The sequence below is a fragment of the Dipodomys spectabilis genome, unplaced genomic scaffold, assembly GCF_019054845.1.
Source record: "Dipodomys spectabilis isolate Male_0828 unplaced genomic scaffold, ASM1905484v1 ptg000140l, whole genome shotgun sequence".
NCBI classification, from domain to species: domain Eukaryota; kingdom Metazoa; phylum Chordata; class Mammalia; order Rodentia; family Heteromyidae; genus Dipodomys; species Dipodomys spectabilis.
Window position 1 is genome coordinate 21563052 of NW_024870817.1, and position 144179 is coordinate 21707230.

Sequence of the window (144179 nt, forward strand, 5' to 3'; positions counted from 1 at the left end):
CCTGTTTTCTTAATAGGAACAGAGGACTGACTATGGGGACCCCAAGTCTAAATTTGGCTATTTGTCCCAAAAGAAAGACAGGCAGGGAAGTTGATGGTGAAACAGGAAATTTCACTTTCAGCATGCTGCAACAGGAAGATAGGCTTAACTATGGTCTTGGGGGTATCAATAGCAGCCTTGATATAATATGAGAGGCTGGGCTGGGTGCTCAGGGGTTGAGCACCTGCTTAGTAAGTCTAAGAGAGAGACAGAGACAGAGACTGAGACAGAGAGACAGAGATACACACAGAATAAACAGAGGGTAACAAAGAGTTGTCAAAAAAATTTTGGCCAGGCACCGGTGGCTCATGCCTGTAATCCTAGCTACTCAGGAGGCTGAGATCTGAGGATCACGGTTCAAAGCCAGCCCGGGCAGGAAAGTCCATGAGACTCTTTTACTTTTTTGTGGGGGGGTCTGGTCGTGGGGCCTGAACTCTGGGCCTGGGCACTGTCCCTCAGCTCTTCAGCTCAAGGCTAGTGCTCTACCACTTGAGCCACAGCACCACTTCCGGCTTTTTCTTATGTGGTGCTGAGGAATTGAACCCAGGGCCTCAGGCATGCAAGGCAAGCGCTCTACCACTGAGCCACCTTCCCAGCCCCAAAAGTACATTTTTTTTTTTTTGGATCTGGTTGTGGGGGCTGAACTCTGGGCCTGGGTGCTGTCCCTCAGCTCTTCAGCTCAAGGCTAGTGCTCTACCACAGTGCCATTTCCGGTTTTTTTTTTCCTGCTTATGTGGTGCTGAGGAATTGAACCCAGGGCCTCATGCATGCCAGGCAAGCACTCTACCACTGAGCCAAGTTCCCAGCCCCCATGAGACTCTCATCTCCAATAAACCACCAGAAAACTGGAAGTGGTGTTGTGGCTCAAGTGGTGGAGCGCTCGCCTTGAGCTGAAGAGCTCAGGGCCATGCCCAAGCCCAGAGGTCAAGGCCCAAGACCGACAAAAAATAAAAAACATAAACAAAAAAATTTTTGTACCTTCTCAGGATGACTTGCTTTCCTACATGTTTACCATGGGGTCCAGGAATAGAAGATTAACTAGAGGAAGGAGCAACTCAGTTAAGGGCAGGTCAGAGAGGGACAATATAAAGTTAGGTTAACAATTATATCCCACTTCAAAAGAACTAATTATATCATGTATCTGATATAATTTAGAGATCGTGAATGTATCTTCCTTCCGTGGACATCAAGACTAGTCTTCTAATTTAAGAGGACTAAAAAAAAAAAGAAAAGAAAAAAGAAAATTAAAATGATTATCTTCCCAGAAGGACTGAGCAGATCTGCAAAACCTGTTGAGCAACTCTATAGCTCTTCATTAATGTGTAATTTGAATTCCCTGGGGTGTTTTAAAAGTATTTTCCTTTGTACTATCTATACTCAAAGGACTTGCCAAGCAAATTAATAAAGGATTTCAATGGAGAATTAAAAAAATATTGACTCAATTTCTAAACCATTACTAGCCTGAAGATCGTTACTGGTCTATAATTAGAAAAGAACTGATGATTAGTTGTGTACTAAGATTTCTCTTGTCCCCTAAGTCATCATCTCTCAAAGTCATAATCTGATACCTTCATAGCCTTATTTGTAGTCATTATTTTAAGTTAAAAAAATAAATGTTAGGGGCTGGGAAGGTGGCTCCGGGTTAGAGTGCTTGCCTTGGATGCATGAGGCCCTGGGTTCCATTCCTCAGCTCCACATAAGCAGAAAAAGCCAGAAGTGACACTGTGGCTCAAGTGGTAGAGCACTAACCTTGAGCTGAAGAGCTGAGGGACAGTGCCCAGGCCCAGAGTTCAGGCCCCACAACAGACAAAAAAGAAAGAGAGAGAGAGAGAGAAAGGAAGGAAGGAAGGGAGGAAGGAAGGAAGGAAGCAAGGAAGGAAGGAAGAAAGAAAGAAAGAAAGAAAGAACGAAAGAAAGAAAGGAAGGAAAGAAAGAATGAATACAGGGCTGGGAAGGTGGCTCAGTGGTAGAGTGCTTGCCTTGCATACATAAGGCCCTGGGTTTGATTCCTCAGCACCACATAAGCAGGGGGAAAAAAAGCCGGAAGTGGCACTGTGGCTCAAGTGGTAGAGCGCTAGCTTTGAGATGAAGAGCTGAGGGACAGTGCCCAGGCCCACGACTGGACCCAAAAGAAAGAAAGAAAACTGAAAAAAAAAAAAAAAGTGTTAAAAAAAATTCCTTCCAAAAAGAAATAGTGGAGTTTCAATTTTCTTTACCTTTGGATAAAGATATAAAACAAATATTATATCAAATTCAAGCAAGAGCAAGAGGCTACAGGGGGCACAAATGGTCTTGGGGAGTAGCTCTTGTCATCTTGAGAAGTGGGAGCCAAGCCGCCAAGCCAGAGAAGGTTCTAGAGCTTGACGCATCAAACTTTGCTTTTTTTTTTTGGTCTGGTTGTGAGGCCTGAACTCTGGGCCTGGGCGCTGTCCCTCAGCTCTTCAGCTCAAGGCTAGTGCTCTACCACTTGAGCCACAGCGCCACTTCCGGCTTTTTTCTTTTTGCTTATGTGGTGCTGAGGAATCGAACCCAGGGCCTCAGGCATGCAAGGCAAGCGCTCTACCACTGAGCGACCTTCCCAGCCCCCTCTAGATTTTTTTATACCAATCATGAGGCTTGAACTCAAGGCCTGGGTGCTGTCCCTGGGCTTTATTTTATTTTTTTCTTTTTGCTCAAGCTAATTCTCTACTACTTGAGCTTCAGTTCCCTTGCTACCTTTTTGGTGGTAATTGGAGATAAAAGTTTCATGGGCTTTCCTGCCTGGGCTGGCTTTTGAACCATGGTCCTTTTGGTAGACCATTACAAAGAAAACAATGCAAGTTAAATCAAATACAAGTATATGTACTAGTCTAAGGATTTATTGAATGATAATTTCATAACCCGAATTATTTTATAGAGGAAGATGCTGAGGTACAGAGAAATTAAGTCATTTTTTTTCTGAGAATTACAGATCTAACAAGGAGCAGAGCAAAGAGCTGAGGTCTAGCAGCAAGGTCCCTGCCCTTGACCATCAGATTCTACTGCAAGAATACAGCTAAGTGTGTGGTTCAAATGGTAGAACAGTTGCCAGGCAAGCTCAAGACCAGGGTTCAATATGCAAGAATAGACTACAAGGAAGTCCTAGAGTAAGAATATTGTCTACAAAAGGGAGATGAGATTAACAAATAAATAATAAAGTTGTTATCAAGGGAGAGGAGTTGATAAGAAATGGTAACTAGCCGGGTGCCGGTGGCTCACGCCTGTAATCCTAGCTACTCAGGAGGCTGAGATCTGAGGATCACAGTTCAAAGCCAGCCCGGGCAGGAAAGATTGTGAGACTCCTATCTCTAATAAACCACCAGAAAACCGGAAGTGGTGCTGTAGCTCAAGTGGTAGAGTGCTCGCCTTGAGCTGAAGAGCTGAGGGACAGCGCCCAGGCCCAGAGTTCAAGTCCCATGATCAACAAAAAAATAAAATAAAATAAAAACAAAATAAAATAAAGAAATGGTGAATATTCCGTGAATATTTTTTCTTAATCATAATTATATAGATGTTGTTTACCAATTTTAGGAAATTGGCAAAGCAGAATGTGGAGGTTCTCAGTTAAGAGTTCAGCCCACATGGAACACAGAAGATACTACTTAGTAAGTACAGCCAATGTGTCAGGAATATTATTTAAAATATGGAGGTACACAGGAAGAACTGCTATAATTGAATTTTGTTGCCTCTGGAAAAGTAGTTTGAAAGGTAGGGTAATATATTTGTAATATATTAAGATTTTAAAAATTGTGAACATTAATTTCACAGGAATAAAGAAGATAATTACAAGGAAGAATAAGGTAGGACTACCACAGGGCTCTTATTGTTATATGCCTAGACCCTAAACTTACAGGTATTTATTTGTTTGACACATGGTCAAATGTATGTCACGTAGGCAGGTTGGCCTGGAATTTGTAATCCTCCTGTCTCAGTCTCCTGAGAACTGGGTTTACAGATGTGTACCATGATACTTGGCTCTGTTTCTAAATGACTGCTTCCTTGTTTGCTTTTAATTGAAATGAGTTAAACTTCAACCACTAGTGTGAGGTCCTTAGAGACTTCATAAATTGGAGACATTTTTTCTATTTAATAAGCACCACAGGGATAAAGAATATAAGTCAGTGTTGGAATACTTGTCTAGCATGCACTATGCCCTGAGTTTAATTTCCAACACTGCCAAATTGAGGCAGGATAGATAGGTGCATGGGAAGAGAGAGTAACAAAGAAATTAGACAAAAAAAGCATATCAAAAATTAAGCCAGAGGAGGCTGGGAAAGTGGCTTAGTGACAGAGTGCTTGCTTAGAATGCATGAGGTCCTAGATTCCATTCTTTAGTACCACATAAAGAAACAAAAAATTATATTAAAAGGGACTGGGAAGGTTGTTCAGTGGTAGAGTGCTTGCCTTGCATGCATGAGGCCGTAAGTTCAATTCCTCAGTACCACATAAGCAGAAAAAACCCGAAGTGGCGCTGTGGCTCAAGTGGTAGAGCGCTAGCCTTGAGCTGAAGAGCTGAGGGACAGCGCCCAGGCCCAGAGTTCGGGCCCCACAACCAACAAAAAAAAAAAAAAATTAAGCCAGATTTAGGAACCAAGACAGAACCAAGAAGTAAAGCTGAAAATAACTAAGATCAGCAAACATTAAATCACCTTCTCTTCTCTTCTTACCTCCACTTCGGCTCAGGGCTAAACTCTTTTGCTCAAGGTTAACACTCTATCTCTTTGAGCCACAGCTGCACTTCTAGTGTCTTGGTGGTTAATTAGAGATAGAGTCTCATGGCCTTTCCTGCTTAGGCCGGCTTTGAACTATGATCCTCAGATCTCATCCTAAATAGCTAGGTTTACAGGTATGAGCCACCAGTGCCTGGCCACCTTCTCTTCCTTCAGACATGAAATAAGTCATTATCTTCTGGATGAGTAGGAGACCTGAGAATAGACGAAATGAATTACTTGACCAGACAGCAATGTCCCAAATGCTACAATTATTGTCTCCATGTTTTAGGTAATGAGAACCACTCTAAACTCATTTTCTCCATGTTCTGGTATCAGTAACTTAGCAACTAACAGATTGTTAGGTAAATACATATCTACGTGGGATTTAGGCTGGAATTTTCTAGCTCGGAGGTTTTAAGAAAACCTGGAAAGGGCCTGCCATTTTGAGCCTCTTTGCTCCCAACCCCTGTGCTTTTTTCTCTTTTCTATTTTTCCCTACTTTGTTCTTCTTTGTCAAGTTCCAGGGATTTTCTATTTTCTTTTTTTTGTCTTTTCTTTTTTGATACTGGGGATGGAACCCCCATCTAGGCAAGTGCTTTGCCACTAAGCTACATCCCAGCCCTCTTCTTCGTTAAGTAAATCACTCACTATCCTGTGAGTTTTTCTTTTTGTGAAACCCTTTGAAATGCTTTTTCTTATGGAGTTTAAGTCCCTTCTATCAGAGAATTGTCCTTGTTCCAAATACTCTTTCTGGTGACAAAAACAATGTAACTAACATAAGCTTCACTAGGTGTTTTTCCAGAGCTGTTAAAAGGTTTTAGAGCAATTAGAATAATTATTTTTATTGGCCTTTAAGCCATTCTTGGATTAGAAGTAGAACTTATGTAACCTTTTCTAGCCAGGCCACCAATGGCTCATTCCTATAATCCTAGCTACTCAGGAGGCTGAGCTCTAGGATCATGGTTCAAAGCCAGCCTGGGCAGGAAAGTCTGAAAGACTCTTATCTCCATTTAACCATCAATGTTGGAAGTGGAGCAGTGTTTCAAATAGTAGACTTGAGCACAAAAATCTCAGGGACAGTGTCCAGGCCCTGAGTTGAAGCTACAGAACAGGCACCAAAAGAAAAAAGTTTTCTAAATTTTTGTAGATAGAAAAAGAAAGGTGCCTATGAGCATATTTTTTTTTTCATTAATAGCATGTGTGGACAACTACTTTCAGTTATATATGTGATATTTTTAAAATCAAAAACCCCTTCCACTTCAAGAAGGGGGGAAGCAAATTATAAGCTGGCTATTTATATATATGTTATATATACTTATAAAATTATATTGTATAAAAGGAGCTAACTCAGTTAATTTAAGAAAATTTTTTGTGGAGAAAAGATTTTTGCATGGCCTGCCAAAAGCTACAGTCTTACTAAAATAGACATGTTCCTGCTTGTTCCTGAAAAATCCACATCAAAGACCCTGACTAGACAACCACATTTATGTGTGGAACACCATGTCTTCCTTGGAAATGTCTGCAGAGTTCTTAAAAATAAAAATTGAGGTGCCACTGTTTTCTCTTTCCTGTGCAAACATCACTTCTACTTTCTGTTAACCAACCACAGATGCGAGGATGCTACTAAGCAGACCTAAACGGAGTAATTACACAATTCCCACACCCAGTGAAGGAGGGGAATCCTCCAGACTCAGTCCACACAGCTCTGACACCTTGAGGAAATTTGAGCCCTGGGGAGTGTGCCTGGACAGACTTTCCTGCTCAGGCTGGCTTTGAACCGTGATCCTCAGATCTCAGCCTCCTGAGTAACTAGGATTACAGGCATGAGCCACTGGCACCCTGCTGCCATGAGACTCTTGTCTCCAATAAACCACCAGAAAATCAGAAGTGGCGCTGTGGCTCAAATGGTAGAGCACTAGCCTTGAGCTGAAGAGCTGAGGGACAGTGTTCAGGCCCAGAGTTCAAGCCCTATGACTGACCAAAAAAAAAAAAAAAAAAAAAAAAGAGTCTCGTGGCCTTTCCTGCCCAGGTTGGCTTTGAACCATTGGAGAGAAGAGTCTCACAGACTTTCCTGCATGGCTGGCTTTGAACTGAGATCCTCAGATCTCAGCCTCCTGAGTAGCTGGGATTACAGGCGTGAGCTACCAGCACTGGGCTCAAGACATAGTCTTGACTTGGTCAGCATGACCGATACTATCGATACTTGATTACAAAAGTCAAAACACATCCTTGGGTTACAAAAGTTAAAACATATCCTTGGGTAGGGGTAACCTATTTTACAGAAATAATTTTTATTATAAACTCTTGACTAACACAGCAACTCAGTACAGCTGGTGATAAGCCTCAAGGTAGTCAGTGGCCTTGAGCACAATTGTGGTAAACTGCAAAGCTGCCAGCTTGGTAAACTTGAGTGAGGGAGAGATGTTCTTTTGCTTTTTAGGTAGGATAGAAAAGGCTTAGGCTGGGGCTGGGAAGGTGGCTCAGTGGTAGAGTGCTTGCCTTGCATGCCTGAGGCCCTGGGTTCAATTCCTCAGCACCACATAAGAAAAAAGCCGGAAGTGGTACTTTGGCTCAAGTGGTAGAGCACTAGCCTTGAACTGAAGAGCTGAGGGACAGCGCCCAGGCCCAGAGTTCAGGCCCACTACCAGAACCACCCCCCACCCCCCCAAAAAAAAAGAAAAGAAAAGGCTTAGGCTGATTACTGGCCATTTGACCTGGAATTTCTCTCTATAGAGGAGTTCTGCCTTTAATATTTGGCCCTATTTTTTAAATTTTTATTTATTCATTTATTTATTTACTCATTTATTTATTTTGTCAGTCATGGTCCTTGAAATCTGGGCCTGGGTGCTGTCCCTGAGCTCTTCAGCTCAATGCTAGCATTCCACCACTTGAGCCACAGTACCACTTCCGGTTTTCTGGTGGTTAATTGGTGAGAAGAGTCTCACAGACTATCCTGCCTGGGTTGGCTGTGAACTGCCATCCTCAGATCTCAGCCGCCTGAGTAGCTATTGGCCCCATTTTTAATAATAATTTCGTTCTGTTTCTGATTAAACATGTTACATCCTGCTTCAAGGTACAGCCTCATCATTAGAAGTAATGTTCATTTCTGGGTGGTCTATACTCTAAGGCTCTGATTATCTTTGCCTTGGGAATAGTTTTGTTCCCTTGTCATTAAGATATTATCAATCAATACTATCCTTGGAACTCCAGGTGATTGCGGGGGAGAGAGACTCAGAGTAAAGGAGTCATTTTGCATACAAGACAATGCAATATGTGAAAGAAAGGGAATCACAGAAGCAGCAGAACACTGATGAACCACAGCAACATTGATACTCACTTGACACTGTGTTGGATATGAACATTATAACTTGGGTGGGGGAGAAGGAGGGGTAAGTGGGAGACAAAAGACAGATGGGGTAACCATGATTAAAAACAAATGTATCTGTAGAAGACTAAAAGTGGACCCCAGCCTGTCACCATGCACTAACATCAACTCAAAATGGATTAAAGACCTTAACATCAAACCTGAATCTCTGAAACTACTGCAGGACAGAGTAGGAGAGTCACTTGAACTTATAGGCACAGGCAGGGACTTCCTGAACAGAGTTCCAAGGTCACAACAAATTGGAGAGAGACTTGACAAATGGGACTACCTTAAAATAAAAAGTTTCTGCACAACTAAAGACATAGCAACCAAACTAGAAAGACAGCCAACTAATTGGGAAAAAATGTTTACCAGCAAAATATCAGACAAGGGGCTAATATCCAGTACATACAGGGAACTCAAGAAACTAATCCCTCCTAAACCCAACAAGCCAATCATGAAATGGGCAAGGGAACTAAAGAGGGACTTCTCAGAAGAAGAGATAAAAATGGCAAAGAAAGGGGCTGGGAAGGTGGCTCAGTGATAGAGCGCTTGCCTTGCATGCCTGAGGCCCTGGGTTCAATTCCTCAGCACCACATAAGCAAAAAGCCAGAAGTGGTACTTTGGCTCAAGTGGTAGAGCACTAGCCTTGAGCTGAAGAGCTGAGGGACAGTGCCCAGGCCCAGAGTTCAGGCCCCACGACCGGACCCAAAAAAAAAAAAAATGGCAAAGAAACACATGAGGAAATGTTCACCATCTCTGGTTGTAAAGGAAATGCAAATAAAAACAACCCTGGGATACCACCTAATCCCAGTCAGAATGGCCTGAATCCTAAATTCAGCCAACAACAAATGCTGGAGGGGATGTGGAGAAAGAGGAACCCTATTACACTGCTGGTGGGAATGTACACTTATACAACCACTTTGGAAAGCAGTCTGGAGGGTCCTCAGAAAGCTAAATATAGACCTCCCCTATGACCCAGCCATACCACTCCTAGGCATCTACCCTGAGCAACAGGAAGGACACATGCATCTCCATGTTTACTGCAGCACTGTTTACAATAGCCAGGATATGGAAACAACCCAGATGCCCCACTACAGATGAATGGATCCAAAAATTGTGGTACAGTGGAATATTATGCAGCCATTAGAAAGGACAAAATAATGGCATTTGCATGGAACTGGATGGAACTAGAACAAATTATTTTTAGTGAGGCAAGCCAAGAGCAAAGAGACAAATGGCACATGTCTCCTTGATAAGTGGATGTTAAATCCAAAACATAAGGAAATATGAAAAAGTAAACAAGACTTGAAAAACAAAGGACTTTTGCTCATCTGATCGTATCATTGTATCATTACTAAATGACCCCAGGCTGCTGACTGCATATATAGTATATATGTGGACATCGGAGGCAACTAGGAGGAGGACACAGAAACAGGGAAACAGGGGAAAACATACAACAGCGGGACCCATCAGCTGCACTGGTCATTGATCAAAACCAGCTAAGCAACATAATGGCAGTGATGGGAGGGAGGGAATGAGCGGAAAAGAGGGAACAGCTGACACTAAGCAATCACTGTATTGTCAAAGCTCATAGAACTCATAAACTTTATAAACCAAGATAAAGACAACTTGCCTCATGAAGGTTAGAATGTGCTCGCGACTTCAAGTATCACTAACTCACAATACTGTGAAATTTGTGAAATTTACGTAATCACTTGATCACAATAAAAAATTGCTATAAAAATAAACATTATGACGTTTCTAAGGGGTTTTGAATGTGAAATGGTTCATTAAGTTCTTGTTAATAGAAGAGTAAAGAGCACTTCCCTCAGACAGCAAGAAAAAATGGCTCTCTTAACACATTGATTTATTTCATTTGCTAAGCACAGAACACAAAATGTTTCATTCCTGGCAGCACATTAAATATGTGCACAAGTGAAATTACAGTTGAAGAGTGCCTTGTACTTTGTCCTTATAGTGTGTACATTTCAATACGCTGGGAAGAAAAAAACAAACTGTGGAAAGATCCTTTTATGAAATTAAATGACCTGTTTTATATATTTTTTTAAAAATGTACTTATTGCCTTACCTGTGTAACTGCAACCCTCCCCCCAGCTCATCACCTTTTCAATTAAAAAAAAGATTAAAAAAATAAATAGGTGCAGGAATGCTATTCTTTTCTCTTGCTGTTAGTTAATTCATGGCCCCAAATAAGGAGTCAGTGCTCTTTTAGTAAAAATGGTTTCTAAGTACCCGTTAGAGCCTGAGTTGTTCTTTAGAGGACACTTCCTGCAAACTCAGGTAGGTATTTGGACACTTTTAGGGAGTTTGAACTAGAATCAGAATTGGACCCAAAACTGGAGCTGGAGCCATAGCTTCAGCTTAGTCTGCTTTAGACCTTGGTTGGCTGAGCTAGCCTTGGCTGTGTAGGCATGGACACATTCTTTTTGGCTTGGAGTGAGGGAGGTAGGTAAGTCAACTCGGCAAGCTTAGGATCTTCAGTTGACATTCTTGAGCTTTATGTGGGCCTTTATAACCTTAATGCACAACACATATATGGCTTTGGCATTATTGGCCTACATGTTCTTTAGCTTTCTGTGTTTTTTTTTTTTTTCCAGTTCATTTTATTATCTTATGTAATTGTGTAGGAGGGAAGGGACTCCTAGACTCTTAAGGCCCTGACTGTGTGAGAAAACTAAGCCAGGAAATTGACTAAAAACAAAGAGATGCCCTAAAGGGAGACATATTTCACACGCACTTCGGTCCTATCTCCTTGTCCCTAATCCAGATGGCACCTGCTGTGAGACCTGGTGCTTTCCCCCACCACCCCGGTGATTGATTGCCTGCGGCTTCAAGGGTATAGACGCCTTGGTGTGCAAGTTGTGTATCCTCTGGTAGCTATCTTCGTAATAATTCTCCTGTAGCTATTTTTGTTTGTAATAATTCACCTGTAGCTATCTTTGTAATAATTTTCCTATAACTATCTTTGTGACAACCCCTGGCTTCAAGAATGCAGGGGCATACCCCTCTGTACAGTATTTTCACAATTAAAAAAAAAAAGAATGCAGGGGCATATATGTTTCCGAAATATACAACCCTCACTTGCTTCGTGGTTTGTGCCTTTATAAACTAAGCCCTATCGCTGGTTCTGGGTCCAAGTTACAGCTCCCGAGTCTGTGCTGTGTCCCTGGCCGATCAGTTCACCACACCTCTAATAAAGCTCCCTGCTCCTGACTTTGCTCTCCATGGTAGATACCCTTACAAGTGTATAAAGGGGTTTCAGTTCAACATGTTAGTTTATGTGTAGAATGCATCTTGATATGGGTTGGGCATATCATGTGGCATATCATTCTCCCTTATCTCTTCCACCCCTACTCCCTGTCCTAAATTTTCCTAGTTCCATCTTCACATATATACATTGATTATGCCTACATGCTCCTACCCTTCCTCTCTTAATTCATCTATCCTCCTCCCATTACCTATCCTAATGACATCTCAAGCTCCTTGCTTCCTGGTATTCATTACATTAGACTGTAAGTTGTTCATAGACCTTACACCATTAGGATTCCTCCCTGCATATACCATACTGTAGTGAACACTTTTTGTGAATGTATGCATTTATCATGTGTGTGTGTGTGTGTGTGTGTGTGTGTGTGTGTAATGTATGTTAGATTTAATTTTCACATTTTAGAGAAAATATGTTCTTTGTCTCTCTCAGCTTGACTTACTTCACAATTTAATTTTTCCAGGTCTATCTATTTCTCTGAAAATGATATAATATCATTCTTTCTGATGAATGAGTAAAATTCACACACACATGCACATGTGTACACATACAGATGCATGCACACATATACACATACATCTCACATTTTCTTAATCTAGTCATCCACTGATGGGTATCTAGGCTGTTTCCATAACTTGGTTATGGTGAATAGTGTAACAGTGAACATGTTATGCAAGTGGTTTTATTGTATCCTGCCTTGTAATCTTTTGGATAAACGCACAAGTTTATCACTAGATCATAGGGTAGTTCTATATTTGTTTGTTTACTTATTTATTTATGTATGTATGTACATACAACTCTTTCGGCTTGAACTTAGGGGTTGGGTGCTCTCCCTGAGCTTTTGTGCTCAAGGTAAAAGCTCTACCATTTGAGCCATAGCTCTACTTTTGGCTTTTTTGGTGGTTAATTGGCAATAAGCGTATCATGGATTCTCTTGCCTGGGCTGGCTTTGTAACTGAGATCCTCATATCTCAGCCTCCTGAGTAGCTAAGATTATAGATGTGAGCTACTGACACATAGCTTTGAAGCTGGATAGATTAGGAAAAATGAGGTATGGTCAGCTAACAGCAAGTACAGGAGATATTCCTTCATGTACTTCCCTTAAGATTAGTGGAACAAAAGTCATTTTGGGGGAAATAAGCAAGATAATTTATGGAAACTGAGGCCTGGTGTAGGCAACTCAGAAATATGCTATCTAAAAACTTAGAAATGCTATCTGCTTCAAAGAGAGGCAATGAATGCATTCTTTCCTAAGGGATGCAATACCCAAGAATTCACAACTGCCTGACAGGATGCCCCAAAAGGCAGATAGCAGGATGTCTCCTTGTTTCAAGGATAAGGATCTGTTTTATGTCAGGATGCATTCTTACCTGGAAACTCAGAGAATAACACCAGGTGTAGTTAAAAAGCAAAGACAAAGCACCTACCTTTGCATAACTTAAAGCCAGACCCCCTGCCTTTACCCTATAAATACCCAACAGCCCAAGAAGCTGTGTGTCTCTCTGGGGTGTCTCCTTGTATGTGTCTGTGTATGTGTCTTTCTATGTGTCTTTGTGTCCCTATGAGAGAGCACCCACACTCTGCTAGTGTGCCCCTGCCCTTCTGTTTGTCAGCTTTTTGTCTGTTTGTTTCCTTGTCTGTTTACTTAATAAAACTCTGTCAAGTTTTCTTACCATTGTGACTTGTCCAGAAATTCTTATTCTGTGATTGAAGTCAAGAACTCTAAGCGAAGAGTTCCTATATTTGAAGGGGAGCTTCACTAAACCTCACCTCTGTCCGGTGTCAGCTTTATGTTCAGTTGTTTGAAGAATCTCCAAACTTTTCCAGAGTGGTTGCATCAGATGACATTTGCACCAAAAGTGTAATTGGCTTGCCTTTCTTCAGTATCTGTTTGTGTTCTTGATGATGGCCATTCACACTAGGGTGAGATGGAATCTCAGTGTTGTTTTGATTTGCATTTCCTTTATGGTCAGAGATGTTGAGCATTTCTTCATGTGTCTTTTGGCCATTTTTACTTCTTTTGAGAAGCCCTTATTTAGTTCCTTTGCACTTTTACCAATTGATTAATCATTTATCAATTAGTTATTGATACTTTGAAGATTTACTCTCTTTCTCTCTCTCTCTCTTTTTTTTTTTTGGGTCTGGTCGTGGGGCCTGAACTCTGGGCTTGGGAGTTGTCCCTCAGCTCTTCAGCTCAAGGCTAGCACTCTACCACTTGAGCCACAGCGCCACTTCCGGCTTTTTTCTTTTTGCTTATGTGGTTCTGAGGAATCGAACCCAGGGCCTCATGCATGCAAGGCAAGCACTCTACCACTGAGCCACCTTCCCAGCCCTGAAGGTTTATTCTCTTGAGCCATTTGTATATTCTAGATATTAGGCCATTTTCTGACTTGTAGCTGGCGAAGATCTTCTCTTCTCTCTCCCTTTTCCCCTCCTCTCTCTTTCCCTTTCTCCTCTTCTCTTCCTTCCTTCCTCTCCCCACCCTCCTTCCCTCCCTTTCCTTCCTTCCTTCCCTCCCTCTCTCCCTCCTCCTTTCTTTTTCTTTCTTCCCTCTCTTCCTCCCTCCCTCCCTCCCTCCCTTCTTCCTTCCTTCCTTCCTTTCTTTCTTTCTCTCTCTCTCTCTTTCTTTCTTTCTCTCTCTTTTTGCTTGCTTCCTTCCTTTCTCCCATTTTCTCCTTCCTCTCTCTTTTCTCCCTTTTTCTCTTCTGCCTCCCCCACCCCCTTCCTGCCCCTCTTTCTACGAAGGATTAAATCTGGGGCCTCATGCATGCTAGGCAAGTGCTCTATCACCAAGCTCCATTCCCAGACTGTAGTTGATACCATTTCTGTGCCATTTGCAGGACTGGTTGTTTATATGACTACTGGACTAACAATGTTTGCACATAGCTCATGGCTCTTGAAGTGGCTGAAAAAGTGTATAATAAAGTCTGAGATTGTTGTTTTTTAAATTCAACATCCTTATTAACGCAAGATGGATCTACCTTTTAATTTGTACTTCAAGGGGCAAGGTCTGTATTGCATATCTGTAGGCTTGAGATAATCAGTTCTTGAAGAATGTCTTTTTTAGTGTGGTTTATAGAAGAGGAAACAGGATCAGGTTACTCAGCAAGTTCTTTGTGATTAGAATTTGCAACTGAAAGGGTGGCCTTTCATTATCCTTTTCTGGTACCTTGGGGTACATCCTACACGTTCACAAGTTATTTTATTTTATTTTATTTTTTTCGTTGAGCTGGGGAGTGCCTTATGTATGTTAGGCAAATTTTCTACCACTGAGTAAGTACAAATATTGCTAGATTTCATTCCCTACTACCATGTCCACTGCCACTGAGGCGCTTTATAGAAACTGTAGGTGCCTAACTGGTTTTCCTGTATTTGGAGCCTGGCAGAAGTTCTAAATGAACTGACCCTGCCTGAAGCAAACAATGAAGCTTTCTGTAAGGCCCCAGTGAGGTCCTAATTTCTAATGAGTCATAAGCTGCCACCCAGCAGGTTGCTGGTCTGGTCGGATTTGATCTACCCCATTTTTGTTTTTGTTTTGAGGTACCGGCAGTTCTTACTACTTTTACTGGGGCTAAGTACCTGCTGCTCCATTATCTCTCTCCCACCAATGCCTGATCTAAGATGTTAGAAGATTACGGGCTGCTCATAAGCAGACATTTCTCTAAGACTCCAATTCCTGAACTAATTAAAGCCAAAGGCTTTGTCCAGTGTAGGTCAAGACTTGAGTGTTCAAGAGGATCAGATGTATGGATTCCAACTTCATCTTTATTTTTTCATTGTATACGACTTTGAGCAAGTTGTTTGACAAGTCTGGTCTTCACTCATTGTGTTTCTCAAATACAGGAATGTTTTCTCCTTTGAATGCGCTAAGTGCTTGGTATGAAAGTTACATTACTAGAAACAATACTCTTGCTGAAGTACTTGGGAGATCTGAATAGAGAAAAACTAGGAGCAATATTCTCTGCTTTAAAAAAAAATTTTATCTTGGCCAGTCCTGGGGCTTGAACTCATGGTCTGGGCATTGTCCCTGACCTTCTTTTACTCAAGGAAAGCATTCTACCACTTGGGCCACAGTGCCACTTCCAGCTTTATCTGTTTATGTGGTACTGAGGAATGGAACCAGGGCTTCATTAATTCTGGGCAAGCACTCTACCGCTTAGCTGTCTTTCCAGCCCTCTCTGCTTTTTAAAGTGAACAAATTTATTACAAGGAATCCTCAGAGAGTCAGGTGAGAAGAAAGGACACATACTGGGTTTCTAGGCTCTCAAGCCAGCAGAGGAGAAGCTGGAAAACTGGAGGAATCAGAGGTGTTGAGGTACAGGTGGCTCACACCCGTAATCCTAGCTACTCAGGAGGCTGAGATCTGGAAGATTAAAGTTCCAAGCTAGCAGGTGCAAGAAAGTTCAGGAGTCTCAGTCTCTAAAATAACCAAGAAAAAAACCAAGCTGGAGGTGTTGTTCAAGTGGTAGATTGCCAGCTGAGCAAGTTCAAGGCCTGAATTCAAACTCTAGTACTGGCAAAATAAAACTATATATATATATATATATATATATTTTAAGTCCAGAGAAATGAGGAAAGAGTTCCCCGAGTTCTTTAGTGGCAGAACAGCCATCTGGCTCCGGGTTTGAATTCTGGGCAGATGTGAGAACTCTCACATAGCGATGTTCTCTTGGCGGATGGTGCGGGGGTTAAAGGGATTTCGCGGAGAGGGAGCTCGAGGAGGCACAGTCCAGGGGTACTCACTGGGCCCATCAGTGACAATACTACAAATGGGACTCTAGTTCTCCGGTTCCGGGGCGAGGGGTGATTGCACCCGGCTCTGCTAGAGGCAGAGAGCGGCTTAGCAAGCGCACCAATCCGGACGCGTGGCGTGAGAAGCGCCTCTTCGGGAAGTGACCACAGCGGCCCAGCAACCTGACGCCAGCGGAAGTACAAGCTGGTGCGAGCTCCGGGTGGGAGCTGCCTCTGGCATCCCGGCAGAGGGGGCGCGGGGCGTGGCCTGCGGCCTGGGGCGTGGCGAGGCGGGCGGCGCGGGGCGTGGCGGGCGGCGCGGGGCGTGGCGGGCGGCCTGGGGCGTGGCGTGGCGGGCGGCGCGGGGCGTGGCCGGCGGCCTGGGGGCGTGGCCGGCGGCCTGGGGCGTGGCGTGGCGGGCGGCGCGGGGCGGGGCTTGGCGGCAGTTGTTTTCGCTCGGGCGGCATTGCCTTGCGCTCAGCTGGGGTTTTGCTGCTCGGCGCTGCGCGGCGCGGAGGCGGCGTCCGCTGTGGAGACGGGCGCGCGGAGCGAGCCGCCGGGAGAGGCGGAGGGGCGCGCGGAGCGGGAAGCGCACGGTGGTCGCTTGCCGCCGCGATGTCCGCGCAGTGCTGTGCGGGCCAGGTGAGCCAGGCGGAGCGCCGCGCGGGGTGTCAGGTCGGGTTGGTGGCGGGGCGCCCGATCTGGCCGGCGCCTCCCGGGAAGGGGAGCGCTTGTGGCCGGCGCTGGGCGATCAGCCTACGGGGAACCTTGCCCTGCGCGGGTGGGTGGACGGGAAGGGACGCGGGGAAGCCGGGAGGGCGACCCCGAGGTCTCCCGGTGCGGCCTCCGGGACGCTGAAGCCCGGCTGCCTGGCGCGGGTGAATGTCGCCGAGCCTCCCTGGCACCACCGCCCGTCAGGTGAACCCGGGAGAGGACGGGGGCTGGGACCAGGTCTTCTTCCCCGCACCCGGACCAGAGCTGGAACGAAACTGTCCGGGCAGGTTGCACCTGGGAATCTCACCGTCTGGAGGACGGGCAGTGTGCGGCGGAGAAGGTCCTGAAGCTCCACTTCTAACCCCTTGGGCTGTGCCTTGCCGCCCAGTCCAGCCTTGCTTGGGTAGGGAGCGGGCATGAACAGCCCTCTGCAGTTGGGCTTTGCCCGAACCTGTCCTGTAGCCTCCTGTACTGAATTGACAGTAGCGAAATCACAGATGTCCGTGTGTGCCGGGCGTCTCGACCCTGTACCAGGTTAGCGGGCATCAGGGCACGATCAGTAGGTGGTGGTGGTGGTGGTTTGTTTGTTTTGTGTTGTTCTTCAGCGAAGCCCTTTTATGCTCGTCGCACTTCGTTCTACGAGGTTAGAACAAACGGAGTGGGTTAAAAGATTTCTGGGCGCCGACCCCACGCCCCCTGCGCGTTGCTTTAGTTCAGCCTTTGGAGAATCTGTCAGTGCTGTGAGCGCGGCAGGGGTTAGGGCTGCCTGCAGTCTCTGTAACCACCAGCCTGTTGTACTGGTAGGTAATCTGTTCTCTTCAGGGGTGACCGTGTAGGGTTATCTTGGTTTCTGAGATCTAATACTGCGCTTGGCAAACATGCAAGCTGGTGTTTGCAGAGATGAGGAAATTGCTTGAGGTACAATGACTTCTTCGTGTCCGGCAAGGAAAGAGAGGGCACAGAAAGGCCCACCATCTTACCAGGGCGTTTGTGGGACGAGGACCCACCAGAAAGCTGTTTTCAGTAAATTACAATGATTATTATTATTTGTGGAGCTAGGGATTGAACTCAGGACCTCCTGTGCAGATATGAAAGGCAAGTGCTCAACTACTTCACTACACTTTCAGTCCCCTGCAAATCTTTTTTTTTTTTTCTTCTTTTTCTTTTCGTGCTGGTCCTGGGGATTAAACTCAGGGCCTGAATGTAGCTCCTGAGCTTTTGCCACTCAAGGTTAGCACTCTGCCACCTGGAACACAACTCCCCTTCTGGCTTTTTGGTGGTGAACTGGAGATATGAATCTCCCAGACATTCTTGCCCAGGCTGGCTTTCTACCAGGGACTTTAGATCTCATCCTCCTGAATAGCTAAGATTATAAACTTGAACCACTGGTGCCCAGTTGTTGTTGTTGTTTTGAGATAATTTCTCCCTAACTGGAGTAATTAAGTGTATTTGGGGGCATCAGTCTTGGTCCCTTTAAAGCTCTTGTGGTTCTTTTGGTGTGCAATTTCATGCTTTGAAGATTATTACCAGTACTTACTCATATAAGTTTTGTTAAACAATTACTGGCATGATTGATTTCTCAATTGGTTTGCTTGTGAAATCCCCCTCTTAGGCTTTGGAAAGAACCAAGTCTTGCCTGTTCATCACAGGACAGTGACTTCTGCTTTCTCAGTGCTACTCCAGTCTTAATGTGGTAGGTTTCAATGCAGTGCAGGCCTGTGGCATGGTGGTTTTATCTGAAGCCATTAAGGAGTTTATGTGAAGGGCTGGGGTGTAGCTCAATTGTAGAGGGCTTGTCTAGTATATTCTAGGCTTGGGTTCAGTCCCCAGCATCATGTAGAAAGAACTCTAGCAAACGTCATGGCACCAGCATCAGAATCTAAGTGTACCAGTTAGGATTTTTATTGTTTGAAAACCTACTATGTGCCAGGAGGTGGATATATAATAAGAAGCCAGACAAACATCTCTGCTCTTAAGTGTGTGTGTGTGTGTGTGTGTGTGTGTGTGTGTGTGTGTGTGAAGCAGTGGAGGAAAGGCGTATGATATTCCAGATAACAGAATAATAAATTCACTGGTCATGTAATAAGGCTGTGGGTACAACAGCCTTAGGAGTGTTTTCAAAGGAACCTATCTTAAGAAGACGCCTCTAGACTGATTAATGAAGAAAGAGCAAGGTAAAGAATCTTCCAGGGTGTGGGAGGAGTAGAAGGGACCTTGCGGGGGAGGTGGTTAGATCCATTCATGAATCAATGGATTCATGGGTTATCCATGGAGTAGCTTTGGTATAGTTGTCTGTGGCATACTTGCTGCTTGCCATTTGCTGCCCTCTACCCCATTGTGATGTAGGAAGAAGACCCTTACTCAATGCCATTAGATACCAGTGCCTCACTCCTGCCCAGCCTCCAGAATTTTAAGAAGGACTTCTTTTCTTTTTTCTTTTTCTTCTTCTTCTTCTTTTTTTTTTTTTTTGTCAGTTGTGAGGCCTGAACTCTGGGCCTGGATGCTGTCGCTTAGCTCTTCAGCTCAAGGCTAACACTGCCACTTGAGCCACAGTGCCACTTCTGTTTTTTTCTGCTTATGTGGTGCTGAGGAATCAAACCCAGGGCCTCATGCATGCAAGGCAAGCGCTCTATCACTGATGCACCTTCCCAACCCTTCTTTTCTTTTTAATTGACCTAGTTTCAGTTATTTAGGTATAACAGCTACAGAAAACAAAACTAGCAAATTTCTAGTGAAGGGAGGTTTAACAGATAGAGATGAGCCAGCGATTGTACCCACAAATAAGTCATCCTCTACTACAGAGTGAATGTGATAATATTAGTTGAGGTGAAGATTACATATAATAATAGAAAGTTACAGGACTTGGTGATACCCTAAATGTTTTTATTAGAGGTTATTACCACCAGCATAAGCACAGTGCCGGGGTCATCTTTTCTTTTTGTACTTTGGTACTCTTTTTTTTTTTTTTGGTCCGGTCATGGGGCCTGAGCTCTGGGCCTGGGTGCTGTCCCTCAGCTCTTCAGCTCAAAGCTAGCATTCTACCACTTGATCCACAACCCCACTTCTGGCTTTTTTCTTTTTGCTTAATTGAACCCAGGGCCTCAGGCATGCAAGGCAAGCGCTCTACCACTGACCCACCTTCCCAGCCCCAGTACTTTGGTACTCTTAAGCTTTTACTTGGGCTGTTGGTTAATGGGTGCTAATGGCAGCAGAGATTGCAGAGTGGTCACTCAATACTGTATGGGCACAGAGCACTGTAGTAGATGCCTAGAGACAGAATGATACAGGGCTTCCTAGGTCTCCTAACTTAGGTGGGGGAAGCTTGTAAGAAATGACAGTATATACAGTCAGAAGTGAGATCAATTGTGTACTTAACAAATCTAGATAACACTTTCCAGACAATCAGAGAATAAAGTCCAGCAGGGTTTACTGCAGGCAACTCTAAGCACTGATGATGAGCACTGAAATTTATTTCAGCACAGTAGTTTTACAAATACATCATTCATTGCCTCACAGAGAGGTGGGTTCTCTTCTATGTGGCCTGCTTTCTATAGGGGAGGCAGCTGGAGCACAGAGCTGGAGCTTCTCGGAGGGAGGCCTTATGCTGGTGGGTCCACTGCTCCAACTGGTGTAAGCTGGACAACCTTTGGGGTACATTGCTGTTCCTTAGTGTTCTTCTTAATAGAGTATGGATCAATAATGTTTGAAGGAGAGACAGTGTTGAACACAACAATCAAGGGGTTTTGATAGATATTGTTGGCTGTCAGTTGATCATAGGTACATGTGCGTTAGTTTCTTCCTTACACCTGGTCCAGCTTATAAACACTGAAGTTCCAGATTGAATTCTGCCACACATGCAGATATTAGTAATTACATACAAAATAGTTGTGTAGCCTGTTCTGAGATTCTGTGAAGATCTTTGATCTTGGTGCTATGGCAAGCATGTGTCTTACACAAAAAGTTCACATGGGCAATATATGACAGTGTTTTAGTGGGAAAGACTTGACTAACTTTCTGGTTGGGTTCAGGCAAGCAAGAGTGCCACAATTGGACCCTGTAGCTGCTCAAGCCCATGGTTGTCATTTGTAGAGAGAAGGCTCAGTGCATCCTTCTAGCCAGCTCACCAAGATCAGCCGGCCCCCCCAGATCAGGAATGCCCAGGCCCACATGTTTCCAGCTAGATGAGATTTCTTTTTTTTTTGTCGGTCGTGGGGCTTGAACTCTGGGCCTGGGCGCTGTCCCTCAGCTCTTCAGCTCAAGGCGAGCGCTCTACCACTTGAGCTACAGCGCCACTTCCGGTTTTCTGGTGGTTTATTGGAGATAGGAGTCTCACGGTCTTTCTTGCCCGGCCTGGCTTTGAACCGCGATCCTCAGATCTCAGCCTCCTGAGTAGCTAGGATTACAGGCGTGAGCCACCAGCACCCGGCTTAGATGAGATTTCTTGATCACTGAGATTTTTCTTTCCTTAATGAAAACCCACTTGGAATGTCTATTATATTAATTAACAAAGCCTTGAATGCTACTAAGGGTTTTCCATTGTCAAAGGTAAATAAAGAAGGATATTAAAGCATAAAACGGTTTCATTGAGTAGCTGATGGATGGGAGAAAAATGGGCTCCATTCCATCTTGTGCAGAAGTGAGTGGGCCTTTAAAGGGAGACTGAAGTTGGGCTGGGGTGTATGGTGGCTCTAGTAGTGTCCTGGAAGTTGAATTACAAAAGGTTGTAAGTGTTATAAAGTCAGCTGTGCCTGTTGGCTGGCTTTGATCAGGGTTATGCTTTGGTCTTCCCACTGAGCCTGGGACACAGGAGTTCTGTGCTGGTTGATTATATTGTAAAAGCATTGGCTTTTAGGCCCTTGAGATGAACACTCCTACCTTACTGTCTCCACCCCTAGGCAGGGGGATTGGTCTCAGGACCTCTCTATATGAAACACTGCAGCTGCCCAACTCCCTTATGTAAAATTACTTTGTATTTGTGTATATCCTATGCACATTCTCCCATATGCTTTAAATCATCTTTATATTACTTACAATGCCTACTTAACACAATGAAATGCTATGCCAGTACTTGTTATGTGTATTACTTAGGGAATAATGGTGAGATAGTCTGTATATGTTCAGCACACTCATTTTTTTTTTTCTCTTAATATCTTCGATCCGTGGTTGGTTGACTCCATGGATGTGGAGCCCACGTTCATGGATGCCCACTGAACACATCCATCCCAGTAAGGGCACCCATGGGCCAGGAACAAGGGCCTTGTGGCCAGAACAAACAATGGATTCTTTTGACAGCTTTGAGCTTTGTAGACTGGGATCAGAAGAAGCTGAAGGCTTCTGGTAGAAGGCCCACACCACCTGTACTTGGTCATGGGCCTATCCTGGCTACTAAGAAATCCGTGTGTGTGTGTGTGTGTGTGTGTGTGTGTGTGTGTGTGTGTGTGTGTGTGTGTGTGTGTGTGTGTGTGTGTGTGTGTGTGTGTGTGTGTGTGTGTGTGTGTGTGTGTGTGTGTGTCCCTCTCTCTTCTTTTAGGCAGAACACATCGAAAGATATATCCAAACCACCTGAAGAGGGCTTGTGGTTTCAAAATCCTTGTTTTTCTACTACTCTTTGTTCTCTTTGTTAATAGTGTTCGGATATCTTTGATGATTTTTTTCCCCCCATGCTTGTGTGGTACTGAGGAATTGAACCCAGGGTTTTATGCATGCTAGTAAGCACTCTACCACTAACCTACCTTCCCAGCCTGATGATCTTTTTTTTTTTTTTTTTTTAAATTTCACAAATTCTACCCTTGGAAGGAATCCAAGCGTGAAAAGTCATTCTTTCCATGACTGATAATCTTTTGAACAATAGAAGTGGATTTGTGGAACATGGAAAAAATCATATTACCCAGAGAGAACAATATATTGAAATTTTATATCCAGTCACCTATTTAATCTGTCCGTTTGACTTTACAAAATTGGGATTGTGTTGTGCTATATTTGATCCTACTCTTTGATGGATTATGGAGTGACCAACATTTTTTTTTTAAACACACACAGCCACTAATTCACAGCCTAAATGTTTTCTACATTTATATTCAGGTATAGTAGTACTCTACTTCAAAAGTTGCATGTGTGAAAAGTTAAAGTTGAATGTGTGAAACTCAGTCAATTGATTAATAATGTGTTAATAGTTATGGATATGTTTCTAATCCTAAAAGGCTAAAAATAATGAGAAAAATGACTAACTCAGCTACTTTAGATGTTATAATTGATAATATATTCCAATTGTTTTCAAGTTTAATTGGAGCTTTTTATTTCAGACAGAACTTATCTAAAAGTATTTGAGTTACTTTTTCTGGTGTGTATGTGTGTGTGTGTTTGTGTGTGTGTGTGTGCGTGCATGTGTGCATGTGCATGTGCTTGCACACGCAGTTGATAGTGCCATTGATAGTGCTGGTTCTGGTTCTGGATGCAGTAAGCCTGCCTGCTCACCGGTCTCCTTTCCTTTTTCCATTTCCCTTCCCTCCCCTTCCGTATCCCTCCCCTCCCCTCCCTCTGGATGCTGTAAGCCTCCCTGCTTACCTACCTCCTTTCCTTTTTCCCTTCCCCTTCCCTTCCCCCTTCCCCTTTCTCTTCCCCTCCCCCTTCCCTCTCCTCCCCTCCCTTCCCTCCTTCCTTTTTTTTTTTTTGGCCACTACTGGGATTTGAACTCCAGGGCCTTGTGCTTGCTACGCAGATGCTCTACCACTTGAGCTGTACTCCTCAGCTCTCTTATGCTTTTAGTTTCAGTAGGGTTTTACAGTTTTGCTTGTGGCCAGCCCTTGATTGTGATCTTCCTACCATAATCTGCCTCCTGCTTATCTGGAATGACAGCTATGCCCCACAGCTGTTTGTTGAGATGGAGTCTCACTAAAGTTTGTGTCCAGACTAGCTGCCAAACACAATCTTTCCAATCTCTGACTCAGAGTAGTTGGGGATTACAGGTGTCAGTTACCCCACCTGGCCTGGGTCTTGTGCTTCTTGCCACTAGTTTGAGGCACTTTTATTTTTCTAGACATTTTTATACAATGAGGACAAAATGCAGTAAGACAGCTGCTTACTTGCTCTACCATGCTGACACAAATAGTTATCCTGCTGATGTTAACCTGTTCGTCCAGGGAGCACATAATGAACTTGGGGATGTTGTGTGCTGCAGCCAAGTTCTGTTGTCTAGAATATAGTCTCTGCCCTTAACTTGACAGTAAGGGGAGTGAAGGCTGCTGTGTGTGTTGGAGAGCTGGCATGATAGTTGCTCCTTCAGATTTCTTTCTTTTTAGGGGGGTGGCTGCTTAATAGCTGCCCTGGGTGAGTTGACAAGTAGCTTTGGGTTGCAGCAAGGCTGAGTGGGAAGACTGTGCCAAGAGACAGGGAGAAGCCAATCTAGGCTGAGGGAGTAGAAGGCAGCCTCTGAGTCATCTCCTGCCCTGTAGAGATAAAGGGAACAACCGCCTCATTGCTCCTTCCTACTCTGCTTTCTGTGTAAATATCACCAGTAGATTTCCCACAGAGCTTGCATATTTGGGAATTGGCCTGTAGCTTCCAACTTCATTTGTCAGTTTCCCAGGTGTTTTCATGTACATAGTCACCACTGAGAAACTTCAAAAAGGTAGAATGGTCATGGTGGCACTAGCTACCTGTATTGGAGAGCCCTAACTTAGACCATTTCATCTGTAGTAACTTGCATTACAAAGGAAGACTTTTAGAAGTTGGTGCCTACAGAATTAGCATGCAGTTTTCATCTCTTCCTGCCATCCAGCCATTTTCAGCATTTTGAAAAAGTGGCAATATCTGTCTAATAAAGTAAAGATGTTATTTCTTAATGCCCTGAGCCAATCAGCCTTGTTAGTGAGTTTACATTTCATATTGTTGGTGTCTCTTGAATGTAGTGTTCTGATTAGATGTTGAGAGCAATATGAACCTAGATGCCACTAAGAACTCATCCTTGTCCCAGGGACTGCGTTTAAAAACTAAAAGTAGTTGCTGTGATGCTCCGAACCCCCGGTCACAATGTGTCCTAAAACATTTCCAGGGACTGGGAAGATGGCTCAGTGGTAGAGTGCTTGCCTCGCATGCGTGAGGCTCTGAGTTCGATTCCTCAGCACCACATAAATGGATAAAGCCGTAAGTGGTACTGTGGCTCAAGCACTACCACTTGAGTTGAAGAACTCAGGGACAGCTCCCATGCCCAGAGTTCAAGCCCCACGACTGACAAAAACACAAAACAACAACAACAACAACAACACCAACATTTCCATTATTATTATTTCCATTAGCTTGTATATTAATGGCTTTTTAAAAGATCTGAGAATATAATCTTTTAGTCAGTATATTATGTAGGAAATTCAAGTAGTAGATTGCTTTGGGTGTATAAAGCATTTGGTTTGAATTTTAAAGGACATAGGATTTTGCTTTTGGATTTTCTTCTGTAGCGTGGCTTGTAAGATTAAAGTTGCTGATGTTTTCGGAAAGCAGCTGTTATGGAAAAACTTAGATTGAGTATTAATCACAGGAAAAGTTTTGAAACACTTGGTGGGTTTGCAGTAATGTTACAGTATATAGTGATTAGACAGTGTTTTTTCCTCCCCCAGGAAAACTGTCTAGTCAGAACAAAAATATTAAGAAAAGAATATATCCACACCTCTTAAGTTTTATATAGGAAAAGATGAAGAGGGGACAAAAGAAAATCTTGTGTTGGTTCATGGAGCATTTTTATAAACTGGCTAATTACATTTAGAAACAATGCTTCTGAGATCTTTTGTGGAATTTCTTTTCCAGTTTTTTGTTTTGTTTTGTGTTTGAATTCCATGTCAGTAATTTCTTGGAGGAGTTTGCCAGCATGGGGGAGGAACTCAGGCTTTTGTTCTTGACTGCATGCTCTTTTATTTCCAATGGTGTTCGCCAAAACAGTGACAGTATTTTGTAATGAAAACTGTTCTCTGTAATAGGACTCTTTGTCTATGAACTTGCTTCAGCTTTGCTAGTGTTTTATCCCCAAGGACTCCAAGATATTACTGACTTTTTTACTTATTGTTGTTTTTGTCATTAATAATCCCTAAAAGAATGTGTCAGCCAATAAATATTCATTGGGTATCCAGAATAATATAATTCAAGGACATAAGTAGCCCTACTTCTGCACCATGACACTGGTTTTCCTGGCAGTTTAAGATGAGCCCAAAGCAGAATTTATTCATTGTTGATGGAAGGTTTATGCACTTTAGTTTGGACCGTTGCTCCCTGGGAATTACTTAGGGGACCCTTGCATGAGTTCTAGGTATTCTGCAGTTGTGCAGAATTGTGTCTGTGTATACTGTGAACACTTTTCTAGGAAGAGGGTCTTGCCTTCTCACAGGCTGTAGAATGAGAAGGAAAGGTAACCATGCAGTCTACAGACATCTTCATTTCAAAAGCAGACACATATTTTCTATGGCACATGAGGAAAGAAAGATAATTTTAGCGAGGGTGATGCCTGCCTGAAAGAGTGTGGAGGATTAGGGGCATCACCTGAGCTGTGGACCTGGTCCAGTGACACCCAGCAATCAAGTGACAAAAAGATCAGCACTCAGGATTTTGACAGCCTTAATGTCCTAGCAGCAGAAGGTAGGGTACTAGTATTGTGCCTTGGTGAGCTGTAGGTTGAGGTCTGAGAGCAGAGATTATTATCTTTTAAGATAAAAAGAGGTTGGAGCAGGTGGCTCACACCTGTATCCTAGCTACTCAGGAGGCTGAGATCTGAGGATCGAAGTTCAAAGCTAGCCAAAGCTGGAAACTCTGTGAGACTCTTATCTCCATTTACCCACTAGAAAACAGGAAGTGGTGTTGTGGCTCAAAGTCGCAGAGCACTAGCCTTGAGCAAAAGGGTGTAGGGACATGACCAAGAAAAGAGTGAAAGAAAGAGGCAAGCTCTTGAAAAGGGATGGGGGTGGGTAGAGGCCTGGACACTGCCTACTCAGAGATGCTCAAATTACTCTAAGCTCTTCTACCTGTACCCTTCCAAAATTTTGTGATATATACCAAGAATTCTTGCCTGTATTCGCCTTCCCTTCTCCCCTTCATTTGTCTACACCTCTCCCATTGGCCCCAACCCTCCCCCTTACATACACCCATTTCCTGATACTGATTTATTGTTTTAATAATGACATAATGGTGCAAATGTATGTGATATGCTATGATATTCGGTACACATATACATCATGTAATGATTAAATCAGAATAACTAGCATATGTATCGCTTCAAACATTAATACTTTTTTGTGGTAAGAACATGCAAAATCCCCCTTTGTAGCTATTTTGCAGTATATAGAGTATTAGTGTTAACATTGCCACTCTGCTGTGCCATAAAACATCAGACTTGCTGGGCGCCGGTGGCTCCTGCCTACAATCTAGCAATTCAGGAGGCTGAGATCTGAGGAATGCTGTTCAAAGACAGCCTTGGCAGGAAAGTCCGTGACACTCTTATCTCCGATTAACCACCAGAAAACTGGAAGTGGTGCTGTGGCTCAAGTGGTAGAACACTCGTCTCGAGCTGAAGAGCTCAGGGACATCGGCCAGGCCCAGAGTTCAAGCCCTATGACCCACAATCAGACTTTAGTCTGATCAGGACTTTAGTCCTGTCTAATTGTAACTTCCTGTCAGTTATCTTAATTTTTTACACTTTCCTCTTCCCTCTTCTAGTTTTCAGAATATTATTATATTTTCTTCAAGTGGCACTTTTATTAAGTCATCCCCATACCTCAGGTTTTCTAGATGTGGAATATTATTAACTAAGATTCTGTTCTTTGGAAAATTCTGAACAGGTTTAGTCTAGTTCTATTTACCTGCTTTTTTTTTTTTAAACTTGAGCTATAGCACCACATCTGGCTTTTTCTGAGTAGTTCTCTGGAGATAAGAGTCTTATGGACTTTTCTGCCCCAGCTGGCTTGGAACAATAATCCTCAGATCTCAGCCTCCTGAATAGTTCGGATTATAGGTGTGCACCACCTGCTCCTGGCTTGTCTGCCTGATTTTTGAGACAGATACTGGAATCGGGGCAATCCTTGGAAGAGATCTTTTAGGCATCCCATCTGAAGCTTAGAGATCCTGTTGATGCCCTTGGCTCAGTGTATATCTGTGTTGGAACCTCTCCAGGGGGCCTTGCTGCTGTTCCTAGTTCTTTAACTCTGTATGCTTTGGTTTCCTACATCACCAAGTGAGAAAGAGTCTGTCTTACAATCTCCCTGAAGTATCTACAGGATTGTGTAAAGAGATTTTGTTATTTGCCAAGTGGTGACACATCATGGCAGGGTTCAGTGCAAGAAACTGTGACCACTCTCAGTAATTTAAGCAAAAGAAGATTTACTGTAGGGAATTCAGTATTTAAAAGGTAATTAGAAGAACTAGAGGAAACAGAATCAGGGGGCTGCCTTGGGAACTCTTATCATTGAAGATGTGATCCAGAGATCCAGAAATCAAGGACAGCTGTTGCTAGTCACCATAGTGATTTTCTCTTCACATCTACTGCTGGTGGCTCTGAGTCTTGCAGCTGTAACTTCCTGTCCTATCCAGGATCTTGCCTAATGGCAAATGTTACAGTAGGAAGGTAACTTGTACCTTCTTTGTCACCTTCCACATATTTTCAGTGCTGGTCATTGTCAAGATTCTTAACAGCCAAGTCTAGGAAATGTGGTCTAATGTTCCAGATTCTATAAAAGAAGGAGGGCATGGGAGTAGAGTGAGACAATGGACGATATGGAACACAAACTGAGCCCTTGATAATAACATTCTAACACAGAGCACTATACTTCTGGCTAGTAATGGCTTCTCCATGACAAAGGCAGAAGGCCAGGCCTATACAGCCAGTAGATTGACCCTTCAATTAAATCATGTTATCCTCTGCCTGATTTTTCAAGTTTTCTAAGTGCAAGCCTATTTTAAGAATCTATTGTGGGCTGGGAAGGTGGCTCAGTGGTAGAGCGCTTGCCTTGCATGCCTGAGGCCCTGGGTTTGATTCCTCAGCACCACATAAAGCAAAATGAAAAAAGCCAGAAGTGGCGCTGTGGCTCAAGTGGTAGAGCGCTAGCCTTGAGCTGAAGAGCTGAGGGACAGCGCCCAGGCCCAGAGTTCAGGCCCCACGACCGGACCAAAAAAAAAAAAAAAAAGAATCTATTGTTCTGGGCTTCTATCAAGCTAAATTATTCTAAATGTCAGAGTTATTAATATGCGTATATAGTGATATCTCTGTCTTTCCTGATCTTGATCAATTTTGTCCCTCTTTCTTTCTTCCTTTCTTTAATGAATCTAACTAGGTATTTACCAATTTTGTTATTATTAGTTATTGTTATTAGTTTTTGCAGTGCTATAGATGGAATCCAGGGCCTTGGACACATGTTAGACAAATGCTTTACCACTGAGCTATATCTCTAGAACTCTTTTTCATTTTGAGACAAATCCTTACTATAAAGTCTGGGGTAATCTTGAACTCATTCTTCTCCCATGTCTGCTAATTGCTGGCATTACAGATGTGTACCACTACATACAGCCTCAGTCATTCATTTTCTATTCATTGGTACTTCTCATTGTTAGCTTTTATAATTATGTAATATATATTTGTATAATATATATATATATATATATATATATATATATATAATATTAACTTAAAATTTTTCACTTTGTCTTTTCAAAAGTTGATTTTGCCAGGCGCCAGTGGCTCATACCTATACTCCTAGCTACTCAGGAGGCTGAGATCTGAGGATCACGATTCAAAGCCAGCCAGGCAGGAAAGCCCATGAGACTCTTATCTCCAATTAACCACTCAGAAAACCAGAAGTAGTGCTGTGGCTCAAGTGGTAGAGTGCTAGCCTTGAGTTGAAGAGCTGAGGGGACAGCACCCAGGCCCACAGTTAAGCCCCACGACCTACCAAAAATAAATTATTTTAAGGCAGGTTTAGATCCTTTTTTTTCAAGATAAACATTTAAAATTATAATATTATAGACTGCACATTTTGGTATAATGTGTTTTGTTTTCATTATTATTAGGTTCTATATTTTATCTATTTTTTTTTTTTTTTTGGTGTGGGAGGGGAGGTCTGTTGTGGGGCTTGAACTCTGGGCCTGGGCACTGTCCCTGAGCTCTTCAGCTCAAGGTGAATGCTCTACCACTTGAGCCAGAGCGCCACTTCTGGTTTTCTGGTAGTTAATTGGAGATAAGAGTCTCACAGGCTTTCCTGCCAAGGCTTGGCTTTGAACTGTGATCCTCAGCCTCCTGAGTAGGATTATAGGCATGAGCCTCAGCGCCTGGCCAGGTTATACATTTTCTAGATTTCTCCTTTGAATTATGGATTCTTTAGAGAAGTATGTCAATGGGATACAGTCATGCTAGCCCAGGCAGAAAAGTCCATGAGACTCTTATCTCCAATAAACTACTCAGAAAAAGCTGGAAGTGGCACTGTGGCTCAAGTGATATAGCTCTAGTCTTGAGCACAAAGAGACTTAGGGACAGTACCCAGACCCTGAGTTATAGCCACAGGACAGGCAAAAAAAAAAAAAAAGTATGTCATTAATTTCCAAATAAGGACAAAGATCTTCTTCAAGTAGCTAATGAGGGCTTTGTGGCTATATAGTAAGGGGACAAGTAGAGTGTAGGAGTGGACAAGGAGGCTTAGTGAAGCCATCTTGGTCAAGCCATGGCTGGTCAGGAATGACTAACTGAGCCTAGTCAGCAAAGAAAGTTGCTGCTGCCTAGGGATAGTTTTATCTCCATCACAAAGATGTTTCTCTAACAGAGCTAAAATCTTGGAATCCAAAGTGACTGCAGTAGATAATCTCCATAGTTTTAAGAGTAAACCAGAAATCAGAAAGGCAAGATGGTTATTTCGGACAATAACTGAGTCCTCAAAACTTGCATTTCCAGACTTATTGGCTCTACACCAATGGTGTAGAACAGGACATTGTAAAAATGTGCAGTTGACAGTCTGATGGTTATGATATGCGTTGAAAATATCTTGATTGCTCTGATTTCAGTGCTTTCAGACTAGAAGAGGGAAGATTACCAGCTGAAGGTCATACTCTCCTTAAATGATTCGCTTATCCACCCACTGAATTAATTAATTGGATATCTGACCCCAAATTTAAGGTAGCAAAAAGAGACAGGTGGAAAATGAAGGCAGAGATGCCAGGTTTTATCTTGCTTTTAGGCATCTGTTGGGCATTTACAGGCCTGAGTTGAAGCAATTGAAAATAGCCTGTAAGGACCTAATATTGACACTGACTTTTTTTTTGGTGCTGAGGATGCAGCTCCAGGCTCAGAGACTTGTACGCTAGGCAATCCCTTAACCAGTGTGCTGTACCCAGGCCCAAATGACTGTCTCTTGAAATAATGAAGTAATATTCTATGAAAACTAATGAAAGCTAATTTACATACTAGTTACATTTAAAACTATTTTGCTTTATAAAATAATATATGATTATGATAAAATTATGGGATGTAAAGTGTAAAGAAAAAAAAATACCACTTATAATCCCAGAAAAAAGAACCCCTGTTTTATTTCACTATTTTCTTTGTAGACATTTAGTGCATTAAAACAAAAACTAAAACATTAGCGTTTCCTATACTAGGCTAAAAGTCTGGAAATAGTCTTGCTATAACACAATATGGTATGTATATTCCAAAACTTTCCATACTATGCAAAATTTACAATAAAAGCCACAAGTTTTACCAGAAAGGGTATATGTGCCTATAATCCTAGGCCTTGGGAGGCTGAAACAAGGTGACCCAGCCCATGCCACAGAGTGAGTTAGTGGCTGGCCCAGGCCAGCCTGTTAGTCCAGCTACATAACAGGATCCTGTCTTAACAATTGCAACATAACCCCATAGGTCCTATGAGAAACATTCATGAAGGGACACAACATTCCAAAAATTTGTAACATTAAAAAAAAGGAATCTAATTTACAAAAGTTATTACGATCTTTCAAATTGTAAGAAATATGTAAATACTGCTGGACATCACACCTGTGATCCTGGCTACTTAAGAGGCTGAGATCTGAGGATTATGATTTGAAGCTAGCTCAGACAGGAAAGTCTATGAGACTCTTATCTTCAGTTAACCAATAAAAAACTGAAGAGATGTCATGACTTAAATGGTAGAGTACCAGATTCGAATAGAAAAGCTTAGGGACAGATGATGCCCAGTCCCTGAGTTGAAGCCCCAGTACACACATATATGCATGCACACACACACACAAGAAATGTTGTGATAAATTTGTTACTTCTTGGAAAAGACTAGAAAGGGGTATGGGAAGTTCGACCTTTCTGGTTGTGAAGTGGTAGGAGGAGGGCATTTGAGATTGGATGTGAGGTTGTTTTGGGACTCAGGAGGCCTCTCTGAGTTGTGTGCAGTTTACTTCAACTGGGGGCAGTTTTCTGCTTTTACCTAGTGTCTCTCACACGTAGAATTTACCTCTGTTATGTTTAAGGCTGTGCATTAGTCCTGTTGGAACAAATATTGCATTTTCAAAGCACATATAAAATGGGTAGCTCTGAAGCTGTGGACTTGTGGATTTTGTTCAAGAAGGCTAACCAAATCACATTTGGGTTCACTCTTCGGTTTGGAACTGTCTCAGCAGGCTTCCTTTGGATCTACTCCCAGAAAGCTGTTTCTGGAAGGATCTCTGTTCTTCTGACCTACTTGTGCTCCCCTTCTTGTACTGTACTAAGCAAACAATTTCAGAAACAGGAACTTTTTTTTCAGAGGCAGTTCTACTTCATTGTGACAGAGTTCTAGTATATTTCCTCCTGCCAGCTTCCCAAGGCTGAAATGGCTCACCTGTGTCCTGGACAGGGGGGCCACCTGAAGGAGCAGGGCACATGAAGCTTCCAGGTCACAGAAACCCACAATTGATCTCAGCCTCCTGAGTAGCTAGGATTATAGGTGTGAGCCACCGGTGCCTGGCAGAAAGCAGTTTTTAAGATGTCTGTCTGTTTAGTCACAGTTGGAGGTTGCCAAGTATTAGGGTTTTTAAACGGAGCTGGTTAACCAATGAGACACTTTATGCAAATCGTTTTGCCCCGCTTGTGGCTTCTATCTGCTGGCTTTGAAAAACATGGAGCAGTAAATTATTTCCTTATGATTGAGCGAACGATTGGGGGAACAGGAGACTGAGAATTGAAGTTTGGAATTGAAGCTTCTTTGAAGCCTGAGGTCCTTTGGAGGTGTTTCTGATAAAGTGGTGTAGCAAAAAGCGGCTTAGTGCTTGAAAGGAATGATGATGCTCTTTCTACTTGCACTTCATTGTGGATTGTTAGGAAGGCCTTCCTCTTCTCCTCAGCATTATCCTTCTATTATTTCTTCTGCCTCACATTTGTAAGACTATGGAATTAATAAAACTTAGCTATTTTATAAATGAAGTCTAGAGCTCCAGATTAAAAAAAAAATCTCTATTCTAGAGGCTGAATCAGAAAGATTAAGAGTTTAGGTGGTCTGGGCAACATAGACCCATCTTATACTACTGTGTGTGTGTGTGTGTGTGTGTGTGTGTGTGTGTGTGTGTGTCTGTCTGTCTGTCTGTCTGTCTGTCTGACTTGCTAGTTCTTAATAGAAGACAGTAAGGGATAGCTATGAATTTATTAAGTGAGCTTTGGTAATGGAGATGTTATCAAGTACTTTTCTGTGACAGTAATGCTGGTACTTTGGCTGGGGGCAAGTTTTTCTTATGAGGGAGTCCTATGCATAGCTGATGTTTAACATCCTTGCTAAGGCCAGATACCATTAGCTGAGCAGTCTTTGAAAACATTTTCATTCTTTTTTGCCAGGCCTCTCGGGGCATGCAGTGGTTCTGCCAAGGTACTAGATAAGAACAACTGACTGGTGAGCTGAATGATTTCTTCCTACAGCATGAACTCCTGCAGAGCAGACTAACCCTGATTCTAGTAGCATACAGTTTTAAATGGACAGAAGTTAGCAAGTAGATGACCACTTTAACATACATAACACACACCCACATAAGACTTGCTATAAATATATAAAATTATACTTTAGAGGCAAGGGTGCATGCCTGTAATCCCAACACTTAGGAGGCAGAAACAGGAGGATCCTAAGTAGCCTGGGATACAGAGTGAAACCTTCATCCCCAAAATGACCCCAAGACTTGATGCTTAAATTGTCTGTTAAAATTATATTAATTAATATGTTATGCATATGCATATACATATAAGTATATATGTATATAACATGTTTTTCTATATACATAAATATATAAATACATATAACACACCCCTACCTTTTTCTATATAGCCAAGGCTGCCCTTAAACTTGAGAGTCACCTGCCTCCTCTTCCTCGGAGCTAATTAATAAGCATGTGCTACCACAACTAGCTTAAAATTGTATATATATATATTATATTGTATATATATAAAATTGTATATATATTAATATATATATATATATTTTGTATATGTGTGTGCTAGTCCTGAGGCGCTTGAACTCAGGACCTGGACACTATCCCCTACTCAAGGCTAGATCTCTATCACTTGAGCCACAGCTCTGTTTCTGGCCTTTTAATGGTTAATTGAAGATAAAAGTCTCACAGACTTCCTTGCCTGGGCTGGATCTGAATCATGGTCCTCAGCCTCCTGAGTAGCTAGGATAACAGATCTGAGTCACCAGCGTCAGCTTAAAATTGTATTTTTGATAGGAAAAAAGTAAAATAAAACATGTTTATAGTGAGAGGATTCACACACACACACACACACATATATATATAAAACGTGCATTTCTGAGGCTTTTTGATGAGAGAGATCAGAGGTGAGATATCTGAGTAGAAAGCCAGTTCTGGTGAGAGGTAGCCTGAGTTCAGAGCTATTCACTGTCACTTACCAGCAGTATGTCTTTTATTTTTCACATCTGAAAAATGGGTAACCAGTAGTACCTTCACAGGATTTTACATTCAGAATGGTGGCTGGCCCAGAGCACAGGTTCTTAAATGTTAGTTGTATTGTCATGGAGAGAACTGTCCCTCTCCCTTGGGATACTAGTATCCCGAGTGTAATTGTGAATGAGCTTCTTTTGTAGTTGATCTGAATCCTTTACTTCAAATTGATGTACAGGTCCAATATTTATTTATTTGTTTGGTTAGTTAGTTTTTAAGACAGTCTCCTTGTATTTTATAGTCTGATCTTGAGGTCCTGGGACCAAGTGATTCTTCTGCTTCAGTTTCTTCAGTAGAATCCAATATTTAGTCACATTAAATTAATGGGTTCACCAGAAGTTGTAATCTGGAGGCTAAGGCTGAAAGATGAACTAAAGGATGGCCTGGGAGTTGGGAAGGTGGCTCAGTGGTAGAGCGCTTGCCTTGCATGCCTGAGGCCCTGGGTTTGATTCCTCAGCACCACATAAGCAAAAAGAAAAAAGCCGGAAGTGGTGCTGTGGCTCAAGTGGTAGAGAGCTAGCCTTGAGCTGAAGAGCTAAGGGACAACACCCAGGCCCAGAGTTCAGGCCCCACGACCAGACCCCCCCCCCAAAAAAAGGATAGCCTGGGCTATATAAAAAGATTACCCACCCTCAAAATAAAAGTATTAAGAAAAATAATAATCTTAGGAGGACCAAGTTTGTGTGTTTGTGTGGGAGAGAGAGAGAGAGAGAGGAGACAGGGTGGAGGGGAAGGAGAGAGAGATCAGGACAGGGTCTTACTAGCTGCTTGGGTGGTTGTACACTTGGACAGGAAGGAAGACCCTGTCTGAAGAGTAATCAGCAAAAATCAGGACTGGAGACATGGCTCAGTGGGAAGAGTTCCTACAAGGTCCTGACTTGAAATCCTTATTGCTGTCTCCCCTAAAAAAGGATAATGTCAACAGTGGAATATTACATAGCCATTTTTCATGTGCCAGTCTTGGGGCTTAGTCTCAGGGCCTGGGTGCTTGTCCCTGAACTTTTTTGCTCAAGGCTAGAATTCTACCACTTGAACCATAGCTCCATTTCCAGTTTTTGTTTTTTTTTTTACTTAATTGGAGTTAAGAGTTTCACCGGGGGTGGGGGGTGGGGGGGGGAGATATAGTGGAATAACAACAAAGAAGGGGGTAACAATGTTTGACAGGAAATGTAGTCATGACCTTACTCATGTAACTGCAACCCCTCTGTACAGCAGATTTATAATAAAATAAAATTTAAAAAGTCTCACAGGCTTTTCTGCTAGGGCTTTGAACCATAATCCTCAGATCTCAGCCTCTTGAGTAGCTAGAATCATAGGCTTGAGCCACTAGTGCCTGGCCTCCCAGCTGGCTGTGAACCCCAATTCTTTTTTTGGTACTTTTTTATTGTAAAAATATTGTTCAGAGGAGTTACAGTTACATGAGAAAGGTAATGAGTACGTTTCTTTTTTTTTTTTTTTATTGTAAAGCTACTATACAGAGGGTCACAGATGAGTACGTTTCTTATTGAGCGTTGTTGCCTCCTCCTTTGTTTTTCCCCTGCTATCCCTTCCCTCCCACCTCCACAACTACTCCCCTGCCCTCGAACCCCAATTCTTATACTTCAGCTTCCTGAGTAGTAGGCTCATACAACATTTTAAAAGAAGGAAAACCTGTCATGTTAGAACATGAATAAACCCCAAGGATATGCCAAGCAAAACAAGCCAGTTACCAAGGAACATTCATATGTAATATCTAAAACAGTAAAAAAAAAATCATAAAATCATAAAAGGAGGCTGTCAAGGGTTAGCAGGAGGGAATTAGGGTTTGCTAAGTATAGATTTTCAGTGTTACATGAGAATTCTAAAGGTCCTGTTACACAACAGTATGAATATACTCATCACTGTTTGGCTGTGCACTTAAATGTGTTTAAGTGGTAAACTTAGTGCTTACCAGTATAAAAAGCAATATGGTAGCCAGGTGCCTTTAACTCATACCTATAATCCTAGCTACTTAGAAGGCTAATATCTGAAGGATTGTGTTTTGAAGCCAGCACAAGCAGTAAAGTCCAAAAAGAGGTGTGGCTCAACTCAAGTGGTAGAACACCAGCAAACTAAACAAGAGTACAAGGCTTTGAGTTCAAGCCCCAGTACCAGAAAATTTCTAAAAAGAGATAAATTTGTATGTGTAAATTGAGAGAAAGACATGGCTAAGATATGATGATAAGTAGTGCTTTTTGAAAAAAGAAGTTAAAGAACAGTATATGTATTTGCTGCATCTGGTTTTCAAAAAGGAAACACACATGTGTTTATGTATGCTGATTCTTGTGTATGCATAAAGATTTCTGAGTTGTTAAGGTACACCATAAACTTTTAGCAGTGGTTTCTGCTGTAGAGGAAGGACAGGAAGTTGGAAGGGATAGGAGGAAATGTTGGGGACATTGGTTTCACTTGACAGCTTGGCAGGCCATCTGGATTTATCATAAGCATGTGTTGCTTATTTCTTTAAAACTAACTCTTTCTTTCTTTCTCTTTTTCTTTCTCTTTCTCTTTTTCTTTCTCTCTCTATTTCTTTCTCTCTCTCTCTTTCTTTCTCTCTCTCTTTCCTTCTTTCTTGGCAGTATAATGGTTTGAACTCAGAGTCTCATGCTTACTAGTCAGGCACTGTACTACTACTTGAGCCATGTCTCCTGCCCTTTTATATGCTCATTATTTTTTAAAATATTTTTTAAATTGTAAAGATACTGCACAGAGGGGGTACAGTTACATGAGTAAGGCAATGAACACATTTCCTATTGAGCATTGTTACCCCCCTCCTTGGTTTTTATCCTACTGTCCCTTCCTGCTCATTATTTTTGTGATAGGGTCTTATTGCCTATCCAGGTACAGACCTGGACTGTTTTTTTTTTTTTTTTGTGCCCATCCTGAGGTTTGAACTTAGATCCTGAGCACTATCGCTGGGCTTTTTTGAGCCACAGCTCCATTTTGATCTTTTTTGGGGGGGTGAGGTAGGGGGTGCTTGATTGGACATAAGAGCCTCACAGACTTTTCCTGCTGGGGCAGGAACTATAATCCTCAGAGCTCAGCCTCCAGAGTAGCTAGGATTACAGGTGTGAACCACTGATTTCCTGCTGATCCATTTATTTTAGGCTTTCCATCAGAGCTTGGATAACAGGTAGGTATGTCATACCACGTCTAGCTATGGATTGAGATGGAACGGCAGAAGCTGCCCTGCTGGCCTCAAATCACAATCCTCTCATTGTCAGCTTCATTACAAGGCTAAATGTGTAAAATTCAACATGCCACAAAACTGCATTTTCTAGAATTTTTTTTTTTTTTCATTTTATCCCTGCCTCTGAAGGGGGAAATGGAGAAGGAGGTGATGGTGGTGGTAGAGTGGTCTGTGAGGATGATGATGTGGTGTTGCTGTATATGGTGTACTTAGAAAGTGGGCTTGCCCATTACAGATTTAATTTATTTTTGCATTAGAACAGAAACAGATGATCAGTTTGCTTGCACATCTGGTATGAGTGTATGTGTATATGATTAATTTTTATCCACATGTTCATAGTTTACATATGTAAATGTTGATTTCTCTTTTCTTAGCTACAGTACTGAGTGAATAGAAGTACAGAGGAGGAGGGTACATCCATAAAAGTGGGGGCCAAGATCACAGTTAAACTGTGAAATTTCATCTTTGTTGGAGCTCTCCAGCTGGTCTTGGATTACTATGATGTATTATTTAAAAGGGCTGCTTTGATATGAGGCAAGAAAATTGTCAGAGAATCAAGAGTTCTGATGCTAAGCCTAAGCCATTTCAAATGTGCACTTTTTAATGAAAACTAAATGTTTGAAGATCCATAAAATATTTTATGTAAGCTTTACAAAGCATTTTACAGCAGATGAATAACTTAAGAAACCCATGAAGCAGTTCAGCTCTTAAAGTGCTGAGAATTTGCCTTTGGGGGACACTCCATTCTTGTTTAAATTAACAGGTGTTCAAAAAACACTCCCTATTTTCAAGCTTTTGGAGAAATGCCTAAGCTATTGCTTTTCCACCAGCAGACAGGTCCAACCTAATAACCTCTGTAGGTAGAAGCCACTGGCTTCTAGCTCAACTTGGCTTTTTGCCTGTTATTTCAGGATTGGAGTCTTGTGGACTTTTTAAAATTCACATTAGCTTTCAACTATGTTCTTAATGAATCTCATCCTCCTGACTAGCTGAATTACAAGCATGTGCCCACCATTACTTTTTAAAATAGGTATCCTAGTGTGAGTTGACACCTTGTTTAGTCTTTCCTTTGCTTTTTCTTGATGACTCATGATATTCAGCATCTTTCTACGAAGTGTCCATTTGTACCTCCTCTTTGTATCCTTTTCTCATTTCTAAATTGGGTTGTCTTTCTATTGAGTTTTAGGGTTCTTTATATACCTTCGATTCCAAATATATACCTCATAATAGATAATTTATGATTATCTTCTCATTCAGTGATTTGTCTTCCTTATTTGATGATGTTGCTTGCTGCACAAAAATTCTTAATTTTGATGAAGTATACTTATACACTTTTTCATTGGTCTTTGGTCTGAAGATATTTACCAAACTAAAGTTCATGAAAATGAAGTTATATTTTTCTTTCCTTTATTTTCCTTTTTATTTATTTTTTTGTTTATTTGTAAGTTTTTAACAAGCGTCACAGTTGAAGCTCTTACATTTACATCTTTGGTCCATTTTGAGTGAATTTTTGTGTATGATATAATAAAAGCATCCAACTTTGTTATCAGAGCTGGTGACGCTCCAGTAGGGAGGTCTGAAAGGAGGAGGCATCTGCCTGGCACTTGAGTACTGAGTTTGTAACACTGTCACACACAAAAAAAGGACACATCAGGGTAGAGACCAGAAAAATTTATTATTGTCATGCAAAACAAAGAAAGGTCTAGTGCTCAACCCAGACAGATGTGTTGGGCACACCTAATAGCAAGTGAAATGATCACTCTACTTTCAAAGGTATTATGGTGGAAAAAGATAGCTTGATTCAAGTTTGTCCTGGGATAAATATTCCTCTTTGACCTGTTACTAGGTATTTATTCATTATTGCTGCGTTCTTCAAAACAGGCAGCTATCCTTATGATAAGAGTTTTCCTTGGTAAACATTTTGATGCCCAGAGGAGCCGTTTTCTCAAGGGACACCCCCAATAAGTGTCTGTCTGTCTGTATTTAATCAAGGAGTCAAGGTTAGAGGGGAAGGCTTTTCTTCCTTTTCTTATTTCCGTTTTCTTCTCTAATTTCCTCTCTCTCTTCCTTTATTCCTTTCTTCCCAAAAAACATGAATGTTGCAGCTTCTTGAGCAACTATAAGGCTTAAAGCAAAGAAAATGGTATCTGTATAGTATTTTTAATCAAAGTATTTTTATCAGTACAGTGTTTGCCTTCTGTTTCCCATGTCTCATTTTCCCTGATTTATCTTGCCTTGGCTTCATTCTTTCATATTTGTTCAGTTCTAATGCCATTTATTCAACTGGTCATTTTATTCCTCATTGAGTTGTCTTAGTAAAATTAATTGATTGTTAATGTTAAACTTTGTTTCTGAGCTCTCAGTTTTATTTAAAAACTGATTATATTCTGGGGGAACTGATTTGAGATTTATGCCCAGTGGGTCTGGCAGTCAAGAGAATGAAGATACAGTTTTGGGAACTCATGATGTCATTCTTTGATGGCTGACATCTCTTTTTGTGATCATGAAGTTAATTGTAAATTATACTGGCCTGCAGCAGATCTATGAGAGGCATGAGAGATGATTCTGTTTGCTGAAAACACAGCATATGTAATATACTGTGGTGGTAACCACTGGAGCCATCTACATGTCTTACTTGTACAGCCCCTGAATAATGGAGCTGTAAAGACTCAAGTACTTCCTTACCAAAGGAGCATCTCCGGGTTTTTATTCAATATTTTCATTTATTAAGCAATAACTTAATTGGAAAATGGATTCTTGATTGGTTTTCTAAAAATAATTTATTTTTGAATGTTCAGTACTTCACTTGCTTTTTATTTATTTTTAAAATCTTATTATCTTTGAATAGTTAGAGAAAGGGGTTTCAATTCAGCATGTCAGTTTATATATAACTCAGTGCATTTTGACTGGTGACAGACACCCCTATGATTTTTCATTTTTGATTTTTGAATGTTTATTCTCTTTCCACATTCAGTGTAACAGAGCAATTAAGGATGGACTTGGGCACTGGTAGCTCCTACCTACAATCCTACCTGTTTAGGAGGCTAAGATCTGGAGGATAGCACTGGAAGGCCAGCGTGGGCAGAAAAGTTCCCAAGAGTAAGGAAGCCGAGCCAGCATGATTGTCCTGAATTCAGACCTCAGGCCTCAGGACTTCCACCAAAATGGAGAAGGGCTTTGAAGTTTCTACTAGTTTTAGTTCTGTCCTCACTCCTGAGGATCCGTGACCCTGGGTGACTTAATTCTTAGAGCTCAAATGTCCCCCTGCTGCAGTAGAGTTAATAATAGTGATTACCTCATAGGCTGGGAGAAATTGTCTTCATGTCATAGCATCTGTCACAGCCCAGTGAGTGCTGCATAAACGAGTAGTTCCTTTGTTGTTAATTGCTGTTTGTTTTGAGTGGGTCTAAGACTTCTAAGTCTCCTTTAGAAAAGAATAAATGGACAATTGCAGACAGAAATACAAAGAGGAATTGTTTTTTGGTCAGTTTGAAGTTGGGTAAAGAAGCTGCTGCAAGTTCCTGGACAGCCAACAGGAAGAGAGTCCTTGCGTTTCTTGTCTCTCCCCTGGGCTTTCCTTGAGCAGTGGGAAGACAGCTGGCCATCTGTAAGTCCCTGACCAAGTGTCAGCTACTGCTAAAGTTTGAGGAAATGGAAACATTATGGCTTCAGCTCCACTGGATTCAGAGCCCAGCCTGTAAAGCTCGTGAACTTCCTTTTAGAGGGCACTAATAATAATATTGGCAGCTAGCATTGTTGTGTCCTAAGTGGTTTGGAAATATTGTCAATGCTAATATTTCTGGGAGTAGGAACTACTATTGTTTCTGTTTTGTGCATGAGGAAACAGGCACAGAGCAGTTGGGTAACTTTGAGTTGAGTGAAGTGGACATTGAGTACAAGCTAATGTTGAACTAAATGCTCATGATGTGCCAAGCACCTGCGCTGAATGTGAATTTATGGCTGAGTTTGATGTAGTCCTTAGAGATATGGGTGAACAAGTTTTTGTGTTCTTCACTAGCCAAGTGATTGCTTCCTAGTGCAGAGAGCAGTTTTCTGCTTTTCTTTGGCCTTTTCCTAGTGTTGGCTTAAATTTGAGTTAAATGTAAGTTGAAAATTTTGATTTTTTTAGTTTTGATCATTGTTATCTATTTGATACCTTTAAAGATTGTTTGCAGATCTAACTTGTTTTATGCAATCTCTCAAAAGAGATTATTCCTAGATGCTAAGTTAGCAAAAAAAAAAATAAGTGTATAAAATAATAGTATTCAAAAGGAGAGGAAATTTTCCAAAGATAGCATTAACTTTGGTTTAGGTTTAAGTATAATTTTTGTTGTTCTCTCTCTTCCCCCTCTCTGTCTCTCTCTCTCTGTCTCTCTCTCTCTCTCTCTCTCTCTCTCTGTGTCTCTGTCTCTGTCTCTCTCTCTCTCCCTCCTTTTCTCTCTTTCTCTTTTCACTGGTGACAGAACCCGGTTGTTCATGTTGGGCAAGCACTATACCCATGAGCTGCATCCCCAGCCCTTTATTGTGCGTTTATGTCTTATTTTAGATATCTTCAGAGAGCTTGGAATAGTCTTTCTATTTATTTGAGAAAGAGTGGGAGTTTTGTAATGTTATCAGGAGGGAAAATGTGAAAAATGTGGAACATAGTAGAAATGGAAATTTTTGTTCAGTACCATAGTGGGTAAGAATGTAGACAAGTATTATTAATGGAAACTTTATTTTTTCATCGTATAACAACTGAAAGAGGAAAGTGATGATTACAAGGAGATGTGGATTGTGGTTTATGCTTGTTCTAAGTCTAAAACAGTTTTTACTCATATGCTGAATATCTATATAATAACTCAAGTCCAAACCAATTACTAGAAACTTTAAGCATTGTCACCCTGTGTCAAAAATTATTTCACTGGGGATGTATGTCAGCAGCTCTGTGCTAGAGATGACACCTCAGCTGAGCCGAGAAGAGTTTGAGGACCCAGCTGCCTAGAGCTGGTATCCTACCACACTTTAAAAGGTCCCTCTCTTATGTCATCTCCAATTTTCTCTTTTGTGAAAAATTAACTAGACATTTTCCCCTTTTTCTCTCTGGTATTAGTCTTTTACTTACTTTGTGTTCCCCCTTTCAAAGTCAGCATATAGTATAAATTTTTCTCATACAAGTAGCTCATACTCATGCAAAAAAATTTAATGTTTTCTTGTTTGTGAGAAGTGACAGTAAGTATTTTCCTTGTGGAGTTGTATTTGTCACCTTTCTATACTGTAACAAATACCTGAGATAGGCAGTTTAAAAAGAGGAAATGTTTATTGTAGTTTATGGTTTTAGAGATTTTAGTCCATGGTTACTTGGCCAGCTGCTTCTCTGGCTTGGGTTCATGTTGGAGAGGAGGCCTGCTCATCTCATGGTGGTTGTTTAAAGCAGAGAGACAGAGACAGAGCGGGGGATGTTTTGGGGTCTCAGTATCAAAGGCACTTCCCCAGTGACCTTTCCACTAGGCCTGTCTCTTAAAGGTTCCATACTCTCAATAGCACCATCCATTGACAGCCAACACATGGGCTTTTTTTTTCAGGGGGTGGGGGGACACTAACACCCAGAGTACAGTGGCAGTTGTTGAAAGGGTGAAGTACATCTCTGCCAAGTACTGAGGGCCCTCTTTGATACCTAAAAATATACATTACACTTTTCTATTATTAAAAAAAATTATGATTACTGCCACATTATAAGAATGCTTTTCCAAACCAGATTCTGTGTCACACACCTGACATTCCAGCTACTGAAGGAGTATAGGTGAGGAGGGTAGTATAGGTTAGGCTGAGTCTCAGGCAAGTAACTTGAAACCTATCTGAAAATGAAATCAGAAAGGACTTGGGGCATGGCTGAAGAGGTAGAACGTTTACCTGGCAAGTTATGGCCGGAAGAAAAAAAATACTTTTCCAAACAGTAATAGAGTGTTTAAGGCAGTGGTTGTATTCTTAAACAAAGATATGCCTTTGGAATGGAATATCTGGAAGTCAACCCTGGCCCTATGTACAGGGCAGGTGAGGGAGGGAGGTGTAGCATTCCCTGGGCTCTTCTGACCACCTCATGGTCTAGTAGGTATACCTATTGTAGACTCTTCAATTTTATGTTCTTATATGGGGGAAAGCATAGATGGGAGACAGGTCAAAACTATAATACCAATATCTGGAATCTAGTGATGTCAAACTGAGTTTTGAATGCAGATGTTCTTTGGGGGTCAGAGGTCAGGAATTTGTTCTTTCTCAAAACACCCCCTGTAAATGTTATCTAACTTCTCATTGATTCATGTTTCCTTTTCTGAAAAAATGGCGATTGTGATGCTTACCTCATAGGATTCTTGTGACAACTAAATGAAAGAATGAGAGCAGTTAAGTGGCGGGCCTTAGGTGAAGTGGGTAGCAGTGGAAATGGTCAAGAGTGGGAGGTAACTTATATTGCAATGGGCACCAGGGAGTGGAATCTCCGTACTTGCATGTTTTTATCCCTAGCTGACATGGTGATTGTTATGATCCCTATCCCTCCCAAGAATATTTCCTTTAATTCATTCTAGATGCTAGCATAAATTGGGATTTAGTTTGTAAAATTGCATTGGATTTCTGTCTGATTAGAACATTGATTCTGAGGGCTGGGAAGGTGGCTCAGTGGTAGAGCGCTTGCCTTGCATGCATAAGGACCTGGGTTCGATTCCTTAGCACCACATAAGCAAAAAAGAAAAAAGCCAGAAGTGGCGCTGTGGCTCAAGTGGTAGAGCACTAGCCTTGAGCTGAAGAGCTGAGGGACAGCGCCCAGGCCCAGAGTTCAGGCCCCACAACCGGACCCAAAAAAAAAAAATTAAAAAAAAAAAAAGAACATTGATTCTGAAATTTGTTCTCTAAGTTCTCTTTATATATAACATGATGCCCCTTGCTGTGTACCTTGAGAAGGTTAGAGAGAAGAATATCATATAAGTTTATAGCAGAATACGATTATATTTCATATAGAATACCACACATATTATTTCTTCACCAAAAAGCAAGCTGAATATCATCATCTTCTACTTCCTTATTCTCCATTAATATGTGTGACATGTTTTTCTGTTTTTCTGCTTGCCATCTGCCTATATGTAATTGGGAACAGGTGGTGAAGGTTTAAGGGAAATTTATGGGATTAAGAAAATAAATTCAGGGGCTGGGAAGGTGGCTCAGTGGTAGAGCGCTTGCCTTGCATGCCTGAGGCCCTGGGTTCGATTCCTTAGCACCACATAATCAAAAAGAAAAAAAGTCGGAAGTGGTGCTGTGGCTCAAGTGGTAGAGCGCTAGCCTTGAGCTGAAGAGCTGAGGGACAGCGCCCAGGCCCAGAGTTCAGGCCCCACAACCGGACCCCCCCCCCCAAAAAAAAAAAAAAAAAAGAAAATAAATTCAACTGTTCACAGTGGCTTTTACCCGTAATCTTAGCTGTTCAGTAGGCTGACATGCTAGGGACTATAGTTTGAAGCCAGCTTGAGACCCTACCTCAACAGGAAAAGCTGGCTGTGCTAGCAAGCATCTGTCATCCCAGCTACAGTGGGATTATTAAACAGGAGCACCATGGTCTAAGTCTGGGGGAAAAAAAGTCTTTTTGAAAAATAACTAAAGCAAAAATGGTGGTAGAGAGCCTGCCTAGCAAGACCTTAGGTTCAAACCCCAGGATCGCTACAAACAAACAAAACAAGGACATGAAGCCATTTGTGTGTGTATGTGTGAGTATGTGTGTATGTGTTTGGCAGAACTAGTAATAAACTCGGGGCCTCACTTCCTAGGCAGATGCTCTATGGCTCTCTTGAGCCGTACCTTCAACCTCTTTCTGGTTGTTTATTTTTGAGGTAGGATCTTGTTTTATGTCCAGGCCAGCCTGGGCTGTGTTCCTCCTACATTGTAGGGATGACAGGCATCACTTCTAGCCATTGTGTTTCCCCTATAACAGACACAGGCCACTTGGCCCAGCCAGTCAGTGGCTGAGAAAGAGATCTCACATATTTATGCCTGGATTGTTGGCTTTGAACCACAACCCCCCAATCTTTGCCTCCTAAGTAGGTGGTAGGATTACAAGCTTAAACTAATATGCCTGGCTTGTGTGCATTTTTAAATGTAAGTTTTGCAATTTTTCAGTATGGTAACCTCAGCAGACTTAGGACAATTGGAATGAAAAGATAGTTCCCAAGAGGAGGGGACACTCTAGATCCTGGGGAGCAGCAGGATCAGTCAGGAGGCAGAGGGAACTGGGGAAGGCTGGCCTTTGCCTTTCCTATGGTTTCCATGGGAAAAGCTCTGCTGGGCAAGCCGGTTTAGGATTAGCTAGGTTGACTAATTTCAGTGAACTTGGTGTGCAGGGGCTGGATCTGCTTGTGTGTGCCAGAACCTTGATATGGGGGAGAGAGGAATATTGTCTCTTGAGTGGAAGAGCCAGGTAGATGAGTAGTTGGCAGGTTGAGGTTCTGGCTTGGTTGGTTTGCAAGTGAAAGCTGTACTCACAGCTGGCCCTGGCAGGAGCAGCCTCAGGTTACAAAGCATTGGGAATACAGAAAATAAGAAAAGTTGTTCATTGTATTACATTTTGTTCCTGTGAAATAGGAAACAATGATTTAATTTCAGCATAGGCTTCTGGTGTGCATGTGACATAAAAATGGCATAAGGAGCTGGCTGTAAGAACTCCTGGGTTGGAGCTGGTGAGGAAGTGGTTTTTTGGATTTGATCCCCATGTGCTCTATTCACTATTATTGTCCGGAAAACTTTCAAATCCTGAACTTGCCCATGTTGATGGAAGGTAACTGAGGTCAGAAGTTAAGCAAGGCTTTGTCCCATTGCTGAATAGTCACTTTGGCACTGTGCCCAATCCACTGATGCTTGGTGGGTGTTTCCTTAGTACAGTATAGTAGTGTTTCCTCATGTCAAATAGTGTCTTTTTTTTTTGGTCAGTCATTTGGGCTTGAACTCTGGGCCTGGGCCCTGTCCCTGTGCTCTTCAGCTCAAGGCGAGCATTCTACCTCTTGAGCCACAGTGCCACTTCCCGTTTTCTAGTGGTTTATTGGAGATAAGAGTCTCATGGATGTTCCTGCCCGGGCTGGCTTTGAACCGCGATCCTCAGATCTCAGCCTCCTGAGTACCTAGGATTACAGGTGTGAGCCACCAGCGCCCAGCACAAGTAGTGCCTTAATAGGGCATGAGGCCCAATGCTGGTGGCTCACACTTGAAATCCTAGCTACTCAGGAGTCTGAGATATGGGGTTAAAGGTTCGAAGCCAGCTCATGCAGGAAAGTCTGTGAGACTATTTTAATAAAGAAAAGGCTGGAAGTGCTGCTGTGGCTCAAGTGGTAGAGCACTAGCCTTGCTCAGGAACAGCACTCAGGCCCTGAGTTCAAGCCCCAGAACTGGCAGGGGAGAAGAAAAAAAGACACAAGGCTAAGTGCTGGTGGCTCACACCTGTAATCATAGCTACTCAGGAGGTTGAGATCTGAGGATTTGTAGTTCAAGGCCAGCTGGGACAGCAAAGTCCATGAGACTCTTATAGGTAGAAAACCAGAAGTGGTGCTGTGGCTCAAAGTGGTAGAACGCTAGCCTTGAGCAAAAAAGTTCAGGGATAGCACCCAGTCACTAAGTTCAAGCCCCATGACTGACCCCCACGCCCCCCCCCCCCAAAAAAAAAAGGACATGAAGTTAGGACTATTTTTGTTAAGCTCTTCTTGAAAGTTATTTTGTGATATTCTGCTGATCCACAGTTTTGCCAAGCTTGTCTTCCTCTTTAATATATACCCATAAAATGTATTTTGTAAGTAAAGTAGGTAGCAAGTCAAGTCATATCTTTGTGGAGTGTAGCAAATAAAAAGTCTTAGCGGGGTACCAGTGGCTCAAACCTGTAACCCTAGCTATTCAGGAGGTTGAAACTTAGAGGATTATATTTTAAAGCCAGCCTGGGCTAAAAAGTTCTTGAGACTCCATCTCTAATTAACCAGCAAAAAGCTGGAATAGAGGCATGGCTTAAGTGGTAGAGGAAACAAGCAGAGCAAACAGGCTGAATAATTGTGAGGCTTTGACTTTAAACCCTAGTACTGGAAAAGAAAATCTTAACAGGACTAGTTCAACCTTCATACTGAAAACATAGCCAGACCAAGATAGTAAAAACAATGGTTAGCTCACATCCCATAGCCCTAGTTAATATGGCAGCATTGTTACTTTTCTTTCCCAAGGATATGTTCATTAGCATTATTCTAATTAAAGACATCTAATTAAAGACATCTTCCAGGACTGAATGCTAGTCTGTCATGTTTTCTTTATCTTGTTAGATTGAAGTGGTTTTTGATCTTACTGGAAACTCATTTTCATTATTTGCTACAGAAGGGGCTCTTAAGTGAATAGCAAGGAGAAACTGGTTGTTAAGTATGTGTGTCAAAAGTCATGATTTAAGCACAGACTTCTGAAAGGTGCAGTTTTGAACACTAACTTGGCCCTGCTGTTGAGCTACTTTCAGATGACCTCGTGGGAGCATCTTACATACAGTTCAGGTTTCTATTGGGACTCATTGGCCCTCAGTGATGACTATATAGCTAACCACTGAGCCACACTTGGAGGTACCATGAACTAAGATGCTTTAGAAGTCTTCTAGGGCTCTCTGTTTCTGCTATGAAACAATCCTGCTTCTGTTCTTCTCTGGGCTAATTTATGGCTAATCTTGTTCCATCTCATGTCTGGGCTCTTCAGGACCCTCACTCCTCACTGATCTGTATACATGGAGTCCACCTTGCTGCCACACCTCTGCCAGCTGACTTCAGCAAACTTTTCCCAGGCCTCCCCACCAAATTAGGATCCTAGTTTTTCCACTTCGTTGTCTTCATTTAGTATCTAAGAGGACAGGCCTAGTGCTGTCTGATTCCTCCCTCTCTGTGGAGGGCCTTAATTCAGCTGCCTTGACTCAACCTTGGGGCTACCTGAACACCAAAGCATTGGGTTCCTTGGGGGACAGAAGGAAGGAAAGTAAAGAGACAGGTCCAGAGTCTTCAAAGGAGCCCTGTTTGCTCGGTCCCCATCATTCTACCCAATTGGCTGCAGAAAGACTAGGTTTGACTCAAATAACAGTAATTAAGAGCTGTTTCCTGTACTGCCTCCCCTTTGGGCCTGTTTACCTTGTAGCTCAATAACAGTTCCTTCAGTGTGCACAACAGCCCAGCTTTGAGGCCCACGTTTGGTTTTGATGCCAGGGTGCTGGCCTTCACAGTTTAAGGCTGATGGAACATGGCCAATGTGAGCAATGACTTGTTTCATGGAAAAGAATGCCTCCTACCTTAGGTCTGTCCTTTGATTCCATGTTTTCTTTCTTTCTTTTTTTAAAAAATGAATTAAAAGTAGGAAAGTAAAGGTTGGATGTGACAGGACTGGTGAGTGACTAAAGTTGTGGTGATCACTATCTGAGGTTATTTTCATTTTTGTTGAGATAGTGTTAGAAGCAGGATTCCTGGGTTGTTCATTTGGTCCTCCTTTTTGGGAGGGGAGCAGGGGATAGGATTAAACCCAGGGTCTTACTCAAGGTAAGCAAATGTTCTACCTGAGCCATACCCCCAAGAAGGGTCTGGAATTTTTTGCAAGTATATTTTAAGAACCTTAACAGGCTGCTTCTCAAAAGTTGGAGGGAATTCCATGTGTATGACAGTTCTCTGCCAGCTGGTATCATTGAGGTAGCACATCCCCAAATGTGAGCCTTGTCAGATGGGGCGCCTAAGGTTGGTATGATGACCTAGTTCAGAATGTCAAGGAGCTTGACTGACATGAAGCACAGAAACCTGAAATGAGACAGGACCTCTGCAGGGCACATTCCAGGGCTTGACTTCTGCCTAGAAGGCCCCTAAATGACATTTGACCTAAGTGCACTAATTTAATCAATGGAATGGCTGTAAAATTCTTACACACGGCCACACCCTTGGGTTCTGCTCCTGTTTACAGTCTCGGGGCCATATGCTTTCTCACCACCCTCCCTGCTCCTGCCTGAGCCACCCCCTCCCCTAGTTTAAACTCACCTATCAGCAAACAGCATAGCTCTAGTAGTCCCACCTCTCTATGGAACCCTATTAAGATTTTGGGCCCACCCATGTAATAAATTCGAATTTTCCTACTTAAATTCGAATTTTCCTACTTCTTTGAATGTTTCACTTGGTCTCTCCAGCCCATTTTTCCATGACAAGAAGATAGAGAATGCTATCTACTGGGTGACTGGGTAGTACTGCAGCTGGAAAAGGCCAGGAACTTGCACTCTTAGCTGGAAGGAACAGCTTATACCTGTGTACTTGTTCCTTCCTTCCTCTTCAAGCTAGAAGTGGGAGGAGATGAATTTCAAAGATGAAAGAAAGAAAGTGTTTTCTCAGCTGCAGGAAACCAGTGGGGCTGTTATTCCAACTCCAAAAGAAAGCTGTCCAATAGACCCTTCATTGTCACCACCCCCCTGGCTTTTCATCCAGGAATGTGTTAGGAGGGGTGAAGGTGACCTCGTGGGAAGTTGTGGGGGCCTTCCCCTCCTCTTCTCCTTCCCCAGTCTCTGCTCTTGAGCCATTGAACACTGGCTCCATGCAGGTATAGTGGTGATTTTCCAAACCAGATGCTTTTTATCTGACGCTTCTTCAGTTTATGTACTCATTTATGTGAAAATGTTAACTTTTTATGTGGCATCTTGTAGCCCCTAAAATGGAAGAATATATGGATTTCTGACTGACATGGACAGTAAAGTGTCTATAGGGCTCTCCTTTCACAGAACCCTTAAAGCTAGACTGCCATCGAAAAAGAAACGTCTTGTCTCTGGACAACAGTGCCTGCTTCTGCAGTGCCTGGGAGTGGCCAGAAGTTTGTTTGTTTTGGTTGGTCTTGGGTCTTTAACTCTGGGCCTTGGGTGCTGTCCCTCAGCTCTTCAGCTAAAGGCAAGCGCTCTACCACTTGAGCCACAGCGCCACTTCCGGTTTTCTGGTGGTTAATTGGAGATGAGTCCCACAGAGGTTCCTGCTTGGGCTGGCTTTGAACTGTGATCCTCAGATCTCAGCCTCCTGAGTAGCTAGGATTACAGGTGTGAGCCACCAGTGCCTGGCTGAGAAGTTTGGGTTTTGGGAAGGCTCCAGAGTAGTGGGTGGAGACTTACTTGCTCCTATACCACAGAAGGTAGGGGAAGGGAGGTGCATCTGAAGGGGACATTGATCTCTGCACACACAGCCTTAGTCGCCAGAGACCACTCAGATTTTTGACTACCCCAGTGTTGGTGCTTTTGTTCATCAACTTTTCATTTTAACTGTGCTGTGATAGAAACTTTTCCAAGTGCAATAAACACTGTTATTACTTACTGCCTTCTTGCTAGGATCATCAGAGTGTTCAAAATCTATTTGCCATGAATTAATTTAGCTCTTTTGAATAGAGTGGAATGTGGAATCCAGTGAATGAGTGGTTTACACCGGTGTTTTTTTGGGTCCGGTCGTGGGGCCTGAACTCTGGGCCTGGGCGCTGTTCCTCAGCTCTTCAGCTCAAGGCTAGCGCCCTACCACTTGAGCCACAGCGCCACTTCTGGGTTTTTTCTTTTTGCTTATGTGGTGCTGAGGAATCGAACCCAGGGCCTCATGCATGCAAGGCAAGCGCTCTACCACTGAGCCACCTTCCCAGCCCACCAGTGTGTTTTTTGCTCATCCACTGGTACCCTCTCCTTTCTAGCCTTAGTTCTTTCTCCAGGAAAATGAGAGATCTGGACTAGACTTGAGACTTTCCACCTAGGTTTTCACATATGCCCCAGGTTGGGTTGAACTCTCTAGCTACTGCCTTTAATTAAAAATGTACCAGAAAGCCAGTGCCAATGGCTTACACCTGTAATCCTAGCTACTCAAAGGCTGAGATCTGGGGGTTGTGAAGTATCCCAACTTCCTGGTGGGACCCACTATTAGCAAAAAGAGTCACCGACACTCAGTCCATCAGGCTAGGATCTTTATTAGCCGCAGTAACTGCTCTCCCCTATTGACAGTGAAGAACAGCAGCCAAGCTCTCTTACAGCAGGGTTTTAAAGCCACACGCAGCTGGGCAGGTGGTCATATGTGATAGCAAGCAGGTTTAGAGAAGCAGAACTAGCAGTTAGTAATCACAAATAGCAATTACAGTCTCTATAAGTAAAGCCATAGGTCATGGCAGCAAAGGGTTCCCCCTTTGTTTCAGTCCTGATAAGAGTTCAGTTGACAGTTACCAAAATACATTCCAAGCTTCTTACTTAACACACCCCAAATCAAAGCACCTTCCAGGTTTCCAGTCTCCTGAGTTTCACTGTCATTTACCACACTTAACCTGTTCAACTCCCTAATTTACTTAGAGTCTTTACCGCTGAGAATTTTCTTCAATAATTAACCTGGAATTTCTTTCTACAAGGAGGTTCTGCCTTTAATGTTTGCCCTATTCTTACAATATGTATTGGCAGTTCAGAGGGAATGTGACTAGAAAATAGATTTACAGAATGATGGATAATATTAATTGGAGATACACCTGGAAGCTTGCAGTCTTAACTGGGAAAGTGGGCACTCAATCCTCCTCTCCCAAGGGAGGAGGGCTCAGGAGAGAGTTCCCTGCAGCAAGAGGGACTGAGGCCAGACAGCAGGAAGGACTTCCTGCCAGTGAACCGTTGCTCAGATGCCCTAATTTTGGTGGGGGTCACCACATCGGTTCAAAGCCAGCTTGGGCAAAAAGTTTGTGAGAATCTTTGGAAGTGGAGCTGTAGCTCAAGTGGTAGGGTGCTGGCTTGGAACAACAACAAAACAAAACAATACCACCACCACCACCCCAACTCAGGAACAGCACCCAGCACCCGACTTCAAGCGTCAGGACTGGAACAACAACAACAAAATCTACTGGAGTATGGCCTTCATGATGGCAGGAACTATACAACTTGCTCCGCCCCCATTTAACTGTTTTTCTGAGGTGTTAACTAGCCCTGCACATGTGCACTTCACTGACAACTACAACTGTTACCCGGGACAGGAACAAAGACTGTAGTTACAAAGATTTCCAGTGGGGAGTGCCCCCTCCCCCATTGTACCTGCTAAGACCCACCTGGACCTCTGTTTGTCCCTTCTTCCTCTGCCCCAGCATCAAATTCAAACCTTGGGCCAGTTTGCTTAGCCAATCACAATTAAAATATGAGCTGACCCGTGGTGGTCAAACTGCTTATATAAAGGGAACAGAGCTGGGTGCAGGTGGCTCATGCCTGTAATCCTAGCTAGTCAGGAGGCTGAGATCTGAGGATCGCGGTTCAAAGTCAGCCTGGGCTACAAAGTCTGTGACGCTCTTATCTTCAGTTAAACACCAGAAAACCAGAATGGTGCTGTGGCTCAAGCAACAGTGCCCAGGCCCCAGAGTTCAAGTCCCACAACCAACCAGGGGGGGGAAAAAAAAAAACAGACACCTTGGCTTGGTGGATCTGGGCTTGAGATTTATCTCTCCGAAGATGGCTGGTCTAAAATAAAGTTCCTATCTCCCCAAAATAGCCTAGATCTTCCTACAACTGAGGCACTCAAACATTTGTTGTATGGAAATATAATTACATTTTGTAGCAGTATACTGTGCATCTATGTGTCTTCCATATCACCTAGAATTTTCTTCGGTAAGTATAGAAATATACTTCCTATGAAACCCATGAAATGTGGCCCTTCTGAGCACTGAGCTCCTTTGCTAGAGCTTTCTGCAAGCAATGAAATGAACTTGTTTCTGTTCCCTATCCCAGAGTGTACTTCATCTCCGTGGCTCTGTGGTTCTGTCACCAGCCTGGAAAGCACTCTGTGGCTTGGCAGGGTTTTTTGGGCTGGCATATGGCACCTCTTAGAAAGGGCTTGCCAGATTTCTCTATTGTAGCATAATCTCCATGACACAGTGAGGCAGATTTGGGGTTTAGTGTTTCAGTAGCTGTTATTTATTTATTTTCATACATACATAGAACAACTGAGATTTTGATGAGAATATTTAAAACTAATTAAAAAAATTTAATATCATGAATACTTTCATTTTTCTCTCATTTTCATATACTTTTCCATTTTGTATTAGGGTTTTATTTTCTTCCCTTTCTTCTGATCTCCCCTTTGCCAGCCTGATTCTGCTGCAGGTATTTATTACTTAAGTGGGTGCAGATGAGTGTTCCCGCAGTCATGTTTTCTCCTAGTGGTAATAAAGGTACAATGATAGCCTGATTACAAGCATGTGGCAAATGTTTTTATATACACAGAACAGCTTTTTCTACTTTGCTGAGACATTCTCCTCTGAGTTAAGTTCTGGGCCCAGACTATAGGGTGGAAACATAGACAGACTGATTCCACCCACTTTAAATCAGTGGTTCCCAATGGGAGCAGTTGACTGGAGACATTTCTGATGGTCCTCGGTTGAAGTAAGAAGGAGGTTGCTACTGGCTTCTAGCAGAAGGAGGCTGCTGGCCTCCTAGTACTCACAGGTTAGCCCTGTGAAGAGCCATCCACAGAACTGACCTGGAGAAAGTTGCTCTTGATCTAGGAATATTTGTTTTCTATTAAACTGTTAGAATGGGGTGAGGTTACTTGACCCTAAATTCTATAGATTCTTCTCATCAATCTACTAACATGTACAGTGAGCCTCCCTATCCTTGAGAGCTATGGCAAAGACCCACAATGCAGGCCTGAAACCACAGAGGACCAAGCCCGATATATGTGCCATGTTTTTTCCTATGTATATGATAAAGTGTAGTTTGTAAGTTAGGCACAGTAAAAGATTAACAATGATCATAAAATATTGTTCATTATAAATAAAATTATTGTTTTAAGAACAATTATCACAATATACTGTGATCAAGGTTATTTAAGACTTCTGAATTGCTTTTAATTCTGGAAATTTTCATTTAATGCTTTTGGTCTTGGGTTATATTGACTCAGAAAGAGAAACTTTTTTTTTTTGCCAGTCCTAGGGCTTGAACTCTGTCCCTGAGCTTCTTTTGCTCAAGGCTAGCACTCTACCACTTGAGCCACAGCGCCACTTCTGGCCTTTTGTGTTTATGTGGTACTGAGGAATTGAATCCAGGGCTTCATCCAGGGCGTACTAGCCAGGCCCTTTGCTACTGAGCCACATTCCCAGCCGTCATCTGGAATTTTTTAAAAGGAATGAGCGAAAGCATCCAACTGATGTCTGAGAACAGAAAACTTGATAAACTTTCTTTTGGTGTTAGAAGTAACTCTAACCTTGTGAGAAAAAGTCCCAAAAGAATAGAGTTACTTTTAAACCAAAGGCTACTGGCTGTGGGTGTGTTTCTAGCCGCTTCTTGCCTGCTAACACTTGGCTCTGATGGCCTAAACTGCACTTTTTGTGGAAACATGATAGAGGGTGGAAACTAGCATGTTCTAGAATATTGATAACTCTAAGAGAAATCACTTGCAGGAAGCTCCTGTTTCTGCCCTCATGATCCTGGATCCTTCCTGCTGGAATCACTGTGACGGCCTTGTGACTTAGGGATCCTCTGATGTCAGAAAGAAAATATAAGAAACAAAAATACAAGGGCTGGGAAGGTGGCTCAGTGACAGAGCGCTTGCCTTGCATGCATGAGGTCCTGGGTTCGATTCCTCAGCACCACATAAGCAAAAAGAAAAAAGCCGGAAGTGGCACTGTGGCTCAAGTGGTAGGGCACTAGCCTTGAGCTGAAGAGCTGAGGGACAGCGCCCAGGCCCAGAGTTCAGGCCCCAGGACCGAACCCCCCCCCCCCCCTGCAAAAAAAAAATTCAAGAGTTATTTCTGGGCTGTATAGTTACATAACAATAGCTTACCTGTCATGTTTGAGTGCTGGTCCCTACTCCCCACTTTGGTGTGGTGCTAGGGATTAAACTCAGGGTCTTGGGGATGCTAGGTAAGTGTTTTACCTACCCCTCAGTATACATCTAGCTATCATTTCATTTTTAATTACTTCATATTCTGTTGAATAGAGGTTTATTTCTATCAGGTAAATTCTAAAAGTAGTGGAAGGGTTAATTATCTTTTTGTTTGTGATAAGAAATAGGTGACAAAATATAGATCTTTATCATATGTAAGTGGGCAGCACAGGGAGAATTCTTATTTTTCTTAGGCCTCAGTTATAGTGACACAAAATGCTGACTTTTTTCCCCCTTCTAATCTCACAGATGAGGTAGGTTTCATTTATGTACTGTCTGATTCATTTAACAAATATTTGAGTGCTTGCCACCTACAAGATGGAACAGGAATGCTGTTTTGTTTTCCTCCCAAATAGAAACTTGTGGTAACATTTTTCTAATTATAAGATATGTGTGTTGTAGAACTCAGAAAATACAGAGCAGCATAATCACTCGTACTCTCATGACTCTTAATTACCATTGACATATTTATATCTTTCTGGAGTTTTTTGTTATTGTTGATCAGTGTCTTATATTTTTATCCCAAAGGCTGCTTTATTCTTTGCTAGTTGTTATTAATTATTTTCAGTTAATACAGTGGAACATCCCGCAACATTCCCTGTATATCTGGAATAATCACTTCAGTGGCTGCATATAATTTTTTTCTTATGGAAATTATAGAAAAATCTTCAATTTTATATTATTTTAATTTTAAAAATTTATTATTAAGTAGTTGACCAAGAGGCTGCCAATTCAATAAGTCAAGTTATAAGTATACTACATATTGATCAATGTCACTCCTGCCATTGTTCTTCCCATTTCCCCTTCCCATCCCTACCCTCAAGTTATGTAGTTCAATTTTCCCCTAATGTACACTGAATATAATGAATACCATCATCTAAGCAGTGTACTCTTTTTAGGGCGTCTAAGTTTCCTTTATCCTCCTCCGTTTTCTCTTCTTTTTGTGGTATGGGGATTTGAACTTAGAGCCTCAAGCTTGCTAGACAAGTGCTATACCACTTGAGCAACCCCTATGCCCTCTTTCTCTTCTTAAATAAGTGCAGATGGTTTTATTTATTTTGTTTATCTATTATCTGTTTTTGTTGTTGTTGTCCTTGACTCACTGCTGTATTACCAAAAACAAATGCTGTGCATAGTAGATAGGGAATTTAATAAAGATTGGCTGAGTAAGTGACTGGCCTGAGTTTTCATACAGACTTTGGAACTGGGCTTTTAATACAGGACAGGACTTGGTGCGAAGGTAGGAAGCTTAGTTCCTGATGGTAGAGCAGCTTGACACAAGGCTCGGGAATTTTCCCTGTCCTCTGTAGCTAGAAGGGAGATGACATCTTCAGATACCCCAACTGCTTGTACACACAGGGTAGGAAGAAAACCTGCTTTTCTTCTTTCTTCTAGCACAACGATCCTCCCTCTGGAGAAAATCAAGATTGGAGGCTGATTTCAGGCAGTGTGATCCATCTTGTTTATTCACCTATGCCAACAAAGAGTAGAGCATAGTGGCAGTGTGCCAGATTTAAACCCTGGCTCTGCCACTCTCCAGCTTTGTGACCTTAAGTTGCCTATACTGTCTGAGCTCTGGGTGTATCTTTCTTAAACAGAAATGATGATGATGGATAGCGTAATTTTCTTCGAAACTTGAAGAGTATAAGAGGTTAACGAGTGCTAACTGTTGTTAGCTAATAATACTATAAAGTAAGCTATATTTGTTTATCTGGGATAAACATACTGTAAGCCCCTATCAAGGAACTTTCCTGTGTGTGTGGGTGTTTCTAGGACACAATCATTTTATGATTGGCACTAGTTCGTGCTGTAAGACTCCTTTATTGGCAGGGGACTTTTGTTCATGCTCTCCTTTTAGTCCTGTCATTCCATTGTTCAGCTACTGGGAAAGGATGGTGCCTGGCACCGTGGCAGCACTCTTACCCTAATCTCTGCTTGAGAAGTGATCTCTGAGCTTTAGCTGAGGAAAAAAGCTGTAAAAGGTTGTTTAGGAGCTGTAGGTTATTGAAAGCAGAATAAATCATTCATTTCCTCTCTGCCAACCTTAAGGACCTCAAAAGTAACCCCAAAGCCTTATCTTAGAAACAGGAAGGAAGTGACACTTATTCAGAACAGGTGATGTTGCATACTACTGAATGATGAGGAATGTAAATGTAGTTTCAGCATAGAGAACATTCTGTTTTATGTCTTGTCTATTTTTCTTCGATTTCTCTAATGTTGTAACTCCCTAGCATGTCCCGGGACTCCTGATTCTAGCAGCTAGACAAGTTCTCTACCACTGATTGACACCTCTAGTCAGTATTACCATTCTTCCCCCTCCCCCACCCCACCCTCCCAGTCCTGGGGCTTGAACTCTGAGTATGAGCATTGTCCCTAAGCTCCTTTTGCTCAAGGCTAGCCCTCTACCACTTGAGCCACAGCCCCACTTCTGGCTTTTTCTGTGATTAATTGATGATGAGTCTCACAGACTTTCCTGCCTTGGCTGGCTTTGAACCATGATTCTTGGATCTTATCCTCCTGAGTAGCTTGGATTACTACAGTCATGAGCCATTGGTGCTCTGCAGTGTTCCTCCTCCTCCTCCTCCTCCTCCTCTTCTTCTTCTTCCTCTTCCTTCTTCCTTTTCTTCTTTTTGGTAGGTTATGGGGCTTGAACTCTGGGACTGGGCTCTGTCCTTGAGCTCTTCAGCTCAAGGCTAGCACTCTACCACTTGAGCTACAGTGCCACTTCTGGTTTTCTGGTGGTTTATTTCCTGATCGGGCTGGCTTTACACCGCAATCCTCAGATCACAGTCTTCTGAGTAGCTAGGATTACAGGTGTGAGCTACCAGTGCCCAGAGAGTATTAATTACCATTCTTGGCAAAAATTTCTTTATGTTTTTCCTCAGTTTTGCTAGGGCTTTTATGTTGCTAGAAATTAGAGAAAAGGGCCTGAAGAAGGTGTCAGATTTGAAGATTTCTCTGGTAGAAGTGGAGTTTGAACTCAGGGCTTTACGCTTGCTAGAAAGTGCTCAACCACTTAAGCCACACCTCCGGCCCAAATTTGAGAATTCCTTTTAAATGTACATTCAAATGAACTGGATATCCAGGAACCTCAGAGAGTACTAATTTCAGCATTGGTGTTTCCTGGACTGTTGAGGCCTTTACACACCTCAAACCTAAGCCCTGAACCTGGAAATGGGACCCATGTTTGGGATGGTTCTTGTGATGAGTGTTTTATATAGTCCTTTGCCTTCTTCAGTTCATGGGAGGAATGTGTTGCTGGGTGTATTGTACATTGACAGGACATCATGCAGAACATAGGCACAGAACATCACAGTCATGCTCATAGCTGCTGGCAATGCCTGAGGATGTTTTGAGCAGTTCTACTGTGAGCTTTGCTTCTCTCTTGAATCCATTCTGTCTCTTCCTTGCTTTTCTTGCTTTGGAGTTGACTCTGTATGCTTGGCTGCTGCTATGTTTTTCAGCATTTAAAACTTCATGGCTGATGGATATGTTCCTTTACTTTTTTTCCCCCTTCCTTCTTTGATAGAATCCTACTATATAGCTGAAGCTGGCTTTGAACTCACTAGAATGGCCTCAAACTCATGATTGTGCTATCTCAACCTCCTGAGTGCTAAGATTACAGGTGTTTATCACCACAAGAATATGACACAGATGCTTCCTATGCTTCCAGCAGAGAGCACTTATTGATCAATGCCTGTTCCCTGCTGAGACTCCTTAGACTCCTCCTAAACCCAGAGCTGCAGATAGCCACCCATGTCAGGTGGATATGGGATCGACCATCCAGTGTCTGCTGGGCTCCATCAAATTACAAAAGGAAAGCCAGGACAAAGAGCTGCCCAGAATAAGAACCCAGGTTCTCTGGTTTTCAGACCAGAGTGCTTTTCCTACCACTGTGTCCCTCCTGCCTGTTGCAGTCTTTAAAACCTGGAACTGTGCAAGAAACTTAAGAAGGAGAGAAAATGACTCTTACAAATAAGGGACGTGTGTGTGCCCATGCTTATTCAGTGACTCCTGTTGGCTTTCTGCCTGATGCCTGGCTATTACACTTGGTTATGTTGCCTCCTGGGATGTAGGTAATACAGATATTGTGCTTCCTTTTTACTTAGCCAGATTACCTGTAGTCAGTGGCAGCCCTGATGGTTCTGTGATCATTTTCTCAGTCCTTAGAAGGAGGTCTGTGGGGAAGCCAGGGCAGGGAAGTGACACTCAGTCTTTGTGTAATGTGTTTGGGTGGTGGAGTGGAAGAGCCAAAGAACAGTAAGGGGAGGCCCAGTGGCAGATAGTAGTGAGCAGCTGGCTTATGTTTTCATTTTGTCTCTGCACAGGTGAAGGCCTTTTATTTATGAAAGGCTTTGCCATTTGTGCCCTTGCTGTTTGTAGTTAGTGGGGGTGGGGTGAAGCATGCGGGTAGAGAGGCTTTTTGGAGGAAAGACTTTTCTTTACAGTGTATTTAGGGGAGAGGAAGGTTCTTTAGAAGGAAAGAAAGTTGTATAACTCCATACCGCATTTGCAAGAGTATCCATAGCAATATCTTCAACTCTCATGCCAGATTTCTCTTTTATTTCTATTTCAAGAATAAGAGGGCTGGGAAGGTGGCTCAGTAGTAGAGCTCTTGCCTTGCATGCATGAGACCCCAGGTTTGATTCCTCAGCACCACATAAGCAGAAGAAACAAAAAAGCTGGAAGTGGAGCTGTGGCTCAAGTGGTAGAGTGCTAGCCTTGAGCTGAAGAGCTGAGGGACAGCGCCCAGGCCCAGAGTTCAGGCTCCACAACCAGACCCCAAAACAAAAACAAAACAAAACACAAAAACCTGAAGTAGGTTTCTCCCTCCCCCTGTCACAGGTGACCATTGAATGGCTTTGTCTATCTCCACAGCACCCCATGGAACTGTGTGCATGTGTAGAATACATTGGGGCACAGAAGCTGTATGAGTTGGCTGGGGCTTCCAGAATAAACTATCAATAACCATGTAGCTTAGACAATGGAAGCTGAGTCTCTCATTTGGAGGGTAGAGATCCAAGAGCATGGTGTTGGCAGGGTTAGTTTCTTCTAAGGCCTTTCCTTTGCTTATAGCTAGCTGGCTACTTCTCCATGTGTTCTTCCATGGAGTTCCTATATGGGTGTCTGTGTCCTCTTCTTTTTCTACAAGGACTATCCCAGTTACTTAGCCTTATTGGTTGCTTTAAATACCCTGTCTCCCTATATAGTCACATTCTGAGGTACTGAGAGTTAGTACTTCAACATATAAATTGCTTGTTAATAATGACTTTTACATAAGATGTGAATTCTGCTCATAAATACTGATTTCATCTTTTTAGAAACATTTCATTGTGTACATGGCCCAGAATTCATTTAACCCTCATCCTTATATAGATGGAAAATAAGGCTTTTTCCAATGTTTGTACCTAAATTACTCTGCCCTTGTGGAAATGTATCATCAGGACGAATTTCTAGAATGACTGAAAGCATTGACCTCCAGAGATTATCTGACCTCTTTTTTGGGGAGGAGGGAATAGTTCTTGGGATTGAACCTAGGGCCTTATGCCTGTAGGCAAGTGGTCTACAACTGAGCTATACCCTTAGCACCCACCCCCACCTCACCCTTCTGAGTAGAAGGGAGTGTGCAGCACGTGTAAATTGGAGCCCTTGGAGCCCTTAATCCTCTTTGTGACATAATTTTTAGTGAGCTGTTCAGAGTGCAGCTGGCAGTTGGTGGTGATGGCCCCAGGGAGTGGGATTGCCAGTGTTTTGTTTGAGGAGTGGTGCTGTCATTATTTTACCATGCATTATTCATCCAGCTTCCATTTGTTCAGGCAAGATGAGCAGGCATTGTTTAGTTCGTCCTATTATTATTTTATTTTAACATTGGCTTTAAAAAAAAAAGCAGTTTTAGATTCACAGTAAATGTGAGCAGAAGATACAGAGATGTTGTCCTGTATACTCTGCTCTGACATATACAACCTCCACCATGATCACCTTCCACCAGCCTGGGACATTTGTTACATGGTGAACCTACACTAACACATCTTCATCTCCCTGAGCCTGTAGTTTAATCCAAGGTTCACTTTTAGTGCTGTACCTCCTACATTTATTTGTTTTCTAAGCCTTGAATTGTTTAGCAAAAGACATCCTCTGGAGCCAGGCACAGCAAGTTGCTGTGTTCTTTTCTCCAAGCCTGTGATAGTCCTGGAGTTAGGACACCCAGCAATTGATTTCCAGTTTTGAAGGGAAAGGTCCAGGTGAGCGATTCTAAGCTATGTTCTTCCAGAACCAAATGGTGAGTCAGCTTGACTGGAAGACTTTCCAGGAATGCTCACACAAACATTTCCCTTGTGGATACTGTTTTGAATTTCCATCTGGTATATAGTAGTATTTACTTTATGCTCTTGGTTATTGGCAGTTTGCTTTGAGGAGTAATGACACACATACACCTATATCTTTTAATTTTTGGGATGTTGGGTTTACATACACTACTTTGCCTACTCCTCCTAGCTGCCTTGCCTACCCCCAGCTCACAGTATAATATGTGTATGTATGTATGTATATGTATATATGTTGATAAATATGACATATCATACTCTTTTACTATATAGGGTAAAGTGAACTTTGAAAAACGTAATCCATACAGTGACATAAGGCTTTAATGAGGAGTAGGATCAACTAGTGTGTCTTTATTTTCACATTTTCCATGATCACATCCTTTCTCACTGTTTATTTGCCTTTAAATGTTTGTATCTACTCATTTTCCCTTCTGTGGTGATAGGAAGTTTAAGTAGTGATTCTTCGATGAGAAACTTCTATTATGGGAGGTATTAGCTTTCTGTCACTGTAACAAATATTGGAAGTAATAAACTTATAAAGAGAAAATGCTTATTTTGGCTCACCATTGTGGAGATTCCAGGCCATGATTAGGTGGCCCTGGTACTTTAGGCCTGTGATGAAGCAGCGTATCATGACTGGAGCATATGGCAGACTAAAACTACTCACCTCAGGACTGGGAGCCAAAAGAGAACAAGAAGGGAGCCAGGGTCTCCCAGTTCCCTTCACTGACCTGAAGACCTCTCACTAGGCTCTATCTCTTAAAGTTTTCACCACCTTTTCCTAGCTCCATAATGGGACCAAGCCTTTACCTTTGGGAGGACACTTAAGATCTAAGCGATGTGCTCTGCTTCTTAAATATTTTCTATTCCTAAGTAGGATATCACATTTAAAATTGAAATATAGTAAGAAAAGTTACCTGTGGCCTTGGCTTAAGAGTAAAACCAGTGAAGGAAGATAATAGGGAAAAGTTTGAGGAGGCCGAAGAAGAAGGACAGCCCAAAGAGTCAAGCCAGCTGGGGAGAATGTGAATTTGAGAGAAAGTTGGGCATGTGACTCTAAAAAGGTCAATAAAATTGGAGATTAAAAATATGGATGAATGAATTATAAGGGCGATTTAGCCTGTACAAATACAAGCAGTAGTTTAGGATTTCATATGTGTGATCCTTTGGTTCAGCCTGAGTAAAATTTATTTTACAAAGCAGTGGCCTAGTCTTAGAAATCAGGAGCCGTCCTTTGAGCCATGCATGGTGATTCATGCCTGTAATTCCAGCTGTTGGAGAAACTAAGATCTGAAGGATTACTTTGAGGCTAGCCCGGGCAAAATGTTTTCAAGATCTCAAATCAACTAAAAATTTAAAATTGTGGGGCATCGTGATTCATGACTGTCATATCAGCTATGTGGGAAGCAATAAGTAGAATCACAGAGTTAGGCAAAAACACAAGACATTATTCAAAAAGTAACTAAAACATCAGGAACTGGTGGCTCATACCTGTAATCCTACCTACTCAGGAGTCTGAGAGCTGAGGATTGTGATTTGAAGCCAGCTTGTGCTAGAAAGTTCATGAGATTCATTTCCAGTTAACCATTAAAAAGCTGCAATGGGAGCTTTGGTTCAAGTGGTAGAACATTAGCCTTGAGCAACAAATAAACAAAAAGCTCAGCAGAACCCAGAACCTGAGTTCAAGCCCTAGGACAGGCAGGGAAAAAAAAAAAAAAAGACAAGCCTAAAGCAAAAAGTGCTAGTGTGTGGCTCAGGTGGTAGAGTACCTGCCTAGAAAGTTTGAGGCCCTGAGTTCAAACTTAAAAAAAGTGACTTGTATTACTGATGTAAATGAGAGGGAAGACATTAGCAAACTCTGAGGTAGAAAATTAATACTGAACAACAAAGGGCTCAAATGGTGGCTGCTTCATGAAATGAAGCTTGGGAAATGACAAGATTTCTAAACCTTACAGCATTATAATTTGTTATCTTACCTGTAAACCTATAATATAGTCTCATTACATGTTATATTTATAATATAGTATTTTAACCAATGCTTGTTTTGAAGCTTTGCACAGGCCCTAACTTTGATGTAAATTCTTATTAAGAAATTGAACTGTATGACTTCAGTTTGCTATGGAATATAGTGTTAGTCCACCCAGATTTGGTTGTAATGCCAACCAGGATAATCCCTTATGAAATTCCTTAATGGTTACTGTAGGTCCTTCCCACACAGCATGTATATCAAGTGAGAACATCTAAGGAGAGTCCAGGAGACTGTAAGCCTAAGTCCTTTTACCATCTCTGCTTTATAAATGAGGAGACTTAAAAGGATTAATAACTTGCTCACTGGTAGGTAGCAAGCTTGGGTACAGACTTGACAGTGTGACTTTGCACTTGAGCTGCTAATCCTATGATCTACTATGTTATACTGTAATAAAGACCTAGCTTCCCCCAAATAAGAGGTGAATATAGTGATAGTTGTGCAGCAGGAGTTCTGTGACTCTGCTGGGCCCATGCCCCACTGACCAGCCTAGGAAGCTTACCCTTAGAGACATGAGGTTTTGATAAATAGTGTGTTTTGGGCTTCAGGTTGCAGACTTCCATTGTGTCCTCTAAAGATGAAGAACTATGTAAAGCCCTGGCCATCCCAGCATGTTTTGAGGCTCATACAGTTGTTTTTTGTTGTTGTTATAGTTGGCAGCTTCAATTTTATCAGGTCCTATTCTTGAGTCCAATTCCTTGTTTTTCTTGTTCTTCTTCCCTTTGTCACTTGTCAAGTTCTTTGCTTCTTTTCTTCCTGTTAGCCATTCCCAGAAATCTTTTTTTTTGGCTGAAGAGCAATGATTGTGGTACTTCTAATGAATTGTGCCTTTCCTGTTTATTATTGGCCATCTCCCAAGCCATTAAATGCTCATTAAAGACCAGTTCTGGAAAGCTATGTCATCACCCTCTAAACTCCTCTGTGTGCCCTGTGGTCAGGGTGCCTAGAAGGATCGTCAGTTTGTGTATTGAAAGGTTGGCTTGCCTAAGGCTGGGGTGAATGTCTATAAAGTAATAGCTTAGTACATGATGTCAGCTTGTTCTTCTAAAGTTTAATGCAACTCTGACACTACCTTAAGGAAAACCACACAAGTAAAGGTCCTAGTCCCTAGTGCCCTGACTTCACATGCCAGTTTTAGTCTGGACTTTCCCATTCCTCTCTGGGTGGAGATAAATCTGGGGGCTCCCATTGTACTTTCCTTGAGTTTAGTGTTGCAGGAATAGCTCAGTAAAACTCAAGAAAGCTCTTTACTTACATTTACCTGTCTATTATAAAAGATATAAATATATAAATGAACAGCTGGTTAAAGAGGTCCATAGGCTGAGGTTCAGAAGTATTAGAAGCTCAGGAGCATCCATTCCCAGGGGCATGTAGATACTGCTCAGTAGCTTGGGAACTATGAATCACGGGGGAAGGGCGAAATGTTCCAACCCTTCAAGTCACACAGCTGATTTCCTGGGACAACCAGCCCTCATCCCCATGTGACCTGGGGAAGTCATCAAAGGTCATCATTAGCATAAACTCAAATGTGGTTTAAAGGGGTTCATTATAAATAACAAAACCCTTTGGGGGCATAAGAGGAGGCACAAAAATAGAGGGACAAAGGACAAACAAATGCAGCAATGGTACTCCTTGGTCACTGTGTTAAAAATGAACTATGTAACTTGTGGGTGGGGATGGGAAGGAAAAACTGGGAGAAAGCAAGGGAAATGGTGACATTGTCCAAAAAGAAATGTTCACTTTACCTGACTTATGTAACTGTAACTCCTCCGTACATGGCCTATATAATAACCAAAAAATAATAACAAAAATGTGAAATACCACTTTCCATGGAAAAATCCAGTGGCTTTAGAAACTTTAGTGCTAAGAACCTGGCATAAAGACCAAATAAGCATTTCTTGCTAAGTCACAATACCACACTCTGAGAGTATGTTTGTGTCCTTTTCTAGTTGGCCTGCTGCTGTGGGTCTGCTGGCTGCTCCCTCTGCTGCGGTTGCTGCCCCAAGGTCCGACAGTCCAGGACGACCCGCTTCATGTACGCACTCTACTTCATCCTGGTGGTCTGCCTCTGTTGCATGATGATGTCGCCCAGCGTGGCCAAGCAGGTGAAGGAGCACGTAAGTTTGCCTCTTCTCTGTTCTTCCTATTGCTGATGTTTGATGAGTGTGTGGAAAATGTGAGTTACAGGACAGAGTTCCATGCCGCCATGCTTTGAGGAATACTTATTCTCTCTGAAATTTCCTGAAGCCTCTCTATTACTTTCTGGCCAAGCAGGTAAGCCATTCAAACTTTGATCTTTAGTGGTGATCTGGAGGCAATCTGATGCTGTTGGTAAGGAATGTGTGTGTCAGAGGGCTGTGGGTTTTGTCTTTGCTGTGTTTATAGTTGTTCTGATGAACTGTACAGACTTTGTTTATACACCAGTACATTTTTCCTTCATCATAAGAATGTCTGCCAGTATTCAAGTAGCAGCTGTTAGAAACAATTTGCCCATTTTGGAAAGGATGATACAAGTTAGTTTGGAGAGAGTTCTGTCTCAAGGGGTAATTGTAGATTTTTACACATTTCTTGGGCAGTGTGTACGAATACATGATACTCATGGAGACCGACAGAGAATCTTTTCCTGGAATTTCCTCTCTTCTCTTAGAGTACTTCTCTTGATCAGATTAGGGTGTGTGTGTGTGTGTGTGTGTGTGTGTGTGTGTGTGTGTGTGTGTGTGTGTGTGTGTGTGTGTGTGTGTGTGTGTGTGTGTGTGTGTGTGTGTGTGTGTGTGTGTGTGTGTGTGTGTGTGTGTGTGTGTGTGTGTGTGTGTGTGTGTGTTCTTGAAGAAGTCCAATAATATCATTCCTTTTTCTTCTCTATTCTGAATAGAAAGTAACATGGGAGCAAGGAGATAACAAACCTCACAGCCATTCCTTGTAAGTGATGTGAGACAATGTGGCTGTGTCTGCAGTGAGGTGGTCCTCCTCTTCCTGACTTTCCAGACTGGGCACTGTCAGCATAAAGCATGGCAGACTTTATCTGCCTGGGCACCCATTGAGGGGAAGAGAGCAGCAGCAACAGCAGCAGCAGCAGCATTCTGATGAAGACAGCTCTCATCCCAGGGAACTTGAGAAGAGAACCTAGCTATTCAAGCCCCATCTCCCTTAGAGAATTACCACTTATCCCTCTACCCTTCCAAGCAGTAAGGATCAAGCAGTAAGGAGATGGAGAGAAGCCAGGAGCAGGCCCTAATGATACCGTGCTTCCCCTTGGTGAAGAACTGCTCCTGGGAAGACCATCTTCCCCACCCGGTGCTGACATTATGACTGTGTTAAATATGTTCAAGTGCCTCAAAACAACCATTTCTCCCCTCTCCTCTCCTCCTCTCCCCTCCCCTCTCCTCCCCTCCCTTCCCCTCTCTTCCCCTCCCCTCCCCTCTCCTCCCCTCCCCTCCCTTCCCCTCCCTCTTTTTCTTTCTTTCTTCCTTCTTTTTTCTTCTTTCTTTTCTTCTTCCTCCTTCCCACCCTCCTTCCTTCCTGTCTTCCTCTTTCTTTTGCTCTGGTACCTCATGCATGGTATGCAAACACTATTGCTGCACTACATCCACAGCCCCAAATAAGCATTTTCTTAAGAATTGAGTGATATATTCCTTACCCATTAGTTACAGTAAGCTCTTTGAAGCTTATTCCTGAGCAGTAGATTTATAATGGTCTTGAATGTCATGGAAACTACTGTCAGCAACTTTGGATTGTCTGCTTATATTCAGGAAGGTGCTAGAGTCAGAACTATAGTGTATCTAGTATGACAGTTATCACTCAAAAGAGATGTTGACTCTCCAGAGGCCTCAAATAGGTGGAAGTTATTAGTGCCACAAGAACGATAGATGCCATTCTTTTTTTTTTGTTGTTGTTGGTTGTGGGGCTTGAACTCTGGGCTTGGGCACTGTCCCTGTGCTCTTCAGCTCAAGGCAGGTGCTCTACCACTTAAGCCATAGCACCACTTCCAGTTTTCTAGCGGTTTATTGGAGATAAGAGTCTCACAAACTTCCCTGCCCGGGCTGGCTTTGAACTATGATCCTCAGATAACAGCGTCCTGTGTAGCTAGGATTACAGGCATGTGCCACCAGCCCCCGGCTTGATAGATGCCCTTCTGTAGCACATCAGAAATAGGAGACCGAGGACTTTTCTGCCTCATGAGCCTTTGCCAGCTTTGCTCTGTATTCAATTGTTGGGCTTCCATTCCCTTCCTCTTACCAATATTTAACCCAGTGTATTTGTGGAAAGAAGTCCAGGAATTAGAATGCTGAAAGGGTAGATTAAAAGACAGCAACAACAACAAAAACCCTTACTTCAAAGGTCTACTTAGTTTTCCATTTCACATGTTTGATATATGTTTTGCAATGCTGGGGATGGAACTCAGGGCCTCACACATGCTAGGCAAATGTTTTCTCACTGAGCTATATTCTCAGCCCTCCATTTACTACTTTAGATTTTGTAATAGCTTAATGTTCTCTTAAATTCAATAATAAGTGGCTTGATGATTCATTGAGATCCTGTGGTGGGAAATTCAGTGTCCTAGATATCTGTGACATGATCTCTGCTCTTCAGAAAGCTTTTAGTCCTACTAGAATCAAAGACTTGGATACAAAAGACAAGATTTGTAACTGTACAAACATGGCATTTTTGGGAGGTGAAACATTGCTACTAGAGGTAGAGGTAATTTGAAAACCATATTTTTTAGAACATGAATGCCATCATTTAAACATCTAATTACTATCCAAATAGTCCCCAGCAAATAGTCTCCAACTCTAGCCGGGATGTCCTTTCTGACTGCTGGTCAAGCATTCAAGAAATAGAAGGTATTGACTGGAGGTGTAAGGTAGGATTCATGAAAGACGTGACTTGTATAAATAATAAATATGTTTTAAGTCGTTTACCTGTATCTCCTTCCTTCATCACCACTGTCATTATCCCTGCTGTTCAAATGAGGAAACGAGAGCATCCAGTCATTTAAGTATCTTGTGCCAGGTAGTACTTAAGAACTAAGTAGTAGGGTTAGGATTTGAACCTGAGACAAATGTGTTCTTAAGCTATTGGTTGATGTTACTAGAGGAGGAGAAAAGGCAAGGCAAAGTATGTATGGGATGTGGAAGAGATAGGGGTAGTCCAAAAACTCTCAGGAATTTTAGTGCCAAGAGAGGTGTTAAACATAGTCTGTTGACAGTTGGGGAGCCATTATGAATTTCTGAGCCATCAGAGAAAACAGGGAGAAATTAAGAAGGTGGTGTATGTTGCGGGGGGGTGGGGGGGGAGTAATTTGGGGTCAGAGAGCAGATGGAGGGAGATGAAGGGAAAGGGCAACACTGATGTCTCAGAGGGGCTTTTGTAAATGTTTCCATGCTTGTCTCTGAATGTACCTATTTAAAAGAGGTTTGGCTGGGCTTCCTGCATAGGGAATGAGGTCTCTGTGGGTGAAACCAATCCTTCTCCCCTTGCAGGGGACCATCTGGCCACAAAATCGGCTTGTTTCATAGCCTTGGAAGGAGGCTGACCTCATCCTCAGGCGGTGTGTGAGGGCGGGCACTGAAAGGTCCCCTTGTGGGGCACACACTGGGTTTCGGCTGGAGTCCTCACCCCTTTTGTTGGCCCGTGGAAATGCTTGAGGATGAGATTGACAGAGGGAAAAGAACTGGATACTTGTCATGGCCCCAATGGGGTGTGTCGCCTCCCACCCCACATTCTCGCCTCTACCAAGTAGACAAGAACTGTCAGAGTCACTTGGCCCACCGAAGTGTGTGGGTTGAGACCACGAGGCAGCTCTTGTTCAGTTCTTTGGTTTCCAAGTGTGGCTTGAATGTGAATCTCAGTAACAGGGAAGTACAAGGAGATGCCAGGCTAACTTCTTCCTGCTTCTCACCAGGGAAACAACTCTTTGCCATGAGAACTCCACTTGCTGAAGTCTCTCCTGCAGAGGTTGAATGGGGGCATGGTTGCACTACCTACTCTTGAAGCAGTTCCCCATCTCAGAACAGGAGTTACGGGCTGGGATGTAGCTCAGTGGCAAAGTGCTTGCCTCGCAAGTACAATGTACTGGGTTCAAACCCCAGTATCAAAACTAAAAAAGAAACAAAGGAGTCATTTTATTGCAGGCTGCTCTGCTGCTCTTGCCATTCATTGTATAATTTAAACAGCTACAAACTTGAGATACTAGATATACTTGCAGACGGGGGTTAAAATCATTGCTCTTAGCAGGATGAGCTTAAAGGATTTTTCTTTGCCTGAAAAATTCAGTGTCTTAGAACACATTGCATAGGGGTGAGGTAGGTTCATTTGGTTTGTATTTCTAGTTATTTTCACATTTGCTGTGCCCTCATGAGAGAAGAGGTACTAAAGGGAAATTTATGCATGTTAGTGGTATTGAGAGAAGATTATATGGAAAAGATGAGACAGTGAACTGAAGGAGTCCAAAGAATGGGCCTTACCCGAGTGCCTGAAGGGTAGGAGTGTGGCCAGGAGCTGGCGGCTCATGGTTGTAATTTTACCTACTCAGAAGGCTAAGATCTGAGGATTGTGAACTCAAGACAGGCTGGGCAGGAAAGTCAATGAGACTCTTATCTCCAGTGAACCACCAAAAAGGCCAAAAAAGGAGCTTTGGCTGACGTACAAGCCTTGAGTGGGAAAAGGTAAGGGTCAATGCCCAAATCCTGAGTTCAAGCCCCATTATTGGTGCACAGTGCACACACACGTGCGCATGCACACACAGACACACACAATCATTGTGTAGCTGGAAATGTAGCTCAGTGGTAGAGACTTGCCAAGCATGTGCAAGGCTTTGTGTTTGATCACTGGTACTGCAAAATCAGTCAGTCAGCCTTAACATGCTTTATACGGTTTTGTGTGAATTCAGTGATTTAACCCATGAAAAATGTTTAGAACAATACTTAACACATTGATTCCTCACCTCATACAACTGCATTGATAACTCTAGCATCACATAATTACTTCTGGTTTTTATTTGGAACAGCTTTATTAAGATACAACTCATATGCCACACGATTGATTGGCTCACTTAAAATATACAGTTTAGTGTTTTAGAGCTATGTAGCCATCACCACAGTCTTAATTTTATAACATTTTTGTCACTCTCAAAGAAACTGTATTCATTGACATTAAGTCCCGATTTCTTCCAGTCCCAGGCAGCCGCTAGTTTATTTTCATTCTTTATGGATTTGTCTATTTGAGACATTAAATATAAGAGGAACTATTCAGTGACACTTTGAATGGGTCTCCAAAATTTACACCTTGGAATCTTAATTTCCAATTCACGTGGAGCACTTGGGTTTAATGAAACAGTGAGGTTCAGTCTCCTCTGATGATACCAGTGTCTTGTTAAGAAGAGGAAGAGAGACCTGAGAGAGAATGCCTCTCTGTCTTGGCTTGTGATACTGTGCAGCCATTTTATGTGGAGTAAAAACATCCTCACTAGATGTCAGTATCATGATCTTAGACTTCCCAACTTTTAGAATTAAGAGCTGAAGAAACCTCTATTGTTTATACATTACCTGATATTTGTTATCTATCAAGAGAAAACAGACTGGTACATAGAATACCCCTTTCTGTTCTTCACATTATTCAGTATGTTTCAAGATTCATTCATGTGCCAGGTGCTGGTAGCTCAGATCTGTAATCATAACTACTCAGGAGGCTGAGATCTTGAGGATCATGGTTCAAAGCCAGCCTGGGTAAGAAAGTCTGTGAGCTGCTTATTTCAAATAAACTACTCAGAAAACCGGAAGTGGTGCTTTGGCTCAAGTGGTAGAGTGCTCAGCTTGAGCTGAAGAGCTGAGGGACAGTGCCCAGGCCCAGAGTTCAAGCCCCATGACCAACCATTGTGTGAATATACCATATTTTATTTATTCATTTATCATTTAATAGACATTTAAATTGTTTTACCTTTTGGCTCTTATAGATAATGCTTCAATGAATATTCAGGGATTTTTTTGTGTGTGTGGACACATGTTTTCATCTCTTTGGGGTCTGTAGGTTGATGGACTGTATGGTAGTGCCTTACTTAACCTTTTGAGGAACTGCGTTACTGTTTTCCCAAAGCAGCTATGCCATTTTCTATCCTCAACCCTATGTGAGATATTCATAATGAAGTAATGTGTGAAGATACAAATTTTTTGACGCCCTTGCCAACACTTCCCCTTTTCTTCTTTCCTATCTGCCATTGTAGTGTGGATGGAGTCATCTTCTTTGCTTGTTCCTTAAGTGCTTCCAGCCCCTTTTCACTTGCTTTCCCTGGAGCTGCCTTTTCATTTCTAGCTTTGATTATCCTCCATGTGTTAACTACTAGTAAGGGCTAGAGACACTGATAGGTTTTTTTTCTCCCTCCATCCTCTCATTTCTGGAGCCAGTGCTGACCATATACTTTCCCAGACAGAACCTGAAAGTATTAGTTTCCATTCTACATTCTAATCAGTTGTGATTTAACCATGCTGTGCTCCCTCCATTATATACTCCACTCACTTGGTTGGACTTGACTTGGATACTTCCTGAATGTCCCCAGCTTTGCTAAGACCTCTTTTACAGATGACTGATCCCATGAGTGACCTGAGGATGCTCTCTCTCTCTCTCTCTCTCTCTCTCTCTCTCTCTCTCTCTCTCTCTCTCTCTCTCAGGTTGTGGGGCTTGATCTCTGGACCTGGGTCCCTGAGTTCTTTAGCTCAAGGTGAGAGTACTCTACCACTTGAGCCATAGTGCCACTTCCAGTTTTCTGGTGGCTAATTGGAGATAAAAATCTCATTGACTTTCCTGGCTCGCTTTTGAACCATGATCCTTTGATTTCAGCCTCCTGAGTAGATAGTATTACAGGTGTGAGCCACTGGTGCTTGACCTTGCTCTGTTTTTTTGATGTACCACTTCCAAAATCTACAGACACTACAGTGCCATGACTATGGATGAGTACAGAAGCTACTTGCCTTAGGAACAACTTAGATTTCAAAAGACTAGCTCTAAATACATCTTAGTCACCTCAGAGTGACATTTTACAATACTTTTCTGGTTCCTGGAGTTGACATCTTTCAAGCAGTATGTTTGAGACACTGTAATTTGGTAGATGAGTTTGTTATATTTGTTATATTTAGCCTGAAGGATTATTGGACGCTTAGTGTAGTCAGTGTGGCTTGAGAGATGCCCCCCTTGTGCTAGCCCCAGGGATCCAAAAGTATCAGAATCAAGGTCCTGACAAAAGGATCCTATAACTGAGATGAGTGGAAAAAGGGCGTAGCTCATAGTTAATTATGTTTAGCAAACAAAATTTGAATAAATCACTTGAGTTTTTAAAGTAGAAGAGTCCTGAGCCAACTAGGAAGTGAAATGACTTACCCACAGTGGAGGTAGGAGATACAGTTGACACTCAGACTGAGGACTGTTGATCACCTGGCCAGTGTTACTTTGCTGGTGCCACTAGGCCTGCATGCTGGCCAGACACTGAAGTAATAGGGAAAGCTGTTTAGTAAGTGTCACCTTCCATGGGATTCCAAAGTAATCCCTGGGTACAGTGGCAGGGAGAATTGTTCCTGCTAGAAAGTATATCCATCTTATTACTGGCCCTTTCTGTCTTCAGGGACAAAGCAGAGTTCTAGGGACATTGAGGACAGTTGGTCTGACAAGAGACTAGGGCAGCCCCAAACCTACTGTTTGTTTGTTCAGTGGCTTTACAAGTAGAAAAGAACTGCCCACAGGTTGTGTTTGGTTTTTAAAATAAACATCATTGCTGGAAAATATTCCACTTTAACCCAAAGCACCATGTAGTTTGACCCACTGGAGAATGACAGGTATTCATGCTGAAGTTGGAAAGTTGGGCTTGGGTATTTAATTTGGTCTTTCACTGATTGAATGTTCAGAGTACAGTGTACCAAAGACTTGTTTTAGGCATATCAAAGCCCCAGATAGAACTGGCCTTTCTGAGTAGGTGCCTTCTTATTTTGAGCTAGAATAATAACAAATTAAAAAATATATTTCTTAACTCTGTCCTTTGAATCTAGAGGATTTTATGTTAACCTGAGATGAAATATTTTTCAAAAGTTCTTTTACTAATCTGCTGCTGAGTTCTTCGTGCTGTTGTATCTTTTAAAAAATATTATTAAGCTAAAGTACAGAAAGGTTATAGTTACATAAGTCAGAAAATGGGTACATTTCTTTTTGGACAAGGTCACCCCTTCCTTCACTCTCTCCCAGTTTTTCTGTCCCCTGCCCACAAGTTGTACAGTTTGTTTTCAACATGGTGTTTATTAAGGACCACTGCTGCACTTGTTTATTACCCTTTGGCCCTCCATTTCTATGCCCCTCCTTACCCCCCAAAGACAGATAAATGAACAAGACAAAAAAAATCAAAAGCATAACATACAATACTATCTTTACCAGCAGTGTGCTGGTGTATATTGTAAGAGTCAAATGTATCAAGAGTAGTTTGTTTTTTGTTTGTTTGTGTGGTTTTGGTTTTGGTTGTGGGGTTTGAAATCAGGGCCTAGGTGCTGTCCCTTAGCTCTTCAGCTCAAGACTAGCACTCTATCACTTTGAGCCACAACACCATTTCTGGTTTTCTGGTTGTTAACTGGAGATAAGACTCTGTGGTATAGTACCAGGCTGTAGACCCCCCAAAGACCACCAGGGAACTGTCGCCGATGTAAATGCATGAGAGTCATTTATTACAGCTCCAGTGGGACTTACAACCCTCCCTAATGCAGCAGGTTGGAAATTGTGAGCCCCGACCCCTTGTCCAGCAGGGTTTATAGGGAACATGAAGCAGAGGGAGGGGTCATTACAACATTGGTTATGTGATTGGTCAGCTGTTCACGGGTGAATCTTGTCTCAAGCTCATTGGTTAGGGGTATAATCATGTCTAGTAAGGGTAGGGGCTTTCCAGCTTAATGGCTATAGGATAGGTTAAGTCACATATAGCAAACATATCATTGGTAGGGGTAAGCAGGTAAGCAGGGCTAACTACAGGAATGCTGATTCATTTCCCTGTCCTAAATTGCTTCCTGACAGGGTTGGGGGTGACAGATAAGGGTGGTCTGACCTCTTGGACTATGCTGATACCATCACATTGTCTTGGAGCAGGTGCTAACACTTATCCTCCAGTAAACAGATGACAGATGTTTTCCTTATAGTTTCATTACTGCCGAACTTAATTTTTGGTCTCTCAGTGGGCTTTCTTGTCTGAGCTGGCTTTGAACTGCGATTCTCAGATCTCAGCCTCCTGAGTAGCTAGGGTTACAGGCATAAGCTTTTTTTTTTTTTAAGGTTAAGAGTAAGTTTGGGCTGTCAAACTCCAAGTCCGTTGTAGGACACTAAGGACCATCAGAATTTTTCTATAAGGAAGTGACAGTGAGGTACCACCTGTTAAATCCTCTAGGTTCCATTTTCTTTCTCTCTCCTCTCTGTATGAGTGACTGTGAGGATACAGGTTTCTCACCAGTTTTATCTTTGATTTAAATTCCACCCAGACAACACCATGTGGAGGAGAAAGCAAGAATGCCTGCACATTCCTGCCCCTGGCTTCCCCCTCTCCGGGGTTCATCCTTCCATACACAGTGAAGGCTGGAGGAACTTGATGGGTGGGAAATTGCTTTGTACTAGAGGTGGCACTTTGAACTAATGGATATCCTACTGGGAGGCATTTTAATTTATTTTTTGAATCTGAACCAAAGACTTGACCCTTGTCCAATAATATTGAGCTTGCCAGGAGCCAGAAGGCAAGAAACAATACTCACTGTCCTTGATCTTGAGGACCCATTATCCAGAACCCTTTTGGAGAGCACCAGATGTTAACTGGGGTCTGTTAACGATTGGTCTGGCAGTGAGATGGGAGAATGGACCTTTTCTAAGGCATTTTTCTATGAACAGTCAAAACCATCTGTTAAATGACTATCTACTGAAGGGGCCCAACACACCTGCAGATAAGTAAACAGACAAGAGTTTACAGTTGGAAATGAACACCATCAGTTATACAAGTGGAATAAGAGGGACCTAATGACATAGCAAAGGAATGAAGAACAAGAAATGGAACAAGAAACAGTGTTTAAATATTGTAATGTAGTAGCTTCCCACTCATCCAAGGTTTTGATTTCTTTAGTTTGGCTACCTGGGGCCAACTGAAATCCACAAAATCTAAATAGAAAATTCCAGATGTAAACAATTCATTAATTTTAAATTACACATACCCTGCTTTATCCAGTCCAGACCATGAATCATTTTTTTTTATCTAGTGTATCTGCACTATATATATCACCCACCTATTAGTCACTCTGTGGCCATCTTATTATCATATTGACTTTTGCACTATGACAGTGCTTATGTTCTATAATCCCTATTTTTGTGTTTATGTGCTTTTTTCTTTTTTTAAAGTCAGAGTCTCAAACTCACAATCATTCTGCCTCTTCCTTCCAAATCCTGGAGATTACAGATACACATCCCTCCCTCCCCTACATTCCTACATCTCTTCCTCCCTCCCTCCCTCCTTTCCTCCCTTCCTCCCTTCTTTCCTTTCTAACTACTTTCCTACTTGAACTCAGGAACCTTTGTGCATGCTGTGGCAAGTGCTGTACCACCTACCCTCACCCATCCCCTTTTCATTTTATATTACCAAGCAGATCTTAGAGTTCTAGCCAGGCACTGTGGCTCACACTTATCATACTCATGACATAAACTTACCATGCTCAGTGTTGCAACCTGTGATGACCTGGGTAAGAATAACAGCTACCAGATTGTGGAATTGAGGTTTGGGGAGCCAGGGGCCTGAAGTCTTCCTCCAGTGTCAGGTGTCCTGGGTCCAATTTACAAGGTATTTATTGAGTAGGGTACAGGTGCATACACGGAAAGTGAAGCTACATTCACAGGCACCAATCATGTGGTATATTTTTACTCAAGTGATAAATAATTTCTTAAGAAGCAGGTATAAATTATAAATGACTTACAGTTAGCATAGATTTTTGCCTATCCCCAAGTTCCCAGAAAGTTTGGTGTGGAATTAGCCTACACTCAGGATGGAAATCTGAGTTTTCTTCAAGCCAGTATTGATTGACCTTTTCAGGAAACTCTCAGCATTCTCAGAGTTCATGTTGAGAGGAAGCATTCCATCCTCCTAGTCCTTTCAGATCTCACAGCTTGGCTTTTGGGGGCTCTAACACTCAGGAAGCTGAGATCCTGAGAATTAAGGTTTGAAGTTACCCTGGACAGACAAATCCTTAAGACTCTTACTTCCAGTTAACCAGTGAATAACTGGAACTGGAGACATAGCTCAAGTGGCAAAATGCCAGCTATGAGTAGTTAGTTGAGTGAGAGCTCAAGACCCTGAGTTCAAGCCTCAGTACCAGCATAAAAATAAAAAGCTAGAGTTCTATTTTTAAAAACAGCAGGCATTTTGGACAACACATTCTTGGCAATGGAACTCAAGCAACATTTACTAAATAGTAAGAAAAAGTTCTTACTTTGCATTGCAAAAAGGACATTCAGAATACCAAGTCTTATAAATATAAAATAAGAGAAAACTTCAACTAACTGTTTAAATTATTTGCTTAAAGAGATGTCCTTCACTGCTGGAGGACATCTGCTGGAGATCTTGACTGTCCTCCTGCCAGTCACTCAGAAGTGAGTCGTCACATAACTGATGTATGTGACTTCTCCTTTGAAGAGAGAATCACCTTTTTCTTATACTTGCTTGCATTTTTGCTTTAATGTCTTCTGTAGAACTAATGTCTTTTAATAGAGTTTCTTTCTGTTTTTTGTTTTGTTTTGTTTTTAGTATTGGTCCTAGGACTTGAACTCAAGGCCTTTGTACTGTTCTGAGCTTTTTGTGCTTAAAGCCAGAACTCTACCACTTGAGCCACAGCTCCACTTCTGGAGTTTTAGTGGTTATTTGGAGATGAGAATGTCACAGACTTTGCTGTCCAGGCAGGCTTCAAACTATGATCCTCAGATCTCAGCCTCCTGAGTAGCTGGGATTAAAGGTGTAAGCTACTAGCACCTGATTTTTTTTTAAAAATAATTTTGACCTTTTGGTATTAGTGTTTACAGTTTTGAGTCTTTTCCATTCTAGTTTAACTTTTTTTGTTGTTTTACATTTCTTCACTGGTGCTTTTTCTTAAGTTTCCTCCTCATCAAAACCTTCTGTCCTTTTCCTCTCCTCTTTCTGTTTCTTCTTTTTTTTCCCTTGTCCTCTTCCTTTTTCTTTCTCCCCTCCTCTTCCTCTCCCTTTCCCTTTCCTTCTTCTCTTTTTCTACTGCAAGTTTTACTTTTTTCTGTGGAACTTCAAATGTGCATCTCTACACTTTCCTCCCCATCTACTCAGTGCCAGCCATTGATATGCAGTCTGTGAACCATGCTTCAGCTTTAAGATATCAGGTGTAGAGATCTTACCCTGAGGAGGGCTTTTGGCTGCGTAGATATTTTCAGTTACCAGGGTTACTTTAGTTGGACTGCCTGCCTGATTGATTGCCAGTGCTTCAAAGATGTGCAATTCATCCTTTGAACCAGCCCCTAACCGAGTTCATTTTTTAAATCATTATCCACTATAAAGCGATAATCGTTGTCTGCTATTAGTTCTCAAACAAAACAGATAGTTCTGGGGGCTGACCTAGACCTCAGATTGGAGAAAAGAAAAGCATTTGGGCAGCCAGCTATGGTGGTTCATGCCTGTAATTTTAGAAGTTGGGTAGCTGGGAAGGACAGAGGATCTTAAGTCTAAGGCCAGCCTGGATTACATAGGGAGACCCTGTCTCAACAACACCAACAAAGCAGCTTAGGAAGAAGGTAAGGAAGGAACACCTAACCACACATAGAGTGCTTGAACACACATATGTTTGTTTGAATGCTAAATCTGTGTATTGCATTTGTGAGTACTAGAGACAGTGGAGTTAGCTATGCTCTTACTTCTGTTGACTTTTGGGATCATGTGGGAGTGCAGGAATGCCTTTTCCTTGTGCTTGTCTGGAACCTAGATGAGCTTGTAATAGGGACCTGTCTTGCCCTTGCCAGCTGGGGTGGGGAGGGGTAATAATGACAAGAGATTGGGTATTTTGGGTTTTTTTTTTTTTTCAAGTTGAGACAGTTTCTACAGTCTTCAAATAAGTCTAAAATTGTCTTTCCACATGCTGGCTTTCATCACTGTGGGTTTTATTTTTGGTCACACAGGCTGTGTTTGTGTAGCAGATGTGAGGACTTGAGTTAGTGCTGATGAGGGCTTTTGAGCCATCAAAAACAAAAAACCCAACCCAGTGTGGGACTCTCAGAGACATGTTTGTCCCCAGCCCCTTCCACTCCCTCCAGAAAATAAATTTAAGATACATACTTTGCTGCCCCAAAAATGACAAGTAGGAAATGAACAGTTTGATTCACTGAGAGTCAAGTTTCATTTGAATGAAGACAGCTCCAGGGAGGAAGAAGTCACACCAGGAGAAGGCCGAAGGCAGAAGCCATAAGCCAGGTGTAGGGTGTTGGGACAACCCCTGAATTGCTCCACTCTACTCTGCCGTGCTCTTGGCTTCAGATGGGTCGACTGAGTTGTCATCAGTTGTCACTCCTTTGAAATGTGAACTGGCACTTCTGCAATGAACAGTTCTGCACAACTCCTCAATTATTCTTTCTAGTAGTGCTAGGGTGGCTAGCATTTTCTGTGAAGAGCCTGCTAGTTACTACTGCAGGCTCTGGGCTGCCATTGTAATACAAAAGTGGTCCAAACAATATGGCAACAAATAATTGTGGCTCTGTTCCAATCAAACTTTATGAACAGGAAGTTTGCTATAGTATGCTGACTCTTGTATTAGACCCTCAGTGGATCTATATGGGTTACATGCAGTTTTTGCCTACTCTCTGAAAGAGAAACTTCACTGACCTAAAGTTTAAGCTGGTACCAGAGTTCTAGCCTAAGTTGCAAGCAGTTGCTATGTGAGTCACATGCTAGATAGACTAGGCAAGAAAAGTGTAGCAATAAATGAAGTGATGCATTTAACACTATAACATTATACCTGTTGTTTTGTGTGGTATTTTGCAATAAATGGAGAGTAATTTATAAGTAAAATTCATTTGTACTCTTCTATGAATCCAAAGCAAGCATTTTGGTGATCAAGAAGTAGTAAGAGTTGGGTGTTGGTGGCATGCACTTGTAATCCTAAGCTACTCAAGAGGCTGAGAAATTAGGATTTTAGTTTGAAGCCAGCCTGGGTAGCAGAATCTGTGAGACACTTATCTCCAATTTACTAGCAAAAAGCTGGAAGTAGAGATATAGCTCAAGTGGTAGAGCCTTGAGTAAAAAAACTCAAGCACAATTCAGGGTCTAAGTTCAAGCCCTAGGACCAACACACAGAAATAGTAGAAAACATAGTGAGGGTGAGGATGTGGTGGTGCTGACATAAAATGAGAGAAGGAATGCTGGGGCCAGATACCTAATTATTTGCTTTGTGCTGGTTCCTAGTCAGGCTCCCAGACTCTCAAAGTTGTAGGTGTTTGAATCTGCTACAAACATAGCAGATTCTTTTGATGAAACTGTGATAAAATAATTAATAGTTCAAACTAACCATGAAAATACTTGAAATAGCCACAGTATATACATCTTTATGTAGCATTTGGATAGGAAGTTAGCTCCTTGTTAGTATAGATCATTCATTCATTCATTCGTTTATTTTGTGGTGCTAGGGTTAGCCCAGTGCCTTGTGCATGCTAAGCAAGCGCTCTTATTACTGAGCTATGTCTTCAACATCTTAGCATAAATTTTAACTATTTATTGCTTGTATCCCTCATCCCTCAAACAATACCTGTCGGTAGTAGATGGGAATGAGTAGACATTCACACATTGTGCTGTAATGTATATATGTATATTATGTATATATCTATATATATAGATATATATCTGTATCATGTAGGTATAGTAGGGAATGAAGAATACAATGCAAACTCAATTTTACTGTGTTTTTTCAAAATTATACAGAGACAGTCACATACATGTTGCATTTGAATATAATATGTCACTACTGTACTCTAGTTTTACACACTTAAGAAGAAAGTTAGCTGATTTAGTTAGCTAAGTGTTTTATTTTTTCACTTAGGCTTTTAGCAGTCCCTGAGTGTTTGCATTTCCCATGCTTGGGGCTGACTTAACACTGTCTTCCTCCTGGCTTGTGGATTGCTCTTGAGAGAGCAGATCTTCCCCACTGGTTGCCTTTTCTGGATCTTTGATAGCTATTCTCAAATCCTTATCTGTAGTTCAGTTTTCTTAGTGTAGTCTGCCAGATGAATTATTGCCACTTCCTGCTCCCTAAATGCTGTCATTCCCTCATAAATTTGCCCCTCCAGCCTTGAAACAAGGATTCCTAATCTTGGGTACACCTCCTAATTTATCTTTATTTTCAGAATGAGTTGTGTCTAGTAAGAGGGTCCACCACATTGTCCCCATTCTCATTGCTTTGTTTCATTCACGAGCTACATATTTTTTCCACTGGAATTCTTTCCTGATTCTCTTTCACAATCTGATATGATATGATATGATTTGCATATATGGTCAGCCTTTAGTTTTATACAGTTCTCTCAATGGAAGGTAAACTTTACTGAATCTATCCTGTTCCATTGGAAGAGCCCTTTTCCCATTATAATGGCTCTCTCCCATGATAACATTTGGACTGAAAGTACATTTACATTCCAGTTGTTTTCTAAGTGTTTAGCCATGACAGACACAAATAGAAAAGCTGTGAACTCTAGTGCCTATCTTTGCATGCTTTTGATGTTCTGAATAGTTATTGTTTGGGGACAAGAAATGCCTGGTTTGAATGGTGGCATGGTCAGGTAAAATCATGCTTATGTATGCATGCTCCTATGTGTGCCAGTACTTAGGACCTGGGCAAGGTCCCTTAGCTTTTTCCATCTGAGGTTAGTGCTCTGCCATTTGAGCCACAGTTCCACTTTTGGCTTTTTGCTGGTTAATTGGAGGTAAGTATCTTACAGGGGCTTTCCTGCCATGGCTGGCTTTGAACTATGATCCTCAGCTCTCAGCCTCCTGAGTAGCTAGGATTACAGGCATGAGCCACTAGTGCATGGCCTCTTTTTATGGATACATGATAGACTTTTCTCCTGGACATTTCCAGGTACCTAAGCAAAAGGGATGTGAGTACTTGTTGTTATCATTTTAAAATAACTTTCAGGTCCCACAAAAGGCTTCAAGGATGCTCACTCGCTGGGAACTGGACCTGCATGTTCATTCTATCTAGGGAATGGTGGAGGCTGACTCATTTTTTTCCCATGTCACAGCTCTTATTCACTATTAAGTGGACATCGCTATCAGAGAGCCTAGAATGACAGAGAAAACACTACCTTGGGGAATTTGGAAACTAGTAGAATATCAGAAAGGAGACTGGGAGTGGCTTACCAGAGATTCTTTTGAAGTGAGAGATGATTAAATAATTTGCAAATCTCGTTCTTCTAGTTTCTGTGAGTTTCATTTATTGCTCATGCTGAGCTGCCCAAAGCATTCTCAGCAACTTGGTTTCATTCCCTGCTCTAGAAATGTAAAACTAATTTGTTTTACCTGTATCGTGTTTTCATCTCTCAAATCAGGATATCCCAGAACCACAATCATCTTCCTTGCCATTTCTGTAAATGCCACTCACATCTGTACATTTTCCAAGTGGGCAACATCTGGTCCTCTGGCCAATTAGACCAGAAGGCCTTTCTGTAGTTGTCTCCTTACTATTTCTTGATATGAAGTTGTTGGGGGCAGGGAGGGAGAGGGTCATTGCTAGCCTCTCTCCTTTGTTGGCAGAGTCATGTATCACGTAGAGCTTCTTCTAGCTTCCTTCTCCTTGAACTTAATACTTATGTTCATGATTGGAAATGTTTCACGAAGTGACTATATTAGTAAAAGCGTATTGTTTTTGTGTTTTGTTTTTGTTTTTTTTAATTCTGTTATGGAAGGGGGAATTGAAACTCAATTTTTTTCCTCTTCCTATTTTCCTTTATTTATTTATTTATTTATTTCAGTATTTGAGATTAAACCCCAGGCCTAGCATGTACTAGGTGAGTACAGCCCTTGGTATTTTGAGACAGGGTCTTAACATAGCCTAGGCTGGCCTTGAATTCTCTCAAGTACTGATATTACAAGCCTATACTACCACATGTGGCTGGAACTCCTTTCTTTCTTTCTTTCTTTCTTTCTTTCTTTCTTTCTTTCTTTCTTTCTTTCTTTCTTTCTTTCTTTCTTTCTTTCTTTCTTTCTTTCTTTCTTTCTTTCTTTCTTTCTTTCTTTCTTTCTTTCTTTCTTTCTTTCTTTCTTTCTTTCTTTCTTTCTTTCTTTCTTTCTTTCTTTCTTTCTTTCTTTCTTTCTTTCTTTCTTTCTTTCTTTCTTTCTTTCTTGTTGGTCATGGGGCTTTAACCCTGGGCCTCGGCATTGTCCCTTAGCTCTTCAGTTCAAGGCTAGTGCTCTACCACTTGAGCCACAGCACCACTTCCTGTTTTCTGGTGGTTAATTGGAGATAAGAGTCTCATGGACTTTACTGCCTGGGTTGGCTTTGAACTGAGATCCTCAAATATCTGCTTCCTGAGTAGCTAAGATTACAAGCATGAGCTACTGGCGCACAGCTAGAACTCTTCTTATCGAAGAGTTATTTGAAGTTAATTTGTAGGAATTGGTTGGTAAAGTGACTAGAGCATCTAATGAGTTCTAAGATGCTTGGTTACCTCCCAGATTTAGACTGAAGTGCAGCCATAAGTCAGTGATTTAGGCAATGAGTCTGACTCCATCCCCTGAAAGTTCTTTTTCCTTATTGAATAATGCTTTAGAATTAAGGAAATAAGCTTAATGATTACTGTGAGTTTTTGAAATTGGGGTAAGCATGTCACAAGGTTTATCTGATATCATTCTTATTGAAACTCTGAGATCACTTCGTTTTATAGATGGGGAAATTGAGACAAGCGGGAGATAGGACTTACCCAAGTGAGCAATGAAGTCAGGATTGGAAGTCCACGTGAACTATTTATTCTTACTTGGTTTGTGGCTTAGAGTTGGATACTGTGAAGGATGGGAGAAAAAATAGTTTTCAGAGGCTGAGCAGAAACCACATAGACTCAGTGTTTGAGCCTGGCTAACCCTCCATGTCCTCACATGCCCAGACTAGACTTAAGAGGCAACACCCTTGTGTGTAGAATCTGTCTCTGATGTATGTTTTCTTTCTTCAAAACTGAGTTGGAGTTTGGAACAGCAAATATTTAATCAGAACAAATTCCTCTTGCTAAAAAATCCTTTTGGCTTGTTCAACTTGGAGGTTTGTTTTTTCTTTGCCTAAAAATACTTACCACTCACTAAGTGAAAGCTAAATGGTGCTAGGTCACCTACAAAGCATAAAAGATGCTTGATTAGTATTAGGAGAAAGGCGTTATTTGCGTTCTTTTAATTTGGATGAAGTGTGCAATGCCACATGGTTGCCCTTTGATGAGCCTGTCTAGGCGCAGACAGAGATGGACTGGAGCAATCAAGGGAGGGGTATCCTGGGAATGGTGGCACAGAAGCTGATGTGTAGGGGAAAAAAGGAGAGCAGGGTTGGTAGTATGAAGGGGGAAGAAGAGGATAAGGTGAAAAATGGGCTACTGGTGATGGACGAGGTACCAAGGTACATATATTAGAGTGGAGTGATAAGGTTCGTGATCAAGGACCGAGGCTGACACAAAGCAAAAGATAAGCAAAGCTTTTATTTTGCTCCAAGCAGCGAGAATTAAACTGACCGTCAGGGCCGTCTCTATGGAGAGAGCGACCCCTCCCAGTCTTATAGGCTTTCTTTTATAGGGCAAAACCACAAATCATAAACTAACTAATCATTAACTCTTATTGGTTAAAACAGGAGGGTTACATATGTGCTTTTTACTGATTGAACGCCTCCACCTGGCCTGTCTCAACCTTGCGTTTTGGCTTCGTCTCTGGGAGCTGGCCATTTCTTGGAAATTGTTTTTCTTTCTTTTTTTCTCTTACAGACAGGGTCAGCTTGCCCTTACTGCACAAACAGCAGATGCGGGCAAGGTCAGCTCATGCTTATACTTTACAAACTAGATGGCTGCTTATACAAAATGGAGTTACTTTGGCTAAACTGGTCCTGGCATTCCCCCCTTATCTTTGAAACTGAGTCAAGTTCCTTGACTCTTTAGCCAATTATGTCCTCCTGTTGTAGGGGGTTATATTGAGCCTGTAGGACTAACATTTTTACTGCTCCAATTTTCTTTTGTACAAATGACATTAAGGCATTTATAATATGGGGGGCCAAAAGCAACATTAGTAATAATAGGACCAGGGGTCCTGCTATTGCTGATATTAGGGATGTCATCCTTGGGGACCAGCTGAATAAGCTTTCATACCATCCTTGAGAGTTTTTGTGCCATTGTTTGCATTTATCTAGTCTCCTTTTGATAGCTGCCAGGCTGTTTTTGATGACCCCCATATGATTTACCCAAAAACAGCATTTTGACCAGATCATGGCATCTGTGAATACCCTGTTCCAAGACACATCACTCCTTTGGCAACTATAATAATCCAAGAGGAATCTCTTATCTATCTTCTCCAACCAGAAAAGCACAGGTTGCATGTGGGCACTGGGATGGAAGGCAGCTGGTGTGTTCTGTTGGACAGCCTTGCAAGACTGTTTTACTACAGTGGGTCTAAAGTAGGGTCAAAATAGAACCTCGCAAATGCTGAGCTGAGCTTTGGATCACTGGTCTGTACTTCTAACACTAGTGATAGGTCTAATATTGTTATTGTAGAAACTGATCATTCTCTTCTCTGGACCCTGACTATCAAAACTAACCTACTGGCTGGAGTCCATCAGTACCATACCTTATCTGCCAAAGGCTTTATTGCTCAACACAAACAATTGATCTGGATTCGCAGAAATCAAAACTTCTGTATGGGATGGCACCCAGTTTTGTTTGTTTTTGTTTTTTGCCAGTCCTAGGGCTGGAACTCGGGGCCTGGGCCTCTCCCTGAGCTTCATTTGCTCTACCACTTGAGCCACAGTGCCACTTCCAACCTTTCCTGTTTATGTGGTATGGAGGAAACAACCCCAGGGCTTCATGCATGCTAGGTACTGGGCCACATTCCCCCCCCCCCCAGCCACCCAGTTTTAAAGATGATAGGATCCTAGGGATAGAGCTCAGTGGTAGATAGAGTACTTGCCTAGCATGCCTTGTCTTAGGTTTGAACCCTAGCACTGAATAAAAATTAATAATAATAAAAATAAATTTAAAATTTTTTCGTTAAAAAAGTCTTGAGTCATCTTCCTTATTACAGAGATTAGCCTTGGGTTAAATAAGGAGAATAGGAGTCCTTAAAGAGGACTTTCGGATTTGTTTCCTATAAGGCCAGGATGCTAAAATTTTGTGCTCCTTCCTTATTTCCTGCTTTTATAGCCCCTGCTCCCATTTCATTGTTTTCATTTATCAGCTTATTCTGATATGTAGTACTATGTGAATATATATGTATGTGTATGTATGTATGTGTGTGTGTGTATATATATATATATATATATATATATATATATATATGTACTTATATTACACATATGTTTAAAGATTGAGAGGGGGAAAAATGGGAGAGAATGAGGGAAAGGGCAACATTGTCCAGAAAGAAATGTACTCTATAACTGACTTTCGTAACTGTAATCCCTCTGTACATCATCTTTATAATAACAATTTAAGATCAGATTGAGAGAAAGATTAAGAAAAGGTCTTTAGAAGATAGATTTTCATCTCGGTCTGTTTCATTGTGCACACAGTGAGTTTCCATGGTGGATTCTGACTTCAGGCTGAATGAAAACTCATAACAGTTGGTCGGTCTCTAATCCAGTTATAACAGACACCCCTTCGACTTTATTTTTCCATAGATTCCTTTCTTTGAAGATTTTTGTAAAGGCATCAAAGCTGGTGACACTTGTGAGAAGCTGGTGGGGTATTCTGCCGTGTATAGAGTTTGTTTTGGAATGGCTTGTTTCTTCTTTGTCTTCTGCCTAATCACCCTGAAAATCAACACCAGCAAAGGCTGCAGAGCCCATATTCACAATGGGTAAGTTACCTGTTCTGTTTCATGGAGATTGTCTTCTCCATTACATTCCACTCATCAAATCTCAACTGCTCCTCCTCCAGTTAAAATTGTTCTTACTGATTTAGGGAAAAGTGGAGTTGGGCCTAAGAAGCATGCTTATTTGTCTTATGACTTATAGTGCTATTGTAACACCTGGTACCATAAAGAGAAATCTGTCAGAGACCAAGTATTTATTTCTTTCACCAAGATCTTCCTGGTGCCACCTCCTCCCTCCCCCCCCCCCCCTTTGGGTCATTTTCACCTCTGCAGTGAACTGGAGTTTTGTGTAATTAGAGGTCAAAGTAAGTGTGCCTAATTGTGGGAAAAGGCATTCTGAAGCAGTCATGTAATTACTTGCCCTCCATTTGGAGAGCACACTAGCAATGGCAGAATCATGGGTTGACATGCCACCGTCCAAGCTTTTTTTGTTCTTATTTGAATATCATTTGAATACATTTCCTCTTTTTTTTTTCTCTCTCTCTTCTTTCTTTCTCAGCTTTTGGTTCTTTAAGCTTCTGCTTCTGGGGGCCATGTGCTCAGGAGCATTCTTCATTCCAGATCAGGAGACCTTTCTGAATGGTAAATATACATGGGGTATTCAGAGATACTTGTTTATTTTGTTTTATCCATCTTGTGTAACTGTTCAGAGCTGTAGCTGGGCAACTTTGATATTGTTAATTACTTTCGGTGGCATAAAAGAATCCTCCCATTTACTTGCTTATACTCCTCTCTTTACTCTCCCTTAGCCCAGGCAACCTGTGAAAGGTCCTTCAGTTACTCTTATTAGCTGAAGAATTGAAATGATAATTTTAATGTTATTGGCCTGAAGGGAAAATGAACTTAAAAATTTGCTTGAAAACTAGTCAAGGAGATACCTGGTTCTTTCTAAACTGGAAACCATAAGTTTTTGTTTGTTTATTTGTTTTAGCAAAACTTTCTTTGTTGTTGTTGTTTTTGTCATGAGACTTGAACACTGGACCTGAGTGCTGTCCCTGAGCTCTTCAGCTCAACGTTGAGTGCTCTACCACTTGAGCCACAGTGCCACTTCCAGTTTTCTGGTGGTTTTATTGGAGATAAGAGTCTCACACCCTTTCCTGCCTGCCTGGGCTGGCTTTGAACCATGATCCTCAGATCTCAGCCTCCTGAGTAGCTAGGATTACAGGCATGAGCCACTGGTGCCTGGCTCAAAATTTTCTTTATGTGAAGCTCTATAACATTAAATTTTATTCCTTTCTGCTAGATCTCATAAGGTTCATTTACATGAAGTCTTTTGTCATAGCTGAAACAGGGCCTCCTTATTCCTTTGATCTTAGGAAAGAGGGGAACCTGATTTCAGTATTTAACAATATTCTGTTCAACACCAAAGGACTTACTTTCCTAATTTAAAATAGTGAAAACCCACTGCCAAATGGTAAGGACCAGCCATATTCCCTCAGATAGTTACATATGAGGGTCCAGCTAAAATTTAAAGATGATACTAGCTTTTCAATAAGCTTATTTTAAAACTTATTTTATTTTTATTAGCATATATTAACTGCACAAAGTAGTAGGTTTCATTGTGACTTTTTCATTACATGCATATAATGTCTCTATGTAATGTTGATTATATTCTCATATACTTCTTAAGAATATTTTATTCAAGACAGACATGATGGTTGCATACCTGTAATCCTCACACTCAGGAAAGCAAGAAGATAATTTCTAGATTAGTCTGAGATAATAAAGCCCTGCCTTCCCCTCCAAAAAAGGAAAGAGAAACAATTATGTTCTATCAAGTCTTATTTTTACCTATTACTATTAATTTTTGCTATTCTCCACTAAAATCCTTTTATGTGTATTTAGGGTAGTTTATTTAGAATGAGAAGAGACTTAGAAGTCCTCGGCTTCACTTTGTGATTTTTTATAGACACCCGTAGCCCTCAGGATGTTGTTCATCCAGGGCTCTAGCTTCTTTGTGACAGAACTAAAAGCAGACTTGAGCCTTTGTTCTCCAAGCCCCACCTCATTTCCTCACTAAACATTGATGAGTGCTTAGTAAGATTTAAACCCTTGATTTTTCTGGCCATGTGTGTGGGCCATTGTGGATTTTTGGAATTAATACACCTGGTTGTTTAGCATGGCAGCTAAGCTTGCATGCTCCACCATCAGCCTCCCTGTGTTCAAATCCCAACTTCCCTTATTATTGAGTATGAGGCTTTGTCAACTCACAGAGACTCTCAGTTTTTAACTAGAAAGTGAGTATTATATTCCAACTGTGTATTGTTTTGTGGGAACTGAATCTATTATACATATAATAACTATTCAGTAAAAATGAATACATCCTTTTGAAATTTTTGGAAGCTTCATTTCATGGCCTCTTGGATGATCTTCTGTTGCAGCTTGGCGCTACGTGGGAGCCATCGGAAGTTTCATCTTCATAGGGATCCAGCTCCTCCTGATTGTGGAGTTTGCACATAAATGGAACAAGAACTGGTGTGTGCATTTATGGGACACTTCCAGGAAAACTCACTGACTGATTCATAGAAATTGCCTACTGTTGGTGAAAACAGCTCTGAATTCCTTATTAGAGATTAGCCGTCTATACCAAAGACAATTGGTACATTACTTTCCCTTTATACCTTGTCCACTTATTTCTCTACTACTGATTTTCTGTCATTTTTTGCCTTTTCATGCTACATTTACTTTCTTTCCACTTCTTGATATTCTTTTCCCCTGAGCTCTCTAATTTGGGCTTTGCCTCAGCCAATGTTATAAACCATTGCTGGTCCCGGCCAGTCCTGTCTCTGGTTTTTGGGGTGGCTTGAACTTGGTTAGGTTACATGTAGGCTCCCAACCCCTCAGGAGATTAAAAGCAAAAAACAAAAAAACAACAACAACAAAAAAAACAAGCAAACAAAAAAAAAAACTCTAAAAATATTTTGTAGCTGATGACTTGTCTTCTACAAACAACATGAGATACAGTACTTTTTATAAATTTTGTTTCCTTGTAACTTCCCAAGAAGGGAAATGTTCTTTATTAGGAAGATGTGTTGTTCTGCCTTAGAAAGCCAATCTTGCCTTTGAAAATGTTTGACTTTTTCTAAATGTCTTGAAAATAGAATTCCCATCCCAGGCTGAGTAGGAAATGCCCAACTATTAATAGCTAGTTTTTCCTTGCTAAACTGCATTGATGAAATGACAACCAGACCAACTTCTAGCCCTTGGAGATCCAAGTCTTAAGTTGACTCTGGACAAAGCACTGAATTGCTGTCTTAGTTTCTATACTTTTAAAATAATTAATCTGGTACAAAATAAGCCTTTTCTTTTGTTTGTTTGTTGGTACTGGAGTTTGAACTCAGGACCTGTGCCAAGGTGTTCTGAGTATTCTATTCTATCATTGGAATCCTACCCTCAGCTGTTTTTACTCCCCCCCCCCCCCCCCATCAGATCTTAAATTTTATGCCTGAGATGGTCTGGACTATAATTCTTCTATTTATGCTTCACCCAGAGTTAGGATGACAAATGAGCACCACCATACTTAGCTTTTTATTGAATAGCATAGGGTCTCATGAATGTTTTGCTTATGGTGACCCTGAACCAAAATCCTTAGCATCCCAAGTAGTTGGGATTACAACCATGAACCAATGTGCTGGGCCTCAGTATTTCTTAATGTATAAAGTTTCACTGTGTGTTTTGTATTAGACAAAATAAATGTCATCCTAAAATTTTCACAGATATACTTCAAGTAGTCAACTTTATGGTAAAATATTAACACCTTAGATACTGAGTTCCTGATTTACCCATTAAATAGCAGGATTTGTATTCTGACTGTAATGATTTGATTAATTTTGAAGCCAATTTCTGGAGCAAAGTATCAGTGCCTAGTTTTAAAAGGTATTTTGGAAGAATTTGGTTGCTTTAAAAACCACTCAGAATGGCTTCTGAACTTTGCAACAAATAATGTTGTGATTGTTCAGACTTTAAAACCGAAAACTCTATAAATCCCTTTTTTATCAACCTATGTATAGTTAGTTGGTTTGCATAAAATTAGAAATTAGCTATGACATTCATAATATTGTCATTGTCTTTGAAGCCTTTTCAACTTTAGTCTACTTATTTATTTATTCACCTACTTAAACTCAGGACCTTGGCACTGTCCCTTAGTTTTTTTGCTCAAGACTAGTGCTCCACCATTTGAACCACATTGCCATTTCTGGCTTTTTAGTGGTTAATTGGAGATAAGCATCTCAGACTTTTCTGCTTAGGCTGGATTCTAACTGTGACCTAGAGATATCAGCTAGTATTACAGGCATGAGCCACCAGTGCCTGCCTCTTTACTATATTTTTGTATTTTTGCTTATAGGGCTAACCTAGAAAATAAGTTCATTGTTTTGAAAAACTTGCTGATGATACTTTTTCTAAGTTTTCCTTCCTCCCTTCCCCTTCCCCTTCTCTCTCTTCTCTCTCTCTTTCCTCTCTTCCCTCCCTCCCTCCCTTCTTTACTTCCCTTTCTTTCTGTGATATATTGAAGAGAAGATCCCCAAAGTGGTAGGATAGAGATGCCATTAGCCCTGGAATCCAGGACAGGGTAGATTCTGATGCCACTTCTCCTCTTGACATTTGACTTTGGGACTTATTGGTCTTGGCCTCTTTTACCTCAATCATTTTGTAGAATGATGTGGTTGATTTAGGCTAGATGGTTTTGTTTTTTAAAAATGTGTTGATTTTGGGTTTTCTAAGTCAAATTTTTTGAGTTGAATTGTCAATATAAAAACTAAAATAACAACAAAACTAGTATGTTCAGATGTTTTGAATAGAATCTTACTTTCAGAACATACCAGACTTTAAATTCACTTTGTTGGGTTTAGTTTAATTCTGATACTAACCCTAAACTTGAGCTTAGAGAACATTCCTAGCCTGGTACCTATTGTTCCTGGGTCCATAGCCTCTGCCCTGTTGTCTGTGCCTTTCTCTTTTCCATTGTATTTCACTTAGCATTTAGTCAGTCAGCATTCTGGAATACATATGCCAATGTGATAGACATGGAAACTTTAAAGATAAATAAGTCATAGTATTATTTGGTCTGTTTCCAAAAATAAAATTCCATCCAGAGAGTAAATATTGAAACATGGGAGCAGCAGCCACTGTTAATGTTGTTGCCTAAAGTTATTTTTTAACAGATGACAATCTTGGCCTTAGTATTCAATGAGCACTTGTCATTTTCTGGTGGCATAGCCCATGACCATGGCCTGCACTGTCGAGCAGGACATTCTCCTGGTGGGAAAGAGATACTCAACATGGAATAAAGCAAATATGCAGTAGGCTCTTCTGTGAAAACTAAAGACTAAGAGAGTTCGGGGAGCTGGTTCCCTCTTTCAGAAGAGAGCTTCAAGCAGGACTCCTCAAAAGAACACTTCAAGCTGGCTTTAAACTTACTGAGCTCATTTAAGGAGCAAAGGGGTATTTGTGGCTTAGGCTTCATGGTATAGGAAGAGTGGAGAAGATGACATTAGAGGTATCCCTGAACCAATGTAAAGGCTTTGGTTTTTATTCTCATTTACTTATTTTTATGTGTATTCAGGATAGAATCCAAGACCTTGCAATAATGGTCAAGTACTGTACCTCTGAGAGACATGTCCATTTCTTAAATCTTTGTTTTTTTTAAGTGAGATATTGGGGGAACACAAAGGTATTGAAGGAAAATAAAAATATAATAGATTATCTATTTTAGAGTTAAGGACAGATAAAAGTGAGCCACAGGTACAAGTAAGGAGGCCAGTTTGAAGTGATCAACTCAAAGAGGAGTGGTTTGGACCTAAGTAGCAGCAGTGGTTACATCCTGGTATAATCCAAAGGTGAATCAAGGAAAGAGAAAGTACAGAGGAGAGGGGAAACTACAGAGCAACTGCAGCTCTTGGTTTTTTTTCTGTTTTGTTTTTGTTTCCATGTCTTTCTGCTAATAACGGGAAGAGCAGAAGTGGTCTCTGAGGTTGGGAGAGAGGTGTGAGCATAGAGGAGTCAGCCTGCAGCTAAGCTTTAGATATCAGTAAGACCTCCAAGTAGAGTCATTGAGAAATATGAGCCTCTAGTTCAAGGAAGAGGTTAGGGTCAAAGATTTAACTTTGACAATATAAATGTAGCTATAAGAAAGTCCTTTGTGGACTAATAATGGAACGGAAAAAATGAGAAAAAGTAGGATGGACCCCCTCCTCCCCACTAGCCAGCAATGTCCACCTTTTAATGTATAATCCACTCTGTATCCTTGTCATCTGTCGTTATTGGGCTCTTAGATCCTCTTGTCTCACTCTTTTTGGGTTTCATTTTTCTCTCATTTCCTTTGTGTTCCTTTTACATTAGATAATTATGTGGTCATTGATGTGCCTGGCTTGGTTTCAGGAATATGATGGTCATTATCATTTTGGCCTTTCCTCCCTGTTTTCCTTTGTCTCTGGCAGCAGTAACTTTTCCATCATTAAAACATTTCAGCTGGGTTGCTTGAATGCTTTCCAGTTTTGTGAAAACATTAAGCAAGTTGCTTTCTCTGAAGATTTGGAAGAATGTCCTTACAGAGAGCAATTGAATCATGAGGCAGATGACAATGATTCACTCCATTCTTTTGTTCTGTCTTCTTCATTTAGTATTTATAAACACTCTTTGTTCTGAGCAATTTCCATAGATTTCAACCACTATGTATCTTGCCCATTCCCTTATTAATATTTATAGAAACTAAAAAGTGCATTGTTCTCTTCTGTTTATTTCTTCATCATACGTCAGTATAATTTTTTTTTTGGGGGGGGGGTCCGGTTGTGGGGCCTGAACTCTGGGCCTGGGCGCTGTCCCTCAGCTCTTCAGCTCAAGGCTAGCGCTCTACCACTTGAGCCACAGCGCCACTTCCGGCTTTTTTCTTTTTGCTTATGTGGTGCTGAGGAATCGAACCCAGGGCCTCAGGCATGCAAGGCAAGCGCTCTACCACTGAGCCACCTTCCCAGCCCTACATCAGTATAATTTTTCTTTGCATGATTTATTCACTGTTTTGGTGTTTGTTTGTTTGTTTGTTTTTGGTCTTGTTTTTGGTCTTGGGGATTGTTTTGTTTTTTGTGACAGTACTAGGGCTTGAACTCAGGGTTTCAAGATTTTGTTTGGCTTTTTTGCTCTAATATTTGAGCCACATCTCTACTTTCAGCTTCTTACTGGTTATTGGAGATGAGTCTCGTGGACTTTTCTGCCAGGTCTGGCTTTGAATTATGATCCTCAGATCTAAGCTTCTTGACAGGTGTGAGCCACTGGCACCTGGCCTTTTCACTTTCTTTTTGGTGTGTGTATGTATCATTTCTTCTTTACTATTCATATTATTTAGAAGCAACACTACTGCAGATCCCCTTCAAGGAGGGAAAACTTGCTCTGAATCGAGTTATTTGCTTTTCTACAAAAAGAAGGTGGTCCATTGGCAGCACTTGGAGTGAGAGACTGTAGCACCTCCAGGCTCTGTCCTCAGAGAGAATGGAACTCCAGAGAAGAGCCACCTTGACTTCATACCATAATGCTGCCAATACCTATTGCAGGGTTTCACATTCAGAATAGAGAAGCTAGGGTAAAGCCCATGGGTATTTATTTTAGTTGATGAGCATACTTGAGTCAAAGGAAATTCTTCTCGTGTTTAGAAAAGATTCTAGGCCTGAGCCAAGAAACTTATATATTTATAAGAACTGTTTCGATCATATTTATGAGAACTGTTTCGATCTAGTGGAACATGAATAATCATTGCTAAAACGTGTCTTCTGGGTAGTGGGTGACCTTATAGCATCAGTCTATGCGTGAAGGATTGAAAAATGGTTAAAAATGGAGTCTTCACTGACTTGTCTTCTCTTTCCTCTGTCTCATCTGCTTGTGGAGAAACAGGACTGCAGGCACTGCCACTAACAAGCTGTGGTACGCCTCCCTGTCCCTGGTGACACTCATCATGTACTCTGTTGCCACCGGAGGTTTGATTTTGATGGCAGTATTTTATACCCAGAAAGATGGTTGCATGGACAACAAAATTCTCCTGGGAGTGCATGGAGGTCTGTGCCTACTCATTTCAATGGTAGCCATCTCACCCTGTGTCCAGAATCGTAAGCAAGGCTTTTTTATTCTTCTATACTTAATGTTGTTGTAAATGTGAAACCCAATGGTTGTTTGGAATTTTGAGTCATTCTTTAGCCTCCTATGGGTGGGCCCACCTAGGAAAGTTAAAACTCCCATCTCTTTTTATATTCCAAGTGTGCCTCATGGATAGAAAGACCAGAGTTAATGAAGCCAAGACAAAAGATGTAGACAGTGAAATGTGGTGAAATTAGCTTAAGTCTATGTTGTGCATATGTTTATGAGTTTTGCCTATGATCTCAGGGTAAAACTTGGATGATAGGACAATAGAAAAAGGTATTTCTAGGGCCATTTTTTTATTTAAGGGTGAATCAGAAAGCAAGGACAGCATGGTCTAAGAGTCAGGAAACAGGAAATTTTAACCTGGTGGCTTCTCACATCATGAACTAACTTTCATCAGATCCGGGTTATTCTGCAGGGAAGCTGGTGAACATGACCTTGCTCATATTTTTCAAAGCCAGAAAGGAAAGGACAATAGGGAATGAAAGTGCTTCAGAAAATGGCAGTGTGAATTGTCATGTATAAATGACTTCTGATTAGTGAGCCAGTGCTCTCCTGGAGCCTGTATGTATTTGGGCCTTTGTCTCTGGTCTGATGATTCTTAAAAGAAACATGTATTCGGTAGAACACTAATATGCTCTACAATTCAGATGTCTAGGTAGAAAGACAACAAATTTATAGCCCCTTTGAAAACCTTCTAAAATTAGTGGTTTAAAATGATGGGATATAATTGGGGAGCAGTGGCTCAAGCCTGTAATCCTAGCTACTCAGGAGGCTGAGATCTGAGGATCAGGGTTCAAAGCCAGCCTGGGCAGAAAAGCATATGAGACTCCTCTCCAATTAACTACCAGAAGGTCAGAAGTGGAGCTGTGGCTTAAAATAGTAGAGAGTGGAAGCCTTTAACACTAAAGCTTAGGGATAGCACCCAAGCCCTGAGTTCAAGCCCTAAGACTAGCTCCGCCCTCTGATCCCCCCAAAAGATAATAAATAGCAAATTAATTTTCCATTACTGAAACTGAGATGATTATTTGTCCAGTCTTCTAAGTTGGTCATTTAAGAATTTCCTGAAACAGCTAAGCACTACTGATTGACTCTCACCTTTAATCATAACTTTTCAGGAGGCTAAGATTTGAGAATCTTGGTTCAAAACCAGCCCAAGCAGGCAAATCCAGGAGACTCTTATCTCTAACTAACCAGCAAAGAGTGGAAAGTGGAGGCATGGCTTAGGTTGTAGAGAAGTATTCAAAAAACCAAGCCAGAGTATGAGGAAAGCCCTGCGTTCAAGCCAAAAACATTTTTTTCCCCTTAAATTATAGGCATTTAGATAAAAATCTTCCTTGGGTTAAATTCTACTTTTTAAGAATAGGTATAATGTTTTGAAGTATTTAATAACATTAGTTGCTAAGAAGTAAATCTCATTCCCATGCCAAAGAGTATCATTGGTCTGTTCCTATACCTTTAATGATAGTTATAACTTAAAACTAATTTTAAAACAAATTGAATCATTATGAAAGACTGAATCCTTTCATGGCAACAGGTGATTAAAAATTCCATCTTTGTCACCAAATTCTTTAATTACTCTACATGATCTAAGCACTAAGCTTTATTTAAATGTTGTCACTTTAAAGCTCTTCTCACAATTAATAACAAGCCCCAAGGCTTTAGGCTGGACCAGCTCTGTTACTTACACAGGATGCTTGAATGGTTTGTCCATTTACAGATAAGAAAGGTGTTTTTTCCTTCTTCTTCTTTTTTGTTAATGGTACTGGGGTTTAAATTCTAGGTCTTACCCTTGTTGGGCAGCTGCTCTACATGTAAGCCATGCCTCCTGCTCTTTTTTGCTTTTGTTATTTTTTAATAGATCTTGCATGTATGTCTGAGACTGAGCGTTGTGTTTAAGTATACCTATTGTTTTGATAAGGCGGTGGAGAACTTCCAAGAATTTGGTGTTACCACAATAGTATTATCTAGGTCAGTGTTTATCTGTCTCCTAAAGTTTAGCTTTGTTTGAAAAATTCACTTGGCAGCCCTTTTCTCTACTAAAGGTGGGTGTTGAGACTAAGGAGTTTTATTCTCGTGGAAAGAGTCGAATCTCTGTTTTTGAGGCATGTGCCTCTTACCACTGAAATGTAAAATTGTCTTCCATTTGTCTTATTTCCCAGGGCAGCCACACTCCGGGCTGCTGCAGTCAGGGCTTATAAGCTGCTATGTCACATACCTCACTTTCTCAGCTCTGTCCAGCAAACCTGCAGAAGTAGGTAAGTGAACCTCAGGAAGAAGGTCATAAGTGGTAGAGTGAATTTTTTATTTATGGAGGAATGAGTTGTTGAAATATCACAGATTAATACATCAAAAATGAATGAAGAGGGCTGGGAAGGTGGCTCAGTGGTAGAGCGCTTACCTTGCATGCATGAGGCCCTGGGTTTGATTCCTCAGCACCATATAAGCAGAAAAAGCTGGAAGTGGCACTGTGGGTCAAGTGGTACAGCGCTAGCCTTGAGCTGAAGAGCTGAGGGACAGTGCCCAGGCCCAGGGTTCAAGCCCCATGACCAACTCCCCCCCTCCCCCAAGAAAAGGAGATCTAGATTTTTTTCATGAAAAAAAAAAATGATATGGAAAAGGTTTTTTTGGGGGGTGGGGGGTGGCTTACCCCTAGCAGAAAGCCCTGGGTCGATTCCTCAGTATCACATAAACAGAAAAAGGCAGAAGTGGTGCTGTGGCTCAAGTAATAGAGTGCTGGCCTTGAGCAAAAGAAGCTCAGGAATAGTGCCCAGGCCTTGAGTTCAAGCCCCAGGACCAGCCAAAGAAAAGGAAAATTGTTTGTTTTTTGCTTCTTTTTAAGTTGGTTATTTTCTTTCCTTCAGAAGGTTATTTCTCTGGATGTAATAAAAGGAATGGAAAGAACATAAGGGAGGTTGGGCTTGAATTAGATCCTCTCCCAGCTAGTGGGTTATCTTATATTGCTCATCTTAAATGACATTCATTTACAGAGACAACAGCATAGGATTGGAATGTGACCTTTGGAGTCAGACTGCCTGGGTTTAGAGAGTGGTTTTAAGAATTCAGTGAAAATGTTTTTCTAGCTATGTTTATCAATCAAATTTAGGACAGTGCCTGGCACAGAGTAGATGCTGTGTACACATAGCTGCTACTATCGCAGAATTGTTGCCATGATTATTTGGAAAGAGTTTCTAACGTATTTTACTAGAAATGGATCACTGGAGATCTTACGATAAGTATAGTCTGTATGGGATTTTTTTAAACAAAAATCTCCATCTTGACTCTGATTCTGTAAGTTTATTTAAATCTAGTTTCTTTATGCCTCCTCCCCCTTTTTTGTCACTACTGATGTATGAATTCAGCCTTGAGCTCGATAGGCAGGTGCTGTACCACTTGAGCTGTGCTCTCACCAGCTGTAAGGTTTTCTCTTATGGTTGTTTATGTAATAATCTCTCTTCTTAATAGAGTTTAAGCTTACAGTATTTTTTTAAAATAGCAAGTGTCACTTAAAAATAAACACTTTTCATTTCCAGGGGTACTACTTGTGTTTTGTTTACTTTTCTAAAACTGTTTTTCATTAGTCTGAGAAGAGTTTTTTGTCGTTGTTGTTTTGTTTTGTTTTATGCCAGTCCTAGGACTTGAACTCTGGGCCTGAGTGCTGTCCCTGAGCCTCTTGATGCTCAAGGGGACCACTCTACTTGAGCCACAGTCCCACTTCCAGCTTTTTCTGATTAGTTTTTTGGAGGTAAGAGTCCTTCAGACTTTCCTGCCTGGGCTGGCTCCTAACCACAATCCTCAGATCTCAGTCTCCTGAGCAGTTAGAATTTAGGATTACAGGATTGAGCCACTGGCACCTGGTGATTTTTTTTTTTTTTAACCACAGCATCGATGGTTTTAGTTACTATTTCCACTGAGAATACTGTTAATTTTAGTCTGACTTCAAACAGAATGTGAATGTTTGCAGAATGGTTGCTAGACTGTTCTGTTTTATGTTTATGTTCCTTATTTTGGGGTCAAGTTGGCAATTAGACCTAGGTTGTATCATCAAAGTTGAAGACATGGTGTTAGACAAAATATAAATTACCATTGATGGTAATATTACAGAAATCTTTATATGTAGCCTCCTATTTTCTAAAATTCATACCACCTAAGGAGGTTACCACATTGCAGACTAAAAGAGGCTCTGATTGCTGTGTTATTTGTATAATTACCCCTCTGGGTTAGAGGCTCTGGGTGGGACTGTGCTGCCCTGCTACAGAATTGGTCTTGACTGGCGGCAGTGCACCTGTGGATCAGGGGACCACCACTGAATGCCTCTTTTCAGATGCTGCTTAATCCAGTGAAATATCGACCCAACTTTAGGGGTTTTTTTTGTCTTTTCAGGGAGGGGGTTGTTGTTGTTTGTTTTTTTACCACTAATTCAAATTATGCTGAAAAAGAACAAGACTGTTGAATCTCAGAACTTGAAAACTATACTGGAATTTGGGGATCTTGTTCCACTTGTATTCTGATGTGAATGAGTGGTACTTTGAAACAGCAGAAATCTAGCCTGAGTAGATTGATGCTGTAGAGTAGACTTTTCTAATAGTAAGGGTTCAGCATTGGAAGGGGTCACACCACAGTTTACTGAATCTTTTCAAGATGAACACTGCTATGAACTACATTAGTCCTTTCAAAATTTGATTGTGGTTATTTTCTTTATAAGTTCTAGATGAACATGGAAAGAATGTTACCATCTGTGTGCCTGACTTTGGTCAAGACCTGTATAGAGATGAAAACTTGGTGACTGGGCTAGGTACTTTCCTGCTGATTGCATGTATCTTATATTCTTGGTAAGTCTTCAGCGCTTCTTGAAGCCAATTTACAGAGGGAAATTAGAGGGAAAGAATTTAAGTAAAATTAGAGGGAAAGAATTTAAGTAAGTTTCAACTGCCATAAGGCAGCCAAACAAGGAAGGAGAAAAATAAACAGAAGTAACAGGCTGGTACTACTGCATGAACTCTATGTATCCGCGCTCCATTTACCTTACTTGAATGTTGATTGGGCAAATAAAATAAAAACATGCTACATTGGAGCACTGTTGCCTAATGACCTTAAAAAACAGTTGATTATTAGTGGCTGCAGCATTCTTGAAGAGCAAGGAAACACAAAGTGAGGAAGAGGATAGTATGTGCCAGAGTATTCTGGCAACTTCCTCACCCAAAATAAATAGCATTTATTCTGTTGGTGGTGGGAAGAGGATAGAGTGCTGCACAAAAAGTTATTCTGGCACAGTCCAAGAAAGGAAATGTCCCACTTTTTCTGTGCTGAACCCCACAGTGCCGGCAAATGGGTGAGGCAGGTCTTCTCAGTGAGATATATACAAGTAGACTGTGTTTTCAGATGCGTATGGTGGGGGCTACTGTACTTTTGAAACATTTCAGTGATTACTGGAGAGAGAAAAGGCAAGGATCAAAATGGTTAGCTACTTATTCTGGTAGGTGTTTCACTGGTAATCAAGCCTCCTTTTGACAGTAACCTTTTCACTGATAGATTTTTTTTCCCTTTGTGTGTTTTGTGTTGTGTTTGTTACAGTATGTAAGAAATTCAAGTTGTCCTGGGCACATTATAATCTTTCTTTTGAGAAACCAAACAATCCTGAGGGTTACAGCTTATATACATAGTGTCTTTTCAAGCACATTGACACTTTCCTCTTACACTCCACAGCCTTAGTAAGAGGCCAGTAAAAACAGAGACCTTTATGGAGTTATTGCTCAGTTTTGTTTTTTTTTAAAAAGTACTTGTTTGTGTTGCAGTGGTGAAAGCAATGATTGTCTAGCATTGATCCTCAGTCTGTGACATCATCACCTCATGACAGCTTCCTTGTTGCATCAGCAGAGGCTGGGGTAGCCATTTCTATCCTTGTATTTTATTTTTTTAATTTAATTTATTTTATTTTTGAATCAGCATACACTTGTAATATGAGGCAGTCTCATTGTGATATTTTATATATACACACAGTGTACTTTGAACAGATTCACCCCTTCCACCATATTTCCATTCCTCTTCTCCCTCTCTGCCCAGCAGGTGCAGAGCCCTGGGTTCAATCCCCAGTACTGAGGGAAAAATAATCACCTTTTAGTCACCATTGTATGAGAGATGATAAATAAATTGTTGTGGTTTCAGAATTGAGGCATCGTAGTGAAGGGTGGCAAAGGCTAGAATGCCCAAAAGATGTCAATTTTCTAAGCTGACAGCTGCTATTTAAAAAAATCTGTCTACCTGCCTAACAATCAGCATTATTTTTGAATGCTGGTAATTTAGCTGCAAGACTGTACTGGCCCATGGAAAAGGAGTTGTGAGAAAGGCACTCCCTCAAAGTATAGATGCAGAGTAACCAGCCAGTTCTGTGGTGTATTTCTGTAACACTCAGGAACTTACATACTATGGAGAGGATGGGCAGTTGAATTCCCTGCAGGAGTTAGTGAAGTTCCGTGTAGAAGCCTGATGATTAATGTTTGCTATCATTACCCACTGGAGCCCCACAAGAAGTCAGCTTCAAGAATGTTATAAACAAACTGGCTTCAAGATCACAGGGAACTGAGTTCAGACATAGTGAGGCACTGATGAAAGGAAATGCTTAGCTCAATGAGGGGCTTTTCAAGTCTTGACTTCCTAGAGTTTATGTTTTTCTCCCTGGCTTAAGAAAAATGAGAGATCACCAGTGTTTAGTGCATGGCACAGATGGTCTGGGGTGGAGAGGTAAGTGTCACTTTCTGTAAGGTTATAGAAGGCTCAGCCCCTGAGTGCCGCTCACCTCTCTGGAGGTTTCCTGCCATACCCACACAGCTAAACTGTTTAGGGACTTGCTATTGGACTCTTCACTGAGAGTATATTTTACTCTGCACTGTCTCACCTGAAAGAACTGTTTAGCCAGAACTTACTTTCTGGCTTTCTGCCCATAACCAACTTTTCATAAGAGCCCCTTCCTGGGCTGGAGTTCTGCTGTGGAAGAGCCACAGCTCAGGCCTCAGGTAACCGCTCACCTTGGGCTTGGTGACATTCACCTTGTCAGGGTTTCCTGATTGTTCTTTCTGTAGGTCCCTTCCCAAACCTTTTAGTCCTGCATCCTTGCTGTGACAAGCACCAGCCTCTACTAATTTTTCTTAACTTTCTCCTTGGTCTCTGGATTTGATTGAATTTGTCACTCTTTTGGCTTCAAGCTCAAGCCATGAGCCTGGACAGGATCCTAGAGTTGATCAAGACCACTTGTTTTTGTACATACAATCTATAGTTTCTGTAGCTTTCTACTTCAGTTTCAGAAAACCCTCTCGAATCTTTTTTGCTGGAGTATATGAAGAGACATGTTGGAGACTCCTCCAAATCTACACACACACACACACACACACACACGCACGCACGCACGCACGCACGCACACGTGCACTCGGAGTCAAGTGATGCCCTTGTTTAAGCAGGACGATAAGCACAAGAGACAGTTGGCTTAAACTAAGAAAACTAACAAATTGAGGAGGGATATTTATTCTTTTGGTATGTTCTGGGCCTGCTATTTCTGTTCAAGAAAAAAGGAAGGCGGTCTGGGTGTTATGGTGTATGCCTATAATTCAGGCAAGTTAGTAGGTGGAGGTAAGAGATTCTCAGCTTTTAGGCCAATCTAGGCAAAGTTAGTGCAAGGCCCTAGCTGTAAAACTAAAATAAAAAGGGTTGGAATTGTGGTTTAGAAGGCAGAGCACTTGCCTAGTAAAGTTGAGTCCTTGAGTTTAATCCCCAGAAGAAAAAGTAAGCAGGATGGGGAAGGGAAAAAGGAAGGAAGGAAAGGGGGAGGGGAGGAGAGAAGGGGGAGGAGAAAAGAAAGAAAAAGAAGAAAGGAAGTATGGTAGATTGTGGCTTTATTTCAGGAATCTCATCACTGACTAACCTGCTAGTGAAATATCTTCACGACTGTCACAAGTGTGAGATGACTTCTCCAGCTCATGCAGGAATCCAGGCTGTAGTGCCATGTGAACATGATAGAACTTCATCATGCAAAATCTAGAAGGTCATGGGATGTGTCCAGGACCTGCCCTGTAAGTTAGTCAAGAAGGGCAGGATCTGTGATCTCCATTAGAAAAGTCTGGATGTGTTCTTTGAGGTTTTTGTGACACAGAAGACTTTGACCAGCTCTAGAATTACCTGAAGCTGAAGGGCTGAGGAGCCTCTCTCTGCCCTACAGATGAAGTTTAGTACCACAATGGTTTCTGGAGGAGTGAGAAAGAGGGGAGCATGTTTTGGGGAATGTTTCCAGGTAGTAAGACACTGAGGCTTTGGTGGGTGAAGCCCAGACAGAGTAAGTACTTGGCTGTGGTGCATTAGATACTGTCTGTATGATGTAGCCTCAAGTAAATGCTAGTGATCTGCTGCTCCCCTGCAGAAAGTACTGGCTAGAATTACATATGATTTAGCCCTATAAAAGACCTTTAAGATAACCTGGGAATTGTTTTAAGCTATTTGTGCAGGGTCAGCCAGGTGGATCTTGGTCATAGCCTGCAGGCCAACAATAAGATTTTTTCTTTTTGGCCTAAAAGCTTTCAAACTAGGTGTGACTCACTCCTCATTCCCTCATGCCTGCCCACCCTCCCCTCCTCATTCCTTCCCCCCCGCCCCCCCCCCTTCCAATGCTTGGCTAGGGTTTTCTTGATATGCTACCAAGAAGAGTGTTTTATAGGAAATGCCTTGACTGAATAAAGGCAAGGTCACATGCCACTAATGCTGAACTGGATACAATGTTATTAGAATAAAAATGAAGCTTTCCCCATTTTAATGTATTCTTATGGTAGAAATGCAGTGGCAAAAATGCTAGATTCAGTTCAAACCTCTAATTCTAGCTAACTCAGGAAACTGAGATCTGAGGATCTTGTTACACAGCTAGTCTGGGCAGGAAAGTCCATGAGACTCTTACCTCAAATTTACTACACACACACCCCTCTCCCCTACTCTCCCCCTACCCCCCCAAAAAAATAAAATCAGAAGTGGAAATATGGCTCAAGTGATAGAATACCAGCCTTTAGCAGAGAAAGCTAAAGGTCAGCATCTAGGCCTTCAGTTCAAGCCCTAGCACTGCCACAACTATGTCTTATTCCAAAAAAAAAAAAAATTATCAAATGGAATATTTATTGTAATGCTTTGAAAGAATATTCATGTTTTTCCATATGAAAATTTCAGATGCTTATCTTATCCTGAAATTAGAAGTTACATCCTCCCCAATGGAAACTATACTACAATGAAATATGATTCATCTGCACAAAATATAGGGCCTTCATAAATGCATTCCTTGCACAGCCCATCCTCTCTTGGACCAGGTTCACAGTCAGGAAGGAGGACTGAAGTGAGCCCTGACTAGCATCCATCTGCTCAAAACAGATGTGAAAGTGATGCTTGTTGGATTTCAGGAAGCTGCAAAACAGTGCATGGGTCCCAGGAGATCCATTTGCAAACAAGCCTTTTGTTTTGTTTTGTTTCTGTGCAGCTTATTTATCTCTTCTGTCATTGGGAAAGAGGATGAGGATGGGCAAAGAAGGCCAGGCTACCTTATGAGGCTTATCTGTGGAAATGACTTGACTCCTAATTCTTGCCTGTCCACTAGCAGATTAGCAATAATGCTCATAGCTCTTTTTGTCAAGTAGCTTTGAGACTGCAAGTGAGTCCCCAGCACTCAGATAGGGTCTAGAACACAAAGAGATCTTTATTAAATATTAAATCAGTCTGTAGAGTTAGCTGGAATATTGTTACTTTTTGTTTGTTTAAAATGTCTTCCTGAGGGGCTGGGAATGGGGCTCAGAGAGCTTGCCTTGCATGCTTGAGGCCCTGGGTTTGTTTCTTCAATACCACATAAACACAGAAAGCCAGAAGTGGTGCTGTGGCTCAAGTGGTAGAGCACAGCCTTGAGCTGAAACGCTGAGGGATAGCGCTTAGGCCCAGAGCTCCATGACCAACAAAAAAGAAAGAAAAAAAATGTCTTCTTGATTTTTATTTTATGGAAAATATTTTTTTTAATCCTGCAAGCCAAATTTTATAACATTTTCTTTTTTCTTTTTTGTCTGTCATGGGTCTTGAACTCTGGGCCTGGGTGCTGTCCCTGAGCTCTTCAGCTCAAGGCTAGCGTTCTACCACTTGAGCCACAGCCAGTTTTGGGGTGCTTAATTGGAGATAAGAGTCTCACAGGCATTCCTGCCTGTACTGGCTTTGAACTTCGATCCTCATTTCTCAGCCTCCTGAGTAGCTAGAATTACAAGCATGAACCACCAGCACCCAGCACCTTTTCTTTTTTATGGTGGGGAAATTGGTGGGAAGAAACTTTTAATATACTGCCTGCTACTCTGTTAAGTTTCTAAATGGAAAACTTTGTTCTGCCATCTTCTGACTAACACAGAAATGATTAAGACCTTTGCTTTCATGTGGAGTGTTACTATATAGCCTGAAGTCTTACTGTGCAGCCCAGTGTAGGAGGCTTTAGCTGCCAGCACTGGGATTTTTTTTTTTTGTCAGTGATGGAGCCTGAACTCTGGGCCTGGGCACTGTCCCTTCGCTCTTCAGCTCAAGGCTAGTGCTCTACCACTTGAGCCATAGCACCATTTACAGCTTTTTCTACTTAAGTGGTGCTGAAGAATTGAAGCAAGGGTCTTATGCATGCAAGGCAAGCACTCTACCACTGAGCCACCTTCCCAGACCCTTCATTATTTTTTAGTCCTCTCTGAGAAGGGCCAAAGGGAGGGAGAGATAAAATCAGAAAGTTATCCTGGCTTTTGAGTGGTTTATACAAAAGCCAATACTGAAAATCAATACAGAGGACCAAGACACAGCTTTCTCTAATTGCAAACTTCTTTTGGCATAAGATGATTCCACAAAAAAAAAAAAAAAAAAAGATGCTAGCTATTGAACTGGCCCTCCTCATATTTCAAAAATTATCTCCAGATTATTTATATACCTGACACAATATTAGTATTATGTAAATGGCTGCTCTACTAGATTGTTTAGGGAAAACAGGACAAGGAAAAAGAATCTGCACCTTTTTGGTAAGGAATCCACCCATACTCTTAGATTTTTTTTTTTATTTTATTTTTTTTTGTGAACACACTGTACAGAGGGGTTACAATTACATGGGCAGGATAATGCGTACATTTCTTATCAAGCATTGCAACCTCCTCCTTTGTTTACCCTTTGCATCCCTTCCCAGCCTCCCCCCCCCACCCGCCCACTCTTAGATATTTTTTATCTGAGGTTGGTTAAATCCACAGGTGAGGATAAGGAGGGTAATGTGTTTTCATTGAAAGATGGGAACTAGAGGTGCAGTGAGCCTGTCACTGGACATGGCCAGCCAGTTTTCTCCTTTGTTCCAGGTGACATAAAGTGTTACTGTGCCCTGCTGACTTTTTGTTTGTTTCTTAGCTTGACATCAACAACAAGATCGAGCTCTGATGCTCTGCAGGGGCGATATGCAGCTCCTGAACTAGAAGTAAGTTGATTTCCTTTTCCTCATTTCTCAGAGGAGGCCCTTTTGTGTTTGTTTTTATTTATTAATCTACACTTCATGATCCTGTTCTTTTGCTTGGGAAAGAATATGTGAATATGTATAGAATATGTATAGAAATATGTATAGAAAGAATATGTATAGAAAAAGAAATATTGCTCCACATATACATTGTGGTATTAAAATGAGTGAACTAATTCTTGACTTTTCCTCCAACAATGTTGGCCTCTGTTGGCATCCTGTTGCCTGTCCACCACCAAACAGAGTTCAGGTAACTTTGTCAGGCTTCACCTTGGTCTTTTCTGTGGCTGAAATAGAATATGGGTAGAGTTTTTGATTTACCCTCCATATACAGCATGTCTAGGAGGTTTTGTAATAGCAGTTCTGAAGGATAAGAGGCAGGAAAAGGAAGGCACTGTGTGTGTTCTGTGCAGATGCTGCTGACTGCAATAGATACATCAACCCCCTTAACTCTGATCAATTCCATTAGGCACATATGTCATTGGGTAAAGAATTAAGAACAAGAAGCACATTGGTGAGCCATTTACCTGAATGTCCGCAGCTGCTGGGTCGATAGGGTATCTGTTATTTTCTTTCTTGTACAGAAGTCTTTTTCTGGAGTTCTTGATGGATATATACCATAGTCAGGATTTACTCAGGTGAAGGAAGTTAGAAAAAGAGTCAACCCAAGAATGGCAAGGTCTGAGAGATCTCCTGATGGCTATCATGTATAGCACTAGCCGGGTGCCAGGCACCGTGTATTCTAAGCCTTACACATGTGGTTTCATTTAATCCTCATGGAAGCATATTTAGACAACTGAAAAAGATAAGTGATTTATACTTGCCACTTCCTTTTGCCAGGGTGTGGCCCAGAGTCTGTTCTTGACCAGCTGCTCAGGGACTCAGTTGCTCTCCTCTGGTCCTTGCTGTTGCCCTTACCTGGCATCTAGCCACTGGCTCTACTCTAATGTCTTTGTCTGAGGGAAGAACCCTGGTGTCTGTCCAGATAAAGGACAGTCTGTATTCTGCAGCTGGATGTCTGGGGATGGTCTTTCCTGAACCTGACCCAGAGATAGTGGGCCATTATGAAGGTTTGTCACTCTGCCAACATCATTTACCAGCTTACTCAGTCCCTTAAAGGATGGGTTTGAATAGGTTACTGCTTGTATACTGAAGAGAATGGGCTCTAGAAGGCAGGCGCTTGTTCTCACCACTGACTACATGGCCACCTGCTGAGGTTGGGCTATTATACTTTCAATGTCTCTGTTGTGTACAGAGTTCAAGCTCAAAGAACAGCTAGTCTCTAGGTTAGATTTAAGAGAGGAAATTGTTCTCATTGGGAGGGGAAACCTAGTGTTTCCCTCTAAGCAAGTGGTTTGCTCTCCTGTTGTTACATTTCACAGGATACACATTTAAAAGAGGGAGTTGATATTTTCTTGTAGTAATTCAAGTTTTAAAAGAACTAAGACCTCAGCCCACTTGGGCTCACAGAGGGGTAGGCCACATCACATGACCCAAAATTTGTCAAGGCTGATGCCTCTATTCAATCAAGTTTCCTTGCTGTGCAGGAAGGAAGTAAGGGCTTTGCCTTGAACTGTACAAATGGAACAAAGGCCCAAGATCCCACATCCTCGGCCCTGGCTCCATTTTGTTTGTTTGTTTGTTTTTTGTTTTTGTTTTTGATAATTCAAATATCTTCTATTAAGTAGCAAGAACCCAGCGCTTCCCAGACTATCAGTCTTTACGTAAAGTAGTTGTTTTTTGCAATTTCATTTCTTTTCATTAAGTCTATTGTTTTGAATAAGCAAAAGATAGGATATAAAACTTAAAAGGCACTGAAGATGTTTCAGAGACAAGCAATCCTATCCAGCCATGTCCACAGCCAGTTCAGCAGCCTGACTGTATAGGAAACGTGCAGGCCTTGTGCTTCCAAACTCTGCACTGCTCCTGATCTCCCTGCTGAGACCACATGTCACTCACCATGAGTCATGGACTTAGAGTCTCCATCCTGCATTTGGGTCCCAGCTCTGTCACTGGCTAATTTTGGGACTTCAAGCTTTTAACCCATTAGATCTCAATTTCTTCAGTTGCGAACAGGATAGTAATTCTAGGCTCAAAAATTGAAGAGGTTTTAAGGAAACAGCCTGGTAAGCAGTGCACTAAAAGGAAGTGTGAGGAGAGCAGGCCCTTGTACTCTCCACTGTATGTTTTAGGTTGAATTTCAGAAGTAGAAACTGAGGCAGAGTGTGCCAGGAAGGATACATATCAGTAGAATGAGGAAGATGGGGACAGAATCAGGTAGAGGATGAACAGAAAGGGCAGTTCAGGCTGAACAAAGCCTCACTAATCCCAGGGGTTGTATCAAGGGATAGTGATCTCTCAAGAGTGTCCAGTCTTGAAGGCTGGGCCTTCTTCATTATTTGGTGGTGGATGCCCAAGAAGGGCTTGCTGAAGCTTAGAGCAGCTCTGTAGCTGAACAAGTCTAAAAGAGCCTCCATCTGGAGACTGTGCTCCCAGCAATCATAGTAGCTGGAGTGAGTCCCCGTCCCTTTGAAGGGCTCTTGAGTGGCACATCCTTGTATTCCCTGTCACCAGTACTCAACATACCAGAACAAAAACAAATGCTTAGCCAAATTTTTAAGGGGACACGAGTTATATGGTTTAGGGCTCCAATTTCACCATTTTCTATTCCAATAAAAAACCAAAAGCTTGGGGCTGGGAAGGTGGCTCAGTGGTAGAGTGCTTGCCTTGCATGCATGAGGCCCTGGGTTCAATTCCTCAGTACTACATATGCAGAAAAAAGCTGGAAGTGGCGCTGTGGCCCAAGTGTTAGTGCTAGCCTTGAGCTGAAGAGCTTAGGGACAGCAGCCAGGCCCAGAGTTCAGGCCCCATGACCGACCAAACAAAAAAAGAAAGAAAGAAAGAAAGCTCTACCTATTAGTGGGGTGACAGGAAACTGCAGGCATCTCACTAAGTTGTCTTTGATCTCACAGGTAGCTCGGTGTTGTTTTTGCTTTGGTTCCGATGGAGAGGGTAAGTGGAGTACTTTCATCCTAGACCTTGCCATGGCTCTGTAGACTGGTACTTCTCACTGTAGGCAGTTGCAATTCAGACACTTAAATAGCTTGACTGGAAAGGGAATTTAAATCTGGCTTATTTTTTATATTCTTTTTACATTCTTCTTTAAGGGGTGGCTGGGTTTGTTGGTTTCTGGCAGAAAAATCACTATTCATATAGAAATTAAACTATACAGTGAAAAAAATCTATATACTTTTAATGGAATGGTCTAGAAAATACCAAGTTGTCCAATAGCTCATTTTGGGGGCCCTTGCCTTCAACTTTTCTTATTGGAAGAGATATCGGGGCCTTGAGAACTCTGTGGGAACTCCTACCTTCTGCCAACTTCTGATGTGCTTATAGTCTTAAGGGCTTTCTTCTGCTCTCCCAAAATAAATGTTCTTGGTAATTCATCTGGTCTAGGAGTCCCGAGGTGTGTCATAGCAGTCTTGTGGTCAGGACACAGATAGAGGTTACAAATGTCTACTCATCAGCCCCTGAACTGCAATGGGTGAGTGTATCATTGTAAAATGGAACGGTGCATGTGTTCACTCATTGCACTTTGCTTCCCTTGGATTCACAGAAACGGAAGAGCAGCAGAATGTGAAAGAAGGACCACGGGTCATTTATGATGAGAAGAAAGGCACTGTCTACAGCTATGCCTATTTCCACTTTGTGTTCTTATTGGCTTCCCTCTATGTAATGATGACTGTTACCAACTGGTTCCAGTAAGTGGCCTATTTGATTATTAAGAATTAAGCTAGGTGCTATTTTTGGGGGGTGGGCGGTTGGTTAGGATCTTTTTAGTTGCTCTTGTTGCAGTACTGAGGTTTGAACTTAGGACCTTGATTTGCTAGGAGTGCTGTACCACTTGGGCCATGTCCCCATCACTTTTTGCTTTAGTTTTTCAAATAGGGTCTCACACGTATGCTCAAGGTAATTTGGACCATGATCGTCCATTTACTTTATACTTCTGTGTAGATGGAATGACAGGCTTTCACCGCTATGCTCAGTTTTTATTACTTGAAATTGAATCTTGTGAACTTGTTTCCTCTGGTTGGCCTCTATAGTTCTTCTACTCTCTGCCCCCAGAATAGCGTGGAATAGCCCATCTTCCTAGAGTCAGCTAAGCTCTTCTGCAGGTCTTACTGTATATGCAGCCTTCTTAACAAACAGTTCAGAGTTCTTACCACTGGATTGACATCCTTTGTACCCTGGATATTAATGGTGCTCATTGCAGCTTTAAAAAAGCAGATGATTGCTGGTAGTATAGTTCAGTGGTAGAGCATATTCTTAGCTGTGAAGAATTCAAGACTCAGCTCCTGGGTTGAATCCCAGAACAAAATAAAAACACCCAGAAACAAAATAAAACAACCACCCAGGAACAAAATAAAATAAGAAAGAAAAGTTTAACTGTATATGGCAGTCTGAAAAACATAGTAGTAACTGAAGAAAAAAAAAATCCCTGGGGCTGGGAAGGAGGCTCAGTGGTAGAGCGCTTGCCTTGCATGCCTGAGGCCCTGGGTTTGATTTCTCACCACCACATAAGCAAAAAGAAAAAAGCCGGAGTGGTGCTGTGGCTCAAGTGGTAGAGCGCTAGCCTTGAGCTGAAGAGCTGAGGGACAGCGCCCAGGCCCAGAGTTCAGGCCCCACGTCCGGACCCTCCCAAAAAAAATCTCTTTATTTTGTGTGAAAGAGAAACAATGCCTTGTTTGTGCTTCAGATATATCTCTTTCCCCCTCCCCATTTTTCAAATTTCTAGTAAATCTAACATGACAGTCAAACAATATGTTGGACCATTTCAGATTTTGGACTTGCTTGGCTCTTAACAGCTATGTAAATATTCTAAAGTCAGAAAAACTACTTCTTATCCCAAGCATTTCAGTTAAGAGATACTCTGCCTACAACATGGAAGAGCCTTGGAAACAATGCTGAGTAGAAAAAACAATCATAAGAGGCCACATGATTGCATCCATATGGACTGGCCGAAAAGGCAGATCTACACAGGAAGTAGGTTAATAAATGCAAAGTGATGGGAGGTAGTAGGAATGGCAGGGCAGCTGAGAGTGTTCTAAAATTGATTGTGATGATTGCACAAGTCCATTAATATATTTAAAAAAAAGTCATTAAGTTGTATTTTTGAAAAGAGTATGAATTATATCTCCATTAAGTTGTTGAAAAGAAAGGAGAAGGAAGGGTATTAGGAGCTGGAGATGGGGAGGCACTTGGTAGCAGAGAGAAATGTTTCCTATCCCACCTTCTGCTCCTGCTCTGACCATAGCCGGGTGTCTTGTTTCCAACAGCTATGAGAGTGCCAGCATTGAGACCTTCTTCAGTGGAAGCTGGTCCATCTTCTGGGTGAAGATGGCCTCCTGCTGGATGTGTGTGCTGTTGTACCTGTGGACGCTGGTGGCTCCCCTCTGCTGTCCTTCTCGGCAGTTCTCCGTGTGACAACATCAGCAGGCCTGTGGATCAGCAGGCTTGTACCCTGAAATTCTGTCCTGTGAACAAGTGTAACAGGGGTTTGAGCGGCAACTGTTGTCTTACGAAAAGCTGAAATTCTCTGGCTGTCTAAAATGGGTCTGAAAAAGGTTTCGGGGTAGGGAGGAAATCTCCCCGTATTCACTTTTTTAAACAAGAGATTAATTAATTAGATTAATTTTTCTGACATTCAAAATGAAACTTGACCTAAAGGAATTGAAATTTTCAAATTAATGGGTAGTGTATGTATTCTTATGTCTTCTCCCTACTTACTAGGTAGTAGTTACATTAGTGTTTTCCATAGATGTGTTTTATACCAAAATAGAGCTGAGAACACAACACATTTTCCTAGGGATAAAAATTACTGTATTGTTTTCATCCTTATTATTAAAAATATGCAGCCTCTGAGAGAATCCAGGCCCCTTGCCCCTTTATTCTCCTCTGCCTCCTGGAGCCTGGTCTCCAGAGGATCCCAGCTCACAGCTTCCTGGTATTTATAGGGTACAAGAGGAAGCATCTGCCTTCAAATCCACCCTCAGTGCCACTTCCTGTGTGTTCCCCCTCCCCCAGCATTTCCCTTTGAGGTTGTGATGCTGGGAATCACAGCCTTCCCTCTTTGCCTCATTGGTCTCAGAGGACTCCTCATTCTTTTGGGGTTCAGCATTTTTGTAACAATGTGAAATGCACAATTTACCATCACCACTCTTGGGGTTCCTACCATATTATCACTCCATGATCAGAGTTACTGCAATAAGCAAAGCGCTTATCTGTGCTGCTGTTCCCAGTTGTGGAACAGTACTCATATTATCTTTGCCTCAGCAACAGAGGGCTACTTCTTCCTTGTTTGTGCTATTAATAATACTTTAAGAACCTTAAAAGAAAAGTCATTCCTTAACTGAAGCCTGCTACCGCCCTTTCAGGTGTTAAGGTCAGCCTCTCATTTCTCTTCCACTTCAAGTCCTTGGTTGACATCGTAGGAGCAAAAGAGCTTGCAATATGAGCACACCATTAATGTCCACATGCTTTCCTTGGAGTAGATGTATGAAGAGGTGTATCCTGGGGCTGTTCCTAAATAGGACTGGTCAGACATACTGTCAGTCAAGCTGTGGAAGGGACCATGTATACTTAGAAGAAAAGGTGGCTGATTGAAGGCATTTAATTAAGCCATACAGGGCATCCACAGACAAGATAGGCATCTTCAGTATTGATGTTTTCAATGAGGCAGGAGATTTTCTCTGTGGAAGTCTATTGGAGATATTTCTACTATTGTTACGTGTAGGGTGGAAAGATTCTTCCTGAGCTCAGACATTTTTCCTGTGTTCTTCTGTACACATTGGGCTAAGTGGGGCCACACCTAAGCCTAGCTTCGGCGTGCCAAAAATGCTGGAGGGGAAAATTAGTTAAATTCTTCCTTTCTACTCCTTTGACCTCCTTGCCAAGAATACCAAAGAGGAGGGGATGAATATTGGGGAAAATTCCATTGGGCATTTGCCTTATTTGCCAGTGTTTGAGATTCAGTCTTAAAAAGTCATGTATGAGTATATGTGCACGTGAGAAAGCTTTGTTTGTCACCTTTCTCAAAGTTCTTTTTATAGACCAGGAGTTCAAAGGGATTTGTACTCAACGGTTCAAAGGAATAGCTTCATGCTAACCCTGAGAAGCCCTGGTTAAGCAGCAGGAAGGGAGTAGGAGTTCCTTGAGGTTCAGAAAGTGGAGGCTGTATGTGGTATTTCCCTGGCCTGAGAGGCCTGGGGGGCCGGGGGCAATGCTTTGAGGGGATGGCTCTGAGGAGCTGAAGTCACCTTTAGGAAGCAGATGGTGAGCCCAAGGGGTGGTATGAACAGTAAAACCCTGATTTGTCTTCTGGCATCCAGCTAACATAACTTTAGACCTGGCCTTCATACTAGGTCAAGGCCCACTGACCAGGCCAGACATTGCTACACTTGCCTTTGTTGGCCACATTTCCTCTGCAGAAAGAAGTTCAGAGAAATACAAACGAGAGGACAGTGCCAGTGGTGCTCATTGTTACCCCTTCCTCAGGCAGCCAGCCCATTCTCCTTTTCCAGCTACGTAACTTCTGGTCTGTGGCATATGTCTCTTCTAACTGTAATCTCTGGCACAAGAGGAAGAGTTACACTTGCTCTCCATCTCACTCTGTGCTACTGCACTGGCAAGGTTTGCTCTGAGGGCTGAGAGTACATATGTACATCTGTATGTATGTAAAAAGTTGACTTTACTAACTATAATCGCAAGAAACAATACTCAGGTGTTAAGTCAGCATTCATAAGTTTAAGAAACCTACCTTTTGAGCTTGATGCCACTGGCCTCATGCCTGTCAGCCTAGCTACTAGGAGGCTGAGATCGGAGGATCCTGCCCAGTCTGGGCAGGAAAGTCAGTGAGACTCCCTATCTCCAATTAACCACCAGAAAATTGGAAGTAGTGCTGTGGCTCAAGTGGTAGAGCACTCACCTTGAGCTGAAGCACTCAGGCCCAGAATTCGAGCCCTACAACCAACAAAAAAAAAGAAATGAGTGCAAGAAAGGAAGGAAGCAAGGAAGGAAGGAAGAAAGGAAAGGAGGAAGGGAGGGAGGAAGAGAAACCTACCTTTTGTGCTGTTACAACTTAAACTGGAAAATGTGTGCCAGTTGCTTCGCGTTTTGATGACAATAGTATTTGATTAACCCATTTAATACTCTTTTTTTTCTTTTCTTTTTTCTTTCTTTTTTTAAAATAACACACCTTTGCTTTCTACAAGTCTTTGTAGCTAATTGTGAAAGCGCATTCCCCAAAGCTGCTGGGTCAGATTCCCTTAGTCATGGAAGCTGAAGTTTTAAAAAAACAAAAGGTGTGTTTCTTTTAATGTTTCTTTTGTGCTCTGCATTCGTGGGAAATAAGTGCTTCACTCATTTTCATGAGTAAAACACTTAAGCTTAGGGAGTGGGGAATCCTACAGGGGTGTAGTTGAGCTTAGACGCATTACCCAACTCAAAACTTGATAGTATTTTCTATCATAATCCATCAGAGAAACTTACCACACCCTTACTGGGTCAAGCTTTTGTAATAATAGATGGTTAGTTTTGGTTTTAACCTCACAGTTTCTTGGGAAATCCTCTTGAGGATTTGTTTTGCCAGAAGTGTTTGGAGCTTTTAATAGAGTACGTAGACTTGACAAGGAGAGGTCGAGGTGGGTATTGAGTCTTGGGGAGTTCTCTTCCCTGCAGAGGGGTCCCCTTTCGGAATCGTGTACTTTTACTTCCTCTGAGGCCATTGTGACAAGTGACCTCAGTGTAGTGTTCATTCCCTGCCTCCTCGTCCTGTTACCCTCTGCCTTTTAAAAGTGATATATGTATTTAATGTTTGGCCAGACGGTTTACCACCACCATTGGTGCTTCACGTAACCCTGAAAAGGGAATTCCTGAGCCTATATTTAAATGTCCTGGGCCCTTTTCCTTCATTTATTGCCTTTCTAAATAGTATCTCATTCTGATGTCTCCTCTTGGCAATGAAAGAGGATTTTGCCTATAATCAAGAATGGTCTCATAAGCCAGGCACTAGTGGCTCATGCCTGTAATCCTAGCCACTCATAAGGCTGAGATCTGAGGATTTCGGTTCAAAGCCAGCCCAGGCAGGGAAGTCCGTAAAACTCCATTCTCTAATAAACCACCAGGAAAAACTGGACGTGGTGCTGTGGCTCAAGTGGTAGAGCACTCACCTTGAGCTAAAGAGCTCAGGGACAGCACGCCCAGGCCCAGAGTTCAAGCCCCAGTCAAGAAGGGTTTCACCTTGAGCTGAGACCCTGAACGTCTTCCATGAGGGCCAATGCATTTGCCTTTGGCTTGTGGAGTTCTCTGGGGGATTTCTCTGTAACTTGCTAGTTTAGTGAGTGTTTTATTCAGCGGATAGAAGCTACTTAATTTTGGACCTATGACTTCATAGGAAGTAGAGTTGCTCACAGACCTTAGATCTGTCCCTCTCCTCCTCCCCTCTCCTCTTTTTGTCTTCATTCACAGAAACCTTCATTTTGAAATATTTGATCTTTACCAAAGAGGTAGTTTGGGTTTTTGTTTTAAAGCAGATTTCAGATAAAACTTAATTGAGGAAAAGTAAAATGCATATATCCAAATCCACTTCCCTAGAAATGAGATCTTGTTTGTGATGGAAGAAGTCTTTCCCACTGCCCTGTGGGATAGGGGATTCTGGGAAGTTCTCTCAGGTAAAGAAAGATTACAGCAGATACGTAATATATGTCTTGAGAGCTATTTATAAGAAATTTAAGAAGATTGTTTTGTTTTCCTTTAATAAAGATTTAAGTTTTTTTTTACTTTGCAAGAAAAACTACCAAAATTTTATAGTCATACTTTGTTAATTTTTTAAAATTTTTTCACAGACAATTAACTATAGCTAAATTTTGTGATTACGTTTTGCTATATTAGAATTTGAAAATGTAATATGTGTGGTAAACCTACTGTTTGAAGTTTATAAAGGTGTCTGATATGGTTAGATTTTGCTAACTGTTATAGTAGTTTTTCCTCCTTTAGCCACAGAGCCAGTTATGAATTTGTATTTGATTTTTTAATTGTAGGTTTTCTATAAGCACCTGAACTTGACCCCTTTTCCTAAGTAGAAAACTCAAAGCTTGTTAACTCTGTACTTTAATAAAATGTAAAATTGAAAACCATGATGTTTGTCCCTTTGTGTTATAGACACTGCCTTCCAGTTACTATTTTCTAAAGGTTTTGCCTTCAAATGTTAGTCAGGTCTCTTTTAAGTGCTGATTTTTTTAATTGACAAATAAAAATTATAAATAAGTATACATTCTAGAATGACTAAACCAAACTAATGAAGATGTTGTCTTTTTATGGGTGGGAAAAACAGTTAAAATCTATCCTCTTGGTACTGGGAAAGTAGCTCAGTGGTAGAGTGCTTGCTTTGCATGCATGAGGCCCTGGGTTCAATTCCTCAGCAACACATAAGCAGAAAAGACTGGAAGTGGCTCTGTGGCTTAAGTGCTAGAGCGCTAGCCTTGAGCTGAAGAGCTGAGGAACAGCGTTCAGGCCCCATGACTTGGGGGGAAGGGGGAGTCTATCAGCAATTTTAAATGTGTGTTACCCTGGCACAGATGGCTAATACCTGTAATCCTATCTACTCGGGAGGTTGAGATCTGAGTATGGTGATTTCAAAGCCAGACTGGGCAACCCGTATCTCCAGTTAACTACCAAAAAACCAAAAGTGGAGTCATGTCTCAAGAGGAAGAGCACTAGCCTTGAGCAAATAAAATTCAAGGAGAGTTCAAGTCTTAGGACTGGGACACCCTCCCACCCCTCCCCACCCCCCACATACACTATATTACTATTCTTAACATGTTGTACTGTAACTGTCGAACTTCTCCTAACTGAATGTTTGTGTTCTTTTATTTGTATCAGCCAAATCTTGGAGGCCCTGATAACCACAAATGTACTCTTGCTTGCTTGCTTCTTTTCTTCCTTCTTCCCTTCCCCCCGGATTGAACTTAGGGCTTCATGCAAGCTAGGCAAGCTCAGTATCACTAAGTCATAACCCTCACTCTGACTTTTAAGATTCCATTTATAAGTGAGATCACATAGTATTTGTCTACGTATGTTTGCTTGGTTATTTACTTAAAGTGTTGCATATTGTAGACTCCCTTCTTTATAAAGGCTGAATAGTAAATATTCCATTGTGTATATGTTACATTTGCTATATCCATTCACCCGTCTTTTTCATAGTAGAGTGAAAGGTCATCTTGTAAAAACTTGAGATAAAAGATTTTAGCAGCTTTCTAGGGAAGCATAATTTATTTTCTGAATAGCTTCCTACCTCATTCAAAGGAGTAATCAGACTTTTTACAGGAGCTAGCAAAACCCTACATGTTCTAGTGCCTATCCCTGCTTCAGAGACCTCTGACTAAAGCTTTTATCATCCTCCCCCTTGCATGCTCTGTGTCAGCATTAGTTCAAGTTCATGAAGTGTGTGCCTGCTTATAATCTTCCAGTTATTTTTTGCTTATTGAAGTGCTTCTCTCTTGGGTTGCCGTGGGCTCCCCTCTCTCCATCCTCACCACTCTAGGATTTCCAGCTCTCCCAGGATCCCTGCTTTATTCCGGTAATGTTCACCATCCAACCTGTTGTTCCCGTTGTTGTTGTTATCATTCATTCATTCGTTCACTTTGTCTTTCCTCACTGCAGAACACAAGCTCCCTGAGGGCAGGCCCTTCCCAGCCTTCTGACTTTCTCACCGTAAAGATTAGCTGTGAGTTAAATAGAATTGGAGTCCTTGAAAATGGCTTTGTGTCTCCTTTCTGTCTCCTTTCTGTGTCCTATAAGGTTGTGGCACCAAAGATTTCGTATCCTAACGTTTTAGAGTTCCATCCTTATTTCCTTACTCTTTACAGTCCTCTGCACCCATAATGTTGTTAGGCAGATTGTGGTTTGTCCGCTTATCCTACCACCTGTGAGTTCTATATGCCTCGATTCCCTGACTGCTTTCCTACTGACTCCTATCCATGTCAGAGATATCAGAGGTACCCAACAAATATAGGAAGTGACTAAGTAAATGAACAAATAAATGGGTGAGCAAAAGGACTGGGGAATGTTGGTAATGAAAGACAAAGCTGAAGAGGTTTGGTGCCCTGTGATGGGCTGGTGCTGATTGAATTGTCTAAGCTATTCATTTGGCAGTGCATATGGAATGGGGTGATAGGTATGTAATGGATGGCATGTTTTAGACATGTAAACTTAGGTGCTGGGAAGCAGGAATTTGAGTGTCTGAACTTTAAGCATATCAAGATTTGAGGCTATAGCACAATAGAAAGGCACATGCTTACCATACTCATATCATTGACCAGGGAAATATAAGCAATGTTAGCGTGTGGTAATAATGTCTTTAAATGGAGGTAGGAAGGTGGCTCAGTGGTAGTGTGCTTGCCTTGCATGCATGAGGCCCTGGGTTCCATTCCTCAGCACCACATGAGCAGAAAAAGCCAAAAGTGGAGTTGTGGCTCAAGTGGTAGAGTGCTAGCCTTGAGCTGAAGAGCTGAGGGACAGCGCCCAGGCCCAGAGTTCAGAAGGCTCATCACTGACCAAAAAAAAAAAAAAACCCAAAACAAAAACTCTACTAGAAAAACACAATTAACATGAAAGTAATGTTTACCTTACTAGATATCAAGATTTGTTTCACCAAATTATCAAGTAATATTTTAGTAATGATCAAGTTCACCAAATTATCAAGTAATGTTCTAAATGTTAAAGATGACTTTGAGGAAATTGGCATTTTCCTATGTTGTGGTTCAAATTGCCTAGGACATTTAGCAATATATATCAGATCTCATAAAAATAGCATACCAAGTTGGGCATTGTTTTCCTACCTACTCTGAAGATCTCAGTTTGAAGCCAGCACTGATTGAAAAGTCTGTGAGGCTCTTATCTCCATTTAACCACCCCCAAGAGCCAAAGTGGATCTGTGACTTGTAGAGTGCTAGCTAGCCTTGAGCAAAAAAAGCTCAAGGACAGTGCTCAGTTCCAGCCCAGAGTTCAAGTGCCAAAACTGGCATGTGCACAGGTGCACACCCACACATAGTAGCACACCAGCCAGGCAGGATGATATACACTTATATAACCTCAGCACTCAGGAGGCTGAGGTAGAATAATTTGAGGCCAGCCTGGGATAGTTGAAAACTATACAGCACACTTTTCTCTGAGAAATTAATACTAGATAGCTACAACTATTGTAAGAATATCCCACAGTGTTTATAAAAGAAAATAATTAAATTACATTGTATCTTAGCTGGGCAATTCAGTCTCTCCCTGGAAATTTGAACTTGGAACTCAGGGGATATGGATTTAGGCTGGCTGCTGCCTTGAATTGAGAAATTAAGAAACTTAACAGATGTTAGTGATGTGTTAGGCATAAAGGACATAGAAAGCCAATCTGCAGGAAGATAGCAGATTAAAATACATATGCAGAAGAGCAGTTGTGAAAGAGCAAGGGAAAGAATGAAAGGACTTTCTACATGGATCTATAATGTCTTCTCATAGTCCATTCTGGATGTCCAGTCGTATAAACTAATAATAATAGATGCTGGTAGTTGAGCACTTAACGTGTACCTGATGTAATTCTGAAATAATCTATGGATGTGACTTTTCAAATACCATTTTACACAGGAGGATCAGGAGGCAAAAAGGCAAACTTTGCCTAAAAGCCTTGCCATGTACATTTGCTTAGCTGTAGAACCTTTATCTCCCCAGTCCCTTTTTCCATCTCTTCCTCCTCTTTCTACTCCCACTCAGACCTTCCCCCAGGCAAGTTTTTCCTTCTCTATGTTTTTCTTCTTCCTCTTTCCATTTGTACATCCAACGTCCAGAAGGAATTGTGTTTGACTAACAGATGTGGCGAGTTCTTAAACCCCTAGGATGTTGGTTTAGCAGCTCAGGGAATTCAGGTCAGAGATTACAGTGGATTTCTGACTTTTATCTCTGTGGGGACTAGGGGCTGCTTTGCAGGTATCTCACCTGAGTTCCAGCTCATGTCTGGGGTAAAGGCTGGACTTGAGGAAAAACACCTTGCCTGTTTTAAGGCAGGATATATCAAGATGGGTCTGGAATATCTTGATATTACCAGGATATAAAAATACTTTCAAGGACACCGGGCACCAGTGGCTTATGCCTACAATCCTAGCTCTTCAGGAGGTTGAAATCTAAGGACTTGGATTTGAAGTCAGACCAGGCAGAAAAGTCTATGAGATTTTTATCTCCAATAAACTACTCAAAAAAGCCAGAAGTGGTGCTGTAGCTAAAGTGGTGGAGTGCTAGCCTTGAGCAAAAGGAGGAGCTCAGGGACAGTGCCCAGACCCAGGGTTCAACCCCTAGGATGGGCAAAAAATAAAAATAAGATTACAAAAAAAAAGAGAGAGATGGATTTTGGTGGATTGGTAAGGAAAGGTTGCATTACAAGATACATTCTTTTGTGGTTATTTCGTTGATGTCATAAAATCCTGACATGCCAACAGAAAAGATGATATTTCTCATTGACAGGAAACTTATTGCATATTGTCGTAGTAAAACTTTAGTGTTTGACTTTTATTTACTTCTAATTTTATGGTCAGTATCAGTCTTACTGATGGACTAGATTTTTCTGTTGCCATACCAATTCTACTTCAAACAGTTGTCAAGATTAAATCAGAGTAGACTTCTTCTCCAGAGCAGCTACCCTGCCTTCTCTAGGAATGAGGTCACAGGGAGGGATTTCTAGGAAGGGTACTATTTATGCAATAAGTGATAGTGGCTGCTTAGGCCAATTATTGCACTAGTTTCTTATCCTGTATTCACTGAGAATAGACACCAAAGACTTGTGTTGAAGTTGAAGAGAAGCAGAGACAGATGGGGCCTCTCTTAGAAGCTTGCAGCCTAGCAGGGTAAACATACCACTAGTAATAAGAACCATTTATTGAGTACCTTTTACACATTCTCACAAGCAGTAAGTACTGAGAAATAAGCATTATTGGTCTTTTTCTACAAGCTGAGGTTCAAAGATGTTAAAGTTAACCAACTAGTGTATTATATGGAACAGGGTATAGGTTTTGAATCTAGATTAGTTTGATTCTCAAGTCCATGTTATGATGAAGCAATGATCTGAATATTTGTGTCTCCTCCAAATTCTTACATTGAAATTCTAACTCCCACTGGGGGCCAGTGGCTTATGCCTGTAATCCTAGCTACTCAGAAGCCTAAGATCTGAAGATTGAAGTATTTGTAAGCCAATCTGGGCAGGAAAGTACTTGAGACTCTAATCTTAAATTAATTATCAAAAAGCCTGAAATAGAGTTATGGCGCAAGTGGTAGAGTGTTAGCCTTCAGCAAAAAAAGCTCATGGACTGTACCCAGGCCTGAGTTAAAGCCCCAAGACTAAAACAAAAAGTAAAAGGAAGGAAGGAAGAAGGGAAGAAAGAAAAGATCTAGCTCTCAAAGTAATGGTATGTATGAGCTGCTTTGGTCATGAGGATGGAGTCCTCATGAATGCTATCAGTGTTCTTATGAAAGAGCTCCTCAGAGAGATCCCTGATTCTTTGGCAGTGAGTACACAGCAATTTATGAACTAGAAAGTAGGCTTTCTCCAGATACTGAATCTGCCAGCGCAATGATCTTTGCTTGTCAGCCTCCAGAATTTGTCAGAAGTAAATTTTTGTCTGTCTGTCTGTCTGTCCGTCTGTCTGTCTGTCCATCCATCCATGCATGCCAGTACTGGAGCATGAACTCAGGGCTTCACACTCTTTTTTTTTTTTTTAGCTTTTTTGCTAATGCTAATTAGCAAAATTAGCTAATGCTTTATCACTTGAGCCACAACTCCACTTCCAGCTTTTTACTAGCTAATTAGAGATGAGCATCTCTCAGATTTCTTAGCCAGGGATGGCTTCAAACTTCAATCCTCACATCTCAGCTTCCTGAACAGCTAGGATTACAGGTATAAACAATCAGTGCTCAGCTAATTCCTATTACTTATAAGTCTCTAGTATTTTATTATATATGCCTGATCAGACTAAGACAAGTATTTTCCCCCAACCCAGAATACATCCTGACACATTCTGTGTAAGGTCCACTCCTGGATGGCGAGCAGACTCCATCCTCCTCGCAGCAAAGTCTCCACCCAGTACCTGCATTACCTAGGCAACTGGGACACCTGGAAGAGGTCACATCTGCATCCGCTGAGGTCACATCTGAATTTGATGTGGCCACACCTTTCCCTGCCCATACTCTAGATAAGGCCTAGCGCAGGCCCAGGCTCTCTCTGTTCGTTTCTAGCTCTCTCTCTGTTTGTTTCTAGCTCTCTGCTCTCTCTGTTCTATTCTAGCTCTCTCTGTTACCTAGCTCTTGCTGTTCTTTTCTAGCTCTCTCTGCTCTCTCTCTGCTTTCTTTGCTCTTTTCTAGCTCTTTCCTCTCTTTCCCAGCTCTCTCTCTTTCCCAGGCCTTTCCCAGCCACGTGGAGTGCCAACCTTGCCTGGTCCCAGCAGGTCTACTGAATAAACCTACCCCTTACCTGGAGACCACGTGAGTGCTGGTGCTGTTCTTACTCGGCTACCTCTTTTTAAAAACCTAACATTCTGGATATGAAGCATCCTCTGAAAGTTCATGTGTTAAGAGCTTGCTCCCCAGCTAGTGCTACTATTTTGAGAGATTCTGAAAATTTTAGGTAGTGGGATCTAGCTGGAAAAAAAAAAATAGGTCACTGGAGGTGGGTTCTGGGTGGTACCATGTTCTTGGTGCTTTCTCGTATCTCTACTTTCTGTCCAGCATGAAATAAACAGCCTCTGCTACATGCTTCTACTGCCAGGTTTTGTATCACTTTAGACCCCAAACATGGAGCTGAGTGAAAACCATGAGCCAAGATAAATCCTTCCTCTCCTAAGTTGTCATGTCAGGCATTCTGTCACAGCAATGAGAAAGCAAGTTAGTTACATGCCCATAATCAGAAGGCTTAGACCTATAAATGTCAAGTTTGCAGATATAATGAAGTTAAGGATCTTGAAGGGAGGATATTATCCTGTATTATCTAATGGATGATAAATGTCCTTGTAAACACACACACACACACACACACACACACTTGCACGCACACACACGCACACATGCATGTGCATAAACAGACCCAGAGGAGAAGGCAGAGACTGGGGAACTGAAGTTGCAAGGGAAGTCATGCCAACAGCCATTAAAAGCTTGGAGAGGCAAGAAATAGATTGCTCCAAAATCTTACAGATCACTATCCTGACAATAACTTGTTTCAGGCTTATGGCCTGAAAAAGTACAAGGGAATTTAGGAGTATAAGCACCATGTTTCAGCTTTTAAGCCCTAGCCTCAGGAAAATTAATATACTTCTTTGTAATAGCAAAATCATCCCTTGCACCACAATAAAATAATAAAATACAGGATTAGCACAGTGGTAGAGTACTTGCCTAACATGAGCAAGGCTGTGGGTTCAGTCCTCAGCTTCACCTAATTAAGAAACAAATGCAAGCTCTCCAGGGATTATATAATTCAAAGCCAAAATGTGAAGTCTTGACAAACTGTTAAAAAAAAACAAAAACATGAGAATCATTGAATTTGAGGAGTCAGTGGGCTCTAATTATCAATGTATGTCCCTTTCTCTTTGTGTGAGACTTATATCATCATCATCATCACTTACTACTGAATGCTTAGTACATGTGAGGTCCTAGGTTAGCTGCTTTACCTGAAGCACCAGTTTTGTGAGGTAATTCGAGTTCATCCATTTTACAGATAAGGAAACTGAGGTTCAAGGAGGTAATGTACACATCTGTGGTCGTATGAGTGACACAGTAAGGACTGGAAGTCCGATCTGTCTTATTCCACAGTCCTCTTTTACTGAGCTCTCCTGCATAAGCCTAGCCATTGTGCAGAAGAGTGCCACAATTGCAGAGGACTAGAGCTCAAAGACATTGCCTCCATGAGCCTGAGTCTTTTAGTAAATAGCATCATCCTGCAGGATAAAGCTAGCCTGAAAAATGGGTGTGTGGGACAGGATGTCAGATGAGCGCTGGCCATCTTAAGGCCACTGGAGGAATTTACTCTCTTGGCAGGAAGCTACTAGTTTCTGAGCTCTATGGCTCAGCCTCTGCCCACTGTAGTGGAGAAAACAGGTGGGCACTGGTGCCCACTCACTGCCTCACCCACAGAGCTCTGGAGAATAGGGAGGGAGGGGTATGGGTATATATGTCATTGCAGTTTGCAGAGAAGGGAATTTGGACTAAAGCGCTGGTACGGTTAATAGTGATTTGGACTGATAAACCTGTCTCACTCCAGTAAAGGAAGGGGATACAAGGTTAGATTTTAATTTCTATTCCTTGCCTCCCAGAACTATCACTGTTATAGATTTGGATCCAGTCAAACATCCTCGGGGCAGGAGAGAATGGAATGCCTCTCTAACTGCCAGGAATGACTGGCTTTCAAGTGGAGAGAGGTGACTGACTCTATCTCATCCAAAGAGGAGGGAGATGGAGCGTTAGAGGACAAAGGCAAGGGACTTCTATCTATACTGATGCACCCACCCCACCCTGCAATCATGTATCAGTCACAGCCTTCCTCAGCGTGGAGTTCCTGATGAGGCCAGATTGCTAGCTGTTAATGTGTGTAACAAGAAATGTCTTCTCTCTCATTTAATGATAAGGTATCTGCTGAAAGCCAGGCACTGGTGGCTCCCACTGTACTCCTACTTACTCAGGAGGCTGAAATGTAAGGATCACTGTTCAAAGCTAGCCTGAATAAGAAAGTCCATGAAACTCTCATCTCCAATTAACTAAAAACAAACAAACAAAAACAAAATGAAATCCTTATCTCTAATTAACTAAAAAAAACACCCAAAAAACAAAACAAAAACAGAATGGATGTGGCTCAAAGGGATAGAGTGGTAACCTTGAACACAAAAGCTCAGGGACAGTGCCCAGGCCTTGAGTTTAAACCCCACCAACAGAAAAAAAAAAAGACAAATGCTGAAAATGAGGTCAGTTAAACTCTTACATTGGATGGAGAGCCATTTTGAAAGACATTGGATATGAAAAAATTAAACCTAGGAGTAGGTGGCTTCATTCTTTCTCATCACTACAAGGAGATGGGCAAAGGACTCTGCCTTTGTTTCTCCTCTGGTTTATGGACGGTCACAAGCTTCAGGAGATGATTTTCTGGGGGTGGGGGGGGGATGGGAAGGGTAAACAAAGGAGGAGGCTACAATGCTTGATAAGAAATGTACTCACTATCTTGCCCATGTAATTGTAACCCCTCTGTACAGTATTTTCACAATAAAAAAAAAAGAGATGATTTTCTTTTCTATAAATGGCATTGTGTTTTGCTTCTGCTGCATTCGTTGGAAATTGTGTATAATTCATGATCTCAGTAATACTGTTAGATGGACAGCATTTTGATTAATTGAAAATGTTTTACTTTGTTTATGAGTTTGACTCTTCTTCTTTAATTTAATAGAGAGAAGGTGGCTGAGGACATGGGACCTAAGACAAGTAATTTATTGTTAATTAAGAAAATATACCAGAAACACTGCATTATCTCACAGTTACTCAGAGAGAAACAGGTGGATGGAAGTTCACAGTCCAGTACTGAAGATGACTGGCCTGGGCTAGCATGTCAATAGACATAATAGGGCCATGGCATGCCAGTGGTGGATCCTATCAGGTGATGATACTCATTTTTCCATAAAATAGACCCACTGAGGATGCATACAGATTATTCTCAGAAGACACCTGAACAGCTACTAAGATCAGAAGAAAAAGTTTGATCCCTATTGAGACTCATCGGTGCAGACTAGAAAAGACAATTCTGAACTTGCCAAGTTGGGAAAGAATAAAAAGACAATGCAAAATTCAGATCATCTTTTGATATGGGTACATATTTTCCCAGGGTCAGATTTGTTAAAGCTTTCTGAAATCAGTTCAACAATATCAAGAACTTTAAGAGTATTTAAACTCTTTGCTCCAATATCCCAATTCTAGAAATTTACTGTAAGGAAATAAAAAAAATCATAGAGATAGAGATTTTAATGGAAAGAAGGCCAGAATGAAATTATTTCTAATTGGAAAAAAATAACTTCAAATACGGCAGTTGTTAAGTAAATTATGCTAAGTCCATAGGTCTATTATGAATCTATTCAAAACATGTTGTCCAAGAATTAACATGGACAAATATATATATGTATATACATGTATGCATATACATATATACATATATATGTCTCTACATATATAGATGTATATACTTCTATATAACTATATATATGCATATATATTCTTTTGGGGGGGGGTCAGTCATGGGGCCTGAACTCTGGCCTGGGTGCTGTCCCTCAGCTCTTTAGCTCAAGGCTAGCACTCTACCACTTGAGCCACAGCGCCACTTCCAGCTATTTCTGCTTATGTGGTGCTTCGGAATCGAACCCAGGGCCTCATGCAAGGTAAGCACTCTACCACTGAGCCACCTTCCAGCCATGGACAAATATTTTTAATGTTAACTTTTGGGGTTGAGGAACGCAATGTGATATGCAAATCACGATGGTTCATCTAAAAGATTGGAAAGGCATTTTCTATAATGCTAAAACTGAGTTTTGAGTGGTGGGATTATTTCTCTGTTTAAAACATTCTAATATGGTTTGTATAATTTACGTAATTAGGGGGAAAAGATGTCATTGAAAAATGTTTGTGCCCCATTGGCTGCAGTCTGGACTCTGAGCTAGCTGACCCATAACCTCCGGCAAGAGACAAAATTCATGAACCTGGAGGACTTGCTAGGAAAATTGCAGGGGCCTGGCCAGGCCCTGCTGGAGGGAGAGAAGGTATAGAAAAGCCCGTTGCAGAGTGTTGCTTTTCAGGTACATTCCCAAATTGTGCTGTACTCCCCCTATGGACTCCCTGGTTAATTGCTGGTGTCATGAAAGCCCAGCCAAATGCCACCTTGGCTTTGGGGCCATATGCCCAGTGCTATATTGCAGTGCTATCCTACTGCAGTGCATCCTACTCTGAGAAGTTCTGGGCAGCCTGGGAGGATATCATACTTGGTTCTAATCAAGCTGCTAGAGTCAGGAGTTTTAGATTTTTATTCAAATGCATTGAAGGCTCAGTTTTCCACATGCTATCTTATCTAGTATCTTTCCATTTGGCCAGCAGCATCTGCAGCATTGGGGAGCAGGTTAGACATAGAAGCTCCACACTGTAGTACCCCAGTTTCCCAACAAGACACCCCAACACACCATCAGTTAGGCTAGGAGTCTTCATTGCCACGTGGCCTCTGCATCCAGCTCACAGAGTTTAGGAATGCAACCCAGATATGCGGATCTGCTGGGTACTTAAGGACACAAGCCACACACAGGTGGCGTTTTTTTTTTTTTTTTTTTCTGCAATAGAGCAAGCAGGCTGTTGGTACAGAAATTAGAATTACACAGTTAGCAGGAATTTGGCGATTATGTTCGGTTTCCCTCTCACCTATTTCGCAGATTCTGTGGAGGTCAGGTTTGAATCTGGTTATTCAGGTCACTGAGCCTTCTGTGTCGCCCCTGGCCTGGAGAGTCTCCATGGCAGATTACTTGCTGATTGTTTTACTACTAGTTACTGAATTCCAGTAACCTGGTGTTTAACTCACTAATTCACTTCAAGTCTTTATCTTTGGAATTTTTCCTTTTAATGTCTAGCCTTGAGTTTTTTGCTTTTTTGTTTTTTCCTCAGGGAGATCCTGCCTTTAAGTTTGGCCCTATTCTTAATAATAATTTTGTTCTGTTTCTAATTTCACATTTTATATTCTTGTTGAGGAGGATCATCACACACACTATTTCGTGTGCATGCAGAATTACAATGTGCTTTATAACACACTCAGGGGATTCAAAAGCCACTGAATGTGCAGCATGGCTGAAGGTAGAACTCACTTCTTTGAGGGTTGATCCCAGACTAGGCTGGGCAGGGGAGGAGGGCTAGGAGCCCTTGGGGAAGCCTCTCCTCACACAAATAGGCAGGAGGTAGAAGCAGCTCCTAAAGAACAAGTACAAACCGGGTACCGATGGCTCATGCCTATAATCCTAACTACTCAGGAAGCTGAGATCTGAGGATTGTGGTTCAAAGCCAAGCTAGGCAGAAAAGTTGATAATACTCTTATCTCCAATAAACTACTCTGAAAAAGTGGTGCTGTGGCTCAAGTGGTAAAGTGCTAATCTTGAGCAAAAGAAGCTCAGGGACAGAGTGCAGGCCTAGAGTTCAAGCCCTAGGACTGAGGGTGGGGGTGGGGAGTGGGGGAGAGCAAGGGCAGCTGGATGGAGCACTGATTAGTGACTTACTTCTGCTATTTGGAACTAAAAAAACAAGACAATAGTCTGTTCCAGGACAACCTCCTCTAGGAATGTGGGGGGCCCTGCCCCTCATGCTGTCTCTGGAGCTTGGTAGGAAGCAGAAGGCCTTATTTTCCTTTTCCAGATGGTTTTATGGAGCAGAGGAGGGTGTGGGGAAGTTGGGACGTTGCCAGCAGACGGAGCAGCTTCAGGACCCTCCTTGCTCTCGCTGTGCCAGCTGGTTGTCAGGCCAGCTATGGAAACTGTGCCCAGGCACACATCCCTCCAGGTCCCTGGACAGGTGCCAGGAGTTGGGCTGTTGGATTTTCTCATCATAGCAGATGCCCTACCTCGTGGCTTCTCAGAAGTGAAAAGGAACCTGGGCTTGTCTTTCTCTTTCTCTCTTGGGGATGAGAGAAAAGGTGACATTAAAGGACAAATGGAGGAATCCCCATAATAATCCCCTCTCAGACTCCAGCCAGGGCATCCTGAGGCCTCTCTGGGGTTGGGGGAGGTGGAGCAGGTATCCTTCTGGCCCTTCCTGCCTCTGTGTCCCGAGACTTGAGATATCACAGAAGCACAGCTCTCCTGGGGGTCTCTGGGCAACTTGTTTTCCCTAAATTTCCTTCTCTGAATTTTGAGTATGACAGACTCTAATAGGAGGTGCCTACTCCTACCCCATTCACAGAGACAGTGTGTGTCTCACACTGTCACACAGTGCGGTGTGTACTTGTGGGAAAGAGGAGGATTTGAGTATGGCCCTGAACAAGGGATTGACAAGGTAGGGCAGAACCCCCAAAGCTACTTGTGATCTGTCTTGTACCTAGGCTGCAGCCTGCAAGTTGGAGACATCGTCCCCTTATTTTCCAACTTAGCCACCAAGCATGAAAGCCTGAGAGAGACTCAATTCCAAGTATATTTTTTAACACCCTACTTGAAATGTATCTGAAACATGCCATCCTTAGCTCCCTGACCTCCCTCCAGCTTCCAAGCTGCTGACTTCCGTTTCATGGCCTTAAGCATGGAATACAGGACCAGGCAGGGGCTGCACTCCGCAAGGCCTGGGACTCCACATCCAGCTTCGGTATTGGGGTCTGGATAGATGCTGTGATGAGAGGGATACTTTTCTATGGAGACACAGATAGATTCCTTGGAAGGAAGAAGGAAAAGCCACCACCATGTGGAGATGGGGACTCCTGAGGTGAGTGGAGCTTGTCTTGTGAACTAGAAAGAGCTCTGGACCCCAGAGAAGAAATGGCTTGCACAGTATGTTCTGGTATGGTGGACCTTGCCCTCTAGAAGTTTCTCAACAAGATTCAGACTGGAATGTGTTCCTTCGCAGGACAGCCATTGTAGCAGCAGCGTCAAAGCTTCGACTTTGGAAGAACCAGGGCCTTGAAAGGACGGCTTATGTCCAGTGACGGTGAGCTGCGGATCAATGTCTCTGTCCACACACACAGTGCTGCACTGCACACCTCCAAGGGGTGTATTCGTAGTATGGCTTATGTACTAGACAAAGGTGGAATTAGAATTCCTTACTAATTCTCCTTGTTGCCTGTTTGGACAATCAAACAGGAAGTTGAAGAACCTAACTGGGCAGGGGAATGGCCTAGATCATCCAGATGAGCCCACTGCAATCAACACAAGAGGAAGGTAGAAGAGTCAGTACTAATATAGCAGAAGGTGAAGTCCAAGCTCCTCTAAGAAGGATCTGATACCTCATAACTGAGGAGTAAGAATCACAGAAAGGCCTCAGAGGAGCTGGCTGACATCTAGCAAAAAAATAGGGACTTCAGTTCCTCTATCATAGAGAACTAAACTTACCAATAACCTGAATGAACCTGGGAGTTTTCTTTCCTGAGTCACCAGCTCTGATCTCATCTCAGCCAACACCTAATTTTAGTATGAAGCACATTGGACTTCTGACCCACAGAAACTTGAAGTAATGATTACATGTTGTTGCATTGGACTTCTGACCCACAGAAACTTGAAGTAATGATTACATGTTGTTGCAAATGATGATATCAATGGCAATTTGTTACCTCAGTGATAACAAACTATATTGACTTTGGGTGGTATAGTGGCAGCTGTATAGGGTACAAAGTAAGTGACAAAAGGGGTACCTTCCAGACACCTGTATGCTTAAAGATACTAAAGACTCTTACCAAGCCAAGGCTTTGAAATATGCCTTTCCTGATGAAACTCTGCCCTGAAGACTTGTCTCCTAGTAGGTAGTTGGCTCCTAGTAGGAACCTTTTTTTTTTTTTTTTTGGTCAATCGTGGGGCTTGAACTCTGGGCCTGGGTGCTGTCCCTGTGCTCTTCAGCTCAAGGCAAGTGCTCTACCACTTAAGCCACAGTGCCACTTCCGGTTTTCTAGTGGTTTATTGGAGATAAGAGTCTCAGGGACTTTCCTGCCCGGGCTGGCTTTGAACCGTGATTCACAGATCTCGGCCTCCTGAGTAGTTAGGATTACAGGTGTGAGCCACCGGCGCCCGGCTTCTAGTAGGAACCTTGATTGCTCATCTTTTCTTCCATTTTTTCCCCCTCTCTTAATTTTTGCTCCATTTTCTGGATAATTCCTTTATCTCTAGAGTTTCTGTAGACTTTATTATTGCAGGTATTGTAATTCTAACTGAAAGAACTATTTTTGTTGATTATTCTGTTTATATTTGAATGGATGCATTATCTCTTCCTGTTTCACAGAAGATATATATAGGCCCTCTCTCTCTCTTTCTCTCTCTCTCTCCTCTCTCACTCACTCTCACTCTCTCTTTCTTTCTCTTTCCGCCCCCCCCCCCCACCCCCACTGTCCTCCGAGTTGTCCCTTTCATTTTGATTATCCCTTGCTTTTGAGAGTGCAGCACTAAAGAGCCAGCAAATTGAAAGCTCCGGGGCATTCCCTGCCCAAAGGCCTCACAAAGGACAGCAATCAAGATGTTAATTTCCTCTCAACTGACAGCAATCAAGATGTTAATTTCCTTGTTCCAACCCAGTCCCTGACTTTAACATTTTTTCCATCCTTCAATATGCTCCATTAAGTTAATGGATGTATTTAGTTGTACTTTTTCAATTTTTTTGTGGGACTTTTATATCCTTTTTGTTTGTTTTGTTTTAATGCTTAAAGATATGTTTGCTATAAGTGGCTTTCTACCCATAGTTTTTATTCTCATCTAAATCATTTTTTTTTTTTTTTGAAAAAATTCTGAAAGTGGAATTCAGGTCAAAAGCATGTAGGCATTTCTGTTTCCTGTTTCAAGAACAAGGAATGTGAACAGCCTCCAGAAGTAACTTTGAGTCTTTATAAGTTTTTTTCTGCTTTCAAAAGGACAAGAGCCCCTCAATCACCTTATTGTTTAAATAATGATACAAGAAAAATACCTTAATGACATTAGTTAAAATAGTGGTAAAAGATTAAAAAAAATCTGATTTCTGGGGAGGTTGAACGTTCTTTCACACAGAACAGGGAAAATGAAGACTGGAAGTTTATAAAGGATCCTTTAAAATCTTTCAGATATATACAAAAGCAAGATTATTCTGTGGTAGCCATGATTCTTAACCTAGGATTCATAGGCTGAAGTGGATTGGTTCCCTGAGTTTATGCACAAAGTTTGTATCATGAGCATATTAGTAAGGAGAGGAACTTTTCCTCTCATCACAATGTGCAGCGTTAGTCCTTGAGATGGATGATTTCTGCCTCAGGTGGGAAAAAAAGGCAATCCAGTAAGACCTTGGAGGGTGATTTCCTTGGTTTGAAGCTGTGTGAGCTGGGTAGCCAGTAATTAACTTCTCTGTGCTTAAGTTTCCCTTCCTATCTCTTGAAGGATTCATGAAGCAGATGATAATCCTCAGGGAGGCTTTGAGGGCATCCTTGACCTTAGAGCTAGGTTAGACTGGGCAGCCAAGCTCCTGCAAATTACATTTTTCCCTCTGGGCAGGTGGCACATGGCGAGACTAGCAGTCCTAGCTAAGCCAGCCAGCCTCCAGCAGGAGTGACAGCTGCGCTTGCTAAATGGAAATGTGCTTCTCCACAAGCTGGCTGCTTCCAGAGTCTGTTCCTGGCACACTCCCCTAAGCCTTCAGAATAGGTTGGAAAAAAACAAGTGTTGTTTCCTTGCTGCCATGTGCAAAGAGCAGGAATGGGGTCATCTTCCTGGGAGCCTATGAAAGTTATTCATGGTGTGCAGAGCAGGGATGAGTGGCCTGCTGCCACTCATTTGCAGAACAGAAGCACATACCACAGATGTGATTGGTGGGCGAGGTCAGAAAGATGAGTGACATCCAGTACCAATACTCCCTCTAGTTTCCATTGTACTTATTGTACTCCAGCCTGTTCTTGGAGGGGGCAGGGAAGTCTAGCTGAGTGGCTGAGGAATAGGAAAGTTGGCTGAGAGAAAACTTGGCAATTTTCTGTGTGTGTGTGTGTGTGTGTGTGTGTGTGTGTGTGTGTGTGTGTGTACACACATGTGTAGTGTACACAGGAAACCCTTTCAGATATCAGATTCCCTAACACTGGATTAAGCAAAATCAGACTGGACTAGTTTACTTCTGACCCTGAGATGAAGATTTACGTGCAACTTCTCTATTTGGGAGAAAAATACACATTAGAAAGTGGATCGGGAGAAAGAGAATTCTAGTCAGAGCAACTAGATATCATTATGACAGGACATCCTCAAACAGTCCCCTCCCCTTCTTCCTCTTTCCACCCCCAAAGCATCAGTTCCCTTCAGTCCAGTTGGAGGCCATTCCTAGGTGTGATTCACCTGTCCTCTGGTCTGCTACCTGGGAAAAGACAGTGGCTTCTGTACCACAAGAAGTCCAGAAATGCAGAAGTGCAGCTGCTAGTGGCTGCACATCAGTGTGTGACAATGATCAAAGAGATGGTCAAGCCACCAGGTCACCTGCTGTAGTGTTTTCCAGTTGTAACAGAAATCTCTTTATGTAAATAAGGTATGGAGTGCATTGTGGGGCAAGATGGATCTCAGGGAGTCCCTCCTCATGACTGAAATTTCTCAGGTACCAGCTGTGTTACTCAGTTTTATTATTATTATTCTTATTGTGTCAAATACCTGGAAAAAACAATTTAAAAGGAAAAAAAAGGTTTATTTTGATTCCTGGTTAAAGTTTCAGTCCACTGTTGACTGGCTGTTATTTCTTGGCTCTGGTGAAGCAGAAGAGCATGGTAGGGCAGAGCTGCACATCTCATGGTGGTCAGGAAGTGGAGAGAATGCATGGGGTAGTGAACCTCCTCCTCCTTCTCCTCTTGTTCCACCAGGGCTCCTGACCTATAGAAGGAAATAGAGCACTTACTTCCTCTGGCTTTATCAAGGCTGATAGGGGTGGGGGAAAATGGTCCCCTTCTCTGAAGGGAACACTGCTTTTCACTCTCCATTTCCTAAAACCTATCCAACCTTCACAAATAGCTCCTTTATTCAACTTCCCTAATTACCCAGTTTGAAGTTCCCCTCCTTTTGTGGGGGGGAGGGTCTGTGGTACATGGAGCAATATACCTGGGCTGAAGTGCAGGTCCTTTCACTTACTACCTGTGAGACTAGGAAAAAAGTTAACCTAACTGGCTGGCAGACTGGTCAAGGTTTACTCTTTCTTATGTTCCCTTAGGACTCAGAGAGTCTTGGACATCACAAGTGGAATTCAAGTGAGTAGAAAGGGTACACTGGAGAGTGAAGCACATGTGGACATAGACTCTTGCCAAGGTTCCTGGGCAGATATACACATTGTAAAGCCAGATCCTCTGCAGGGTTTTTCTTTATTCATTTTTTTATTTTATTTGTGTGTGTGTGTGTGTGTGTGTGTGTGTGTGTGTGTGTGTGTGTGTGTACTAGTCCTGGGGCTTGAATTCAGGACCTGGTTACTGTCCGTAGCAACTTTTGCCCAAGGCTGGCACTCTACCACTCGATCTACACCTGTTGTTTTATTTTTTTACTTATATGTATTTAATTTATCTTACAATGGTGAGGATTGAATCTAGGGCCTCTTGCATGCCAGACAAAATCATCCTACCACGGAGGTACAATCCTTTTGTAAGATTTTCATTGGTGGTTTTTCTTTTTCTTTCTGGTACTGGGACCTTGTGCTCTTGTTCAGTTTGCTTGCTTGCTCATGGTTGGTTCTCTATCACTTGAGCCATGCTTCCATTTTGATTTTTTGCTGGTTGTTTTGGAGGTGGCATCCCACGGACTTTTCTGACTAAGCTGGCTTTGGAACATGATTCGCCAGATCTCAATTTCTTCAGTAGCTAAGATTGCTGGAGTGAGCCAGGTACTCAATTCTGAATTAAAAAAAAATACGTTGGAATGTCAGATGTGTGGCACACATCTGTAGTCATAGCTAAGCAGGGGGCATAGACAGGAAGACAGTGGATTTCTGGCTGTCCCAGGCAAAAAGCATAAGACCATGTATGAAAAAATAACTAAAGCAAAAAACGGATGAGGGCCTGGCTCAAGTGGTGGAGTACTTGTTATGAGCAAGAAGTTGAGCTCAAATCCCTACCCTCCACCCCCCCAAAAAAGCAAAAAGAAAAAGGCAAAGAAAAGACAAAAAAGATGTTGGATATCCAGATTTTTGTGTGTTATATTGTGTACTTTAGATGTTTGCTTAGCAAAAGGAAAAGCCAACAACCACCACCAAAAATTCAGGTCATTTTTGACTCTATAAGCTTATATCAAGCAACCTGACCTCTCCTGGGGTGGGACACACTGCTTGTCCCTAATTGCTAGAAAAACCATTTTCCCTGTCAAGAGATGTTTAGGATAAGGCTAAAAAGGTCTTAGGGTTTTTCCCCACAGACAAATGCCTTCTACCTAGAGGCAGAGAGCAGAGGAACTTCAAGAAGAACTTTTTACCAGCTTGCATTACTTACTTTTGTCTAATTGTGACCAATAATGCCTGAGAGAAATAAGGGAGGAAAAGTTGCTTTTGCGCGCAGCTTCAGAGGGTACACTCTGTGGCTACTTGGTCCCACATGTTTGGAGACATCATTATGGCAGCGGGAGTGGGTGGAGGAGGACTGTTCATGTCACCAAAGACAGAAAACCAAAAGAGACAGGACCAGCAGCTAGGTATCAGCTTCAAAGGCTTGGCCCTCAGTGACCTACTTTTTTCAATACTACCCTTGAAATTTCAGAACCTCCCAAAGTGGCATCACTAGATAGGGGCCAACTGTTCAACATCTGATTCTTTTTTTTTTTTTTTTGTCGGTAGTGGGGCTTGAACTCTGGGCCTGGGCGCTGTCCCTCAGCTCTTCAGCTCAAGGTGAACGCTCTACCACTTGAGCTACAGCGCCACTTCCGGTTTTCTGGTGGTTTATTGGAGATAGGAGTCTCACGGTCTCTCCTGCCCGGGCTGGCTTTGAACCGCGATCCTCAGATCTCAGCCTCCTGAGTAGCTAGGATTATAGGCGTGAGCCACCAGCGCCCGGCCAACATCTGATTCTACGGGTATATTTCATATCCAAACCATAATAAAACTCATGTAGTTAGAAAATAACTTCATATTAGAATGAGGACAGCCCTCACTCACAGAGGCCTGGACTGAAGCAGACTGGAGTTGAGGACTTTTTTGTATCCATCGCAGTGCATACTATAGTACCTGGCTTATATAGAATAATTATTCAATGGAAGTTTGAAGAATGAATGAGTGAATGATGGATATGGCCTTTTGCTTCTTTCATGGTGATAACCCTAGCTTTGCATTTAGTGGAAGTGTAGCGGGGGAAGGGTCTCCTAGACTGTCAAGGCCCTAGGCTGAGTGAGAAAACTGAGCCAGGAAATTGACCCTTTACTGAAAACAAAGAGATGCAGTAACTGAAAACCGTAAAACGTATTTCACAAGTACTTCGGCCCTAGCTCATATCCTGCCTAATTAAAATTGTGCACTAACAACCTGCTGTACAACCTTGTGCATCTCCCGTGATTAACTGCCCCCTGCTTCAAAGGTGCAGACGCCCTGATGTGTACATCATGTATCCTCCTGTAACTATCTTTGTAACAACTCCCTGCTTCAAAGATGCAGGTGCATATGTTATCATGTTTCTGGAATGTACAACCCCCACTTGCTTGGCAGTTTGGGCCTTTATAAACTAAGTCTTATAGCTGGTCCGGGGTCACAGTTACAGCTCCTGAGTCTGAGCAGTGTCCCTGACGGGTCAGTTTGCTGAACTTTAATAAAGCTTCCTCCTTCTGACTTTGTTCTCTGTGGTGGATTCTTTCTAGTACTCCATTACAGAAGGACAATGGAGAAATCATCTGTAGGTGATTTCTAAAAGAAAATGAAGCTTCAGAATTCATTCGGAGCCTAATTTCCAGTTATTTAAATTCAGGGTGTTGTTTCCTATGAAGTTGTTGCTCTTTGTTCAATTATTTGGATTGATAAATACAACTCTTTAGAAATAGATAAATGGAACTGAACAATTCGCACTTAGCACAGTGCTAGGAGCAGAACTGTTTATTCTACTTGTAATGAAATTGAAGTCACCTTGTGAATAGGACTATTTCTTGAAGATTTCTGCCCCCTAGTGGATTATATGCATTGGAAGCCTCTTGATGCTGTGACTTGATGTTGACCTTTTAAGTCACAAGCAGTTAGAAGGGTAAATATGGCCAAGACCCCTCAGAAACCTAATGGGCTAAATGGGCTTTTGAAAAGTTTGTTTCCAATCCTGATCATCAGAGTTTGTGAGACAGGGTGAGAGTGGGGTGAAATGGTTTAAGAGATTTATTAAAAAGCAAGACTGATTGCAAACAAGGGATGGTAACACTTGCTTAAAATCCTAGCCCGTAGGAAATTGAAGCAAGAAAATAGTGAGGCCAGAAAGATTTTGTTAAAAAATAAAATAAAAATGGAGTGAGAACTTTTTCAATTAAAGTGATTCATAAGTTTTTCATAAACATTATATTGCTACTTGTTATTCTGTTGAATAATATAAAATAAGCAATTAATGAGCAGCTAGCTATCTAGAAAAACCAACCAAATTTGGTGATTGATGTTCACACACTGTTTTTGGTGAATGTATTTGCTCTATTATGTTTTATGGCATACATGTTTACTATTATGTGCAAAGGTAAGCCTCCTATAAGGAAGATTTGTGTACTAGATCCCAGCTTGGATGATGGATTGAAATAATTTTTTGCCCCCAGGTAACTCCAGACTAAAATTGTGACTTCTTAAGACTTAGCCAGGCAAAGGATGAGATCTGGGCTGGGCCATCTTTGGTAACATCTCTGAGACTATGGAATTTATAGGGTAAATAAAGTGGCCTGGCCTAAACACAGGCAGAGATGAGAACAAAGCCGAATAGCCAGAGCTGAGTAATCCAGGTTTAATTGTGGTGGCTCATGAAAGAGAACTTAGACTGAGTTGAAGTCTACCTTACTGGTGAATTAAAAGGTAAAATGTTTCTCTTATTTCTTTTTTATTTCTAATCTACTTATTACATTTAATAACCCCTATTTCTGTTAGCCTAAATTCTGCAAACCATTTCAAGATGGTCATTGTTTTTTTTTAGCACTTGGGTTTGTGCTACTCCTTTTCTTTCTTTTCTTTCTTCCTGCAGTCGGCCATGGGGCTTTTCTTGATCAAGACTAGTACTCTACCACTGGAGCCACAGCTCCACTTCTGGCTTCTGGTTTTCCTGTGGTTAACTGGAGATAAGAGTCTCATGGAGGGGGCTGGGAAGGTGGCTCAGTGGTAGAGTGCTTGCCTTGCATACATGAGGCCCTGGGTTTGAATCCTCAGCACCACATAAGCAAAAAGAAAAAAAAAAAACCGGAAGTGGCGCTGTGGCTCAGTTGGTAAAGCACTAGCCTTGAGCTGAAGAGCTGAGGGACAGTATCCAGCCCCAGAGTTCAGGCCTACGACCGGAACCACCCCCCCACCCCCCCTGCACACACACACACAAAGAAGAGTCTCATGGACTTTCCTGCCCTGGCTGACTTTGAACTCTGATCCTCGGATCTCAGCCTCCTGAATAGCTAGGATTACAAACACGAGCCACCAGCTATGCTACTCCTTTTCTTCTTGCAGAAAGCACATGTATGTACGAATTTTATTTGACACCAATTTGTGGGCATTGATCGCCCCTCATCTCTGTATTCAGGCTGAGGCTCTCTGCTTCTGCCTCTGGTGATCGGAGGGTCGATGGACAGGTCATTGGAAACACATTTTGGAGATGGAAGTGTGAGGCCTAGAGGTGGCTCTGGTTATCCCTGAGGTCCATGTGCCTGAGTTAGAGCCCCTGGGAGCTACCCACACATCCTTTCTCCTTTATCTTCTGCCACCTGTTCCTCTTTGATAGGGCAGATCTCTGCTTACAATATACCCCTCCATTCTCTCACCTTGAGCACCTTTGATATCAGTCTGTAGTGGAGCTCCTTTCTCAACCCAACTGCTCCTTGCAGGAATTTGGGAGCCTGTGTGGCTTTCAGAAAAGAAAATCTTCTTTTAGGGTTCACTGCTGCTACCACCATAGCTCTTTGGTTCTGAGGTAGGGGAGTGTCTGGTCCTCTACCACACGGGGACGCTGTCAAACCATTGCCATCAAGGTAGGCTTAAATATTTGACTCTGTGGGGCCCTCAGTTGTGTTCCCTGGGTGTGAACTAAGCGTCCAGCCCACAGTCATTCAAGTTGCCCCATTAGAGGCTTTTACACCCTCTCATGCAATGTAGGATTGGGACAGACGTGACCATTCTATATCCTCCACTCTCTGCTCCCCGCCCCCGCCCCTCAGCACCCCCTCAGAAGAATCCTTTTCTCTGCTTCCTCTCATGTCCCTCTGTACCTTGGATCACTTCAGTTTTCATGTATTGATGCAGCTGACTTCTAATCAGTATTCCACGTGATCTTTGTTTTTTCAGGTAGAATCCAGACATTCAAAATAGTGTTTTTGTTGGTATTCCTCTTTCCTATGAGAACAGCCCACCATCCGGGGTCATTCTGATGTGGTAGGCCAGTGGCTCACACTGGTTACCTCCTCCCTTCCCATTCAGGAAGAGTGGGCATAAGCTTCTCACCTTAGCCAGGTTGTGGTGGGTATGGGCAGAGTGTTAGACTGCAAGCTGTCCTGACTTTCATGGACCTAATGCTAAGCCCACAAGGGCAGTTAGGGAAGTGTGGGTAACAAATAATGGGAGACCGGGAACAGACAAAATTTCTTGGTCAAAAGCAAGAGAAAATGGGGCTTTTCTCCCCAGACTACAGATATGTTCTCCCATACTGAGACAGAGAGGACCAGTAAAGAAATGGCTGTGCAGTTTCCTATGGACTTGGAGACCCTACTTGTGGTCTCTTAGCCTCTGAGTGTCGCCACAGTACATCAGGAGAAATCTATTGCGTATGCCCTCCATGTTAGTCAGCATTCTTTTCCTATAGTTTAATAACTGAGATCACCTACTTAAAAAGGTTTGTTTTGCTTCAAGTTTCAGATGCGCTTGTGATAAGTAATCCAGTCCCACAGGAACAAGAACTTACTAGCAAGAGGAAAGCATTCCTTCACCCATGAAGGCTACTTTCTCATGGAGGAAACACTTCCCACCAGGTCCTGCATGCTGGCACATCAGTTAGTAATGATGACGCCTCACCATGAATTTTGGGGAGGGCAAACCACATTTAAGCAAGGGATTTGAGAGCTGAAACAGGCTACCCAGGCCATATCATGATTTTACAGTCGCTGGCTGGGCTGGGCAAGCCAGGGCAAGATCTCTTTTCCCTCTTATGCAGGAATGTAGGAATAGGCTGAGTTCTTCATTTGGAGTAGAGAATACATTTCCCAGGCTTCCCTTCCCCCTAATTAAAATTTTCTATCAGTGTTGACTATCATGATGCTTTTGTTGGTATTGTCTTTTCCTCCTGAGAACAACCTCTGTACATAGAAAACACAATTTATGCTGACTTTGGCCTATATAATGAATATTTGATTAAGGATATAAATGGTAAAACCGTAAGTTTTTAAGTTCTATCAAAAATATCTTATTACTCCATATACAAATCTACTTATGACTCTATAGCAAAATTTATAGTCACTTTAAAGCTTTTGATTAATTTTTCATGCTATTTGAAAATGTGGTTAATTAAATTTCCTTAAACATTTGTAATTTATAATTGTATTTATAAATTTAAATGTTCAATTTTTCTGTCATTTGTCTGACAAAACCTAACCATACTTAAATTATTCATGTAAATATAACAAATTTATAAATACCATCAGCTACAAATTATCTTAACTACTACATTACTATTTACATATTTGACCAAATTCTTCCATGCCTTTCAACTTAAAAATAATCTAAATTCAAGTGCTCAGCTATACATTTTAAAGTGGAATTGCAGCTTCAAGTTATTGGATTCTTTGTTTTCATGTTTTAGAGATTTATTAATCAGTGTAACAAATCCAAGAAATCAGCATCCTTATGTCATGCATTTGCAGGAGATATTTCCTGGTAGAGTGGAAAATTGTATGGATGTCTTCTGAAAGACTTTCATTTTGAGCAGCTTCATTGTGAGCTTTTGAAAAAAAATGTACGTCTGGCCCTTCTTTCTTCAGCTTGCTGTAGTCCACATTCACTGAGTAGAACCTGTATTGATCATTGGGACCCAGCTGTTCCAGGGTCCTGGGTTATTCTTCCTGTGCCAGGCAGCTTCAGTACCTCCCGCTCCAATACATACAAAGAGGGGGTATCAAGCTTGGATGTTTCTTGGCCTGACTGCAGCTCTGATACAGCATGTTTGTAGCAGAAGCCTGACATTCAAAAAGAATAAACAAAGCTTCCAGATGTGAGACTTAAGTTGTCTTTGAACCTTTGCTGGTGTGGATATCCAAAGTCACCCAGATCCACCTCCCTGAAAGATCCCTACTGAATTCTCTCTCTCTCTCTCTCTCTCTTTTCAGTCATGGGGCTTGAACTCTTAGCCTGGGCACTGTCCCTTAGCTCTTCAGTTAAAGGCTAGCGCTCTATCACTTGAGCCACAGCAGCATCTCTGGTTTTCTGGTGGTTTATTGGAGATAAGAGTCTCACAGACTTTCTTGCCCGGATTGGCTTTGAATTGTGATCCTCAGATCTCAGCCTCCTTAGTAGCTAGGATTGCAGGCGTGAACCACCAGTGCCCAGCTCCCTACTGGATTCTTTAACATGCTAAATTTTCTTTAATATTTCATGTGTGTGTGTGCGCACACGCGAGTGTGCACATATGCTCATACCAGCAGTAGGAGTTGAACAGCCTGGCCAGAATCTCTTGACTTTTACTCAAGGCTGTGCTCTACCACTTGAGCCACAACTCCACTTCTGGCTCTTTGGTGGTTAATTGGAGAGAAGAGTCTCAATAGACTTTCCTGCCCAGGCTGGCTTTGAACCTCAAATCTCAGATCACAGCCTCCTGAGTAGCTAGGACTATAAGGCATGAGCCACCAGCATCTGATATTCCAAATATTTTAATTATTACTTATGTAAAGATAATTTCTACTACACTTTGGAAATATCCCCCAAGTGCACAGGTGTGGAATGCTTGGTCCCAAGGCTGCTGTACTATTAGGAGTTGGTGGAACCTTTAGGAGGTGGGGCCTAGTTAGAGGAACTTAGGTCTTTGGGGCATGTCCTTAAGAGGGCTGATTGATACAGCAGCCCCTTCCTGTCTGTCTGCTTCCTGGCTGCTAAAAAGTGAACAAGTTTCTACTTCAGGATCCCACCATGATTATACTATATTATCACAGCCCAGAGTTACAGGACACTCAGTTCATGGGCTGAAAAACGCTGAAATTATGAGCTAGAACCTTTCATCTTTTTAAGAGGATTACCTTAAGAGTTTCGTCACAGTGATGGAAAATTGACTGATATTCTCTAAGCACCACAGAAAACCGTTAGGCTGAGGGGTCCAATGACTTCAGCAGCTCTATCTATGCTCCTTTCTTTTTGTATATATATTTTTTCTTTTTTTATTGTGAAAATACTGTACAGAGGGGTTACAATTACATGGGCAAGGTAATGAGTACATTTCTTATCAAGCATTGTAGCCTCCTCCTTTGTTTCCCCTTCCCATCCCTTCCCATCCTCCCCCAGCCCTCCCCCTCTTTTTGTATATTTTTAAAAGCCAGTATTGGGGTTTGTACTCAAGGCCTTGCACTTGCTCAGCTTGCTGCTTTTGCTTCTAGCTTGATTGGGGATCTACCACTTGAGCCACACATCTAGTCTTGCTTTTCGCTGGCTATTTTGGAGGTGAAGTCCCTCACAGACTTTTTTCTGCCCAGCCTGGCTTTCAACCTCAGTTCTTCAGATCTCAGTCATATTAGTAGCTAGGATTACAGGTGTGACACACCAATCACCCAGCCTCTATACTCAAAAAGTTTTTCTTAGGAATAAAAGATTTTTAGCACAAAAGAAACTATCACAAGTCTTCGAATCCCAAAGATACAAAAAAAGGCAAGGAGATGGCTCACCATCAACGCAGATTTGTTGGAGAGAAAAGCTTGCAGAGAGGGCTTCTGGCAAAGAACTGGAGCCTACAGCCACTTACAGACAGGTTTTATAGGGGTAGATGAGCAGGTCATGAAGGAGGGAGGAGCCTACCTGCCCAAGTGTGCTGAGTGGTGAGGAGGGGTCTGAACAGGTTCAGGGTTGCTATGGGGGTAGCTAAGGATGTAGTCTGTGGTCCCTTAGGCCTGTGGTTGGTTGGTTTACAAGGTGTTACTTGTGGTTGGGGTGAGTGTTAAATTGACTAATACCTAGAGGGTGAGAGGAGAAGGGGAATATTTCTGTTTTGAATTGATGTTAACAAAACTCCTGGGCAAGGGCCTCAACATGGAGGTACTTTGGCTAAGCAGACCTAACATCGAGA

General features: G+C 42.0%; 1 protein-coding gene across 1 annotated transcript; it reads left to right on the plus strand.

Annotated features, from left to right (window-relative positions):
• The first annotated feature begins 16698 nt into the window (after positions 1-16698).
• Positions 16699-112917, plus strand: Serinc5 (serine incorporator 5). Its single transcript, XM_042691025.1, has 12 exons — positions 16699-16795; positions 66199-66366; positions 87145-87323; positions 87838-87920; positions 89720-89813; positions 95220-95431; positions 97625-97720; positions 100168-100294; positions 106885-106951; positions 109960-109999; positions 110607-110751; positions 112327-112917. Exons 1-12 carry the CDS (start codon positions 16769-16771, stop codon positions 112472-112474), a joined length of 1386 nt encoding a protein of 461 aa, XP_042546959.1. The 5' UTR covers positions 16699-16768; the 3' UTR covers positions 112475-112917.
• Positions 112918-144179: the final 31262 nt, after the last annotated feature.

Bases quoted from the DNA above. Each gene is read 5' to 3' on its own strand.
- Serinc5 (XM_042691025.1), top strand. From the start codon at position 16,769: ATGTCCGCGCAGTGCTGTGCGGGCCAG. The intron at 87,921-89,719 runs GTAAATATACAT...CTTCTGTTGCAG, and splicing joins TCAGGAGACCTTTCTGAATG to CTTGGCGCTACGTGGGAGCC. The intron at 95,432-97,624 runs GTAAGCAAGGCT...CTTATTTCCCAG, and splicing joins CTCACCCTGTGTCCAGAATC to GGCAGCCACACTCCGGGCTG.